The sequence below is a fragment of the Sciurus carolinensis genome, chromosome 7 (assembly GCF_902686445.1).
Source record: "Sciurus carolinensis chromosome 7, mSciCar1.2, whole genome shotgun sequence".
Taxonomy (NCBI): domain Eukaryota; kingdom Metazoa; phylum Chordata; class Mammalia; order Rodentia; family Sciuridae; genus Sciurus; species Sciurus carolinensis.
Window position 1 is genome coordinate 145,346,754 of NC_062219.1, and position 144,179 is coordinate 145,490,932.

At 46.4% G+C, this 144,179-nt stretch overlaps 2 long non-coding RNA genes across 3 annotated transcripts; both read right to left on the minus strand.

Annotated features, from left to right (window-relative positions):
- Nucleotides 1–2,445: 2,445 nt before the first annotated feature.
- Nucleotides 2,446–12,200, minus strand: LOC124988146 (uncharacterized). Its single transcript, XR_007109375.1, has 4 exons — nucleotides 12,129–12,200; nucleotides 11,803–11,926; nucleotides 2,915–3,095; nucleotides 2,446–2,576 (listed from the first exon to the last, which is right to left on the minus strand). It is a non-coding gene; the product is annotated as an uncharacterized LOC124988146 (long non-coding RNA).
- A 34,212-nt stretch (nucleotides 12,201–46,412) lies between these two features.
- LOC124987947 (uncharacterized) lies at nucleotides 46,413–110,494 on the minus strand. 2 transcript variants are annotated; one of them, XR_007109321.1, is made up of 4 exons: nucleotides 110,101–110,494; nucleotides 80,598–80,712; nucleotides 49,182–49,274; nucleotides 46,413–47,109 (listed from the first exon to the last, which is right to left on the minus strand). It is a non-coding gene; the product is annotated as an uncharacterized LOC124987947 (long non-coding RNA). The 2 variants fall into 2 exon arrangements; XR_007109322.1 differs by lacking the exon at nucleotides 110,101–110,494 and adding an exon at nucleotides 97,078–97,186.
- Nucleotides 110,495–144,179: the final 33,685 nt, after the last annotated feature.

Below are 144,179 nucleotides of genomic sequence, written 5' to 3' on the forward strand. Positions count from 1 at the left end.
GTGAGCCCAGATGGTGATTTGCTTACTACTGTTTCGCAGAACCTGAGCCAGCCCGTCGAAAGCACCATCCTCTGCCCAGAGTCCCCATGCTCCCTGCCCTCACGGTTAACGTCTGCCCGTCCCACCCCTGAAGAGACGCCTCGAATGGCCATGGTTTGATCCCCTTCGAAACAAAACAGCCTGCAAAATGGAAAGCTGCTCAGTGTGCAGGGTACCCGTCAGGCCTGGGACAGGAGCACGCTGCCCCTCATCCCACCATCCAGACCCCGGCTTGTCCCCAACAGAGCTTCCCAAGTGATAAAATCGTCGCCTAGTGAACCCGCTGCCAAGGGAGCAGAGGTCGCAGCTTCTGGGCCTGCGGAGAGATGCGGCCAGGAGAAGGTAGGGCGACCCGGCCGGCATCTGTCGTCCCCAGCAGGTCTCCCCTTTGGCAGAGAATCCTTGAATGGCTGCTTCACTTCAAGCCATGCAAATGAGGTGCTGATGAGGTCATTGCATTCTGCTGGATTATTATCTCTGACATTTTATTCATAATAATTATAGAGCCTTTCCACCTTCAAAGTGCTTTGCAAACAATAATTAATTAATTAACACTGGTAACACCCTGGTGAGGTAGCTTAGTATTATTAATTTATCTCTACAGTATATTATTATCCACCGTTTCCTCCCTCCCTGCAAAAGGGTTGGGGAGCTTCGGGGCGCTGTTTCCAGTCCCCGCCCGTCTGCCCGATTTCCTCCTTCCACCTTCCCGGTCCCCAGCAGCATCCTGCTTCAGAGCTTCCACAGTCCTGGAGACACCTCTCTGGATTTTAGACCAAGTTCGCTACCCCCCGCCCCCCGCCCGCTGCAGGACGCGGGAGAAAGCCTGTGGATTTTGTTTCCATCTGCAGAATTTGCCCCGCTCCGTGTCTTTTATTAACTTAAGATTCCTAGGCCCCCTCCCCAGCTCTCAGACTCTCCTCTCCCTCCTCAAATTCTCCAACTGGGTCTATTTTTTTTTTAAATTCTAGGACAAACCTCTCTCAAGCCCCCTTCTTCTTCCCTCTGGCTTTGTGTCCCCTTCCCATCTCTCCAAGTCGCTCCCACCTCGCTCACCACTCGCCCTCCTAGATATCTGGGTTTTAATTATGTCGATCAGGCCCTCTGAGGGGTGCTGAGAGCAAGGGTGTCCTCTACGCCTCTCGGCCCTCCTGGTTTCTGTCTCCCTCCCTCTTGGTTCAGATGCCTCCCCCTCCTCATCCTGCACTCGCGGCCCATCTTCTGCGCTCTGACCAGCGCCCTGCTGGACACTGAGTGCCCCCTGCGTGCCTGGCTCTGGGCTCTGTGCAGGGACGGGGTCAAGGCCGTGGCAAAGACAGATTCTGACCAGGCATCGCCCCCAGCTTGATGGCGAAGTCCTGCCACAGAGCATCGGCGAAGCCGCGTGGGTTTCAGAGGTAGTGGTTACCTGGGATTCTACAGGAACAGGGAGGGCGGGGGCTGCAGAGTCTTCGTGGAAGTGAGCACACTTGACAGAGGAGCGGATTTGGGCAGAAAAGAGGGGAAGGGGGTCCCAGGTGAGGGGAATGGCATGGGCAAAGAATGCAGGGGTGGGCGTGGAGAGCTCAGATTGCCGTCTGGTCTCATCTGGGGCCACCCTCAGGCAGGGTCCCCACCGCCACCACTGCAGGAGAGTGGGGCGGGGGCGGGGCATAAGTGTCACCAGCATCACGGGTCACTGATTGTACCCACATGTTCCAGGGAGAGAGAGCAGGGTACCCGCGTCACAGAGCAGCCAGCACCGCCCCACAAAGTCTCCCCTCAATTCCTGGTCCTCCAAAGCCCCTGGGAACCAACTCTGGATTATTCTTTCCCTGGATTCCATGGCCTCCAAGACCCGCATCCCCAGCCCTGCAAGTTTTCCACGTCTGGTTGACTGTGGGAGTAAAGACAAGGTCAAACAGGTACTTCCTACCACCAATCACTTATTTTTGGGTCATATTTGTCGGTGAAATTACAAATAATCGTCTGATATGGTGCAGTGTGTGTGTGTGTGTGTGTGCATGTGTGTGTGTGCGTGTGTGTGTGTGCGTGTGTGTGCGTGTGCGTGTGTGTGTGCGTGTGTGCGTGTGTGTGTGCGTGTGTGTGTGTGCGTGTGTGTGTGTGCGTGCGTGCGTGTGTGTGCGTGTGTGTGTGTGTGCGTGTGTGCGTGTGTGTGTGCGTGTGCGTGTGTGTGCGCACGCGCGCGCGCGTGTGTGTGCGTGCGTGTGTGTGTGCGTGCGTGTGTGCGTGTGTGTGTGCGTGTGTGTGTGTGTGCGTGTGTGTGTGTGCGTGTGTGTGTGTGTGCGTGTGCAGAGAGACCAGGCTTCACCTGCTATGCTGACAAGTTTGAACCGGCTTCTAGGATATTGCAGCAATAAGGACTGTGCTCATTTCCACGGGCTGCTAAAAGACAGCAACACAAACTGGGTGGCATAAAACAACAAAAGTTTATTGTCTAACCGTTCCAGAGGCTCCAAGTCTGAAGTTCAGGTGTGGGCACAGCTGGCTCTTTCTGAGGGCTGAGAGAGAAGGTGCTCATGCCTCTCCTTCAGCTCCTGGGGATGACCACAAATAGCATTCCTCAGCTTGTAGGGACATCACGCCAATCTCTGCCTCATCCTCACGTGACATTTTCCCCGACCTGTGTGTCTTGGTTGCAGGGCCCCGTTATGATGCCCCACTATGCCATCATCTTACCTGAGACCCTCCTCGGCTCACTGCTACCTCCCAGTGAACCTGCGTTGAAAATGCGCTAACTGCACCCAACACGCCCAACGCCATGGCTCCGCCTCGCTCCCCTCCAACGCGCTAACACTCAGCCTAACCTCCAGCATGAAGCCTGCTCTGCAGAAGTGCTGAGCACCTCCCGGAACTTACTGAATACTCCACTGACCGTGAGAACAGTGCTATGTGGGAAAGCCTTCCCACCGTCGCAGAGAGCATGACGCTGACACAGCGTCAGACGGGAGCCATCTGTAGTCGCATCCAGCGACCACCCCATTCCCAAATAAGGTCACATCCTGAGGTACTGGGAGTTGGGATTTCAGCATGACTTTGGGAGGGTGCTGCTCAACCTAGAACAAGAATCAATAATAGATGGTTAAGTAAGTCAAGGAGTAGCCAGATTATGGTTTAGATGTGAGGTGTCCCCCAAAAGCTCCTACGTGAGGCAATGCGAGAATTTTGAGAGGTGAAATGATTACATCGTGAGAGGCGCGACCTAATCGGTGGATGAATCCACTGATATGGGTTCACTGAGCCATAACTGGAAGCAGGCAGGAATGGCTGCCTGCACTGGGAGGTGCCTTTGGGGTTTATATTTTGTCCCTGGTGAGCGGAGCTCTCTCTGTTTCCTGGTTGCCACATCCTGAGCTGCTTCCCTCCACCACACCCTTCTGCCAGGTGTTCTGTCTCACCTTGGGCCCAGAGCGATGGAGTCGCTGACCCTGAACTAAACCATTAGCCAAAGTAAACGTTTTCTTTTCTATGTTGTTCTTTTGATCACAGCAAGAAAAAAGCTGACTGAAACACGTGACGAGATCCACGTCAGTGGTCTCCAAACAGCTGGGTCCACAGCAATGTGGAGGGCAGATGAGAGGTCAGACCCCAAGGGATGGTGGACTTCTTTAGCTCCCTAGAAAAGTACCCATGTGACTATGACCCAACACAAACTTCGATCTCATCTCCTCTCCTCTCATCTCCCACAGGTAAACCCCAACACAATTATAAGCAACTTAATAGAAACAGTCCAAGTTAACAATTATTGTGTGCTTACTGTATTCCAGGCACTGTGCCAAACACCTCATGAATAACATTTCCTTTAACCCCCATAAATACTTTTTGAAGTAGGGTTTTAGTTAACAATCAAATACATGGCAGCTCTGGGTCAAGCAACTTTCTTTCTTTTTTAATTTATTTTTATTGTAAACAAATGGGATACATCTTGTTTCTCTGTTTGTACATGAAGTAGAGGCTTACCATTTGTGTAATCATACATTTACCTAGGGTAATAGTTTTTGATTCATTCTGTTATTTTTTTTCTCCCCCCCCCACCCCTCCCACCCCTCTTTTCCCTCTATACCGTCCCTCCTTCCTCCATTCTGGCCTCCCTCCAACCCCCCATTATGTGTCATCATCCACTTATCAGTGAGATCATTCATCCTTTGATTTTTTGAGATTGGCTTATCTCACTTAGCATAATATTCTCCAATTTCATCCATTTGCCTGCAAATGCCATAAATTTATTATTTTTTATGGCTGAGTAATACTCCATTGTGTGTGTATGTGTGTGTGTGTGTGTGTGTGTGTGTGTGTGTGTGTATCACAGTTTCTTTAACCATTCATCAATTGAAGGGCATCTAGGTTGGTTCCACAATCTGGCTATTGTGAATTGAGCAGCTATGAACATTGATGTGGCTGCATCTCTGTAGTATGCTGATTTTAAGTCCTTTGGGTATAGGCCAAGGAGTGGGATAGCTGGGTCAAATGGTGATTCCATTCCAAGTTTTCTAAGGAATCTCCACACTGCTTTCCAGAGTGGCTGCACTAATTTGCAGCCCCACCAGCAATGTATGAGTGTACCTTTTTCCCCACATCCTCACCAACACCTATTGTTGCTAGTATTCTTGATAATCGCCATTCTAATTGGTGTGAGATGGAATCTTAGGGTAGTTTTGATTTGCATTTCTCTTATTACTAAAGATGTGTGTCAAGCAACTTTCTAAGTTTTAACTATTAACTCATTTATCCTCATAGCAATCCAGTGAGGTGAGATCATTACTGTCCCTTTGGTACAGAGAAGGTAACGAAGGTGACAAACTCATCAGCGTGGGGATCGCACCAGGCCGTGAGAGCTCACTCCTGCCCGTGGAAGCATTATTCTGCCTCCATAAACAGCAATAGGTGATCTCAGCCAAACCAGAAATTTTTTACTAATGGGAACATGGGTTGATAGAATATGTAGGATGCAGAAAACATGTTATAGTCTTTTGTGTGGGAATGCGTCTCTCTGCCCATGGGAGAGGAGGAGGAAGGGATGGGGTGAGGGGAAAGACAACTCGTGGAGGAAGGAGCTTTCTGTGCTGCTTGCACTTTGACTATGAGATAAGAGCAGAAATCCTCAAAGCAGCAAAAATGGCCGTGCATACAGGAGACCGTGGGCCTCAGATGGTGGAGGTGCTCACAGGGCCTGGGAAGGAGATTCTCAGGGAGCCATTGAGCAGGGGCTTCTGAAGATGCTGGTCCTCAGCAAGCACAGCCCCAGTTGGGGCTCTGTCTCTGGGCTCACCCCCCGCCTTCACACAGCAGCCATTGTGAACTTTCTAGAACACCAATCTGATACGCCACACCTCGTGTGTGTGTGTGTGTGTGTGTGTGTGTGTGTGTCCTCGCTCACCTCCCCGTCTCCCTCTCTCTGTGCTCATCATCCCTCTACCTCTTTTCTGCTCACGCCTCCTCTGGGTCTCAGCCACCAGTGCCAGTCTGGACCCTCCCCCAACCACCCCCGAGCTGTCTTAGATCTGCCTCCACTTTTGCATTGACCCTGTTTGGGTCAAACCCTCTATTTTAATCCCCTAAAACTAACCATCTGAGCTATTTTAAGGGTGTGTTAGTAGAAGGGAGTGTGTTCACATTGTTACACAACCTTCTCCAAACCTCTTTTCATCCAGCGAAAGAGACGCCGTCCCCTGGGAAAGCTGACTCGCATTGCCCCCCCCTGGACGCTGGCAGCCACCGTTCCACTTTCTGGCTCTAGGACTGTGACTACTCTAGGTGTCTCCGGACCCCTCCCCGTTTTTAATTGTGTCATGGCTATGTCATGATATGCGTCAGAATCCACCATCCCAGTGAGTTTTTTTTATTTCATTTTAATCTATAGGGATCCCACTCTGAGCTCCCATCCTTCTGGACAGCAGAAATCCCAGCACCTGCCCCAGGGGGTTATGCAGACCCCTGCATCCCCCGGAATGGAGACACCTCATCCACTCACTGGCCACCTTCAGCCTTCCTGTCCCCAGAGTCATCCCAGCCTATAAGGGCCTCCCGGGCCAGCTGTTCTTCTGCCTCAAGTTCACACTCGGGGAGCTGGGCCGGGAGCCCTAGAGTCTCACTGACTTCTCTAGGTCTCCTCACCCACCACTTCAAGATCTTTCCTTGTTCCCTCTCCTGTCTTCCTCGCTCTCCTCCTTCATACCCTCAAAGCCCTCTCGCTGAGCCCTGTGCCCTGGACCCATCTCCCTTGCCTTCCGCTGCCCTCAGAGGCTTCTCCCTCCATTCACCTCTGGGACCCCTGACATCCTTTCTTCAAAGAGCTGGGAACTTTTACAAAAGCCTTTGACTTCAATCGCCTTCTGTTTTTTGCCCCGAAAATATCCCGAGGCAAGGACAGACTCAGGACCCATCCACCTGTTTGTCTGACGGACTGTAGGGATGGAACAAAGTACAAAATAACCATCAGAATATTATTTTGCCAAATTTACATGTTTTCTTATGGTTTTTCCCCCAACTAAACTGGAAACAGCTACAGAACAGAGTGTTATATTCCCTCTGCATTTCAAACATCTCTACGATGAAGCAGCTTCTCAACAAACATGATAGAGATGGATGGATGTGTACATTGTGGTAACTCAGGACGTTTAGCCACAAACCTCTCCCCATTGGTGTGCACACAGAGGCCGGGAAGGCCCCCTTGAGCTCAGGCAGGGGATGTGGAAGTATAATCCTACTACCTATAATATTTATTTTCTCCTTGGGTTTTCCTAACTTAAAAATGTATGCATGACTCAAGATTTTAGAATACTAGGAAATTGTATTTTATTTCAAAACCATGGTTTTTGGGGGTAGAAGCCATATGGACTTAGACGATGTGGTCTTCTCACTTTACAGGCAGCCTGAACTCTCTGCTCCTCTCTGTGGTTCAAGATTCATTTGCTCCAACATGGTACAGGCTCAGTATCCCTTATCTGAAATGCCTGGGACCAGGAGTGGTTTAGATTTGGGAATTTTTCCGATATTTGGCTATTCCTGCAGACTTTACTAGTTGGTCATCCCTAATCTAAAAATCTGAAATCCAAAATGCTCTGAAATTTAAATCTTCCTAAATGTCAATATCGTGCTCAAAATACATCAGATATGGGAGCATTTCAGGTTTTGGATTTTCAGATTAGGGATGCTCAGCCTACAGTAACCCAGGACTGGGAGCAGAACACGCAGGTCTTCCATGGAGCCATGCTCTGGGAAAGAATAAGAGCAAAATGAGAGACTGAATTAATGGATAGAGGATTTCACATCCAGATTGGGAGCAAAGCCCAGAAGCGCAAGGACATCAGGCTACGGCAAAGCCAAAGGAGAGCTGCCGTTTGTTATGTCTAGTCAGGACACTGGGCAGCCACCGTGTCCTGGGAGCCTTGGCCAATTCTGATGAAAAGAAAGCTCCGTCATGCTGCTGGTCTCCACAGAGAGAATCAGCCCCTGCCGCGGAGCAGCATCCAGACGGTTCTCTCTGGCCAGCCATCTGCAATGGCCAGCCCTATTAACTGACCCCTGATTCATCCTCTCCCATTCACTTCAAAGGACACCCCATGAGGGAAAGAGACAAAAGGCTGTCAAGGGAACTTGGGGGAAGGGAGGGAACTGGCTAAATAATCAGCCCTGCAACCTTCAAAGTACTCTATCATCATTAATTAATCCACCCAACGGGGTCTGTGGGCAGATGGACGCTCATCACCCTCCCGACACACCCATTGCTAAACGGAGCCTGGGGGCTGAGCAAATGTGTACGGGAGCTGCAGGCCACCTGAGAGGAAAGGGACCAAGACCACAGAGCTTTGGCTTTGAGGTCTGCTCTTATTAAAAATCCACGGAGGACCTGCATGGGGTGGCAAAGGGGACCCAGGAAGCTTTACAGACAGAGTCCACCTGTGGTTAGGGGAACTGGCATCAGTGGGCAGACTCCTATTCCACGGCCATCAAAGGGGTGATAGTTCTGGATGGGCAGGGAGGCTGCCCCTGCGTGGGTCTGAACCATTGTTGTATGTCACCCCCAGGAAGGAGGCCCATCCTCAGACCATGAGGACCATCACTGGGATCCACCAACTGTCGCAGCAGCTCCTACTTCAGCAGAACCCCTCTGAAAACTCCTGGGCAGCTGCCTAGGACAGAGCACACCTGCCTCAGCTGCAGGGCTCCCCAGACCTGCTCTGTACCCTTACTGGTGACCTTGGCCATCTGGGGAGATTTAAAATTACCCCATCTATACCTTTCCATAGCACCACATCTATAATGTATAGTGCTTGCAGTAGAGCAGCTGACTAGGATGCAGTTTATGACGTAATCCCTCATCGATGACTTCACGCTTCCCAATTCCCTATTTCCATCAAACTTAGTAAGGGAAATGAGTGATAGGTTGAGACGTCACCAGGGAGACGGAACACTGATTTCCCAAGATGCAATTCAAACAGCAAATTCACAGAAATGCCTATCCCTAGGGCATGCATACCCCAAGCTCAATGTCTTAAAATTTTTTTGGACTTGATACTAAACTATATGTTAGCAAAACCTACAAGAGTCTGAGAAGTCACATCAAAATGACTAATTATGAGGACTACTATCACTGCTAAAGCCCACCATGGGTCAAGGATGGGACAGAACAGAATTTCTGCATTTTGTAGTATTTTCCTTATTCTTTATTCCTAGCTGTGCTTACAAGATGGCTCCCTGTTGCCAAAGCCAGTCTGCCCGTCCTGGGTTTTCCCTTCTACGGGCAAGTTCCATGGAATGTCAGATTTCAGATGGATGCTCACTGAGGTTGGAATCAAAACAAGACTTTCAGGGCCCCCCTCTGTTGCTACAGCCATCTTCGGAGTTGGACACCTGCCTGGTCATCCCCAACAAAGCACCTGCCCTCTGGGGCCCCAGCGTTCCTGTCCAGCCTGTCCAGCTCCTGGATGGTCTTTCTGTTATAAGCCCACATCTCCCGGAGGAACCCATTGTCAAGAGAGCGGCCAGCAATTCTTCTATGCCATCACGTGCTGATCTTCCATCTTTTTGAGGAGACTTTGCAAGTATCTATTCTAATCCATCCTCAGTCCCAAAAGAGAAAGGTAATGTATACTCCCAGTCCTCTGAGGGCCCCAGAAGAGGCAAATGCATAGATAGAGAATGGAGTGGAGGTTCCCAGGGGCCAGAGGGAGAAGGCAGAGGAGTTTTTGCATACATGGCTACAGAGTTTCAGGGAGGGGATGGAAAACTGTTAGCAGTGATGGTCACACTATGTGGTGACTGTGTTTGATGCCACTTAAAATGGCTATAATAATAGCATTTTTTAAACCTTTGCCATAACAGTAAAAAAAGGAATTTCTGGCACATGCTACACCCGGATGATCCTGGAGACGTTGGACAAAGTGGAAGAAACCATTCCTAGAAGGACGACACTGAGCGGTACCTAGAGCAACAGATTCGGAGGTGAGAAGGAGGATGGTGGCCACAGAGGCAGGGCAGTGAGCGGGAGGACTCCCATGTTCAACAGGCACGGAGTCTTGGTTAGGAACCCCCAAGAGATAGATGGTGGGGAGGTTGCCCAATGTTAGGAGGGTGCTTCACGTTCTGAAATGCGCACTTACCTAGTTAAAATGGTAAATCATTTGTGTCTTTACATAGAACAATCTTTTTTGGGGGTGGGGATGTTACCAGGGATTGAACTCAGGGACACTCGACCACTGAGCCACATCCCCAGCCCTGTTTTGTATTTTATTTAGAGACAGGGTCTCACTGAGTTGCTTAGCGCCTCGCTTTTGCTGAGGCTGGCTTTGAACTCACGATCCTCCTGCCTCAGCTTCCTGAGCCACTGGGATTCCAGGTGTGCACCGCTGTGCCCACCTTTTTCTTAAATGAAGGAGGAGCTATTTTATTCAGCACACCCTGTATAAGGAGTCCCCTTGTAACAGAGACTCGAACTCCTGATGTGGACATGGTGAGAACCCTCGAAGGACCTCTGACCTCTGGGAAAGTAGAAGGACGTAACACACAGGACACCATGAGGGGCGGTTCTCACAGGGTTCCCTGAAGCACCCAGGTCCCTACAGACTTGGCTGTGCTTGGTGTTCCTCTTTCCAGGGCCACTGCCTCTGCGTTCCTGGCTCAGCCAAGGAGCAGGATAGGGGCTGGCACGGTACTGTTCTCATCTCCTGTCTACTTCCAGAAACACCCACTGGTTTTCATCACTTATATCCCTGATTTCAGAAAACTCGATAGTCCTCTCAGTTTACAAACAGGTAAGTCATGGTTGCAAGTCTTCGGTGTTCTTAAAAATGAGCATATCTGTTTAAGATCTGATATTATACATCTATATATCATTTTTAATATATATATATTTAAAACACCCACACTCCATTTGTCAAGAGCACGCACTTTTTGTTGAGTAAAATGCACTGACAATTCTCCCAGGGCTGCAGGGACCATGGTCACCAAGGCTTCCTCGTCCCAGAAAACTCAGCAGCCACTTAGCAACCCAGACAGAACCACAGTGGCCACCTGCAGACTCGGGCTCCTCACCTTCCCCTTGGGGATCAGCTCTCAAAGCAGGGTCCCTGCCTGCCTGTCCCTGCACAGGGCCGTGCTTGAAGCCACGTGGGAAAGGCACCGTCTCGGGGCCACTGGGATGCTCCCTGCAGTCACCGTGGGCACACGGGTCTGCAGCCGGTGTGTGTCGTGCTGTGCGGTTAACAAAAGCAGCCATCAGTGCCCAAGACCTACCCGGAAAATTGCCTGCGGATACTGGGTGGTGGGAACCTCCTGGACACGTCAGGAGCCAGCACACAGCCTGGTGGCCGCAGGTTGCAGTCAGCGGGCTGCCCAGGCCAGTGTGCCCCGCCCTGTCTGATGCCACTTGCTGCCTCCCGGCCTCCTGCCTGTTGGAGCTTCCACGAGGGCTGGTTCTACGACCAGAGCTGTCGGCTGGAGAGACACATTTTAAAATTCATGACCTTTCCCTTCAGAAATGGATCAAATGAAAGTCCTGCGTCCCCTCCCATCACCCCTCCTTCCCGCCTCTTCCTCCCTCAGCCTTTCTTCCCCATTGTCATCCAGGATCTTTTGCATTTGTCCCAGTCTTTAATCCCCCCAATAAACCAAAGTCAGATGAAAATGCCCCTGTGGCCATCCGCCTGCGCGCCTGGCTGTCACAGGTATCTGCCTCTGGCAGGTAGGGACGGGCCACCGCAGGTGCAGCTGGGCACAAGAGATAGAGCCGGTTTGGGGCTGAAAGGGAGGCAGGCGGCGAGGGTTGCGTGTTCCTTCTTCCAGGAACGGCTCTGCCGTGGGACATCCGTCCGCCTGGGGCCAGCAGCTGGGAGGTGAGGCCCGCAGGGGCAGCTGCGAAGCTGGCAGCAGCGCCACGCGGCTCGGGTTGCCAGGGAAAATTAAAGAGCAGCGCTCTCGCTTCCTGCCACGAGTCTAGCCAGCGGAGATCCACGGGGTGGAATGTCCTCCGTTGCCCTTTCCTGCAGCCTCTCTCGCCTCTGGGTCTTCCCAGGGCACCCATGGAGGACACCACCTAGCATCCTAATGACGCAGGGGCCCAAGCTCGGTCTCCCGGATGCAAGTTGCAGTCACCAGCAGAGAAGGAAATGGAAGAGAAGCCAACCCCGCCGACTTCAGGAACCCGTGGCACACATGGGGCTTCCCAGTCAGCACAAGAGAGAGCATGCCCATTTCTGGGAAGGAACGATGGGTAACTTTTGGCGAGAACTTACTTTTCCCCTGGCCCAATTCTAAATTCTTTACCTGCATCTGCCGGTGGAATCCTCACCTCAGTCTCAGGAGGCAGATCTTAGGAGTCCCAGGCCAAGGTCCATCCGAGCGTCAACTTGACTAGCCCACCATACCAGCTATGTGGTCAAACACCAGTCTACAGGTTGGGTGGAGGAGGTTTTTAGAGAGATTGACATTTAAATCAGTGGTCTTCAAGCAAGGCAGGTTAACCAGCATAATGTGAGAGGGCCTCCTTCCATTAGTCGAAAGCCTTAAGGGGAAACACTGAGGGGCCTCACCCCAACCCCTTTCTCACTCCCCTGCCCAGGCCGGTTCTGCTCCACACAGCCCAGACTCACCCTGCCCAGAGCCTCCATCCTGCCAGACTGCCCCGCACGTCTCAGACCTTCCAGCCTCCACAATCACGGGAGCCCACTCATTAAAACAAACCTCTGTTGGTTCTGTTTCTCTGGAGAACTCTAATGTACTTGTTATGGTTTGAATCTCCAAATTCCTACGTCAGTGGTATTTGGAGAGGGACCTTTGGGAGGTAATCAGGGCTAGGTAGGGTGGGGTCCCAGTGACAGGATTTCTGGATTCCTAAGAAGAGGAGGTAAGACCTGGGTCCACCCACTTACTTCATCTTGCCATGTTAATCAGCTGTCCATCACTGTGACAAAATACCTGAGATAATCAACTTGTAAGGAGAAAAGACTGCCAGTTTCAGAAGTTTCAGTCCATGGTTGCATGGTCCCATTGCTTTGGGCCTGTGGGGGCACAGTACATCATGGTGGGAACATGGGGTAGAGGAGGCCTGTTCACCTCATGGTGGCCAGGAGAGAAGAGAGAGACTGGAAGGGGTGGATCCCGATATCTCCTCAATGACCTAACTTCCTCCCATTAGGCCCCGCCTCCTAAAGGGTCCACTACCTCCCCACAGCACCACAGGTTGGACAGCAAACATGGACACCGGGCCTTTTGAAGTTACTGCCAAACCACGACACCATGAGAGGCCTTCTGCCACGTCTTGGCACAGGGAGAAGTCCTCACCAGATGCCAGCACTATGCTCCAGAACTGTGAGAACTGTTTCTTTCTCATATATACATTACTCTATCTCAGGTATTCTATTGTTGCAACTCAAAATGGACTGATAATACTCCACTTTTCAGATTAGGAAACTGAGGCAGAAAGCAGTTCACTGCTCTACCCAGGGTCTGGAGGCCTCAGGCCGGACCGGGTGATGTGACCTGGCTCCAGATTGGGCTCACTTGCCCAGTCCCAGTTCTTTCAGGAAGTCACAGCCACCTCTCCATCCACAAGCCACAGGGGGTACTGAGGAATGCAACCACATAAAACCAGCTTGGTCTACAGACCTTCGAAACCAATAGTGTTTCCTCTTTTCTAGGCTCCATTTTGATATCTGTGACTGCGAGCCTGCGATTTAAATCTCTCTGGGCCTCCATTTTTCTGATCTGCAAAATACCATAAAAACTTCCCAGGGCTGCTGAGGGATTAAATGGGATAATTTTATGTGCAAATAGTATTTCCCAGGACATGAGTAAAATCCCTTGGATTGTGTGATTAGACAACTGCTCCAAATTCTAATGGTCTAAGCCTCCACTTGCCTGCTTATCAGATACAGTCTTCTATAAATAAGTCTCAAATGAGATTCTGTCCCTCAAAGCCCCTTCCTGCCTAAGTCCTCACCTCAGGGTTTGGGTCCCAGCTGCCTCTGCTCAAGTCATTCCTGCTAAACATCCCAGATTCCCCTCACTACAGGTGACCCTCACTGTCCCCTGATTCCTCCCAACCGTGCTGTCATTTCTGTCGTGCGCCCAAAGCTGAAAGGAGACTAGGGCTCCTGGGTTTCCCAGGGGTGCACCTCCAGATCCCGGGACAATAAGCCTGCAGGCAAGGATGCACTGGGGAAGGATCTGGGACAACCTGCCGGGGTGGACGGAACCGAGTTTGGAGGTAAGACACTGTTTGGTTTGGGTTGGTTGGATTTTTGGTTTTGTTCTCATTGCTGTTTCTGTTACGTGCTGAAGATGGTACACAGACCAGGAGCCATCAGGAAACGGCAGGCCCGCGTGGCTGCATCCCTTCCTCCCGCACCTCTGTTGCACTATCGTTGTTGCTGAGGGTAAAAGAAGAGAAGCAGGGTTTGCATCCCAGTGAGCCCCTCCTAAAGAACGATTTTTAAAAATTAAGAAAATGAAGAAAAGAAGCAACACGTCACTCACTACCTCACAGATCGTTTCAGAGCCAGATTTCAAGCTAGGCCTGTCTGACTCCAAAACCCTCGTCCTTAACTGCTATGCTGTGACCAGATAAGGACACACGTACCCATATTCAGCAAATATTAGTTATTTTTTTCTGGGAGGCAAGAAACATCAGGTCTTTCCCAATACTGCCTCTTAGAAGTCAAATGATTTTGAGGAAGTCACTTGGACCCTCAGGCTCAGTTTCTTCCTCTGTGAAAGAAGAGAAATGGAGTAGAAAATCCTAATGGTTTCTTGAAGTTCTAAAAATCTACAATTCTAAGAACTAGTGGACAGAGACCCTAAACTACTTCATGCATTTATATCACATCCTCCTCAGCTGGAACTCAGCATCGGGGAAAATTCTTAGTAAAAGAAATAAACAAAAATATAAAACATAAACTGACTCTCAGATTTACATATTGTATTGCAAAAATTTGGTTTGCTCTTTCTTTTTCTTTGAATGGGAACATTTAGGTCTAGGATATACAGTTATCATCCTAATATCACTGAGGCGGGAGCTGTTATTGACTGGCCAAACACATTTCCAACTTCAAGAATTTTCTCTGAAATTATTTACTTGATCACACAAATATTAAAATCCTTCCTTCACCCAATAAACAATATGAAAAACGTATTTATCCTTTCTATTTTAAAATGAACATGGAGAATCTTTCTTTTTTAAAAGGTGAAAATAATCATGAAAACAAGTATAATCTCCGTCAAAAACCATTGCAAAGAAAGGAAAGACAATGAGGGAGAGAACTGATAGAACATCCGTGTGTCCTTGTCCTTGTCCTTTTCCTTCTGGCTTAAGGTCACCTCCTTCGTGAGTACAGAATAGGACCCCAGAGGTCTCAGCCTCATGAGTGGGTAACGGTGCCTTCGAAAGCAAACAGAGAGGAATGGCCAGAGCCCAGTCCATTTCAGCATGCCCTGGGGCCCAGTCCACTGCCCACCTTTTGGCCTAGAGCATCCTGTCCATTACCCAACAGGGAGCTCATCCTTTTGATGGGAAACTTCGGTGTGTCATTCAGAAGGTGCTCCATGTTCCTCTCCAGTGTGCACACTCCTAAAAGCTCTTATCTATTTTAATTCATTTATGCATTTACTTGTGTGTTGCAAATGAACAACACAAGTATTTTCAGAGAGACAGTCAAAATCCCAAAAGAAGTAAACCCTGCCTTGTTACAACGTGGCTGCTATGGCGGGAGGTGTCTATGCAGACACAAAGCATGGCTGCCCTAAGAAATCACCTGTGGGATTCACCCGGAGGGCCACCTCCTCCTGGATACTTTCCCTGCACCTGCCTCAGGATGCAAAGCACCCTCTCAGGGTCCCAAAGCTTTGGGTCCTTAGTACTCATGACCACGTCGCCTATAATGGAAATGCTGGTCCACCCAAGCAGGTTCTCTTTGCTTCTGCACCAGTGGAAGATGGTCAAGAAGAATACAACTCACAGCACCCTTAGACAAAAAATGGCAGTGGTGATAGAGATGCTGTGGATGGTGACAGAAATGAACAAGAAAACACAGTCCCTTTTGAAGAAAGATTTCTTGCTCATCTCCTTTGGTCCCAGATGCTTGGATATGCCTTGTTGCAGGCATGTAGCCAAGATGGCAGCATGGAGTCAGTTTCTTGCAGGGCCCTGTCCTCTCTGATTGGTACCATCCTGCCTAATATACTTAAGCTGTATTGAAATGAAAAATGAATAGGAAGTAGATCTTGCTGCTAAGACATATGTGTCAGAAAATCATTATGAGTATTAAATTACAGCAATAAAATGAACCAGAACTAATCTTGCAAATTAAGACCCAATAAATTTTTTTTTCATGGACACACCTTTTCTTTTTTTTTTTTTTTAAAAAAAAAGTAAAATAAGATTGATCCTAACAGAGTTAAAATTCAATGGAAGGCTTTTAGGGATGGGGTAGGAGTCAGTATAAAATGGGAAATTTCAATATGACCAATAAATGGGCATCCTGGGGGGCAGAGGTGGAGGGCATTCAGCGGGTGGTGATTATGCTACCCTTGTGCCAGATGGCATAATGATGGGTTTTTAAGCTGACACACCTATGTATTTTACATGTAAAATTCATGTGTACATATCTCCCCTCTCCCCTCACCCCATCCTCCTTAGACAAGGTTCTGCTGACACAAAGAACTAGTAAATTTCTAAATTTCTGACAACCTCTTATTTTTAGACGAGACAACACTGTCGTTCAAATTAAATCTGAAGCTATAAACAAACCTTTGGAGAGCTGCCTGTTCACTGGAATAACAGGATATCTCCCTCCACCCTGGAGCAGGAGAAGGAGACCATAATTAGCTCATTGTCCATGAATAGGCACAAAGGAGGCGGAGTACCGTATCCCTGTTCCCTTTCAGTCAGAGATCTTGGGGCAGATGTTAATTAAGTGAGTAACTTCTACCATCTCTGGGGAACACTGTGGCTCACAGCTCCCCATTCCAAAGGGGATGTTGAGGAAGAGAATGTGCCTTGGCCAGGGACACTCAGAGATGGTCCACAGACAGGAGGATACACCACCAGGATCTGCTCTGAGCCAGCACCCTCCTCCTGGCTGTGGCTTTGGCAGAACATCCCAGAGCTGTTCTGTGACACCCAGCAAACCAAACTATTTATAGCCGTGCAATCATTATAAATAAAGCTGTTTATAACATCGAGCTGTGGCCCTGCAGGAGTTAATACTCCAGGGCTGGCAGCTATAAATAACCCGGTTACATGCTCAAGTGCGACGACTGACTGATGCTTCCTCAAATTGTGACAAATAATGACAAGTTTGTTTGACAAACATTCTGCTGACATTCATCTGATTTTGAATAAGCGGTGCTGCTTTCTTAATTTGGTCCCTGAGGCCCAGGATCTCGGGAACTTTCTTTATTCTTTCCCTCTCTCACCTCCTGCACCAGGAGACTGTCCTGTGTGTTGCTGTTTTCCCCCCTAATCAACTGGAAGGGATTTGAGGCCATTTAAGGGGAAGCTTATTAAATCCACTGCTTCTCTCTTGGGACAGTTCTGCTGTAGGGGCTTTGCAAAGGTCTGGGGAGCTTTGTTAATGACACAAGAGCAAGAGGGAGGGGGAGGAAAACATGGGCCAGGCTGTGGAGCCCGCTAACACAAGGTGGAACAATCAGAGACAGAACTGAACATGGAACCTTGGAATCTCCGTCTTCCATGGGACCCGAAACCTTAGAAATGCTGGAAGCGACTCTGAAGGAACTGATGGAAGATAAGCCTGGACAGAGGGATTGCTTCCTGAGGGACCTGGCCTGGGAGATCTTGGATAAGCCCAGGAGGGTCCCCAAGGTTGGGATTCTTGCTCTAGGTCAGTGGATATTAGCAAAGGTACTGAGCCACATGGGATGCTCAGCAGTCACAGACCTTTGCAATTATCTCATGTAACCTAGTCATTTTATTGTTGGAAGAGCCGAGACCCAAGGGCCTCCACAGGGCTACCCTTGAATTCAGCTCTCTGGGTCTCAGTGAGGGTCTCCTTCCAGCATCGTTAGATGAATTAATGAGCATGAAGAGTTTGGAACCAGTCCTGGACATGGTTAGCAATCATGGGGTGGGAGCGGCCGTCAGAACCCCTCCTCCTTGCTGCTTTTTTCTGTTTTGACTCTTAAAGAAACTCAGAGTCTGTCCCCCATGGTTCTCCACGAGCTGTGACTGCTCTGCATTGACTGTTTGCACCATCTCGTCTGCCCCCACTTTCCCCATCCATCCTACCCAGAGCTTTCTCAGTCATCTTTTGAACATAAAAGCTCTCATCATAAAACTGCTCTCTGCTCCTCACCCCTCCCCAGGCTGAGCTGGAACTGCAGAAAGCAGACATCAGAGTTGGTTTGAGTCTGTTGTGTTGCTATAACAAAATGCCTGAGGCTGGGAGATGTGTAAAGAAAAGTGCTTTATTTATCCCATGATTTTGGAGGCTGAACTTGCAAGATCTAGCAGCCCCATTGGTTTGGCTCTGGGGAGGGCCTCCTGGTTACATCACCACATGGTGGATGGCATCATGGTGGAAGTGGAGTGAGGCCGATGAAACTGTCAGGTGGCAAGACAGGAAGCAGGGGGACTCGGGGGTGAAGTTCACCCCTTATAAAAACCCACTCTGGAGGGAGCTAACTGCAGTTCTGAGAGAACTCCCTTAATCTCTGCCAGGGGTGGTTCCCCAATGGCCTATTTACCTCCCACTAGGCCCCACCTCTTCACGATGCCACCACCTCAACAGCTCCACATTGAAGACCAAGCCTCCAGCACGTGGACCCCTGGGGACACACTCAAACCACCTCCAAACCATGGCAGGGACCCACCAGGGCAGGCCTGGCACCTGACAGTGTCTCTTTAAACGTTGTGTGTTCTTGTCCCTCATTTGCCTTGTCCTGGTCCTAATTCTGTGTCCCTTCCCCAGAAAGTGCCACCCCTGTTGGTTCCATTGTCTCAGAATGACATGTCCCCAGCTGACATGTCCCCAGGATGACTGGCCCCACCTGCTTTGCCCCCAGGTGTGCCTCTCTGCTCTTCTCAGAGCACGTGCCTCGGATGGCTTCCTGTCCCCCTAGGAGAACGCCTTACCTTCGCAGGTCGAAGCCCTGCCCTTCTCTCAGGAGTTGCCAGCGCCTGGGGACCTTCACCAGTTGGTTGGTGGCAAGTCCCCAAGCCCTTATTTCTATGTCTCTTTTAGCACTGGTTGGGCTTAATCCCGCCTTCCAGTTACCTGTGAATGTGCACGTGTTTGATCCTCTTTACTCCTGGTAAGGGGGCGCTCTCTCTTAATCATCTTGGTAGCATCTAGTGTAGTGTCCACCCAGAAAAGGGTGAGAGATTTCAAGTCAGCTTCCTAAAATTGCAAAGCTAAAAACAAAAGTGAAGGACTTTGAAAGTGATGAATGACCCTATCGACTAAGGAGCATTGGATAATTGTGTGAACAAGTAGCGGGACTTGAAATGGATGTGCGGGGGGACCAGCCCAGCCTCTGCAGTTCAAGAAAGATCCCCATGAAGTATGCCACCCAGCAACCGTGCGCATTGTCCGTACCAGCAAGGGAGCAGACACCGTGAGGTGTTGAGGGAACTGGAGGCTGAGGGGACGTGGAGGATCCCAGGGACAAGTGTCTGTTCAACCCAGCCCATGCTGCTGTAGAGCCCGTGAGCGAGCAAACAGGACTCCACACTGAAGCACAGACGTTTGCCCTGCCTTCTGGAACTGACCATCGGCTCTGCTTTCTGCATTTCCCCCACCCTGCTGCTTCAAGAACACTAAGACCTATGGTGTCCCACATCTCTGGTTGTCCCCCAAGTTCTCCCTTTGCTGAGAGAATCTTCCAGGCTGTGCCAAGTCTGCCCAGTGGGGTCCACATGCATGCATCTGTGTTCCCTCCCGGCTGCTCAGCCTCCCCCGCCTGTCAGGGCCCTGGGTTGTCTGAGGTTCCCTCGGCGCTCCACGGGCTCATGACAACACAGTACATCAGAGCTCACCCATCCCCCGAGAGACGGATGAGAAAACTTCAGCTGACAAGCTAACCACCAAAGAGAAGAACTCACAAATTAACCACTCCTAAGAGTCGAGTCCCCTTTCTTCCTCAAAAGCTACGCGGGGAGGAAGGCGCGAGGCAAGAGAGGGACTTTGGGTCCCTTTGTGCTTTTCCATATTAACACAGTCACACTTTGCTATGCAGATGTCACTTCCAATAAACACCAGGGCTTTCCAGGGCCTGGACTCTAATTGAAGGGATTGTTACTGTTGGTGAATGGCTGGGGAATTAATTAATGCAAAGCCAACCAGTTCATAAATGCCTGCTTTGTGAGCGGTCCCAGCGTCCTGGGGACCACGACTCCTGTGGCCAGCGCAGCCCCAGGACTCCATGTCAGCAAGTGATATTTATTATCATCGCCAGGCCCTTTCTGAACAGCCAGAGGACAAGGCCTCGCCTGCAGCCCCAGCTTCCCTGCAGCAGCACTGCCAACCCCACTGAGGCTGAGCAGGCATTGTGGAATCGCTCCCTTCAATCTTCTGGATCATTCGCCCACAGCCTTACCTTGTGAAGAAAGGCTTCATTTTCATTTGCAAGTCATAAAGATGGCAAAAGGAGTGTTTTGCTAAACCCACCCTGTTCCCTGTTCCCAGTTTGGTCACTTGATCTCTGTGCTGGTACACACACACACACACACACACACACACACACACACCAGCACACACATACGCGGCGTTTCTGTGATCTTCATCACCCACAGCGTTCATCTAATTCAAAGTTCAGTTCCGATAGGAATGTGGCAAACGGACTCCTCCAGGAACCTGCATCCTAGCAGGAATGAGGTGGAAGACGTGGAGGCCAGACAGGACAGGACCCTCACAGCCCACGGAATGCAGGGCTGTTTTATTTTTCCCCCCAGAAGATCGGTCCCAAGTTCTGCCACAAGCCCCGCTTCTGTTCATGCTTCGGGACACAGTCCGGAAAACTCCCTTTCAGCTTAGAACAAAAATGCACTGTGACATTAAAGATGGCGGAACTGAAGATGGTCCTCACCGCCTGCCTTACGCTCTGTCTTGGTATCTAACTGTTCTACAGCCAAGGTGCCAAGAGCGCAGGATGTAAAGAGGAAAACTTATTTCGGTTTCACACAGTCCCACAAGATCCTGGGGTTTGCTTTGGCAGCTCGAGCTGATTTTTGTGGAAGTGGTTGGTGTTCTGGTCTTGAAAATTAGCCTGGGTCAGAAAGCAAGGAGACTATGACATTCTCTGAAATTGGATCTTATAGGACTGGCTTCTGTTTGACCTTAGAGAAAAAGGAGGAAACGAAGGAGAAATTTATTCTTTGAAACTCATTTTCTCCTCGCCAAGTCCTTACCCCTCCCCATGCCCTGCCGCCCTTACAATTCCTTTCGTTTGCCCTATTGTGCTTTGTTTTAGGGTCCAGTATCAATCATTTACACATTAGTATGAATTAATCAGTATTTATTTAACTCCATTGTTATACATTCATATTTTCATTTTAATTCAAAATCCAATTTTATAATGAAAGGTATCAGTTTTTATTGGAGATGATTTCTGCATCTCTGAATTTACACACCTGGGCTCCTGGCTCCTCTGGAAAGGCAAGACCTGGGACCCGTCAAATTGATCTGTGATAAATAGTACCACTTTAGCTATAGCACATCACTACCATCATTTTGATCCACATTCCAATCAGATGATGAAGCTCATCATCATCACACTCTCCAAGAACTAGAGAGAGAGGCAGAGCCTCCCAGGAACTTCCCCAGGAACATGCTTTTGGGAAGAATCTCCCAGTTGGAAGTCCACTTCCCAAACCAGCAGGGGAAGCAGTAGAGGTCTTCTGCTATCCACAGGCAGATAAGCAGCAGCAGGTGACTCTGAAACTGGGGTATACCCAGAGTCAGCTTCTAGCGGACCCCAGATGGACAATATCCACACCCCTAGTCTTTGTATAACCTATATATCTGCCAGAATTCCATGCCTCCTGTCACCTAAAACCAAATGATGTCTTGACCATGCCAGCCAAGGTGTATCACAGAAAGAGTATCAGGACCTGTCATTTATAGATATGCTCCTTTATTTGGCTAAAATGTGATCAGTGGTTCCTATGCACCAGGCACTGGGTCAAGATCTCGCTGCACAAAGGAGCAAGACACGCAGCTCTGGCACTTGACATGCTGATGTGACCATCAGAAAGGGACAAATGACAGAAAGTTGAGTTAATTTATCCCCAGATCAGCAAGTGCTTCTTTACTCTTGTTTCAGGCTGCACATCGCCCCTTGGAAGGCTCCCTGGCCGCCCGCAGGCAGCTGCCTCTCCTGCACCCTGATAATGTCGGCTGGTCCCTCAACTGCAGTGCTTCTGTGACGTTGACATTCTTTCTATGCACATCGGCTGTGTCTGTGGACTGTGTGTGTGAAAAGGAGTGGGCACAGGAGCCGAGGCAGAGACGTGACTTCATGTCTCCAGGCACCTGCAGTATGAGGACTTTAAAGACAAATGCGTGTGCCGCAGTTGGAATACAGAGTGTCCCCAAAGCCCTAAGTGTCAGTCTTGGTCCTCAGGGTGGCACTCCTGGGAGATGGTGGAGCCTTTAGAAGGAGGAGGCTGGTGCCAGGTCTTGAGGTCATTTGAGGTGCCCTTGAAGGAGATAGAGGGACCCTGGCTCCTTTCTCTTCCTGGCCCTGGCGTGAGCACTTTTTCTCCCTACATGCCTCGGCCATGGCGAACTGCCTCCGGCCTCACCGATGATGGACTGAAACCTGCACGCTGGGCCCAGATGACCTTCTCTCCCGGTAAGTCGGTCACCTCAGGTATTCTTATTCATGCTGAGTGAGTGAATGAATGAGTATCCCAGCTCTCTCATGCCCTTGACCCCCACGCGTGCCACCAGTTCATACAAGAGTCACACTTCCTCAGGGCTCCTTAATATGTGGACTATGGTTTTTTACAACTCATTACACAAACTCAGAGAGTCTGAGCAACACGAGCTCCATCTCACTCAGCCAAGAGCGTTATTTTGTTGCCTTTGTTTTTCCAGGAGCATAATCACCGCCTATGTGAGCAGGGCACGTGGCGGTCCTGATGTGATTCGGCAGCGTCCTCCATAGCAGGGGTCCCCCAGTAGGTCTCAGCAGTGGGGGTGGGCAGGTACGGGTGTACCAGGAGGATGGGGAGAAGCAGGTGCCTCAACCATCACAATAAACCTGATCTCTCATTCAGGGCAACTTGGACCAATGCCTCAAGGTCAGGGTGGCGACAGGGTCTGTAATGGCCTTTCCTGTGATTATGGAGAATTTTACACAGAAATGACACTGGCTACGGTCAAAGCAGGGCAGGCTGGCTCCAAGCCAGCCTCCACCAAGCATGGTCGCACCTCAGGTCAGGCAGGTGGGATGTTCTCAGCAGCCACCTGCCTGGCCTCCTGCCGCCATTTTGAGTTTTCCCTCTTTGTCTGCCTGTAGTTTTTAAGAAAAACTGGTAATCTCCTAAAAAAAAAACAAAAAAAAAAAAAAAACAAGCCCTGCATAGTGTCATCATGTGTGTCTGTCCTTACAAAGGTCTCTTACTCCAGAAGTGAAGTTTGGAAACAATTAGTCATTCTCACGTCTTTGAGCAAAACAAGAAAAGAAGACACAAATAGTAAGGTCAGACACAAATAGTAAGGTCAGACACAAATAGTAAGGTCTGAGGAAAAAAGGTGGAAAACATGGAGCAGATTCAAGCCAGCCCATTATCTTAGGCTTTCTGTGCAGCCCATGGCACAGATGAAGGAAATTCAGCCCTGGTGAGTCAACGAGGGATTGGCACCAGCATGGCAGGCAGCCGGCCTAACTGTTGTGGAGATAATAGAAGGAAGAGCGGAAGTGGGCCTCCCCTACACCAGGGACTTAAAGAGAGTGGCAATAGCTAAACAAAATTAACTCCATCATCACACAGGCAACTAACTAGAAGGAGTCTTAAGGGATTATATGGCAAAAATGCTTAAAATTCTTTTACAACTTTCACCATTTATTTCTTTAACATTCATTCACTGAATGTCCATATTGTACCGTGCTATAATCATGTAGTGCTTTTCCATTGTATTATAGTACATCATATTTTTATCAAAAAGTGATATGCATCCTCACCCATTCATTCAACATTCATCCACCCCATGCCCATATTGTACCACACTGCTCACGAAGCCCTTTTTCAGCAATATATTCTCCATGTAAATCATATGATATACTATGTTTTATTTGGTTTTAGTGGGAGGGAGTATATCACCAAATATTTCAAATAGGTGCTGGTGTCTGAGTGAGAAGACTTTCAGGGGTGAATTCCTTTCGCTCAGTAGCCAGGCGACAATCACGGATCTGAGGGTGATAAAGACCGCGAAGGTGGTTTCATCAACCTCTTCATGGTAAAGACAAGCAAGCTGAGTTACTCTAATTCAGCCACAGCGTGCTGGAGTGGCCTTAGCGCCTGAAATTCCAATGCTTTGTTTTTCTTTCCTTCTTGGATGTGGCCCTGGTGCCAAGGCTCCTTGGATGTTTCCTGACCTCATGCCACTCTGGTCTCTGAAGAAGAATTGGCTCTTCCAAGAACCATCAGTTCTGCACCAACCAAGTGCATGAGAATGGGGTCCCCATGGGGCGGGGAGACCTCAGGCCAGGGCAGGGCAGGGCTAGACACGAGAGTGATGAGTGAACCACCTGGTTTGCTACCATGCTTACTTGGGCAGAGAAGACTTCTTTGTCTGGGTCCTTTTCTTTTTCCTTTTTTTTTTCCTTCTTTCTTTTTTTCACCTGGCAGTGACAAAAGATGGTTTCTCAAAGGCTTGACTTAGAAAAATGACAGTCCTCTCTATATCCACCTCCCATTATTCTCTGGGCTACTTCTCTCTTGTTCTGTGCAAACCCTTGAAGGACTTTTCTGCTCATCTTAAGGCCACTACAGTGCCTGCTCCAGGTCCACAGTATGCAACTGTGGTACAATATAAGCTCCTGCTACTCCAGCTCTTCAGTCTACGATTTCAGCTCCTCGCGGCCCCTAGAGATTAAGATCCTTATCTCCTAGCCCCTCTTCTCAATTCAGTCCGTGTTCCCTGGTTTCCACGAACAGGAATCCTTCAACGACCTTTCCACGTCTGTTTATTTCCAGTTCTATGAACCTAGCTCTGATGGTGGTTTGAATGGATTTCTTATGAAGACAGTTTACACTCTATGTCCATTTCCTATGGCGGCCATAACAAATTACCATAAACTTGGGGACTTAATTTATTCTCTTGTAGAGCCCTAAAGTCTGAAATTAAGGTGTCAGTAGGGTTACATGCCCTCCCTCTAGAAGACTCTTCTTTGTCTCTTCCAGCTTCTTGTGGCTCCAGGCGTTCCTTGGCACATACCTGCATGTGTTAGCCAACTTCTTATTGCTGTGACAATATACCTGAGAAAGACAATTTAAAGGTGGGAAAATTTTATTTTGGCTCACTGTTCCTGAGGTTTGAGTCCATCACTCACTGGTTCAGTTGCATTTGGGCCTTTAGTGGGGCAGAAATGTCATGGTAGAAGCACATGGTATAGGAAAGCTTCTCACTCTCCAGTGGCCGGGAAGCAGAGAGAGAAAGAGCAAGTCAGGGACGGGGACAACATACACCCTTCCAGGGCACATTCCCAGTGACCCACTTCCTTTCATGAGCTCTCACCTTCCACAGTTTCATCTCCTCTCAATAATGTCATCAAATTATGAAATCACTCAATGAACTAATCCATTGATGAGGTCAGAGTTCACATGAACCAATCACTTCCCCAAATCCCCACCTTTGAACATTGCATTGGGGACTCCAGGAGACTCTCAGGTCCAACCATTATACTACATAACTCCAGTCTCAGCTTCTGTCTTCAACTACCTTCTCCTCTTCTCTGTGTTCCCCTCTTTGGTCTTTTCAAGGATACTTGTCATTGGATTTAGGGCCCACCTGGTCCTAGGGTGATTTTATCTTAAGATCCTAAACTTGACTATATTTGCCAAGCTCCTTTTTCCAAATAAGGCCATATTCACAGATTCTGTGGGTTAGGATGTGGCTATGTCTTTTTGGAGGTAATGAATTAACCTGCTACACTCTTCTAGTGATTGCTGTTCACCCCAAATCAGAAGTGAATCATTATACTTCAGAGTTGTTCAGCATTGTGTTAGCTTTACATCAGTGTGACAAAATACCTGAGATAATCATCTTATAAGGAAGAAAGGTTTATGTCTCCTTACAATTTTGGAGGTTTTGATCCATGGTTGGTTGGTTCCACTGCTTTTGGGCCTGTAACAACTCAGTACATCCTGGTGGGGGCACATTTTGGGAGAAGCTACTCATCTCATGGTGGCCAGGAAGCAAAAAGAGAAAGAAAGGAGTTGGGTTACCAATATCCCCTTGAATGGCATGCTCCCAACGACCTACTATGTTTCCATGAGGCTCTGCCTCTTAAAGATTCCACCATCTCCCAGTAGTGCTAAGGGCTGGTGACCAAGCCTTTTAACACATGACCTTTGGGGGATTCTTATTTAAACCATAGCACACGTTTTAACCAGTATGTGCTGAGTGTGGCCTAAGCACTGGAATGCTGATATTAATATGGCATTGGAGATACAAGATGAATAAAGCATCATTTCTATCCCTCCAGAAGTTCTCAGAGTGAGGAGTCAGAGAGAACAAGTAAATCATCACAATGCAATGCAATAGACGCCATGAAAAATATTAGAAAGGTCCCATCACTCAAGAATGCTTTGGTCCGTGTCCCAGATAATTCCCATATTCCAGGCAGCGTCCTCCTCTTTTTGTTCATATGTCACTGAATCTACTTAAGCAGAAAAATGAACGCTGATGAAGTAAGAGGGTGACAGGGGGACAACAGAGATTTCTCCCCCGGAGAAGTTCCTCTAGGTCACGAATGTCTGTCTACTTAAAATGCGAGGAGACATTTGGTAAAAACACTGCAGTGGGGGTGGGGGGTACCTGGAATCAGAGCAGAGAGCATCTCAGAGTCAGAGACGGCTCACACCCGGACGGCAGATGGCCCCCTGAAACGCCATCGATGAATCCGTGCACACGTCAACCACTGGAATGGATGCCAAGAAACAGACTCCCTCCTTCACTGCAGAGTTGTTTAAGCATTTTAATACTTTAGGTGTGTGGAGCTGTTTTAGTCAGCTTTTCCTCCTTGTGGCCAAAAGACCTGACAAGAAAATATTAGAGGAGGAAAAGTTTATCTGGGGCTCACACCCTCAGAGGTCTTTGTCCAGGGATGGCCGACTCCATTGTGCTGGGCCCAAGACGAGGCAGCACATCATGGCGGAAGGGCCTGCTGGAGGAAAGCAGCTCAGGACATGGCAACCAGGAAACAGAGAGCTCTGCTCACCAGGGGAAAAACAAACCCTGAGGTACGCCCCAGTGCCCTACTCCAGCCACACCCTACGTGCTTCCAGTTACTGAACAGTTAAGCCATAGCAGGGGATTAATCCATTGATCAGGTTATACTTCTCATCATGTGACTATTTCACCACTAAAAATTCTTGCATCGTCTCACACGTGAGCTTTGTTGGGACACCTCATGTCTAAGTCATGACAGGAGCCAGGCCTTCGCTCCGTTGCCTGACTGGCACTCTAGGTAGGATGGCCTGGCTCACACACAGGGAATTAAGGCAAGAGCTGCCCTTCAGTTATGCTAACATGGCTCCTACACTTCCTAAGCAGGTGGGGGGTGACGTTGTACAGACTTTATTCAGGTTGATAAGGTGCCAGGTACAGAGAAATCAAACAATCCCTCACGAAGTGATTCTAGAAGGCTCTTTCTCACATCATACATTCCTTTCCTTGGCTAAAGTTTTCCATAGTTTAGGAAGCAAACTCTGGATAGTGTGCATCTTGGAATACCAGGTATAGCATGAGAGGTGTAAATAGCCAAGGTACCAATGGCCTGGAACACTATGAGTCAAAAATAAAACCCTGTTCAGTTTTTTAGAATGACTCCTACACTTTCTATCTTTTGAAATATACAGAGTATCTTATAGTAAAGGGACTTTTCTTATGATTCTTTTTCATAGTTGAAATTCAATGAATATGGCACAGATAAATTATCCTGAACCAGCCTTTTCTTCAGTGCCCTGCCATTATCTTTGAAAAAGGAATTAAATCCTGGAAGAGAGTTTTTAAGGGAATTGGCAAAGACCTACCAGCTGTCCAAGAAAGTCCAAAGCACAGCTGCAACATTTCCTAGAAAGCCCTGCTTTGATCGCTGCCCAGTAAGAACTCTTTCTGCCTGAGATAAGTGGCCGCTGGGAAATACCATGTTATAAATTCTAATATTTGCTCTGCAAAATGATTCATGTTGAATCCTGAGTGAATATTTCAACAAAGAAAAACAAGAGTGATCATAATCAGTGCTACAAAGGGTAGTGTCGCGCTCCCTGCCCGCAGAGAGACGAGACGCAAACCTGGTTCTTAAGAGCTCTTTATTTTGCGCGCTTACTTTCTCCTAGTCCTCTCTTTGTTCCCCCTGTGAGGAACTTACACTACTATCTCTCTAGTACAGTAACCAATCAGCATTTACGCACGAGGGGGGAGCATAACAGATACAGGCAGCAAGGGCAGGCATACAGTGGACCTGTACTGTCCATCAGGGAGCTTAGCCAATCCCTGGAACTTCCTCAAAAATGTGTCGGTTGTTTGTGCAAAAGTTAATTGCTCTGGCTCACTGCCAGGCGCCATCTTAGCCTTGCCACACCTAGGGCCAGGGGTCCGGCCGAAACCCCGACAGGGTAGCACCTGCGTATACCCAATTTTACAGCTGAGAAATAAGATGAAGTGGGAGGCGGGTGGACTGGGAGAACCTCTCAGGTCCCCCCAGACTGTACTTCAGTAGAAAGAAGATGGTCTGTGCTGACCTCATCTACCTCCTGAGGGCAGGAACCCCACACAGACACTGGGTTACTTTATGCAAGTGATTTTGACACAAATGGGTTCCGGCCCATTTTTCTCTCCTAATTCAGTCTTCCAGAAAAAGCAAGAAACTCCATCCTTTGAAGAACAGGGAAATGCAGATGGTGAATTTTGTTTCATCATCTCATGGAGGGAGATGGTAACACGATACACTATTTATCATAGAGAATTCCTTTTTTTTTCTTCCAGAACTGATTTACTTATACCATTTTTATAACAAACACTGGTTGAGAGCCTGCTAAGGATCAGAGAGGGGGAATACTGAAAAATAAACAAATTAGAAAACAGTCGACCCTCCACATCCCTGGGTTCTGATCAGCAGATCCCAATCAACCTCACATAAAAAAATATTTGGAGGGAAAAATTGCATCTTTGCTGAGCATGCACAGACTTCTTGTCATTATTCTTTAAACAATATGCTATCGCAATTATTTACATAACATTTACATTTTATAGGTATTACAAGTAATCCAGAGATGATTGACACATTCAGGAAGATGTGTGTAGGTTCTATGCAAATATCACTTTACGTGAGGGACTTGAGCCTCTGCAGATGGTGGCATCCCCTGGGCGGGGGGTCTGCTGAAACTGAGCCCCCTGGCTGTGCAGGAATGTTGGTACAATGTGATAGGCAATGATATAGAAGTCTATGCAAAGTGTCACCAGAAAGCATGTAGTAAGACATTCCTTCAAGGCATTTCACAGAGAAAGCTTGAACCAGGGGCACTCTGAGCTTATGGACTCAAGAAGGAAAAGCCTTGGTTTGGACATTCTGATCATCTATGAAAAGCTCCTTCCCTTTCGTTCCTGACTGGAGCAAGCTAGCACTTTGGTTTTCATAGCTGTGAAAGTCATTTCCTAACAACCAGATCTTAAATGGCCAACTGATTAATTTTTATCAGTCTATTTGCAAGAAAAGCCGGCATGATCCAACCCTATTTAAAATTCCCGGACACTGAGAGCCTCATCTTTCCCCCTCTCAGCTGGAAGCTGGTGTGCTCTGTATCCAGCTCCCTCTCAGATGACTGCTCTGGAGCACCCAGAGCAGAGGCCACGTGCCCACTTTCCACTCACGTGCCACTGATGGACAGTGGCCCTGATGGAGCTCTGTGGCATCTGCTGTCCCACCAGCGTGGAGTGTCCAGGGTTTCACCGAGCAGCCGGCCTCATCACCACCACAGTGAAGAACTTCTCTCTTCTCTCTGTGGCACCAAACCAGACTTTCCTTCCTGGGCACTCCCACCGGTTGGCACCATAGCTCCCTACAGCAGACTGGAAGAAAACACTGGAAAACAATTAACTCAGCTTGTTTCGTGCCGTCAACAGCTCTCCATTGCAGAGAGAAAGTCATTTCAAGAACTAATTTAAGGAAAGGTCAAACAGGCTATAAGGAAATGAAGGAGAATAAAAGGAACTGATTTCCTACCTGAGCTTCTCAATCTTCTTTCAAATACAAGAAAGAAAATATCTTCAGGGTTCACTGGTGTAAATGTGGAGGATGCTCGTAGCCAGAGGGGACCAGCCCAGGGCCCCTGCTGTCCCAGGTTGTATTCATGGTGTCCTCCCCGCCACCCACGCCTGTCTCAGGACACGGCTTCCAATCTCAGCTACACGGGTGCCTCCTATTGGCCTCCACGGCCCTAGGGGGCACAGTGAGACCAAAGACCAAGGCAGCTCATTGGCACCAGAAGTTCAACTTCAGTGAGTGACTAGTGAAAGTAAGGGATGAAGATTTGTTTTTAATAATGTATATTTCTCTCTCTCCTTCTGTCTCTCAGACATTCCTAACCGATAAGAGAGAGAGAGAGAGAGAGAGATCTATGTCTATCTCTGTATCTCTATCTCACTCCTCTGTATCTCTAATATCCAATATCTATATATTTACGTATCTAGAGCTCTCTGTTCATACATATATGCACACACATATATCTACCCATATACTTACATCTATATGTCATACCTACAACATTCCTGAACCAACTGCAAAGCACGTTTGGATCTAAAATTGAAGGCAACTTTAAGCCTGGCACCCTTGTTTGAAAGAAACTATTAATTTGATTTCACCCATTACCATTAAATTAGAAATTAATAAGTGTTTGTTGCAGGCACTGTAAAGAGGGTTCTCAGGCATTTTTTTTTTTTTTAATTCTTCCTTCCCCTGGAAGTATTTATCATCTAATTAAGAGGAGGAAACATCCAGCATGACCCAGCGTCCGCACGCCACCTTGTCTTAATCACTAGTGATTTTCAACTTACACGGACGGAAATTTCCGGTACACTCCAACCATTCTCGCGCTTTATGCAGAGGCCGCTCCTCTGGTTTTTATCTGCCGGAGTCAGATGTTCGCAATCAGATGACACACTGAGCACGCGGGGCTCTTGCATGGTGGTGCTGTGCGCCTGCAGTCGAGTCTCAGCCGTGTTGCCATTTTTATCTGCACAGCAATGTTTCTGCAATTATTTGAAAATTTTTATTGCATTTTGCCCCCATGGTTTTATAAAAACGAGTGAAGAAATGGAAAAAATGAAAGCACTTAAATGAAATTCTCATGAACTTAACACAATCAGGAGAAAGCTGGACATCGGCAGACCAATGTGGTTAAACACTTACTGGATTTAAACCTGCGGAGGGAAATAACCCAGCGAAGGAACTTTTATGAAGGGCCATAAATATATCTCCACGGATTGGATCTAAAAGCGGAGGTTGGATTAGGGATTCGATCATCTTCCGCAGCCTTTTGGGAACGGAGTCCTGTCCTCTCCTATTGTTCTGCTTCTACACATTCCTGTGAGATGGACGTGTTGAGGGAGTGACTGCCTGTGAAGGTGGCAGCTGCCTGAGACACGGAGGAGGTGGTGGGGTCTTGAGCCTGACTTCAGCACCTGTCCGTTTCCAAAGCCCCAAGTAAGTTAAGTGCTATGGTTTGAGTAAGTGTCCCCAAATGCCAATGTGCTAAAGGCTTGGTCGCCAGACCACGGTGCTGTTGAAAAGTGGTGGAGACTTTAAAAGAAAGGTCTAGTGCAAGGAGGTTAGGTGGCTGAGGGTGCACCTTTGAAGTGGTTATTAGGACCCCGGCCCCTTCCTCCCTGTTTAACTTCCCTCCCCACCATGATGTGAGCAGCTCTGTCTCCACCATGCCCTTCCCTGGTGATCTGCTGTCTTGTCACAGGCCCAAAAGCAATGTGACCTACTAAACATGAACTGAAACCTCCAAAACTGTGAGACAAAATAAATCTTTCCTTTTTAAAGTTGATTATTTCAGTTAGTTTCTTACAGTAACAGAAAGCTAACTAACAGAGCAAGGAAGGCACTTGTCTTGGGCTAACTTTCTGTACCTGCTCTTTTCATGAACCATTTCATATGCAATCCCACTTGAGCTCTATGATTAGCATCTTGGTCTAGCCCTAGCCCATTGGGCCTCATTCAGGGACGCTTTTGCTCCCAGTAGCCATTTGAAGAGGTCTGGAGACACTTTGGATTGTCATAACTTAGGATGAGGTTGCCTCTGGCAGTTACTCAGTAGAAACCAGAGCTACTGCTAAACATCCAACACAAGACAGCCCTCCACCACAGAGAACTATGAAGCCCCAAATGTCAATAAAACTGAGGAAACCACTCGCTTCTAAACTCTGCCCTTAAGTTAGGAATCACCTTTCTAGTTTAAGATTCCTTGAATCCAATTAATCACCATGAATCTCTCTGAACCCAGAGTTTTTCTCCCTGATTGATAAAGAATGAGTGATTGTGTACATACAGACGGACAAACAATAATTCAGAAGAAGCTGAATTCACAAAGGAACTGAATAGTAGCCATCATTTACTGAGCAGCTACTATGAACTGGCCAAGCTCCGGTTTAAGAGCTTTGGCCGACATCAGCACCATAAATCCATGGCATAGGTCGGCTACGATCCTGCAGCAGAGGAGCAATCCCAGGCTAAGAGAGGTTATGGAATATGACCAGATTCACAGAGGTCTTAAGGGGCCTTTCCAGGGTTGGAATCCAGGGAGTCGGATCCAAGAGTCAGAAGAACAGATTGGTAGATGAATGAAAAGCCAGAGAGGCAACCAGGTTCCAACACAACATAAAAGAAAGAAGAGAAGAACTGGGAAGAGACCCATTTAAAATCAGTGCATATGGTTCCCAGCGTACTCTCCTTAATGCCGACTCAGCTGCAGAAATCACAGTCCGGAGCTGGAAACTGAGCCTGGGTTTTGGGCAGCGCCGTGTTCAATGAGGTCACACCCTGGCTCCCTCACGGTGTGTAGGGAAGAGACTTTCCTCCCGTTCAGACTCATTACATTCTGTTAACCCCAAGCTTGTTCTGTGCCAAAGCTGCAGAACTGTAAAGAGGAGCAGAGAGCACGTGATCTGCTTAAATATGCCCGAGCGACATGCTGACCAGCGAGGTTTGTTTATTAAAATCTTTATGTGGGGTGAAGCTCAATTGAGCTTATGTCAGCTGGTTTATGGAGGAACCCTGTTTTCAAGATTAGGCTGCTGTTTGTCTTCTTTACTGAGCTGACAGAGGACATTCTAGAGAATACATTATGCCCAAAACATCTGTATTAAAAAATCAACAATAAAGAGAAGCATCTCCAAATGGAGCTCGTACTTCGGAAGGCTCTTGTCTGTCAGTAGATTAAACTGCTATTTTTATCTACAGAGGAAGCGAGAGGAAGTAGAAATGAGTCTGAGAACAGCAGAAACTGGCCTCCTCTCTTCTGCCAAGTTATTTTTACACACTCCGGAGGACACAGGGTGGGCTTTTGTTTTAAAAAATAAAAATAAAAAAATTAGAAAACTATCTTATCTGAAATCAAAGTCCTCAGGGCTGAATTTTTTCCCTTGCTTTCCCCACTAGAATAAGACATGAGGGTGGTAAGGAGTCGACCTCCAATAAGGATTTGGGTCCTTTATACACCTTGTTAGATAAATCTCACCGTGTCAGAGGGTTGCTCAGATGAAACAGGTCTTTGGGGGAGGAAATAAATTTGTCACCAATTCCTGCATCCAAATAGTAAAAATGATAACAATAGTAAGTTGCTAACATGTTTCTAGCACTTACTCTCATTAGGTGTTTTGCACTCACGGTTTCACATAAGCGTCCTATTCTGTATGAGTGAGGTACTGATAGGATTTACTTTTTGGAGTTTCTTTATTAAACTAAAACACACATGCAGAAAATTATGCTGATTTTTTTGTGTGCAATTCAGTGAGCTTCACAAACTGACCACACCCATCATAAGACACAGAACAGGTCCAGCCCAGCCGTGCCTCCGAGGCTTCACCCTCTCCGTGGGTAAGCAGATCTCACCCTCTAGCTTCGTGAGTCAGCTCTGCCAGACTTTCAACTTCGCCATCACGCCGTCGTGCAATATGGGCCCTTTGGAACTGGCTTCTTTCACCCGATATTGCACACGTGATGTTCACCCAGAGTTGTGTGTAGCTGCAGATTGTTCATCCCCATAGCTACAGAATTCTCCAGCACACCAATATGCCACAATTTATTTATTTCTTTCATTTTACTCTTGGAGAGTTCTATGCCATTTTAAAGTTAAAGGTTACAGTGGTAAGGGTTAAGAACCCCAGGACTCAAGAGGTGCAAAAGAACTTCCCCAAGTGCACGAAGCTGGGAATATAACTCAGATTGACCTGGCTCCAAATTCCACAGCGCTGCTAGGCGCCATGCTGTAGGGTCTTTCAGAAAGGCTAAGTTTGTAAGGGCCCCTCCCTCAGGGGTCAAAGGTCTTTTGTGTAAATAATTTGGGAGGTGCTTGGAAGAGGATATTAGAGCAATGTGACAGGCGTCCACACCTGCCACCTCTACAGAGTTGTTGCCTTCAGGCATGTCCCTTGCTTTCTCCTTTCTCTGCTGTTTTGATTGACTCTTCCAACAGAGCCATCAGGGTCTCAAGTACCATGGGACTTGACCAAGTAGCAGAGACTAGCAATGCACACTGCACCTGAGACCTGGAGGTGTTGGTGCAGGACACATGCTTAGAGCCCCAGCCACCAAACAGGTGAAGGCTCCAGTGGATTCGTGAGTTAAAGAGAATGGGGTGCGTCCCAATTACCTGTGTCTGTGTGCACACACATGTCAACCCACGTGCTGGCTCACCCTTCTTCTCCTCTCTCGTGATTCTCCAACAAATCGTTCATTATGTTGCCAGATCATTCTTATGGTGAGCATCTATTTGCCACATGCACCCTATTGGGGGAATCCCTACTTAGAATTCATACTTTGTACACATTTTTAGAAGGGAAAGAAATGGAAAGAAAGAAGACTCCTTTCAAAGAATCATTTACAAATGGACAAAATATGAATGCATGGTCTCTTGCTGACAGCTGTCCTGTGCAGATAAGTGGAAACTCCATGCAGAGGAGCCTGGTCCAGGACAGCGTGTGTCTCTGGCAACTTTTCTGGCCCACACTTTGGTCCCTTCTTAACCCTCGTGACCAGAAAGGACTGGGAGACCAGTCTCAGAAGAATGGCAGGAACCTCAAGAAAGACTTTCTGCGTGACTCTCGCTCATGGCGTTATCGGCGTGTTCCTGCAGTTAGGCACAGAACTGGCCATGACACAGGCCCATGAGGTTGTCTGGTCAGTTTACAGCTGATCATAAAGCAAGAGCACAGTTATCACGCGTCAATGGACACCACCTGTTCAGATGGCAGAACCCATCAGCTGATCCTGATCAGCTAGGACGTGAGCGGGTTACCTCATCTATGCCAACACCATTGGGGTTTCCAGGCCTCATGCCACAAGAAGCCACCTTCACTTTGCAAAATCTCCAGATCCCTTGTCTTCTCTCCCCATCCCCTGGAGGACGGAGAGGCACCAGAGCCCACTGACAGTTTTAGGGCCACTGTAACAAAGACTGCAGATCGGAGGGCTCAAACCACAGACCTGGAGCCTGGAGTCATAAGCAAGGTGTCAGCAAGGTTGGCCCCCTCTGAGGAGTGCGAGGGAAGGATCTGCCTCAGGTCTCTCTCCCTGGCTTGTAGATGGCCGGGTCTCTCATTTGTGTCTGTATCCAAATTTCCGCTTATAAAGATATCCGTTGTATTGGATTAGAGTCCACCCTCATGACCTCACTGTCATTTGATTGCTTCTATAAAGACCCTGTTGCCAAATAAGCTCACATGCTGAGGTACTGGGGGGTCAGGCGGGACATAATCCAGCCTATAACCCTGATTCCCATGAAGCTCCTCTCCTCTCTAATGCAGCCAGCTCAGCTCCCCAGAGTGTGCAGGGTGCACATTCCGTCCTTGCTGGCCTCCACCAAATGTGCTTACTGAAAAGGAGGAGGTGAGCTTGACACGTCCCTGCTCCCCTTGCCCTGTGATCTTCTAGTATCTTCCCTCAGCACCTGAGCTACTCTGCTTATTCCCCGTGGGAGTGAAGGAATGGCTGTCAAGATCTCCTGGGGTTAAAGGAGTCGGAAGCACCCGCCCCACTTCCAGTTTGGTCTTCTCCACAGCCCCTTCCATACCCAGTGGTGTCCCCTCTAGTCCTCTCCTGCCTTCACCCTTCCCTTCCCTTGCCCCTGAGATTCAGCTCCTTTCTCCTCTTCCTCTGCGCTGTGAGCAATATTACAAGCTTTCACTCAGTTTGTGTCTGCGTGACAGCTGCTTCTCACTCATCATCAGAACAAGACAATGCATTGTTCTGGTGCATTTTACGAGGCTGGATGAAGGAAGAAGGTGGGCATGTTTCCTTCCATCTGCAATTTTTCAGTAGCTCACCAGTGTCACTGACATCGGGTTCAATGGCTCAGTTTCCTGGGGCCACAGCTTCTTCTTCCAGGATTCCTGTCCTGGATGCTGCTGCCAGGCAAACAGAGATCTCACAGCTCGATGGCAGGGATCTCAGACTGGCCCTCTTCTCTGGTGGTTATAAGAATCCAGATCTCACCTAGAGTGGGAGAAGAGAGAGCCAGTACTTGACTCACCTCCTACAGGAAAACATTACTTTCAAAATCCTGCTTCATCTCCCGTCCTGTTTTTCATGGAGTCCTTTCTTTTAGATTGACTTTTATTTTCTAAGTGTTATAGCATGGCCCTTGAAATTTCATAAAAAATCCTCTTGTTTAATTTGAGAGCAAAATGAAATTGCTAGAAGTCACCTGCATGGGAAGAAAGAATGAGACAGGCTGCTCGGTTTGTCTTATAAAGATGTTTAAAAATATAATGCTTGACCTTATTTCTCTAAAAATGTAAAACCTGAAGATTTCTTCTGAGTGCTCCAAAGCTGGGCATGGTTAGTTGTGTTTCCATTAAGGGACTTCAAAACACTTGCAATACCTGGCTTAGTTCGTCACGGAGAACATTCTCGTAATCACTCAGGAGTTAAGAGAAGCACACATGTCCCTTCAAGATGGAAACCCACTCCTTACAGCACTTCTTGCAAACACGCCTAATTACTACCTCCAATTAGCTGATAAAAAAATATTTTAAAAAATCTATAGGATAAAGAAAACAGGTGTGAAGAGCCTAGGCCCGTGTCAGAGACACACGCCTCAGTACTTGTGAGGTCAGGCACATCTTAATCTGCACTGAAAACTCAAAGACAAAAATGAAAATGAAAGACCTTCTTCCTAATCCAATTAAATTCAATTTGCTAAGTAGTCTGGTTTTTTTACATCCAAATATTAATGTGCCTTACTTGGGTTAATAGATTTGATGCAAAAAAAAATATGTATTCAAAATATTTTGATACATATCTTTGTAATAGCTTCATGCCACAAATACTTATTGAGTACTTAATGTGTGCAGGCAGCCGAAATGAAGATATGCATAAGCCCGAATGCTAAGAAGCTTGCTTGCTAAGGACCAATAAACCTGGGCTTATAAGAGATATAGAAAAGTCACGATATAATGTACAGGAACACGTGGGCAAGTCACCTACCCCAGTCTTGGAGGGTAGAAAAGGCTTGACACTGAAGCCTGAAGTTTGTCAGAGAGGTTGCATAGGCTGGGGAGGGAGAGAAAACTAGTCAGACTAGAGAGATTTTAGGAGAAAGGATCTAGTGGACTTGGTAATGGCGCTTTCTCTTGTCTTTAGGGACTGAGTAGGGAGAGGAGTGGACAGGAGGGTGATTCCTTTTACAAAGTCAGTGACGATACCGTACTGCAATACATCTGCTTTGTAAATCTCTCTTTTCACATTTAGCATGCTTGTTTATAGCCAGGAAAATATCCGATGTGCAGTCGCTTTGATGCAACTGAATCTTTTTACACTAATAAATTCCGTCCGCTGTCTCCTTCAGCCAGCCTCGCTGCCGCTTAGAGAGATTCTGCCATCGTCCGCCCTTATAAGCCAGAATCTGAAGCCCCTTTAGCCTTCACACAGTAATGGGATGGCGGAAAGCAAACACCAGACCGCTCACGGCAGATAAGGCCTCCTGGATGCAGCAACTTCTGCAGGTTGGGCCTTGGAGATTTTCCAGAATGAAAAACGCCCCTGCCCCTGAGCTCAGGGTGTGATAGAAAAGACAACCGCAGTGTGATAAGTGGCATCCCAGAGGCAGGAACAAATTCCTGGGAGTGCAACATGGAGAACCTGAAGCCAGGAGCCTGGGGCTGGGAAGAGCATGGAAGGAGTTTCCAGAAGGAGGAAGCAGTGAGACCGGCCTTGAAGAGCCTGTAGGAATCGCTGGGCCTGTATCGCAGGGCGTCAAACATCATGAACACAAGGGTCGAAGTGTGAAAGGGAAGATGGGGGACGGTGAGTAGATGACATGGTTGCCAAAGGTTCATGTGTCTAAGCTCAGGCCCCAGGGTGGCAATGTTGAGAGGTGGTGGATCTCAAAGAAGCGGGGCCCAGGCGAGGCAAAGAGGTCATAAGGGCCCTGACCCGGAAGGGATCAATGCTGTTCTCACAAAGTCAGTTAGTTCTCTCCAGAGCAGGATGCTGCAAAGCAAGGCCACCCCTCATACATGGTCCCTTCCACTCAAGGCCAGTTCCTTCTCCAATTGTTCATCATGTTGATACAGCCAGGGGACACTCACCAGTGTGCCAGCACCATACCATTTGAACCCCCCAGACACCAGAATTGAGTCAAATAAACCTTTTTTTAAAATGAGGTGTCCAACCTTAGTTATTTTGTTATGGCAACAGAAAACAAATTAAAACAGTAATAGCACCAGCGTGTGATGAAGGAGAGTGATGGAAGAGCTGATCAGAAGGAAAAACAGATTGAAGGGCTAAGAACCAAAGACAGGAACTCGAACTGGCTGCCTGCAGAGACTGCCAAGTCATAGAGGGAGGAGACCGGAGGGCTTCTTGGCAGCAATGTAGACAGAAGATCGGAGGAGAGAAGGGAGACTGGCAGGAGGATTAGCCAAAACACTCAGAAGAACCTCACAAAGGTTCAAGGAAGAGCAGAATGCAGGCCGTAAGAGTGGCCATAAAGAAAAGGGACGAGGGGCAAGCAGAGACAAGAGACGTTTCTGAACTAGCAGAAGAGTTGGTGTCTCCCAGGATATCACCTGCAGAAGAGAGAATCGAAGGTCTCTAACTTGGACGTTGTGTCAGTAGGAGAGAGAATTCAGGAACGGTGGGACATGCGCTGGAAAGCGGGGGCCACGTCCGGCTGGGACCCTCCGTTCTTGTCTTCTCCGGTTCTCTGCTTCTTGAGGCGCTGCTGCTTAAGCATGGGGAGCTTCTGTCTGGAATTCATCCTTTAGAGAGAACGGGAGAGGGTGCGGGATGGCGACAGGCCATCAGCCAGGAGGAGAAAGTCATCAGAACCCGGAACGACCCAGAGGCAACTCTGGTAGTGTAGCAGGACTGGAAATGAAGCGCTTCGGAGCGACTTAGGAGAAGGCTGGGAGGGAGCACGGAGTAGGAGAACCAGCTGCGTGGCCTGCCTGGCGCCCTTTTGGATGTCTTTGAACTCGGGAGTAAAAGCTTTGAGTTGTGTTTAGGTTGCTTTGGAGGCTGGACAGTTTCCCTGAATCGAGCGTCCCCTTTGGGACTGGTTTGCACAGGGTTACGCCGGGTCAGAGCTGCTTCTAGAAGGAGCAGTGGATAGTCCCCGGCTGTTGGGCGTGCGTGGGGTGCCTGTCTGTCCTCTGCACACGAGACCCAGAGGACCCTGTTGGAGGAGGAGGGAGGGTGGCAGACGGTTGGGTTGTCTCAGCTTAAAGAGAACATGAGGAACAAAGGGGACCACCAAAGAGGAAGAGGAAGGACACAGAAGTGAGCAGGGTTACAAGATCAGAAGAGCAGGGTCAGGACACGATGCATCACCATGGCCTGCACAAGAGGCCCCTGGACTTTGCCCCTGGGAGGTCACTGGGGACCTCTTCATAACCCTAGAGTGATGGGGACCAACTTCTATGTATGGAGGACTCAATAAGTGTGTAAAACAGCAGGAGGTAACAAGGATAGACCACTCTTTCAAAAATATTGAATGGGTTAGTAAAACGGAGAAGTGCAAAATTATTTATGCATGAGAGTTAGTTATAATAAAAGCATAATACACATATTTAATAAATATTGAGACAAGCTGCCAGCCGTGGTGGCACACGACTGTAATCCCAGTGGCTTAGAAGGCTGAGGCAGGAGGATTGAAAGTTCAAACCCAGCCTCAGCATCTCAGCAAGGACCTTAGTGACTCAGCAAGACCCTGTCTCAAAATAAAAAATAAAAAGGACTGGGATGTGGTTCAGTGGTTAAGCACCCCTGGGATCCATCTTTGATAGCAAAAAAAAAAAAAAAAGAAAAAAAATTGAGACAAGCTAACAATTTTAGCTAATAAAACATTCTATAATAGAAGCTCATTTAAGAAGATGGGGAAATGTTCACTGTTTAAGTGAACAAAACAAGACATAAAATATATATATAGTATGATCTCAATTTTTCATATATACGTATAAATACAAAACATATGCAAGACAAACACTAAAGTGATAAACCCGACAGTGTTACTAATGTCATCTTTTATTGGCAAACTTACAGATAGATTTTATTTTCTTATTCAGGTTATTCTGTATTTGTCTAACTTTCTGGGTTCATTTGGAGGCTTTTTGGCTTAGAAAAAAACATAAATTTATAGCATTATTATTTAAGAGATAATAATGACAGGGAGGGAAGTGGGGGTGTGGCCGCCCCTTGGTGGACAGGCAGGACAGGGGGCTGAGCTTTCAGGATGAGCTAGACTCAGGCAAGACCCAGAAGAGAGGAAGGGGTTGGAAATCCATGAGAAAGAGGAAAATCAAGAGAGGAGTTGATGAAGCAGCGGAGAAGGAACCAACCTTGGGAAGGAGCAGGCACAGCCTTGCCCTCTAGAAAAGGAAAATACCTAAGAGCAGATGGCAACACGAGGGAGTCTGGCCAGGGGATGCAGCAGCTTGGCCGGCTGGCTTCCGTTTCGTTCTGGAGTGGAAAGAGTGATCGTCCATAAACCCAAAACACCAGAGACCGAATGTTTTCTCTGATATGCAGAGGCTAATTCACAATGGGGGGATGGGGAAGAATAGAGTTACTTTATATTAGGTAGAGGGGAGCGAAGGAGGGGAAGGCGTCTGGGGGAAGGAAGGATAGGAGAGTGAAACAGACGCGATGACCTCATGTGCCTGTAGGACCGTATGACCAATGTGATCCTGCAATAGGTACAATCTGAAAAATGAGATTACATCTATTCATGTACGAGCTATCAAAATGTATAAATGCATTCTACTGATGTACAACCAATTAGAATAAATTTTAAAATGTTTTTAAAAAAGGAGGAGGGAGGGAGGGACAGAATAAGGTCCAGGGGAACTGGCAAAGATGTGAAGCAGCTGCTCAGAAAATGGCAACGAGAGATGTTCAGAGATTGTAAAGAGCGGCTGGGGCTGAGAACCCGCCGGAACCCGGGATCCTCACTCGGTGGAGCCTGTGAGAAGGGGAGGCAGATTCCTACAGGGTTGTCTGGCTGGCAGGCACCCTCTTTCCCCTAGGTCCCTGCTGGGTCCCTCCTCAGGCCACCCAGAGTGTTTTCCGAGCAGCAACCATGTTATCATGAGGTCTCCTTCCCCATCCGCAGTCCAGGTGGAGGTGGCTAATCCAAGGTAGGCCAAGTGGGTCCTTTCCCTGGGGTTTTTCTTTTAGAACCAAAGATGACATCAATTCAGTTTCTTTCCACGGGTTGAAACGGTCCTGCGGAGGATTCAGACTTCACAGCAGGTGGGCATGAACAGGACGAGAAGTTGATTGAAGTTCAGGTCCCAGGGCACTTTCCCAGAGGCTGATCCCATAGGTCTAGGGTGGGACACAGCTTGATGATACAGTTGGTCCCTTACCCTTAGAAAGGCCCCGACACTGTATATCAAACCAGAGAGAAACACGGCATAGACAAGAGATGAGGGACAGCGCCGGTGACTCCCGGGCCCTGCCTCCGGCCATCCCGAGTCCCCATCCCGGGCCTCTTTCCTCATGCAAACTTCTTTCAACTGTTGTCCAGTCCCTTGCAACCAAATAGTCCTAACAAGTCCGGAATTGTCCTTGAGTGCTCGAGAGATAAGGGCACAGAGCTCATACCCCACGGCCTCTCCCAAACCCTGCAACAAGCACCGGAGAGAAAGGCGCCTTCCACAGCGCCGATGAGAAAAAGAAGAGGGTCGAAGATGGAGGCGTACCCCCACCTCCTGTTGCTCTCAGCTGGGGTGGTTCTGCTGTGTGCCGGGAACCGCAGTCCTACCTGAGGGCCAGGAAGAAACTGTATCTTGGTCACACCTGCAGATCCATCTTCCTGGGGCCAAGAAGCTACACGAAGCAAGCCAGGTCTTGCAAAGGGACCATCACACAACCCTTGATGCCATCTACCCAGGCAGGTGGCCCCTGAGGTGGCATTGGCCCTCAGGCCTGAGACATCGTTGGCCCCTGTGTGCTGGACCCTTCCTGGTTCACAGGTGCTCTCACTAGCCTGTGCAAAGGTGAGCCAAGGTCAGAGGAGCTTCCTGGTCTGCACAGTGCCACCCTGGAGCATGGGGGTCTCTCACTCTCTAGAGTCCCAAGCTTGTCCATGGACAGGGGATGTAGGAGTTCCTCTGCCTAGGGGATCATCATCCACCCACCATCTTTCCTCCTTTCTTAACCCCAGGGAAGCCTTATCTAGATTTGAGGATGAGGTTGGGCATAGGGAGTCGACCTCATCTCCTGACATTTCTTTCTAAGGGTCCCTCCTCTGAAACAGGCAAAAAGAACCAGGTTACTCACTTGCTTTATATCCTACCACGTCCTTCCCCTGAGGCAACAAGCATTTGATGGCCCTGCTGCTTTGAGGGGTGGAGGGGCTGGCAAAAGGAGCGTGGCAGGGCTGGGGAGGGAGAGGACGCAGGCTAATTCTTCAGGACCTCTTCCCTGATACACAGATACACCAGGCCCGCCGGCTGTGGGAAGAGCCTATGCATTAATAATTCACGGGGCCATTTTCACCCCTTCCTGCCTGTGGGCCTGGCTTCTCCACTCCCTCCAACTTCTGTCTAAGTTTCCTCAGCCCCCAAATTGGAGCAGCTGTCAATCCCTGCTTAGCCAAGCTCAGCAATCTGCAGAAAAGGAGCAGGTCCTGCAAAGGAATGATATATGACAAAGGAACCGCAAGAGATCTTCATTAACTGGAGGACCAATAAATTTATGAAAATCATGGATCAGTTAATCCATTACTCACAACGCTTAATAGCTAATTAACATGAGGATGGGGCCTGACCCTTCTTCTCATCTGCACTAACTCCTGGGCACCCGTTTGCAGACACAGCCCCGGAGCAGGAAATGGAGCTCACATTGACCCTGTCAGGCCCAGCGGTGCAAAGCCAATGGGGTCAACTAAAGGAACCTTCTAGAAATGTCAGGATATCCACTGAGGGCACACGCTTTTTAAAAACTTTTTTTCTATTATGGGACTAGTCAGATGTATGTATAGTGAATTCCAAGTTTATGTTGCTTTGGCACCCATTGCGAACACAGGTTCAACTTCCTCGTGCCAGAAGCAGGGCTCAGTCACCTTTGACACAGTCTCTGGTTCTCCTTTACTGGGTTCCTCAAGGTGGGCAACCCAGGTACCTACCTCATACAGTCACCTCCTGCTGCGCACCTCCCTGGGGACAGCTATGTCTACAACTGCCCACTGACCCCACGACCACACGCACCACACAGTTATGCAGCAGAGACCACACCTGGGCCATAGTGCAGCCCTACAAAACTCATGTGTGCTTGCTCTAAACCCACCAATCAGAGCCCCTGCAGGAGGCTGCCTGGATGACGCTTGGACCCACAGGTCCCCCACCCTCATTTGCCGGTTGACCATGTGCACCCCGGTTCCCGCTGGCCCTGAGAGGTGGGCTGTGCTCTTCTATCTGGAATCCGGAGCATCCACTTCTGTCAATCTGTGTGCTTTGTTTCTCTGCGTCTCACGTGACTGACATATGGATCCTGACTTCTTCCCTGGCCAGGGCTCTCCTAGACAGTGGCTCTCTGGTAGGAATAACCTGGACTCTGCTCAGACAAAAGTCAAAAGGACCTCACCAGTATAAAAAAGTGTCCCCATGAGAAGGAGCCCTGGTCACAGTCAGACCCTGAGGCGTTAGGCTGTCCCCTATAAATACCCCCTGAAAGTAACACTGTGGACAGCCATGTCCAAGTCCGTGGTGTCTCATAAGAGTGGGCCAGGTCTATGGTCACTCCCCAGAGAGGGACTTCAGGACCGAATTAGAGAGGAAAACACACACACACACTCACACACACACAGACACACACACACATATAATACAAAGAGTAGACAATACCACAGTGAGCCAGGTGTGCCCCCCACCTGTCTTCGGGTATTATCAACTCATAATCAATCATTTCCTGCGCGCGCGCGTGTGTGTGTGTGTGTGTGTGTGCTTTCACGCCCATGTGGGTGCCTCACATTTGTCTTGTAAAGTGAAATTTAGATACAGAGGTTTAGTTCAGGTCAGTTAGTTGGGGGGCTTGGGGTTTTATTTTTTGTTTGTTTTTTGTTTTGTTTTCAAGAATTTCAAAGGGACAGTGTACGCTTATGTGATCGGATCTACAAAGGCCGGTTGTCCGTCTTTCTGTGCATTATCTGTCACTGATGGTTGTCACCTACAGCAGTGGTCTCAGCCAGGGAACACTTGGCAATATCCGGATTCATTTTAGGTTGTCACAGCTGGAGGAGGAAACACTACTGAAATCTAGTGGAGAGGCTGGGGCAGGGGAGGGAGAGGGGCTGGTAAATGTCCTACAGAGCACAGGACAGCCCCACCACCAAAATGATCTTAGCCCAAATACTAGTTGTGCAAAGCTGAGAAACATTGGACTGGATCCTTTTATTCGTTTGTTGAATGCTATCTTCTAATTCCATCATTCATTTTTTATTTATTAGCTAGAATACTTGTCTAAAGAAAAACTCCCTGGTCAATTATTTAGTTTCCCCGAGGTAGAATTCACATGGTAAATGTAAGTGAATGTTTGATTTTTTTATTTACAGCGCTCTGGTTTGGATCGGCACTGTGCATTACAGGGTTGGTCTCCAGCTACGGTGCTGTTGGGAGGTGGTGGAATCTTCAGAAAGTGGACCCTGGTGGAAAGAAGTGAGGTCCCTGGGGACCTGCCCTTGAAGGAGGTATTGGGACTTTGGTCATTCCCTGTCTCTTTTTTGCCTCCCAACTTCCCTGAAGTAAGCAATTTCCTCCCCAATGAGCTCAAACCTCATCACAGGCCCGAAGCGATGGAGCCAACTGACTACGGACTGGAAACTTTGAAATCATGAATTGAAATGTATCTCTCCTCCTTGGGTTAACGTGTTCAGGTGTTTTGTCCCAGCAAAGGAAAACTAATGTAAATCATTTGCAAAATAATAAGGCCATTTCCTAGATTCCCCCAAAGGCAACCAATGGTTTTTTTTTTTTTTTTTTAAGAATCTTTTATGAAGTCATGGGTGTGATGGAATTGGATATGTCCCAACTACTGCAGTAATTATCTTACTAATGCTTAAATAGTCCCATCTTTGGACATTATGAGCTCATTCAGGTTGATTCCTGAGTCTTTTTTTTTTTTTTTCTGAGTCTTTTTTGACACACCTAAGTATTTAAAAAGTTTTCTTACATTGAGAATGACAGAATTCTCTAGGTTCATCTTGCATTTTCTCTATGACTGGAATTGGCCACTTCTTTAAGGAGACTTGGTTTCTTTAAGTGGTGTTCAGTGAATACCATTTGGGTCCTAGAAGGACTCAAACATTTTAAGACATAAATAGCCCTTATAATACTATATTTCTCTCTGAGGAAGGAATTTCATGAATTTTATGAGCTATGTATTTTATACATAGAAAAACTGAGACTTGACCCAACTCAAACTCGGAGCAAATGGAAAAATCTTAAAAGTTGGCAATATATACCCAGACTCCTCCAGATTCTTTCTATTCCTTCTCTTAACCAGGAGGCCTGGGAGGGAAACAGATTGTCACCATAACCTAGTGAGGAGGGTGGAAGGAGACCAGGGACCACAGAGGCATGGAAATGCCAAAGTTGGTCTGAGGTCCTCTGACCTTTGGTCCCTCCACGGCAATGACCCTCTCCTCAGCGTCCCCTCGTTGATGCTGCAAGTTGGTCTTGCCTGCAGGAAACCTTCACCTGTGACAGAGACTGCAGGAGGCTGGGAGCCCTGTTGCACTGTGAGGACACCAAGCCACAGGTCACAGGCAGAGGGTCAGCTCTGCCACACTGAGGCAAGAGAGGGATCTTCTTTAAAAATAAATATCAGGTGCATCATTTTCTATTTTTTAGAAAAGATTGGCTGTGGAAGACCATGCAAGATTTGCCATTTAAATTATGTGATTTGAAGACCTTTCCACTTGAAAAGTTCAGCCCCCCTGAACTTCCCTTAGATCTCTGGTCTTTTTTTTTTTTTTTTTTTTTTTGGTGTTGGGGATCGAACCCCTGGCCTTGTGCTTACAAGGCAAGCACTCTACCAACTGAGCTATCTCCCCAGCCCCCTTCCCTTAGACCTCTGGGATGCAAAGTCCTGGTCTTCCAGTATCAGGTATTTGGTGGAAAGTTTAAAAAACATCAGGAGGCCATTCTGAATCTCCCAATAAAGAGGACTCTTCCTTTACTTTAAATTTAGGTATCTTAAATTGTATTGAGAAGTCAGAAGAAACATCGATTTTTTTAAGGTCAAGAATTCTTTTACATAGGGAATTTTTATCTCTAATTTCTCCTTTTTTTAAAAACATCAGTGTCTTGGAGTCATGTATCTTGGATTTAAAGTGAAGCATGTCGGGTTGAGAACAGCCTTAAACCCTTTTTTGGAACACGTAGGATATAGAGGAGAGGGTGGACACGCACCTGCTGTCTGCAAACTGCTTCCCCACCTCCCAAAAAGGAGTGGCTTCTTTTTTCAGCCCCACAGTCACCTGAGTGAGCTCAGTAAAAACTTCCCCTGCCACAGCGATGGAATCGGATCAGCAGGCTCCAGCTCTGATATTCTGTGCTGAGGGAACCAGAGAGAGTGGAGGATGCTGGAGTTGAGCTGCTTTACATTTCTCGGTGACATCCTCTAATGAGCTGGCAATGCAGAACACCAGGCTGCTGTCTTGGAGAGACGAAAACAACACAGCGGTCATTTCACATCCCATCATCCTCGTGACAACCAGGGCTGCTTACTTGCCTTTGATTAACACACATGGAACAGGCTTGAGGACTGGGGAGTGAGGCCCGGGAGGGGAAGAGACCAAGGAGGGAAGGAGGCAGCCCCAGGGACTGGCACTCCTGAGGGTGTGGGAGAGGCCAAGGTGACTGGCCTTGGTGTTCCTTCAAACATGGGCTCTGGAGAACTGTCGGCTGGGATCCCTGTGGGACCATAAATGGTTCCACCAAGGAGACCCGCTCTGCTTCATGGCTTCCTCACTACAGCAACACAAATTACAGGCATGATATTCTCAAGGCTGAAATTCAGCCAGCCGGCACCCGGACAGCTGAGCTGTAGTTAAAATAGTGAAACACCACATGCTGGTTGACAAAAAGACAGTCCCCAAGCCCTGCTCTCACCCATGGCTTCAGCTGCCCTGGCCCCTCTCCTGAAACCCCCAATGACCCCCACAACTCACCAACACTGCTAAATAGTGGAGCAGGATCACCCTGACTCGGCGCAGCAGGTGACTTCTGTTCTGACTGTCAACGCTCAGCCCTCTTGGTAAGGGTTCCACATTTGATGAGGCATGTCCATTAGGCAGTACAGCCCCACAGAGCCTTCTCAGAACCCCACCAAGGGCCCATCCAGGGGTAGGCTGGGACACCACAGGCCTGCACCCACTGCCTGCCTTCGAGGGCCCATCACCTACAGAGTGCTCTCCCACAGGCCACCAAGGAAGCACATTCCAGCTGTCAGGAGGACTGCTCGACCTTCCCGTGCATGGCTGACTTATCATTAGGATTGTTTTTAACTGCCCCTTTCTCTTCACCAACCCTCTTCAAGCTTCCTAAATTAATAATTTTAGCTGCAATGCCAGGCTTTGTTTTTGATGATTTTCATTCTCTAGGATACTTTCTTAAACTTCTCTGGTAGCCCTTTACCAGTCCCTTCTTCATTCGTGTCTGTCCTTCTGAGATATCCGCAGTGATAATCATTGATTAAAAGGGAAAAAGAAGGAAAAGAAAAGAAGAAAGAAAGGAAGGAAGGAAAAGAGAGAGAGAGAAAGGAAAGAAAGAAAGAGAGAGAGAGAGAGAGAAAGAGAGGAAGGAAGGAAGGAAGGAAGGAAGGAAGGAAGGAAGGAAGGAAGGAAAGAAGGAAGGAAGGAAGGAAGGAAAATATCAAAGAAATAGCCATAGAAGCATTTCTAGGTCAAACATCTGGATCAGGGATATGAAGTTTCATGAGCTATTTTCCCCAGTGAAGGAACCAGCAAAGAAGAGAATGATGCCATAACATTTGACATGCAGACAGCAAAGGGGGGACAAGAGGCCACGGTGGAACACACGCCAAGACCTGCGTTTGTACCCAGGCTCCAGCTTGCCTGGGGTAAGTAGGTGTTTTAGTCAGTCATTTTGCCACCCTGACCAAAAGCCCTGACGAACAATTTTAGAGAAGGAAAAGTTTATTTGTCTTATGGTTTCAGAGATCTCAGTGTCTACATGGCCAGTTCCATTGCTTTGGGCCCAAGATGAGGCAGAACATCATGGCAGAAGAGGAAAGCAGCTCAGGACAAGGCAAGAAGGAAGCAGAGAGAAAGAGAGAGACAAAATGTATACCCCAAAGGCACGCCCTCCGTGACCTGTCCCCCCAGCCACACCCTGCCTGCCCACAGTCACCACCCAGCTAATCTGTATCAGTGGATTAATGCACTGATCAGGTTAAGGTTCCCTTAACAGAATCACTTCACGGCTGAACGCTCTTGCATTGTCTCACACATGAGCATTTAGGGGTCACCCCATGTCTAAATAATCATAGTAGGGAAATGTCCCCCTAAAGCAATCAGTCTTATCACAAGTTGGTAATCGTCTGCTTTAGGGTATGCATTCATCCTTTCTCCTTAAGGGGAAAGATGAAACTCACAGGTTCAACAGTCAGTCTTCCTCCTTCCCACTTCCCTGTATTCCAGAACCACGAGACTCTTCTTGTCCCACTAAAGAATCTGCAGAGAGGGAGCAAAGACCCAGGGTACTCACCTGGCAAGGAAGATGCTCACTGCAGCAGCGCCTCGGGTGGGAGCCAGGGACTCCAGCTGTTAACCTTCCAGCCCAGAAGGCAGGGGCTGCCAGCTAAAGGGAAAACCAGGTCGTCTTGGAGAAGGGACGTATTTAAGAATCACTCATCTCTGCCACGGGTTCTGGTTTCTCCAATCCACTCAACTCAGGAGGGACATGTTGAGTATACGTTTTTGAACCAGAGCAAGGCAAGGGGGTTTAGAGCAGATGACAAGCTTGCCCCAGGGAATAGGTCCTTTGTGCCAGAAGACAGCTAAAGGGGGCCAACCTCCAAGTAATGGCACTCACAGCCGTCTCTCGCCAAATCCCATTTCCCAGCATGCCCTGTGTGCCTGGGTGAATGGGCTCTGGTCAGCAGGATGTGGACAGTTGAAGGTCATTCTCAGGCCTGGCCTGTGAGACCTTTCCCACAGTCAACCTATGCTTTGTCCTGCTCATTAGCCTGCCAGGGGCAAAGACCCAGCAAGACACCAACGTGGGGCCTTGGAATGGAAGAATTCTGGATCCCAGAGAGACTGCAAAGAGCAGAGTCTCCCAGTTGAACACACACACACACACACACCACAGAAACCATATTAGACTGTGATTTGAAAAAAATAATCTTATCATATTAACCCACTAAGATTTGTGGGGGTCGGTTGTTTATTACAACAATGCTATTGTTTGGATCTGGGATGCCTCCCAAAGCTCATGTGTTAAAAAGGCCTGGTACCCAGCTGGTGGCACTATTGGGAGGTGGTAGAAACTTTAGGAGGTGGGGCCTAGTGGAAGGAAGGGGGTCACAGGGGTCATGTCCTTGGTGGGAAGACCTTGTCCTCTGCCCCTTCCCTCTGGTCCTGGCCACTATGACATGAGCAGCTCTTCTCTGCCCCATGCTTCCTGCCATGTTCTGGTTTACCACAGCCCCATAGCAATGGGGCCAACCAGCCATGGTTCATGGTTCATGTTTTGGTTCTCAGGCCATGAACCCAAATAAATCTTTTCTTTTTCAGGTTGTTTTACTCAGGTATTTTGTCACAGTGACAGAAGGCTGACTAACATAAGCAGGAAATGTTATTTACCCTAGCTAACATAGATTTCATTAACAGATGAATGAGACGATGCATTCATTCAGAGTACCTAGTTCTGTCTGATGTCTAGCAGATTCTTAGTAGTCCTGCACCCAAAACATAGCAGGTGCTCAGTAATTTTAAATGTTATGTGAGAAGTAAAGTAAATTCATTTACTTAGAGGCCCTAGAGAAAGAACCTTTGCCTTTGCAACTGATGAGAGAGAGGAGATTCCCAGAATGGAGAACCAATGGAAACTTAGGGGTAGACCAACAGGGGAAGTGACTAGGGAAAAGGGCTCGTGGAGGAAATCTTAAACAGCAATAGTCACTTTGCTAGGGCCAGCGTGTTTGTGTCCCCCCACGATTCGTATGTTGAAATCCTGAGCCCCAATGCGATGGCATTAGGAAGCAGGACCTTTAGACCAGGAGAGTGGAGCCCTCGCTGAGGGGTTTAGTGGCATTAAGGAAGAGGCAGGGAGCTTGCTCTTGCTGCCTGCCCTCCTCCATGTGGGGGCACATTGCAGAAGGTGGCATCTGCAAACCAGGAAGTGGGCTCCCATGGACTCCCCATCCGCCAGTGCCTTGACTTTGGATTTTCCAGCCTCCAGAACTGGGAGGATAAATGTTTGTGGTCAAAGTCACCCAGTCTGGGATGATTGTCCTGAACCCTTTTCCCTAACGACTTCTTCCAGACCTTGAGAATACTCCACCAGATGGGCCAGCTTCCTCAAGTCTCCAGCTCCTCCCTATCCCCGGAGGCTCTCTCTGGCACAGCCTGATCAGTGTCCCTGTGTTCTGGCTGCTTCCTGCACTTAAAGCAGAACTTCCTCCCTAGTCCTTTCCTCGTCCTTAGGGCTCATTTATAAAGCACCTACTACCTCGAAGGCACTGCGCTCAATACCTAAGAAGGCAGGGCAGGTGGCAGTGGTCAGCCCTGGGTGCAAAGCGACACGAGGGCTATTGCAGAAAATGTAAACACGGCGATGAACCTGCCAGTCTGCCTTTATCATCACTGCGTGGAAGCCGCCCTGAACACTGTCATTAGCCCTGCTGAGGTGGCTCCCACTGGAGTACCCCACTGTTGGAGTACCACTGACCGGAGACAAATCAATACAGTGTGGTTCCTGCCCTCCAGTATCCTGTAGCCTCGCTGTGGAGAATGACAGCTAGATGAAGTAATAGTAGGAAGCGACCTGTGTCAAGGGAAGAAATATTAGCTAGGATTCTGCGAGGAGGGAGCAGCCACCACCGCAGCCCAGCGGCAGGACACGTGCTCAGCCAGGAGAATGCAAACCGCTCCCTGAGGCAGCGGGCGAAGATGCACCTGGCACCTGCAGATGATCACACTAGAGGGGCTGGCGGCCGTCAGTTCCACAGAAATCTTTGTGCAATTGCCAACAAGGAATCAACACAGCATTCTTTTTCTTTCTCACAACTTTATTGAGTTATAATTCAAATACCATAAAATTTACCTATATCAAGTATATAATTCGGTATTTACAGAATTAGGCATCCATCACCAGAGTCACTTCTCCTACCTTTTCACTGCCCCTAAACAACCCCTGTACCCCTTAGCTGTCACACTCTAATCCTCCTCCCGGGCATATAAAGAGAAGCAGCAAAGGGTTCTGTTGTTGCTCTTTGTTTTTAGCAAAGGATTTTTAAACAGCTCTGAGGAAATTAGAATTCCATTTGTAAAAGATCACTCTCTGACCTACCGCTGCCAAGGTCCAGCACGCGCACGTGGACACACACGTCAATTCTTTCACCCCGTGATGTAAGTGCGAGGACCTGCCTGCAGCCCCAGGACCCTCATTCCTCACCAGCTGCAGCCACTCACACGCAGGCACCTGCACACCCAGCCCACCCGTGCCCAGACCCTGTTTCCTGCCTTGGCAAGAAACACCAAAGGAGAACTTAGCTGAGATGGCCTTTGCCTCTGGCAAGTTCACACACTGGGCTCTGTTTTCTGGCAGTGGACTTGGCAGATCTGTCCTTCGAGGGTTCCTGCCTCTTGTCCTGTTATTGCTAAGACTCACCTCCCTCCCTCCAAATGCCTTTCCTTATGCACTCCATCAATCCTTACTGCTCCCCCTTCCCCAGATGGCAAAACGTGGGGGCTATCGGCAGCCACAGTGCGAGTCCACAAAATGCTCAATGGGTATGGAGTTTCCCGTACTCCTTCAAGATCCAAGCTGGAAGATACTACTGTCCTCATTTCAGAAATGGAGAACTGAAGCTCACAGAGCTCACGTGCTGTTCCTAAGGCTACACCACAGGGAAGGGGCAGGGCCAAGTTTGCAATCTGAGGGCTGAGAAGCTGCTCTCAGGACGGTTTCAACCACAGCTAACAAACTCCAAAATTGCAGCTTGGTCAAATGCAATGTTTTTTTTTTCATCTAAGAATAGGTTCAAGTGAAGGACTGCCACAGCACATTTGCAATGTCAACCAAGTCTCAAACTCCTGGCGTCTTTCTGCTTTGCCACCCTTTGTACAGGACTCCATCTTCATGCTCAAAATTTCTACTCCAGACTCTGTGCCTTTTTATTAGAAAAAGAATAGTTTTCTCAGACGTCCCATTTGGGAAGTGTCTTAGTCCTTCTTCTGTTGCCTGAGAATAGGTAATTTATGAATAGAAATTTATTTGGCTGGTGGTTCTGGAGGCTGGCGAGTCCAAGAGCCTGATGCCGCCATCTGATTAGCATCTGGTGAGGGCCTTCCTGCTGCGTCCCAACAGGGCAGAGGCCTCACATGGCCAGACAGAGCCAGCTGCTAGCTCGGGTGTCTCTTATAAACCACTGACACCATCACGGGGCTCCACCCTCATGGCTCATCTAACCCTAATTACTCCCAAGGCCCCACCTCCAAATACAGGAGCATGCTAATTGAGGGATTCAGTTTCTGACCCTTGACCTTCTGGGGGACACATAGAAGCCACTTCAGTAGAACTCCCTTATATCTCATTGGCTCCTTAAGAATTTGTAACGTTCCTGCCACAATCAAAATGTGTCTGTTTCCATGGGAAGGAAGAATAGAAGGGGCTTAAAGTATCCATGCACTGTCCTTGCCACACCGCCTGGCTGCTCAAAATAATCCAGCCCCTCTGGCCTTGCCCATCCAGCCTGCGTTTTCCAAGCTCCACTGCCCAGCCACCTCTCTCCTGCTTACTAGGATGCCCTGAAGCAGGGCTTCCGGGGAGCCTCTCGAGGCTATCGGCTATCAGCACTGGGGCTGGGCGCGCATTCCCCTAGGGAAGGTGTAGGGATCCAGCCTGACCTGATGGCAGCCATGACTGGCCCTGAGAATCCCTGCTCTGGCTTTCCCACACCATTTCCCAGCGCACTATAAATAAACAAAGCCATTAGAGTGGTATGCGGCACTTTACGACAGCACCAGGAATTTTGTCTGACATCGTGATATTCACTTGAGATAAGCCAGGTTCAGTTCAGCTTGGAAAAAGTCACCTTTGTCCTGACCATTATATAAGCCGCTCCATATTTAGGGGATCCCTGGTCTTGCTGACACACAGGACCACACTTCTGACAGTAAGTCCTCCGTGTATTGCACTCTGCAGTCCTAGATGTGAATGTGTCCTTCTGGAGTCTCATGGCACCTTGGAACTGGTTCTTATACACTGGGACTAGATTTTTCTAGAAAAAATGAGGGAGGTGTGGTCATTTTAACTGGTTCAGGAGCTGGCGAAAGAAGTCCCCACTTTGGGAAGAGTTAGCAAGCCCTTGGAATATGCTTGGCTCCCGGTTTCCCAGTGCAGAGAGAGCAGCAGGCCTTCGTGGGAAAGGGTCCGTGTGCTGATTTGCAGGCCAGCAACTTCAGACCAGAAACCTCTCCAGAAACTTCAGACATCACAGGGCTTAAGAATAAATTATGGATTAATTCCTACCTCTAGATGAATGGAAAAGATCAGAACAGCATTAACCCGGAAGCTGGGGAGGGGGCAAGGAGGACATGGGGGAGATAGGAGAAAAGGAACCTCAGATGACCACAAAGTACAAAGAGCAATAGAAACACCCAGCTTCAGGGCAGACTTCAGTCTTGTCCCCACTCCCTGTGGCCGAGTAGGTTCATGTGACAGAAGATGCTTGACAGAGCCATATATTCACAAAAGAAAGTGCCCGACAGGGCTGGATCACCGGCACCAGCAGCCACGTGCTCCAGGACTTGGTCAGCTGGAAGGTCACAAAGTGGAAAGCCACCTCCTCACATCCCACCCTCTAAACAAGGCACAGAGTGAACCTCAACTCAAGGTTCTCTCTCTGGGCTCGGACTGCCCGCCCGGCTCTCTGAAGATGAAACCTACGAGTAGCTTTGCAAAGCATTAAACCATCTTGGGTATTTAGCAAACACCCTTCCAAACTGAGAGCCCCCAGGGAGTAAAACATAACGTTACATGAAAAGGACTAGGTGACGGAAAAGGGCAAAGGCTTCCAGAATCCCAGGCTCAAACTCCAATGCTTGGAGACTTTCTGGCGGTTCCTTGGTCTTCTCACCTGTAAATGAGGCCTTGGATGAGTGCAGATTAAACGCCATTTCCAGCATTAATTCCACGGTCTCCAGTGCACTCAAGGACTGGTATTTTCTTTAGATATGATTTTTTTCAGAAAATGTGAATTAACCAAAGGTATTCACAGTAATAATTTTGAGTGGGTGCCCTAAGCTCTGCAGAGCCCTTTAACCTGTTAACTCTGCTAATCCCGAGGGCAATCCTATTATGGAGTGATCTTAAAAGCTCCAACCTACTGATGAAATAACCAGAGTACAGAGAGGTAAGTAATCAACCGCTACTTTCCCTCAGCTGTCTTAGAAATATCTGCAATGTAACCAGACCACGAGCAACCGTGGTCTCCCCCAACGCACCCCATCCAAACCCAATCCTCTCCCCATCTTCCCCTGCTCAGAAAATGGCAACTCCACTCATCCTAATAACCAAGCAGAACGAACTCACACTCCTCCCACCGCCAATGCATCACAAGCCAAGCCATCTGAACCCCAAAATATGTCCAGAACCTTCCTACTTCTCCCCCATTGCCTCCCCTTCTGTTCTCCAGTGCTCTCTTTCTCTCTCTCTCTCTCTCTCTCACACACACACAAGCACTATTTCCTCTATACAGAAGCTAAAATGATCCTTTGCAAATGGAAGTCATAGTGTATCATTTCTCTGCTCAGAACTTCCAGTGACTTCTGATCTCACTCAGTCCATACTCTGACCTACCACGTCCAAGATCTCCCTGACTCCCAGCTCTCTCCCCTCTCTCCATCTTCATCCTCCTCCCGCTACATGCCCCAGCCCCACTGGCCCTTCTCTTCCTCAAGCTCTCCAGGTCCCCTCCTGGCTCATCCTTGCCTGGTCTGCCTGCCCTGGACACTCAGTGACTTCCTTTCTCATTGCATTCGGGTCTCTGCCCCTGACCACAAAGACTTTTTCTGGCCAAATAAAGCAGCACCTCTTTTGTCCATTCATGTCCTGCTCGCTTGGCTTATTCACCTTCTTAGCTTGCATGTCCCCCTGACGCATTTCATGTTGCATGTTTGTTTAGGGCCCTGCCCTTCTCCCAAAGATAAGCTCTGTACAATAAAGACTGTTTCCTGTGCTCACTGTTGAATTCCCAGTGCCTAGATCACTACCTGGCATTTAAAAAGTTACTCACCAGGTACAGGTGGTCTTCATTATCCAAGTCGAATCCTTTTCTGAAATTTCACTGAACAGTGAATGTTTTGATAGCAAAAACCCATGTTCTACTATATTAAAGAGCATAATAATGTATTCTCTGTGTCACCTAAGTTTGTGAATTACCTGTAACACAACCCACTGTGGATTTCTGCATGATACAGGCATTTAAAACACTAATTGCCTAATTATTTGACTCTTAATGATCTCATCAGCGGGTGTGTTTGTGTGTCATATGAAATAGTACTGAAAGAATTATACTTTCCTCCTACCCTGAAAGGAATCCTATACTGCAATGTAAGTAAACAATAAAATGATTCATTAAAGATAGATAAGAAATGCAAATGTAATTATCAAAATAAATTCTTTCTAAATGATTATTTACTGAATGAAGAGCTACCTGTGAGAGGTGGAAGTCATTTTCACCCACAGGATGTGGGGAGAGAGGTCAAATGAGCGGGAGGAAGGACTAGAACCATCAGCTCACACTCACCCAGAGCTGGAAACAGCCTCTGCCCTGCAAATGCTCTTCTCTTCTTGGCATTTAGGACTCTGGATGTGGAGTGGATGGATAGCTGTCAATCATTGTCAGAGCCATAACCAAGGCCACGGGATTCAAAAGCAACACTCAAAATGGATGTCTATTTGAACTATGTGCCTAGGATTTATTATCCACACTGGGGTAATCTTGAGAATGAGAGAAAAATGAATAAAATATATAATTTTTTAAAGTATGTAATTTTTTTAAATATATAATTTTTAAAGTAATTTTTAAAAAAAGATTGACAAATTGGTTTATATAATGGTAGATCTATAAAATAGTTAGTCCTAAGTTGTTTTCAAAGGTAAAAATCATTTTTAAAAATAAAAAAATCAATGTACAACAGACCAAAGTTCTGTATTTATTTTGATTTGTCTGAGCACTGAAAAGTAATATAAGCAGAATATTATTCTTGGTTCCTAATTTTTGTAATCAGTTCTGGAGTCACATCTTTACCTAATACCATGTTGTTAATATTTTTCTAAAGAATAAATATTAATATATGTTTGTAAATATTTTTCATGAAATTGCCTGCAATCTTTTCGAAGTTGAGTTTTATATTTTATAAATTTGAAATTATTGACACCTTCCACTGACTCTTCTCAGCTGACCATAGTATTTTCAATAAAGAAAAGACTCTGCAGATCCTAAGGTACCTCATAAGTTAAGAATTAATTCTCATAACTAAAAGATAGTCTCAATTTTTTTTCTTTTTGGAATGCATTACTGTTTCAGTTTAAATATTTTCACAGGTTATGTCCTTTTTTCTTTATTCAGAGAAATTTTTTGACAAATATTTTATAAGAAAAATTCACCAAACAAGTTATCTCTATTTGGGCTTCTAAAAATGTTTTGCTAAATTCAGATGCCAAAAAATCACAGGTATGAGTCTCAATTTCATTCTATTTTAGTAGAGAATATACCTGATTACATGCAAAAGCTTCTTCAAAGCTTTCTTTCCACAAATCAAGAGATTGTAAAACCTAATTACTTAATCTCACATTTAAATTGTTTAATTTGTTAAATTCCTCTTCTGGATTTGTAAGTAGAAGTTCTGTTTTCAATAATTACATTTTCCTGAAAGCTTCAAGAGCTGAAGTCTTTGGCTCACCATACCTTGAATTCTTGACTAAGAATTTCCAACTGATTTTGAATAAAATGAAAAAAAAAAAATAGAGGAGTCTATTCTTTAAAAAAAATAATAAAGGCCAATACATATGATAGTGTGCTTCGGTTGATTCATAAAGTAGCCTTTCAAAGGTTCAAACGTTTCTAAAATCTAAGAACGTGCAGAAAAGATAAAAGGCACATTCTGCCAGACAGCAACACTTTTTAAGCTCAGCCTCATCTCCACCATAAATATTTTGCATTTCAATTTCTCTGTGTATAAATAGAAATATTTATGTCTGTCAACTATAGCTTCTATTTTGTTGGGAGACTCTCACAGCTTGTTTGGATGCAGTTACGAACTATGAACGCATCGCGTCTAATTCCAAATACGTTTCTGTTCCATAGATTTCTTAATTTAGTAATAACAGTTTTTTTCGTTTTGCTGTACTCCACCAAAATCTATATCTGCAGTACCTCTGCTATTTCTGTGGTTGAGTTGTTTTAAAATGAAGCTATAAATCACGATAATATTAGATGCTGTATCTTCGACAGAATGAACTTCCAAAAGCTTTGCTTCGAGTTCATGAATTGAAGGGAGAAAAAAAAAAATCAAATCGTCACTAAGTGTACTGACTTTCTTTGGAAGAAACTGATGTAAAACTGCATCATTCAACTGACTACACGTGAAATTCTTCTGCTAATGGACCCCTCTCATTAACAACTATTGCTTTCCTTGTAGAAAAAGGTGGAAGCAAAACTATCTTAGATGCTGGGCATGGTGGCACATACTTATAATCCCAGCGGCTCAGGAGGCTGAGGCAGGAGGATTGAAAGTTCATAGCCAGCCTCAGCAACTTAGCAAGGCCCTAGGTAACTTAGCGAGACTCTGTCTCAAAATAAAATCTATTTTAAAAGGGCTAGATTTGGCTCAGTGGTTAAGCATCCCTGGCTTCAATCCCCAGTTTTAGAAGAAGGAGGAGAAGGAGGAGGAGAACCATCCTACCTGGAAAGTCACACTTCCCTGAGTGATATAGAAACATAATAGCACAAGTTAAGTCATCATCACCAGGAACACTTCTCTTCTCTAATAGTTACTAATCTGTTACATAGATTTTTGTCTCCTGGGTTTACCTTGGTCAGCTGTTGTTACTACAGTCCCTGGAGTGATGGCAAACGTGGACAAGCATTTGCGTAAGTTTCTCGGTCATCATTAACACTCTTGAGAAAAGATTATTTAGTACTTATTTTTTCATTAAACATGCATCCTTTTTCAGCTGAAAAGATGCAGTTTGCTTTTGAAAACAAGGGGGAAAAAATCCAGCATTACTACACCAAAAGGTAAATACAGTCCTCCCTGGGTATCTGAGGGGGGTTGGTCTAGCGCCCCCTGCAGATGCCCAAGTCCCTAGTATAAAATGGCGTCCTATTCACACATAACCTAGCACATCTTCCTGTATGCCCTAACTCTCCACGAATACAATGTAAATGTTATGGAAATAGTTGATGTGTTGTTCAGGGAATAAGGGCAAGAAAAAAAAGTTTGTACATGTTGAATTCAGTCACAATTTTTATTTCCAATATTTTCAACCCAAGGCTGAATAAATCTATGGATACGAGTGCTACCGTACAGGGATTAGAGAGGCATGCTGTCCAATGGATGACTCATTCTCTGGGGTAAGAACTGCACAGAGCTTGGATCATCTGTCTACACTCCGCGTGGGAGGGGTCAGCCTGTTCCCTGCATGCATTTCACATGCTCTAAACTCAGAACAGCTCATGTTTCCCCCTGATGGCAATGACTCCATGTCCTGGTGGCTCTGTGATCTCAGACAGGCTGAGGCTGGGACCACACAACTGGCTTGTACCCTGCTTTGCCAGGGGGACAAAAGGATTAGTTCTCCCACCAGGAATTTAGACCAGGAGTCCATTGTCCCTGGTCATGTGCAGGTGACATGCTCTCCCCTGAGCCCTCGGAAGGAATCAACTCTGCCCACGCCTTGTCCAGAACTGTGAGCAAAGGTATTTCTGCTGCTTTAAGGCACAATTCTGTGGGGCTTGTTACAGAAGCCCAAAGGACACCAGCAGTATGCCCCAGCTCCTGAGAGGAGCCCACCAAAATCATCCATTCGCATTGTAGAGGACCAGATCTTTCTGGCTTGGCAACTTGGCCCATGAGAGTTTTAAAACCTTTGGATTTCTGGGCATGATGGTACATGCCTGTCATCCCAGAAACTCCGGAGGCTGAGGCAGGAGGATCACATGTTTGAAACCAGCCTAAGCAATTTAGCAGGACCCTATTTCAAAATAAAAAAGGGCTGGGATGTAGTTCCTGGAAAAGTACTCCTAAATTCAATCCTTAGTACTAAAGAAAAGAAAGAAAGAAAAAAGAAAAAAAAAACTTGGAACCCATCTGACATAAGAACAACTTCAATGGCTCTTGTGACACAAAGCACTTTGGTAGCCACTTGTTTATGGGAAGGTTAAAGAGATAAAATGGGTCTCAGTCATGAGGGGGATATGATTACTTTCAAGACATGAGAGCTTCTATGTGACCTCGAGTAGATGACACAAAGCTGTGTGAGCCTGTCTCAAGTCCTAAACTCCCCTCCAGTCATCCCCCAAATCCTACTTTCCCTAACACATCAACAGAGAGCTGAGTCAGACATCCATGAATCCATGGCTGCCCAGGGGCTCGTGTCTTACAGTCATCCCCAAATTCATATCTCCACACCAGATGCCCCCTTGAATTATATCCCCAACTACACTTAATAGAAAATAGTAAAGTGAGGAAGAATCTGAAGACTTACAAAGAATGGAGAAAGTGGCTGCAGAGCATGGAGCGCAGCTTAATATGAGGATCAGTCACTGTCCTTCAAATGCCCTTGGACATCCTCTTCTGCTCTGGCTGTCCCACAGCCAGCTCTCCTTCACCATTTCCATCTCTGAAATATCCTCATTGTATGACCTCAGACGTTCTATTTAACCTCCCTGTACCCCAATGTCTTTATCTAGAAAATAAGGACAACAGTATCCAACCATAAAAAGGAATGAAGTACTGGCGCCCTCTGTATCATAGATAAACCCCAAGAAGGTAAAGCTCAGAGAAAGGAGATGCAAAAGGTCACCTATTATATGCTTCCATTCGTATGAAGTGTCCAGAGTTGGTAAATCCATAGCAACAGGAAGCAGACTGGTGGTTCCCATGGTCTGGGGGGACAGGAAAGAGGACTGAGTGCTCAGTGAGAGTTCTAGGGTAAATTATGCTCTCCAGAAAAAATATGTGGAAGTCCTAGACCCAAACACCCAAGAATGTGACCAAATGTGGAAAGAGGGTTTTACAGAGGGAATCAAGTCAAAACTATGTCATTAAGGTGCTTCCTAATCCAAGATGACTGATATCTTCAAAAAAAACAAAAGGGAGAAATTTGATCACAGAGGGAAGACAAGGTGCATATGCCCATTTAGAGATGGAGGCAGAGATTGGGGCGACACAGCTAGAGGCCATGGATGGCTCGGATCGCTGGCCACACTGGAAATTGGGAAGACAGAGGGAGCAGGGTCCTGCAGAGTCCTTGATTACAGACTTTCAGCACTCGGAATTGCAAGACAACAGATTTCTGCTAGGCTACCCGGTTTCTGTTACTTCGTTACACTAGCCCTAGGAAACTAATACAATCCATACATAGCTTCCTCTGGGTCAGTGATGAAAAGGTTCTAGAACTAGATAGAAGCAGTGGTCACACAATGTCGTGAAGTTATGGAATGTCACTGAATTGCTCATTTCAAACCTCTGCATTATATGAATTTCACACCAACAAATGCACACAGGTACGCACATAACACCTGCCACAGCATGGTGTTGGGCGCATTCAATGAGCTAACACACAGGTCTTAGAAACTGTCCCCGAGATGCTGAGACCACCCACTAAGAGTTACATGGCATGTTAGTTTTTTGTCACTGGGCAAAATACCAGGCAGGATGACTTAGAGGAGGAAAAGTTTATTTGGGCTCATGATTTCAGAGGTTCAGTCAATGGTGGGGCAACTCTCTTGCTCCAGGCCCAAGATGAGGCAGAAGAGCATGGCAGAAGGGCGTGGTGAGGGAAGCTGCGCCTTCATGGTGGCTGGGAAGCAGGGAGAGCAAGAGGGGAAGGGGCCACAGGGCAGATGCACCCTTCCAGGGCATGCCCATCCGGGGACCCACCTCCTCCAGCCACACCCCACCTGCCTACAGTTACTACCCAGTCGGTCCATTTGCAGTAGGATGGCTCACAGAAGAGGCGATTTCACTCTGTCCTCCTGCCACTGGCCTGTGTTTCCCGAGCTTGTGATGGTGAAACCAGCAAGGTGGTCGCCCACGTGGAGATCAGACACCTAACCTGGGTTCCCAAGTGGGTTTACTGTCCTCTATCAGTTTATTACACGAAAAGAAAACCCAGGGGTGTGTTGACAGTTATTGAAATGATTCGAGACCCAGAAGAACTAAAGAGGATTTTTAAAAAACCCACAGAAACGTTACTTGCTGATTTTAAAGTCTTCTTGCCCCCGGCCCCACCACCACCTCCTGGAATTATAGAAAAGAAAGATGGGAAGCTTTACCAGGTACTGAGAAACCAGCCTGTGAGAGATGGGATGCTTTCTGCAAGTGGAAAATTGATCATGGGAGGAAAGGGAAGAGAAATTGTGCAAGGGAACTCGAGCAATGAAAGGTAAAATTCAAGGAGACACATCAGCCCTCAGCAGCCGATTTGAATCAAGCTCGCCATAGATTTGGGGCGTGCTTTTAAAAAAACATGTGCCTGAAATTACATCTTACAGAATTGCTGCTAATACTTGTCATAACATGCTGCATCTTCAGGAAAGTTCCTTCTGTTATTAATATTTTATTGTTTTTATAGGAGGCACCGTAGGAGAGGAGGATATGTGGTGATGAAGTCAATCAGCAAGCCCTCAGCGGTACATCCAGGGGCCGGCTCGGAGCGCTGTTTTGAAAGACGCGGTTGCAAGTTGGAGACATATTTATGTGTGAGATGCTTCCTTCTTCACATATATTTTCTCTGGTGTCTCCAGGTTCTTCCCTCTCCACTTAGGGATCAGTTAACCCTATAATCAAATACTTCTGGGCAAGCCATGGAAAGAGACAGTTGCTTCCCAAATGATAACAAAAGGAGAAGAAATCCAGAAAATGTGTCATTCTTGTCACAATATTAACAGGTTGCTGGGAAAGACTTTCCCTCAGTTTCATCTGTTGAGATTATCAGACGAAGAGAGGCTACATTTAGAAATAAAAAATATATACTTCTTCCCATCCTATAGGATAGGTTAAGTGAGAAATTCTATGAGTCAAATAGATAATGATGATGATAAAAAATAACGATTAAAATAATTGTGGCTAACATTTATGGAACACACAGGCCAGCCTTGCCCTGAGTGATCTATATGATTTATCTCACTTAATCCCTTCAACCACTCTATAGGGTTAATGTCATTATCCCCATTTCACAGATGAAGCAACTGAGACTGAGAAGACATTGCCAAGTTCATAAACTATTAAATGGAGCCAGCCCTCCGATTTAGGTTTATCTGATTCTGAAACCCAAGGTGTTAATTAAAATCAAAGTTTTCACATGCCCAAGGAACTTTGTCTCCCAACTCTCTCAGTGGATTCTTGTTCTCTTTGTCAAAGGAGGTAATTTTGTTACGGTAAATAATCTGTAGCTTCCCTTGCTGCCCCTCACGGCATGGCCAGATCTGTGCTCTGGGATGGCAAGCTCATGTTCTTCTTGTTAAACTTGGGTTTTTTTTTTTTTTTAACGCCAAGAGATATAAACAGGTAAATATAGGCATTGTGAAGGCAAACAATAAACGTGGAACCAACGCCTGAATGTATTGGACCGAGTGCCGGTGGTTAAGACGTAACTGCTAGAGAAGGGGGGGTGGGTGTGCAGGGATATGAAGAAAGTCAAAAAGAAAGAAAAAAAACAACTCTAACCCAAGAGAAAGGCAGAGAAGAGTGAAAGTGTCTTTTGGTGTCTCTTGGATAATTAAAATAGGAGTCTTACAAGATATGAAGTTAGACACTTGGTGAATTATGCATTTTTAATTCATATACTGGAGCACCATAGGCTAGAGACAGCCTCCCAGCTAGTAATGAAGAGGCCACAGCATGGGGCCCTCGCAGAGTGCCACAGCGACAAAGACAGCTCGGAAACCCGGGAAGATGGCAAAGTCAATTCCTTTGATCAGTTGATTCCTTCTTAATGGCGACTGTTTGCAAACTTACAGTCTCCCTCCAAGCTACCACAGCCACCACACACAGCACACACACACACACATACACAACACACAACACACACAACACACACACTCATGCATCACACACACACAACACAACATGCACACCCACACCCCTGCATCACACACAACACACAAAACACATCACACACACATGGGAGAGACAAATTGAGACTATCTTCTTGATGGGTCGAGTTGTCTCAGGAAGGTGCCGAACTCTTCTTTGGTCAGACGGAAGCTGCGTTATCCTGCTGATGAGCTAAGGCCTATGACTCACCACACCTGGCAAGATGGGAGCAAGTCCAAACTTGGCCCCAGTGGCTGTGCAGCCAGAGACAGCAGACTCCACCTCGGCTGTGGGCAGCTTTTGTTTCGTTCCACTTCTAAGCTGGTAAAGATCAGGGCGTTCAAGGCCAGCGTTGCCTAACTCCCAACTTCCGGTCCGCCTCCTTCTCCCCAGGCAGAGTCCCTAGGCCTGCTTTCAAACACTCCCAATCTGCGGCTTGCTCAGACCCTGCTGCTGGAGGTGTGAATCAGGACCATCTTTGCAGACAGCAGTTTGGCTCCCTGTATCAAAAACATCAATAATATCCTCTCTGTGAACCACACAGAAATATAATATGCACGAAAGATTTATGCACAAAAATGTTAATTACAGAATCGCTTAAAACTGGAAGGAAAAATACAGTGCCCAATTATGGGAGGTTGTTTGGGTAAATAATAATCCACCCATTCATGTAAGGATATTTTTGTCATTAAAAATGATTATGATATGCTAAAAGTAAAAAATAGCTACAAATTCATTTACAGTATAAACTCTGCCATACAAAGTGCCACCCACAGAATGAGGAAAATTCCGAGTGTAGTTATCTCTAGGTGGCAGAATTATGTGCATATGTAAAATAATGAAGGAAATGATACTTTTCTCTTAGCTGTTTTCCTTCATTGTCCAGATTTTCTACGGTGATTGCTAATGTCTTCAAGGGAGCCGAGGGTCATGGCGAAGTGCTTTCTTAAGTCAAAAGACCCAGCTTCACATCCTGACACCCAGGCTGTCACTTACAGCCTTGTGACCTTGGTCAGGCACTTAATGTCCCTAAACCCAAGTTTCCTCATCAACAAAATAAGGATGATTTTATTGATATGAGGAGTAAATGGATTGGAATACACAAGGCGTTTAAAGCAATGGCATGTACTAAATGCTCAGTAAATTTTACCTATTATTATTATGCATTTACCAAAGGCCTACTGAGTGCAAATATCAGTCAAGTACTGTGGCTGTAGACATTGGCTCCTTGTTCTTAAGGAGGGAGAACAGATATGTAACCAAATATTCACAATACCATGGCATAAGTTCTACCAGGAAGGGAGATTCTAAAGGCTGTGGGGACCTAGAAGAGAGTCTAGGCCATGCAGAGCAAGAATTCCACTATTGCTGAAGTTAGAACCCCTTGTACAGTTTCAGGTCCAAATATGACTTCATCTCCGTCTCAAGCAATTCAGTGGGGAGCGGGTACCCACAGGATAAACCAGCCACACGGGAGGGAGGGGCAGACACCCAGCAGCTGAGCTCTGTAGACCACTTTGTGATCAGCAGGCTGCTCTCATCTGCACTATCCCAACTTATTCTCACATGACATGGACCAGGCAAATGATTTTTCAGGAAAGCTTAGGGAGATGAAGTGCGGTAGCCCAGGTGACTTAACCAAGAAGGAACAGGGGTGAGGCACAAACCCAGGTGCTGTGGGAGAGAATCTGATGCTGCACCAGGGATGTTCCAGGAAGGGCTGGTCATCAGGAGGTGCTCGGGTGCTGTGGCTTGGATCCAGCATGCCCCCCAGAGCCTGTATGTTAAAGGCCTGGTCCTCAGCTTGGTGCTGTTGGGAGGCGGTGGGCCTGGTAGAAGGAAGTCAGGCTGCTGGGGACGTGCCCTTGAGGAGGTACTGGTACCCTGGCCCCTCTGTGTATCTCTCCTTGCTTCTTGGCTGCCATGAGCTTAATATCTTCCTCCCCCACAAGTTCCTGCCATGATGTGCTACCTCACCACAGGCCCAAAGGCAATGGGGCCAAGCCACCATAGACTGAAACCTCCAAAACTGTGAGCCAAGATCAATAAACCCTCCTCCTTTAAAGCTGACTAACTCAGGTGTTTAATCACAGTTCTGAGAGGCTCATACGTCATGTTTTCCTTCATGCGACATTCTCTACTCCTCCAGATACATGTCATTTAACATCAGGGATATGTTCTGAGAAAGACAATTTCATCACTGCACAGACATTATAGAGTGTACTTAAACAAATGAAGATGGCTACAATGTCTCTAAGCAATATAATCTTATGGAACCACTGTCATATGAACAGGCCATTGTTGACCAAAACACTATTATAAGGGTCATGACTCTGTATGAGAAAGAAGGTCATAGGAGGAAGAAGAAGGGGACATTAAAGAAGATATAACAAAGGGACTTTGAACCAACCCAACTTATGTTTGTCTACACAAAAGTTAGGATCTAAAATATGTATTCTGTAAATGTCTCTATTTAAAAAATAAATCTTCCATGCCACGATGAAAGTAAAGAAGTCTAGTACACCAGGAAATTGGTAGATAACTGGGAAAGGACCAACAAGAAACCTTAGGCAGAAACAGTTTGAACAAGCTACCCCCCAAATTCACACTTTTCACAGGAATTCTGAAAGGAGACACACACTGCAAGTGATCCAAATCTTCATGTCTGCTAACTGCCTTGGGCTTGCATCTGCTGACTGCCTTTGAGTCTTTCATTCATCCATGAGACATTCTTATGTGTGTCCAGCTACTGAGAAATAGCACTGTGGTCTAAAGAAAACAACAATGAACTTGAAAGCCGGTGACATGGGACCGAACTTAGTTTAGCTGTTTATTAGTCGTATCACTTAACGGGCAACTTTGGGTCTTAGTGTCCTCCTTTATAACACACAGAGAATAATACCTACCTCCTCTTGAGAATGTTGAGAAATTAAAAGAAATACCTTTTGTATTTTGAGAAATTTATCAAAATATATTGGCTTATATCACATACTCTTCTGAATAAAATAATGGATTTTTGGTGATATCAAATACATTTTCACGGATCTGTCACATGTCCAGAGTGGCATGTTCCCAGTCAGTTGGTCCATTGCTGAAGTCACCAACAGAGATGTTTTCCATTAGAATTGGAACCACCATAAAAGGAAGGGCTGTGGTTTATCCAACCCCCTGGATAAAATGGGGTGTCCACTGTAGTGAACATCTAGATCAGTGATCTTCATCACGGTCATAGAAAATGGAGAGCCACGACAGAATAAAAATAAACCTCTCCTGGGAGCTACCTCTCTGTATGGGATCTGCGATGCTGTGAATGGTTCTTGATCAACACATGCTTCCATTGCGAAAGCAGGCCTTCTTCATGGAACGAGCTGATGCTTTGTGATTTCACCAACCTAACTCTGTGCATGTGATCCACATGAGTGATGAAACATGATTAGCAAATTATAGTTCTGGGTTTTATTTTAAGGGCCCATAAAGAAAATGAATGGATGAAGCTCTTTTGCATTTTTCAGTGGGATCATTTAAAAGGAATGGGTAAAGGCAAGACGGATGGCTAAAAGAAAAGGCACAAATAATGTTGCCACTTCACAGCCTATCAGCATAATTCGTCTTTGCTTCCTGTCCCGAACTGTTGTGCAATATTGCTGTACGTGGTTAAACAGATGCTATTTATTTCTTAATTTCAGTACTGGATCCATTGACCTGAATTTTTTTTTAAATATTAACTTCACATCTATATAAATGACACGAAAGTTTCACCATAAATTTTCATGTTGTGCTTTCTTCGTAAGTTAGGTTGCTTATAGCAATACCTCTAGGGCTTGGGTAATGAACTAAATCCCTGTTGTAGGATGGGGTGTCTCCTGTCTTACTTCACATCTACGTTATAGTAAGCTGTACCATGGCAAAGTTCAGAGGTTTTGGACATCCTTTAGAAATAGAGATGCTTTTTTACTTCGAGTATCTAATATTGGTAACAGAAGCGTTTGGCATTGCTAACATTTTATCTGTCTTCGGGTCCTGGGCTTATAATCCTTACCTCTCTCCCACAGCATGGGTACTAAAGCAAGCATCTTCCCACTGATGCAATTATAAAATTAGAGAAACATTCCTATGAAAATAAAGTTAGCTCTGAAATGCAATTTTAAAACACACTTCAGAATGTGGCACGTTTTAAACAAATATTTCAAAAACTAAAGGTGCTCTTCGATAAATAATAGTATTCAACCAAGTTTACAGGAAGGGAGAACATATTGGACTTGGGTTTGAATTCAAGCATGAGACTGTGGGCAGGTCATTTACTCTTGCAAAGGGAAGTTTAAAAAATTAGATTAAGAATATTTACTTTAGCCAAGCATGATGGCACATGCCTGGAATTCCAGATCCTTGGGAGACTGAGGCAGAAGGTTTGCAACTTCTGGGCAATTTAGTGAGACCCTAGCTAAAAAAAAAAAAAAAAAAAAAAAAGACTTACTTTAGTTGCTTTATGGCACCATGTTATGGATTAAAAGGCACAGTAATATCTGGTTATGATATGCTTTTAATAAGCACTTTTCAAATTGAATGAGTGGCTAAAAACGAGCTAAAAAAACCAAGTGCTAAAATTGCCATTGATTGGCAGATTGCTGCAGAAAATGTTAGCATTGATGAAAACAAAACGGTTTTCAGTTTCAGAATATTTGTAAGTGCGAATCCCACATTGTCCGTTCTTTTAAAAATCTTTATTGACTTTTTTCAAAATACACATATAATACAAGCCTATATGAAAATCAGACATATCAGGAAAACATGATACAAATCATGCAAGTTACCCATAATTATCAAATCCATAATTTCTGAGCCTGGGTTCAAACCCAAGTCCAATTAGGATGACTCCCCATGCTGTGTTGCCTGAAATCGTGACTGTCTGTGCCTCTCATCCTCAATCCTAATTATTAATAGCACTCACTTCACTCTCAAACTGTCCCTGGATAGATGATAAATATGTGATAAAAACATCTCCAAAAGAAAAGTCCACTATCAATCACTAAGCGTATAGACCCTCTTCATTATTTTCTTAAAAATTATTGTTTCTTTTTCACAACTTATTTTAACATTTCCTCTTATTTTACAGATTGAGCTTTTGTAGAAACAACACCCATATGTGTGAATTTTCCTATTAGCTATTAGACTGCATAATTTTGCTTGAAATGTCTTGTATTTCCAAGAAAGCAAGCTAGTGAGTAAAAATATAATAGCTAATGCTAATTTTTTATTAGTTCCATGAAAAAGGTCATTTTATTTGAGTTCTGCTCTGTGAATCTCATCCAAGAGAACATAGATGCAGAAGTAAATATTAATCAAACAATTGGAGTAAAAATCTCACTCATTGGGAATCCAACATTTTGGAAATTAAGACCATTTGGATGGAATCTAAGTTGAAGTTTACCCTTACTTTTTAAAAAAGTTACTTCCTCATGAGAGTAAGAATAAATAAAATAAATTTTAGGGTTAAATGTTTTAAGGGATTAAATCTAAAATAAAATAAGATAAAAATGTAGGGCTAACTGTGTAAGAGATTAAATTCAATTTCAACCCCATTTGTGTACAATGAATCAAAATGCAGTCTGTAAAAATTTTTAAAAGGTTATAAGATAAAAATAAGCAATATAGTGAAATTTCATGTATAGCAGAAGCTTAAAGGTTATTTATGTATTGCACGATTCTGTAATTCAGACTATTTCTTAAATTAATAGAAGGTTCACTGAGATGCCAGAGCAAATGTTGCAGATGAGTTATTTCACACCCATGTCTGACTTCCTTCTCCTTTGCTACCCAAATACACTCCCAACTTGCTTTACAGCCAGAGCCCAGCAGATCTGGCCCAGTCCCTGCTGGGTGGGGCTCAAGGCAGGACTCTGGGTCTCTCCAGATCTGCCTTCCTGTGAAGGAGACAGACATGGCGGGGCCGCAGCTTCCTCCCGGTTTGGCCTGCCTGATCATTTGGAGCTGCATCTGCCACAGCTCTGCAGAGCCTCCAACTCTGACAATGTCAGGCAGCTAAACCAATACCACGGCTGCTCACTCCAGACTTCTCTCTTCAGGAGAAAAATAAAACCTTATTTGTTTCAGCCCTGTGAGCTGGATTTTCTGTTACTTGGGACTAAATGCATTGCAAACCAACACAACAGTTTAGCTGGAACAGGCTACTCAGTGGTGTCAGCACCCACATGGGAGAAGCTAAAGCAAAACTGTGTAGATGGAAGGTACCAGGCACCCTCAAACTGTGCGGTGCACAGACAGAAGTCAATGAGGCTCTCGGCAAAGGAGACTCAGGACACCACAGACAGGCACATGGCCACAGCTGGTCACTAACTAAGGTCAAGAATCAAAGATAAACTTTGCTGAGGTCAGTCAATTTATTTTAAATTGATGTTTTGCATCCTTCTAAGAAGTAATGTGGTTTCTCTCCATCAATAAAATAAAGAATAGTTCCCCCGAAACAAATTAGTCTCCTTATTTATTTCAATTTGGACTCTAGTATTTTATTTTGAAGTAAATATGCTCAGAACATCAGGCAAAACTGTACTCAAATAGGAAAATCAAACCTATTCAGATGTAATTTTAGCATTATTCACTGCTGTTACACAATCATGTTTACAAACACAGGTCCTGGCCTTGGGATGCCTGGTTACCAAACCTAGCTGGACCACTTACTGACAGTAAGAACCTGAACTTGAACTTCTGTGCCTCACTTTCCATCTGATACTAACCCTAATACAGTAAGTATAGTGAATAACTGAGATATTCAGTGCTTAAAACAGCAACGAGACAAGGTTTAAGCAATGCAGCAGACAGTGTGCCCTCAATAGGTATCAGGCTTTATTATGGGCCTTTAAAAGTCAATTCTATTTTTTACATACAGACAGACTATGCATGTGTGTGCACATCGGTAAAAAGGTACTTGTGCAACTGCTCATGTTCAACTTTGTATTTTCAAATAAAACATGAAATGGTTTTTAAATTTCATTTCAAAAGTCCTTAAATGGCCCAAATGAGCCCTAGTGACTAAGTTCTCCTTAATCTCTTTTGCCTGTATTAAAAAAAAAAAAGAAAAGAAAAGTTCTGTGTCAATGCTCATTTGGTTAAGATTTATGTCATGAAACTCTAAAATCTTTTTGTTTTCTTTTCTTTTCTTTTTTTTTTTTTTTTTTTTTTTTTTTTTTTTTTTTGGTATGGGACATTGAACCCAGGGCCTCACACGTGCTAGGCAGCGGCTCAGCCACAGAGCCACACCCCAGGGTGCTTTTGTGAGAACTTGGAGAATGAGGATACCTCTTCCACGCCTTCCCAGCCTTCTTGGGCATCAGTTATCAAGGTCTCTCCACACAATCAATTGCCAAACACAGGTTTTGAATTCCATTTGGTTCTTTTTTGCCTTTTTCTCCTTTCCCTACTTACAAAACTTGTACCCTGCTGGAGTTTGGATCTTAAATGCCCTTCAAAGGTCCCTGCCTTAGAGGCTTAGTCCTCAGCCTGCAGTGCTATTGGAAGTGGCAGAGCTTTTCGGGGGGGATCTAGTGGGAGGTCTTAGGACACTGGAGGAAAGCCTTCAAAGGTGATTGTGGGACCCCAGTCTCTTCCTGTCTCTCTTTGTTTCCTGCTGACGTGGTGAACAGGCTTCTTTCTCCATGCACTCCTGCCTTGATGTGCTGCCTCTCCACAGGCCCCAAAGCAACAGGGGCAACTGACTATGAACTGAAACCTCCAAAACTGTGAGCCACAATAAACCTGTCCTATTTTTAATTATCCAAAGTATTTTGTTAAAGTACTGGAAAGCTGACTAACACGTGGCCCCAGCTTCTCCAGGTCTTCATTTCTTACCATTTCTGCTCCAATGCATGAACTGCTTTTTAGTGCCTGTTATGGTTTGGATGTGAGGTATCCCCCTAAAGTCCCCATGTTAATGCAGAAAGATGCAGAGGTGAAATGACTATAATATGGGAGCTAACACCCAATCACCTCACCTAATTTGAATGGACTGACAAGGTGGTAACTGTAGGCAGGTGAGACATGGTCTGGAAGGGTTCCTCTTCCTTGCGATCCCCTCCCCAGACCCCTCTCTCTCTCCTTCCTGACCCTCCATGAGCTGAGCAGTTTTCCTCTGCCACACTCTTCAGCCATGAGGTTCCACTTCACCCCAGGCCCAAAGCAATGGAATTGGCCAAGCAAGGACAGAACCTCTGAAACCATGAGCCAACATAAATTTCTCCTCCCCTCAGTCGTGCTTGTCAGGTATTTTGGTCACAGAAAGAAATGCTGCCAAGCACAGTACCTCTTGGCTTCTCGCTCTTCTGGAGGTTTGAATGTTGCTGATTGAGCTTTAGCTCATCTATGAATGTATGCATGGACCAAGCTCCATCTACGCTTCCCATTCTCTTCTTTCCCTTAGTGACACTGTCTTGTCTTTCCCCATTCATAGCAGCTTGTTCCAAAGAGGCAACCCCTCCTTATCTCCCCCCACCAAGCACTGTGCCGTTCAGGTACCCCTCCTCGGTGTTCCATCCTTCCCCCATCTCTCCTGCATCCCTCCTGCATCCCTTCTGCATCCCTCCTCCATCTCTCCTGCATCCCTCCTGCATCCCTCCTCCATCTCTCCTGCATCCCTCCTGCATCCCTCCTCCATCTCTCCTGCATCCCTCCTGCATCCCTCCTCCATCTCTCCTGCATCCCTCCTGCATCCCTCCTGCATCCCTTCTGCATCCCTCCTCCATCTCTCCTGCATCCCTCCTGCATCCCTCCTGCATCCCTCCTGCATCCCTCCTCCATCTCTCCTGCATCCCTCCTGCATCCCTCCTGCATCCCTTCTGCATCCCTCCTCCATCTCTCCTGCATCCCTCCTGCATCCCTCCTCCATCTCTCCTGCATCCCTCCTGCATCCCTCCTGCATCCCTCCTCCATCACTCCTGCATCCCTCCTGCATCCCTCCTGCATCCCTCCTGCATCCCTCCTCCATCTCTCCTGCATCCCTCCTGCATCCCTCCTCCATCTCTCCTGCATCCCTCCTGCATCCCTCCTGCATCCCTCCTGCATCCCTCCTCCATCTCTCCTGCATCCCTCCTGCATCCCTCCTCCATCACTCCTGCATCCCTCCTCCATCCTTCCTGCATCCTTCCTCCATCCTTCCTGTATCCCTCCTGCATCCTTCCTGCTTCCTCCATCCCTCCTGCATCTTTCTTGCATCCTTCATACATCCTTCCTGCATCCCTCCTGCATCCTTCCTGCATCCTTCCCACATCCTTCCTCCATCCTTCATACATCCTTCATACATCCTTCCTTCATCCTTCCTCCATCCTTCCTGCATCCCTCCTGCATCCTTCATCCATCCTTCCTCCATACCTCCTCCATCCTTCCTGCATCCCTCCTGCATCCCTCCTCCATCCTTCCTCCATTCTTCCTCCATCCTTCCTGCATCCCTCCTGCATCCTTCATCCATCCTTCCTCCATTCTTCCTCCATCCTTCCTGCATCCCTCCTGCATCCTTCCTTCATCCTTCCTCCATTCTTCCTCCATCCTTCCTGCATCCCTCCTACATCCTTCCTTCATCCTTCCTTCATTCTTCCTGCATCTTTCCTCCATCCTTCCTCCATCCTTCCTCCATCCTTCCTTCATCCTTTCTGCATCCTTCTTCCATCCTTCCCTGCATCCCTCCTGCATCTTTCCTCCATCCTTCCTCCATCCTGCCCCGCATCCTTCCTGCATCCTTCCCCACATCCCAGGGCTTAGCATCCTGAGCACCTCCCCTGTGTGATCACTATCTTCCAAATTGCCTTCCTGCTGCAGCTGCAGCTGCTCCTCAGCCGTGGCCACTGCTGGTCTAAAAGACCTGTCCCCTCACTGGCTTGCCTATCTCCCACATTAAGAAGTTGTCATCGTCACGTTCACTTGTCAGCAACATGATGCATGAATCAGATATTTCCTTTTACTCTTTCATCTTGGCAGCACGTAGAATTAGCATCTAATGACACAGAGGCAAAAAGTTAATGGAAATTTAATTGAAAAAACTACTATCCCAGCAGGAATTGAACCCGGTGGCCTTAACAGGAGGTGGATATTTCAGCCATGAGGCTTTGGAGTTTGGTTTAGCATACTTGGATGGAGATAGGTATCACTTTGGTAAACAGATAATTCCCATATTTTCCCAGTATTACTTTGGTCAACAAAATGAGGAAAGGAGTGGATTCCAATTTAAATGTCAGGGCTATCTACTGTAAGGATTCTAGGCTGGGGAGTTTTAATGAAAATAGGGATTTAATTTCCTGTAAATGTTTGAGTTCTTCAACCCTAATATATAGAAAAGATGAATATTTATACAAATGAAATGTGCCTCCCTTTCAGAACAACATTTAGCCAACCATACCCAAAGAAGCTCTGGGGGAATTTTTTTTTTTGAGATTATGAATCACATCTTAGATTTTTTCAAGCAGAAATGACAATATCAGAATATTTTTGTCCCTTCCTTCTTTCATACATTTCTCCAGTAGCTTAAGTCATACGAAAAAAATGGGCCTGGTGTACAGTTTTGATCATCCAATATAATAGAAGCCTTCAGGAATTTTAGCCACTCGGCTCTTATGATGTGTTTTTATTTTTTTTAATTAATTTATTAAGCTTAACCCATGTTTTATATCCAAATTAACTTAGAGTTTCCTACCAATCTGCAGTATTTAGGTGGGGTTTGTTGAACAACATAAGAGCATTCCAGAACAGAGTCGAGAGCAAAGTCTATCCTCACCCTTAAAGGACTTTTATTCTTATGCCTAGTTAAGTGGCTGTATGCATTACATAATGCAATCTTATCTACGTTAACCCTCAAAACATTCAAAAATGGTAAAAGATTCACAAAAGGAAACCAACTGTTGTAAAAACTATAAGTATAAAAACCAAGCAAAAGATTGGTGAATGGCAGACCTGACACCTCTCACACTTAGATAAGCTTTGTATCGCTCTCATTCAAAGGTTAAAAAAATGAAGTTTTCACTTTCAAAAGGCAACAAATAAAAAGTCCTCAAAGTTATTTTCTTAAAACTTATAGTAAAGGTTTATATTCATGATCACTAATGATGGACTTTGAATCTGGTATCTATATGACCTCAGATATTAGCTAGTGATGCTATGAAATTGTCCTGACTAGGGAGACATCAAAAGAAAATCACACAGAACTTGAAAGCAAATGTCTGCAGTTTCTATGCTCCAAGTCATGTCGCTGACGGGTCCCAACTGACAAAATTTGACTAAACTCAATGACAAACATATAAAAGTCTCTATTTTTGTGAACGCAAAATGATTTAAGTTATCAAAATAAAAATTAAGTTTCTAAAATATTTTAATTTTATCTTTATTTTGTTATATTGAGAGGTATGCTAAAAAAAATGTACTGACAGACGTCGAATGGAAAAAGTTTCTTGCTCTCTACTCTAGTAAGGATGTGGTAACAGTAATTTTTTTCAGACATCTGGGTCTCTTCATTTTTCCTAAGGTCTTTTTTTTTAAGGCAGTCCCTTACCTTTCTGCACAGCCTATTCATTTGGCTTTAAGAGGTTAACAGTCTACGTGGACTCAGAACTATGTGAACTCCCCACTCCACTATTTGCTGACTGAAGGACTTTGGAGAATTATTTCATTTCTCTGAGCCCCAGGTGTTTCCAACTGCAAGACAGAAATGACAATACTCATCAATAGATTGAAACTAAGCACCTAAACATTGAGCACAAGGCTTGGGTGCGTGGTAGGAGCCCAGCAACGGTGAGCTATGATGTCATCATTCTCACTACTGACAGGCAATCAGCTCAACTGTCTCCTTCTTGCTTTTGATCACTCCTTTCTCACCTGCTACACAAGGACGAATATCTGTGCTTTGCGGTGCATTTAAATACTACCTGTGCCATGGAGCTTTCTCTAATTCTGCCCAGGCAGAAGCACCTCTCTCTCCTTCACATGTAAATATCACCTTACCTGCACCCCTATCATCGAGCTCCCAGCCTTCTATCTTGAGTATAACACACGTGGCACATGCACAAATCACTGGTATGTGTGTCACATTCCGTCCTGCAGAGAGGGCCTTGAGGATGTGGGTCACTTTCTATTCACATGTGTCCTTCCCAAAGCATTCAGCATCAAATCTGTCTTTAGTAACAATCAATAAACATGAGTTGAATTCATTAATTAATATTTCTGTCCAGTTGGTGCAAAATGTCTGCTTACAAAGACCAGCAATGGGGAGGGTCACTGGGTAATCAATATTTCAGTCTTCATTTCTCCAATCCTATCATGTGTTCCAGTAAATAAGGTGACACAGTGTTTATCAAGACATAAAAGTAAAACTTCTCTTCTGTCCTCCCTCCTGGCCATTGACTTAGCAACTTAGGGGAAGTCATTACCCATTGTTATGGTTTGGATGTGAGGTATCCCCCAAATCTCACAAGTGAGACAATGCAAGAAAGTTTGGAGGAGAAGTGATTGGGTTATAGCCTTAACCCAATCAGTGAACTAATCCCTGAAGGGATAAAGTGAGTGATAATTAAAGTGGTAGGGTGTGACTGGAGGAGGTGGGAATTGGGACATGGCTTTGGGGTATATGTATCTGGGGAGTGGACTCTCATTGCTTTCTGATCATCATGTGAGCTGCTTCCTTCTGCCACACTCTTCCACCATGATGTTCTGCCTCACCTCAAGCCCTGAGGAATGTAACTGGCTGCCTATGGATGGAGACCTCTAAAACTGTGGGCCCTTAAGCAAATTTTTCCTACTCTAAAATTGTGCTGGTCAGAGCATTTAGTCACATCAGTGAAAAATATGACTGAAACAGAAATTGGTATCAAGAGTGGGGTCATTGCTGTGATAAACCTGACCATGTGGTTAATAAGCATTTGGAGCTTTTTGGAATTGGTGGGAGGAATTTCGAGATGTGTGGCAGTACAAGCTGGAAATGCTTTAGATTGTTGTAAGTGGAGATTAAAGGCCAATTCTGGTGGGAGCTCAGAAGACCAGAATGCCAATAGGACCATGGTCAGTGAAGACAGGGCTCAAGAGGGTTCAGAAAAGAACTCTATTGGAATTTGGAGTAGAAGCCATTTGTGTTATGTTCTGGGTGAGAAGTTGTCTTCATTTTGCCCATGTCCTGAGACTTTCTGTGAGACTGATTTTAGAAGCAAAGGACTTCTTAATCTGGCAGAAGTAATGTCTAGGCAGCATAGCATTCAGGCAGTGGCATGGATATTTCTGGTAGCTTTAATCCAAGTTTATTGTGATAATCAGGAGAAAAAAGCAGAGTAGAAAAAGATTTGGTAAAAGTGAACTTGAAAGGTCAGAGTAAAACTAGGGCTAAGGAAGTTGTGATTGATAAAGACATTACTGCCACTAAAGAAATGCTAAAGACTTTGCCTAGAGACAATGAGAAAGATGGCTTGAGGTCAACTCAGGAGCTGGCAAGACCACACCCATCTCCAGTTCAAGGAAGTAAAGGTGAAAATTCTCTTGAGAAGAGATCAGTGGGGCACCCTTCTTGCACAAGGGGGCCTAGGAAGTTTATTCAATGTGATCAGCCACCCAGACCCTCGAGGCTTCTGCAGCCAGGGTCCTGGAGGCTTGACTGCTGCTCAAGATGGCAGCAGACCCTGGTGTCAACCACATGGTACTGGTTCTGCAGGATTACAAGACACTGGAGTTAGGGGATCATAGAGGCTTCCACCAAGATTTCAAAGGAAGACCTGGTAGGCCAGGCAAAGTACAGCAGGGTTGGAGTTCCTGTGGGCACCCGCTGAGAAGTCAAAGTGTGGAGATATGAGGAGGAATCTGAGGCTGCAGCGAGACCCCCAAAATTTAGACATGCCAGTAACATGGGACATCATTCTAGGAAAGCTGCAGGAATCAATCAGAGACCAGCCAACAGGAAGTCCACTTGAGCTGCAGCAAAAAAGGCCACAGGGGAGAAGATACACAGCCCTCTGGAGAGGACACCATGAGGCCAAGTGTCCCACATGCCAGACATGGAGCTGTAGGACTTGCTTGCCCAGCTGGATCTCAGTCTTGCTTTGGTCCCATCCCTTCTTTCTATGCCTCTAATTTTGTGAATGGAAATGTTTACTCTGTACCATTTTATACATATACTGGATACTTGTAAATTACACTGAATTTCACAGGAGCTCACAGTGCAAGATTGCCTTGAGCCTCAGAGAAGATTTTGGACTTGAACTTGGAGCAATCTTGAAACGATTGAGACTGTGATGACTTTTGAGGATGGACTAAATGTGTTTTGCATTGTCAGTTGAATGTGAGCTTTTGGGGGCCGGGGGCAGAATGTTATGGGTAGGGTGTGAAGTGTCCCCCAAAAGCTCACAAGTGAGACAATGCAAGAAACTTTAGAGTAGAAATGACTGGGTTATAGCCTTAACCCAATCAGTGGATTAATCCCTGAAGGGATTAAGTGAGTGGTAATTGAAGTGGTGGGGTGTGGCTGGAGGAGGTGGGAATTGGGCCATGGCTTTGGGGTATATATTTTATCTGGTGAATAGAGTCTCTCTGTTTCCTGATCAACATGTGAGCTGCTTCCCTCTGCCACACTCTTCCACCTGATGTTCTGCCTCACCTCAAGCCCCAAGGAATGGAGCTGGCTATCTATGGATGGAGACCTCTGAAACCTTTAAATAAACTTTTCCTCCTCTATAATGGTGCTGGTTGGGTCATTTAGTCACAGTTGACTAAAAAAGTGAAAAGGCTGACTAAAACACCCATCCTGTGTATGAGAATCCTTGTCCTTCTGGAAAGCTGAGTCAAATACCTAAGGACTCTTCTGGTTCTAAAATACCATGTCTCATGCCACAGACAAAGCAGCACACCTCCAGAGATGGCATCAAAGCCACCGTGGCATAGCAGATAGAACGGTAGGGCCCCTGCATCAATGTGGAAAACCATAAATCAACAGGAAGGTGTATGTGAAGAGCACAGGCTGGTTAAATCTAAGGGAAGCCCAGGGTCAAACCCGCCAGGCCAGGTACAAGATCCTGAAACAGAGCCTGGAGCATGAAGGGCATCCATCAGCATATAGCAGAAACAAACAAGAACAAGAGCAGAACATGGTCCACATCAGGTAGCTCAGTAGAGGCAGATTTAATATGGGGACCCACCACAAAAGTGTTAGAAGAGCTTTAAAAAATCGATAAGTATGCGAGGTCATGCATATGTGAATTAGCTTGATTTGGACAGTCCAGAATGTATACATACTTCAAAACATGTTTTACACCATGAATATACACGAAGTTTTAGTTGTATAAACCCAAGTGAGACTGTAAACCAGGCCAGAGATTAGCAATGGTAAGAAGCCTCTGCCCCTTCTAAGTGAGGGAATAAAACGAGCAGGTAATATTACTAGTACCCAGGGCTGGGATTCCCAGGAGGATGGATTGCACCGCAAGAGCTGGAAGCACAGCTGAGACTCAGTTACCCTCACGCAGAAAACTAGAGGGAGAAATACCTTGAGCTCTCTCTCAGCTGCTTTTCAATGACTCACTGGCCAACCTAGCTAGGAAACACTTGGCAAGGTCGCCTGGGTATTGCTGTGGTCTATTTGGTCATCGCTGTGCACTATAAAACAGCAGGAAAAATGAGAAAAGGATCTGAGAGCAAACAGACAACTAGCCAACCAGGTGGCCTTGGCGCTAGCTTCAGAGATGAGTTTTCCAGAGTGGATTCCTCCTGCTCTCTGATTTCTTTGACGTTCTTAACCCCAGCGGCTGCCATCCAATCTTCTGGTGAAGTACTGCTGCTTTGGAGTAATGAAAAGGAAATCTCCCAACAAATGCCCAGATAAAATGGGGTTGAGATGGAAAGACCTTGGTAAGGAAGGCTCTTTTATGTGAGTTCCAGAATTCTCCCCTAGGTGCTTTGCAAACACTTGCTCCTGGCTGGTGATTTCCTGGTGCAACGCACACAGACTGGAAGCAGTCCTGCTTCTCTAAAAGGACTTGGATCTCACAGGCCTAGAAAATGTAACGTCCACTGTAAACTACCAGTTTAGCATGAACAAGAACTCGCTTTCCAATAATACATTGATCTTTCCAACAAAAACATGAAGTTCATCAGTGCACTGTTCTGGTCCTGAGTACTAAAAGGCAACAAGCTTCCCTTTTTCCTTCCCTTTTCTTTTTTTTATATTTCACAATGACCCTCATGACTTGGAACCAGCATCAGTGCAACAAACGGCAAAATGAGAGCAGACTGAACTCCTACCAATTCCACTACATCCACCCAGGGAAGAGGAGAGAGAGAGACGGAGGGGCATGCACAGTGGGGATGAGGAGAAAGGGAAACTGTCCAGTTGTGTGGACAACTTTACCAACCACTTCACTCAGCGAGCTACTGTCCCGCCTGGAGGGAGCAGGAGAGGAGCGATGTGATCGCTCTGCCCTCAATCCTCACTCTTGCTGATCTCTCCGAGCTTCTTGGCGAGATGCTCATGATCAAAGACATGGCACTGTAAAATTAAAGGCTGTTTATGTAGTCGTTATGACATGCACACTATGGTATATCTTGATAGTGATGGATGACACGTAAACTAGACATGCTGCGTGAAATGGGCACCAAGACTCACCGTCCATGAGGACGTCCCAACGAAGTCCTCCTGAATGGCATCATCACGGGACTGAAGATTCAACTGGGATGTTGGCCATGGTGCAGGAATAGGAAGAAAGGAGTTTCACAATGTACTAAAATGAGAGAGAGAGAGAGAGAGAGAGAGAGAGAGAGAGAGAGAGAGAGAGAGAGAGAGTCAACAGAGACTGAAAGGCAACTGTCAAATATGGCTGCAGTTGCAGGATTTATCCTCATAAGTCATTTATCTTCATAGACTATCCCAGAACACTCAGATAGCACTTTGAGATTTTCCCTATGACTCAACCAGTTACAATCATCCTCCTATATCCTCAGGAGACCCCAGTGAGTGCCTGAAAGCATAAATAGTACCAAACCCTACGTACCCTATACTTTTCCCTTTATATACATATTCATGATCAATTTTAATTTATACATTAGGCATAATGAGATCAATAGCAATAGCTAATAATAAAATAGAGTCATCAGGACAATATTCTGTAATAAAAGCTATATGACTGTGATCTTGCTATTTCTCAAAACATTTCACTGTTCTTTCAGCACTTAATGGAAGCATTATACAGCTTCTCTTTGGTGTATCTGAATTGCAAGCATCACTACCCTCGTGTTTTGGGGCCACAATTAAGTAAAATGAAGGTTACTTTGACACAAGTACTATTATACCACAACATTGGATCTGATAACTGAGATGGCTACTTGGCGATTAATGGGCAGGTAACTTATACAGTGTGGACACACTGAACAAAAGGATAATTCATGCACCAGAAAGGATGAAGTCAAATGGCTTGAGATTTTTGCCATGCTACTCAGAACAATGCACAATTTGAAACTGATGGACTGTTCAGGTATGGTGGTGCATACCTGTAATCCCAGATTCTTAAAAGGCTGAAGCAATAGGATAGCAAGTTTGAGACTAACCTGGGCAAATTAGCAAGAACTTGTCTCAAAACAAATACAAAGAAAAACAACTGAGGATATTGTTCAATGGTAGAGCACAAGGCCCTGGGATCAAATCCCAGTGTCAAAAAAAAAAAGTTTTTTTATTTCCAGAATTTTCCATTTAATATTTTCTGACTGCAGCTGACTATAGATAACTGAAACCACAGATAGGAAGAAAATGCTATACTTCCTTTTCTGTGTCTCTGTTGTCCCTCTCATAAAATGGAAGCATAATGTCTGCCTCTTTCTTATTATCACAAAAGAATACCCAGGGATTAGATTCAAATACAAGGCAATCCATTCTCCAAAGCTGCATGATTTAACCTTTTAGAGACTCCAAAAAGCAGCTACATTCTTGATTGGAAAAACCCATCCTAGGTCAGTTCACCTCAAAGACAGCCAAACTTTGAAGTGTTGGGACAATTTCCAAGAGTGTGAGTGTAACTTTGAACAAAATACATCCAAGTGATACTCTAACTGAATTGAATGAATCAGGAGAAAATTTTTTCCAAGTCTTAATTCAAATTTTAAAAGCTTGGTCTGATCTGTTTCAGTTTCCTAATCACAACAGTGTAATATCCAAAATACATAAACAAACAAACTAAACCAGAAAAATCTTGTATGAGCTCCTGCAGTCTGAAAAGCTACCATTCCTAAGAAAACTGGTTGCATGGACGGCTCCTGACCGTCCCACCCACTGCTGGGCTCCAGGGTACTGCTCTCTACCATGCCAGGTCAGTGCTGAGAAGGAACTAAAACCACAAAGGACCCAAAAGCAAATGTTTTTGCCCAAAGCTAATGTAGCAAATTACATGCAAGATCTAAATTGCAAGAGCCTTTTAAATGGTGCAAGTCTACACAAACACACGGCATTCAGTTTGCCAAGATTTACAAACTAAATTAAATCTCAGTTGTGTTCCACTGGGGGATTTATAGAAGTTAAAATGAGCTTCTGCTCTAGGTGGGATGACCGGTTCCCCTGTCCTTTAGGTCAGTCATCTCTCTCTCTCTCTGGGCTTCTATTTCCCTGTCTGTGAAGCCAGCAAGCTGCCCTGAGCACACGGGAACAGTGCAGGGAGGGTGCTCAGAGCTGCATGAGAAACAGGTACCATGAACAGGAAAGTCACCCACAATGTCTTCTGGAAAGTTCCAGTTACCCTAACCAGGCCACCAGGTCTCACTGCTCAGTCCTTCAACTGCAAAAGGACACAAGGAGGAGCTGAAGCCAAGTCCTCTTTCCACCTCGAGCTATGCTGCCTCCAGCTGAAGGAAGTTGCCCTTGACACATAGGTGCTTTCTGCCTCATTGCCCGGATTTGATATGTTCAGAAAGGCGCCGTTTCCTCATCCTTTTATAGATGCTCAATAGTGGCCTGATTCTTAGTAGGAATGCAGCAACACCCAGAGCCGATGCCATTTTGCAGAAGGCCAGATGAGGGACACATTTGCAAACTGTTGCTTTGGAGGGAGTCCTCGCCTGTATGAGCATCTGAGGCCAGACGGCTGGAAGCGAGCAGACGACTGGACTGCGAACTGTCTTTGCATCCCCGGTACATCACTGAGCATTCGATCAGATTCTGTTTCCTGCTTCTTTCCTCGAGAAGCATCCTGCATCCCCGAGAAGCAGTGCAGGTGAAACTGAAGAAGCTCATTTAGAGAAAATATGTGCGGGGGGGTGGGGGGAGTGACCATGGCAGAGTTGCAGAAGGAAGCCTTGGAGTTAATCCACCGCGTCTGGCTTGGCTTTGCCCACTCCCTCAGCTGGACACCAGGCAGTGGTGGGGGTGAGTCTCTGAGCACTGATGGGTGCCATCAATTCTGCATCATTTTCATTTCTGACTTTATTCTTAGATTTCAAGCTGAATTTTGATGATACATTTTCATCCCCATCTATTGGTAGGGAGATGAGTCACTGTGAATGACTGATCCCATGTTTTCACAGATCCTACGGCTACAGATGTCACCTCGATAAACCATACTAGTAGACTCTCTTTCTGTGCCTGAGAAGATCAACAGGAAGCTGGCCACCAAGAGAGGGCTCAGTGACCTCATCCAGATTTAAGCACTAGCAATGAGAAAAATCTCTGTGCACACAAAATCTACTGACCAGTCATAACTGGCATCCACACTGACATTTGGAGCTATTGATCAACCTTTTTTTTTTTTTTTAAATCACTCTAGATCATGAATGTTTCTGAGAAGGGAGATGAGGAGATACAGAGACCAAGCAAAGGTACTTCTTGCTCCCTGACATAAACCATTACCACGAAATTGGCATTCACGATTACTCCTCTGACAATGAGTCACTTTTGTAATCTCTACTCTTTTCTGTACTTTCCTAATTTTCTACAATAAGAGTGTTTCTAATAAGCAGGAAGAAGGGAAATGTATCCCTCATTATCTAAATTTATTTGATTGCTAAGTTCTGATAGTGAGTGTTCAGACAGTGACTCTGAAAAGGAGAAGTCTACTTGGTTCCTGAGTTGCAGAAAACAACAATTGAGATTCCAAGAGCAACAGATGTATCTGACTAAATCTGGCATCTGAGTTCTGAGAGAAAAGATTTGAATGATAAAAGGTTAAATAGCAAGAGACTATGGAACTTCTCTTTTTTGGGGTGTGTAGGTACCAGGGATTGAACTCAGGGGCACTCAACCACTGAGCCACACCCCCAGCCCTATTTTGTATTTTATTTAGAGAGAGGATCTCACTGAGTTGCTCGCTTTTGCTGAGTCTGGCTTTGAACTTGTGATCTTCCCTGCCTCAGTCTCGGGAACTGCTGGGATGACAGGCGTGTTCCTACACACCCAGTGGAGATCCATTTTTAATGTCAACTTATGTCCTCCTGGCTATTCTGTCAATGAGGCAAAAATCTGAGATCTACTTAGGTAAATATGAAGCATGACTTCTCAGCCTCAGCCCACCAAATTTTCATTATACTTTAGAAAAATCAAATTAGAGAAAAGAAAATCCTACCCAAACCCCCATGCCCCGTGCCAGGGAACTGAACTTCATTCTACATATAATACTAAAGAGAAAGCATCCTAGCTGTAAATGAGCACAGTGTTGCTAATATAGCTCCAGAAAAGGTAGAACCAGAGAGGTAAAATCGTTTTAAGTATAGAGAGAAAGGTGAGATGGAATGGGGAAATTGTTTCCCTTTTATTAATATCTTCCAACTATCTCTGAGCTTGTTTCCAGCCTGGACTTATTTTCCCTGGTACATTTCACAGAGAAGAGTTAAGACTTGGATCACGACTCAGGGACCGCGTGGTTTTGACGCGTCCATGGGGCTGGCGGAGCTCACTGTTTCCCATGCCATCATCGGCCGCCACTCTGGGGCCCTGAGGAGTGCTGCCCACTTCTCTCCCAGCTATGGCCACATGACTCAGCGCACAGCAACCCCTGACTCAGCGCCTGTGGGAGGAGACCAGCATCAGGCCCAGTGAGAACCTAGAAGAGAAAGATCCCCACCGTCTCACAGGCCAGCAGAGACTTTCCACATGGCCCCAACACAAGGGGGGAGCTCAACTCCTTCTCTCACCATGTTAAAAGTGGCAAAATTAGCAGCTTATGGAAAACACCGGCTCGGTTCTGGTTTACAGGTCTCAGCACTCCACACTCCCAGCCTCAGACCTAAGCCGACATGGTGAGTAAGTCAGTGAAGGACGAGAAAGAAAAGAGACCCGGGGGGAAGGGGCGAGGCTGAGCGTGGGACGGGGATGCACGCTGAAACACGCAAACTCCTCCCAGAGGCTAACAGCAGTTCTCACTTTGGAAACTTAACTCTCACCTTCACAAGCTCCACCAGAGAGGTGGCGCTGTTCCCATCCTACAGATGAGAAAATCAAGACTGAAGGGGTCGGTGACTTGCCCAGGATCTCATGATTAGAAGATGATTCAAAATATGGCACTGTTTCCCAGCTGCCATGCCTGCTCTTTCAACCTCCATAAAACCTTTATCTGAACATTCGCCAAATGGGGGGTCAATGAATCTGGGCAGAAAACAATGAGAATCCAAAGAAATTTGGAGAACAGCTCATCCTACGATGGTCTGAGGTCGCTCTCTTACCACTGTCATGGCGTTGGTGCTGCTATTGACGACTTGCCTTCCTTAACTAGACAAGTACCAAAGCCAGTGTTTAATGTTCTGCTTCCTTCCTAAATAATCTCCCTCTGGCTTCCATTATTGTTCTTCCTCTCCGCTCCTTGGCATGTTGGCCTGCAAGATCTCCCCAGGACCTCAGCAGCACCAACTCCACCAGGGTCTCCACCTTCCTGAGCCTGTCACCGCTGTCCCAGCTGTGGGACCAACACCTTCCTCAGAACCCAGGCTTCGTCCTTCATCCTCAGGACTCCAAATCCTGAACTCTTGAATCCCAAAGCATCTAAGGAAGGAAGGGACCCGCACCCTCAGATCTGGCCCACCACAAGCTCACACCACCTAGAAACAGCTTGGCCCTGATGGGACCCCACTGTTTGTTCCTCCAGCCACCCCTGAGTGCTGTCCCAGCGTGGGTGGTAGAGGGCTTCCCATCGGTCTTAGGACCCAATGCTGGATGAAGATCCATCTCCTTTGTCCGAGTAGCCAGAGGCCTTCTCTGTCTGCTTCAGCCTCAAGTCCCCCTTCGCCTACTCCCCAGCCCTTCCTCCTGCCTCTTCCCTCATGGGTCCCCATCTGAAGACTCATCCCCCTCCACTCTTCCCTCCTCAGTCAGCCCTGCTGTTTCCTTCCTCCTCTGAGGTCCGGAAGCACTCCTTGTTTGTATCATTCATTTGCTTTTAAGGTCCATCGCCAAGTATTCCTTATCATTTTTCCTTTGAATCTTCTATTATTTTAAATTGAGCAAACAACAGTCTGGCTTATCTCTTTTTATACACATATCCCGTCTACCCGACCAGATTGGGTGTCCTCCAAGGCTCTGTCCTTTGCCATCTGCTCATCTCACTCTCCACAGACTCCCTCGGAGAGATTTCATCCACTAGCATAATGCCACGCATGTCTGCATTGTCTTGCCACCAAACCCTGTTCAGGGGCCGCCGACCTTGAGGTCCTTCCTCCTTCTCCTTATCAATCCAAAGACCCCCTCTCAAGGCTGCCTCAAATGCTCCAGAAAATATGGTCGGTGAGTATCTGTTCCTTCTCCCCTGTCCATGCAGGCATTTGAATGCTTATGTAACAGTCGCCTTACTGTGTCTGAGTTCCCTAGCTATAATGGGAGCTTCCTGAGGACAGCGACCAGGTCCTCAGCCTCGGGTCCCCTAGCCCAGTGCTAGGTATCCTGAGGGCTTTCTTCATCACTCCCTACCTGCATGCATTCTAGATTTTTAAGAGTTAAGGTGTGATTTTTAGTTTCAACTATGGCACAATTAACTAAGGTCACAACAGCTCTAAGCTGAGCAAATACTAGAGCCAAAAACGAGCAAATTCTAAATGCTCAGAGTGCAGGCTGTGTGTGTTTAAGAGTCCCCCTTCACAAGGCACCAAGTTCAATGACAGTGCAGACCGCCCCCCCCCCCAACATCACAAGGCTGTCCTGTTTCATTATTTGAGAGCAGAAACACAACACCTTGAAAGAGCTGCCCAGATCAGGAATTCAGCCCTCATTTTCCTCGGTGGAAAGTCGCATGTGGCCAAGCAAAGCCGACCTGATGAAAGCCAGTGTGTTCAGCTTCCTTTCAAATCAGCAGCCCTAATTGCCACTAGCATTTAACATGGCACCAATCACACCTGCGTTCCGGGGCCAAGAACACGGGCCAGCTCAGCACCTTCTGAAACCCGGGTGGCTGAGGTCCAAGGCAAACAAGACTGAACAGATGGATCCCAGCAGCGAGGACCCAGCGGCAGCCGCCGTAATCCAGGGGCTCACCCACAATCCAACGGGGCAGGGCGCAGCCTGCAACGCCCCTGGTTCAGGGTCGATGCAGCCTTCAGCCCTGTGAAGCTGGGTCTCCAGCAATTGCTAATAGTACGAAATTCTTCTCTCGCTTCTTCCTGGCCCGAAAACACGGCTCCTGGATCCGAGAGCCCGGCCCCATCTTAGAATTGAGGTGTGGCGATCCACCCAACAGACGCCCCTCGGAGACGCAGACTCCACACAGATGACAACGGAAAGCCAACAATCCACGTTCCCTGGCTCTTCTTAATGAATTAAGCTCAGAGGAGCAGGTGACCTCTTGGGGTTTTCCAGAAAGTTCTCAGGACAGTATTCTAATGAGACAGATCACTGATGCATGTCAGATCAAAAGCCATCAGAGTGGAAACTGAAGATAAAGTTGAGATTCATAGATTCAGCAGCTTCTAAATTACCTTACAGGTTCCCCTGCCACCCCAGGTCCAACAATAAGTACTTGGATAAAGAACCAGAGGGGTCGGGGTGGACGTTGCCAATCCCGATGATTCTCGCACGGGTGGAAACACGTGTAGGCTTTTCCTGTGAGGCTGGCATCCTGGTTAGAATCTTCCTGCAGCACCAGACTTGGTCTGGGGCAGTCTTAATCCAGAGATTTTGGAACTTGGATTCATTTATTCATCAGATACTTGTCAAGCATGTTCCACATGCCAGACACCATTATAACACCTGGGAGGTAGCGTTCACTAAGGTAGAAAAAGCCTGCTCTCTCTGGGAGCTTATACTCTAGTCTGAGGAGAGAGGAAATTAACCAATAAGTAAGCATATAAACTATCAGGTGAGACTATGGTTTGGATCTTGACTGTCCCCCAAGGCAATGTATTAAAGGCTTCGTCCCAGCTGGTGGCACTATTGGGAGATAGTGGAACCTTCAGGAAGTGGAGCCTGGTGGAAGGAAGTTAGGTCACTGGGGGTGTGCCATCAAAGGGGATAGATATTGGGACCTAGCCCCTCCTCTTTCTCTCTCTTTGCTTCCCTACTGGCAGGAGGTGAACAGCTTCTTCCACCACACACTCCTGCCATGATGTGCAGCCTGGTCACAGGCCCAAAAGCAGTAAGGCCCAAAAACCATGAACTGAAACCTCTAAAACCATCAAAGAAAATAAGACCATCCTCCTTATAAGTTGATTATCTCAGGTATTTTGTTACAGTAACAGAAAACTGCTAATTCAGAAGGTAACAGCTGCTGTAGAGAAAGTGAGGCAGATTAAGGACAGGAATTGCCCAGGGGTGGAGTAATGTGGATTATGTAGGGTGTTCATGGAAAGCCTCATAGAAGAGGTAACATTTCAGGGAGACCCAAAGCAGGAAAACCAGAAGAAAAGCCCACAGAATTGTAGGGCAGTTTCTTAGGCAAAGGGATGGCAAAGGCTGAAGCCCTGAGGTGGGAGAGGGGTTGGCGAATTTGCAGAATAGCAAGGGGCCAGGAGACTAGAAGAAAACGAGCAAGGGAGAGTGGGGAGAGTGGAAGGTGCTCGAACAGGAGAAGTGGAGAGCAGCCAGGTCAGGTATGACCTTAAGCACTTTAGCTTTGAACCAGTACCCTAAATAGAGCCCAGTCAGGAGACTGAGCCACACCAGTTATTTCAATAGGGCTAATTTAATACAAAGAATTGTCACCTAGGAATCAAGACACCAGCCAGGTAACTGAAAGGGTAAAAAAAGAACTCCAGGGTATCTTGGGGTCAGCAACTGTGGGACGTTACCTCCATCCTCAGGGCTGGCTGAACAAGGAGAAGATGTGGGATTGTCAAAACACAGAAGTTTGGAAAAGGGCTCCATGAGGCTGAAGCCTAGACCTCAAAGAGGGGCTAATGGTAGCTGGTGCCAGGGACCGTGCAGAGGCGGGATGAAGCTGCTCCATAGGGTGGGGAAAGTCAATCGTGGGACTGAACTGCCAGGTGCCAACCTGGCTCAGAATGCAGTGGCTAGGAATAAGATCAGGAGTCCAAGAGACGTGGGTTTGAATCCTGGCTGTACCAACAGGAAAGCCACAGGGGACAGAAGAGGAAGGAACGGACCCTCCCCCGTCCGGCAGCAGCGCTCCCTCTAGCGCCCCCTACTGGCCGGGCCCCGCAGTGAGCCCACTGACCAAGGGGGAAAGAGGTTTTCAGGGGCGCAACCCCAGCAGCATAAAACAAGTACAGAAGGGCGGATTTGGAGCAGGGAGGCAGTAAGTTAATGACTAACACCCTCTGAGCACGACAAGAGGGTTCCGAAGGGTTTCGAACAGAGGAGTGACACAGGCTGACTCGCGCTGACAGCCTGGAGGAGGGCGGGTATGTGGAGGTGGTTCAATCTGGCTACAGGGGTCCCCTTGGATTTGCTGATGAAGTGCATGTGGACGTGAAAGAAAGAGAGGAGTCAAAGGTGACTCCCACACTGAGACGTGAGTAAGTGAATGGAGAATGATCGAGCGGGGGTGGGGCGCTCTGGGTGGGGTTAGGTTTGAGGCCCCTGTTGGCAACTCAAGTGAGGACTCCGGTAGACAGCGGCCCTCCTGAGCCTGGGAGGGTCTGGGTGAGAGACTGGCTCACTGTCCAGGTGGATTTTAAAACAACATGATTAGATGAGATCCACGTGGTTCAGAGTACACAATGTGTAGGAATAAGAGCTGGGGTCCAAAAGATGGAGATCTGAATCCCAATCGAACCAGTGCTAGGTTCACCCAAATAGGTCCTCACCACTCTCTGCCTGGACTCCCTCATCCTGACTACATTAGTCCTATGTGCAGACACGTAGGAACCCCCTCACATTAGTGCCTGACATGATTTCTTAAAAAATGGGCGTTATTCCGGCTGGGAATAGCTTAGTGGTGCAGAGCTTGCCTAGCCTGTGCAAAGCCTTGGGTTATTATTATTAGTCAAAGATAACCAGAGTCCAGGCTCAGAAGACCTAAAAGCAAGGAGAGCTGAATTGTACTCAAATGACAATTTATTCATTGCAGGAGAAGATACAGAGCATCTTATGTAAAATAGGCTTATAAACCAGGTCTTTGAACCGATGTGGCTTTCCTTTTATTAACACATTCATTTTAAGTACTCAAGTGGCTTTTATGGGACCAGCTCTCCAGACATGAACCTGTAGCAAGGTTGCTCTTAACTCTCAAGCTGGAGGAGGGAGGGAGCATGTCTGTCCTGTTCAGTGAGAACACGGAGGACAAGGGACACTGAGAGGGAAGCCAGAGCACCTGCTGCTGTGTCTGGGGACTGTGACGGGAGAACTGACCACCAGCATGGATGATGAACAGACACATCCACAAAAGGACCCTTCAAGGTCATCGCCAGCAAATCCTTTAAAATACCAAAACCGAGTTTGTAGGGCAAGCCCCAAATGGGAGCAGAGTCCTTGCCTCAGGAACACCACTGGGACATCCGTGTTGCCTGTCATGCATGTGCTGGGTGAGCCACAGATGAATCAGGATGAGCACTGCATGGTGACAGCTCGGGGGCCCCCACGCACCAGGCACCACCCACGCCAAGTCGGCCTGGGAACCGAGCCCCAGCCTCCATTAATGGCTCATCTCTTATTAAGCAAGCTCCCATCAGGCAGGCCTTTCTTTCCAAGAGCTCAGTTGCAGGGTTATATAAGGCTCCACTGTATTCCTGGCCCCAGCAGGGAGCCCAGCTGGCTGTGCAGGGCTCTCCCTTCCCAGGGACTGGGTCAGTCCAGGAAACAGAACCACAAATCACAGATCACAGGCACTGAGTGAGAGGCTGGGGCGCCCCCCCCCAGCTGCTCTCCCAAGGGCACTGTGCACTCTGCTGCCTGAGCCCCTTCTCTCCAGGTCAGGGTGAGGGACCTTTTAAGTAAGCCTCTCCATGGTCCCCTTGTTGGGTGTCAAAGCTCCTCACATCATTCTGTTGACCGCAGCCTTTTCCCACACGAGTGTCCAGGACTTTCACAATATAAAAAACTCCACTGTCCAAAGATTCTATTCCAAACAGCTGTTCCTGGACGCTCGGCGAGATCCATCTAGAACAGTGAGTCTCAACCCTGGCTGCACACTGCAGCCTCCAGGAGAGACCTGCGAGTTGCCAGCGCCCCGTCTCCACCCCAGCTGACTGATCAGCATCTCCGGGCACAGGCCAGACCTCAGTACTTTTTTAAAAAGTTCTTTGACCGTTTTGACTGTGCAATTTAGAACTTAACCGTTCTAAACTATTAATTCTTTCCAAGATGATAAAGCCATCGCTCATCCTTAAGACTGTCATTCTAAGAATGCAGCATACATGATAGTTGCTGTAGGTCTGTCCTTCCATCCTTCCTTCCCTCCTTCCCTCCTTCTCTGACAGCAATGGACAGGACACAGGACATGACTCACCTTTAGGCTCTGAGATCAGCCTCAGTGAACCCACCTCCCACATAATACTTTCATTAAAATCAGAACCACCGCACGACCCCCAAGGATATTGCTACTGGAGCCCAGGATCCTGAAAAGCTGAGGAAAGTCTCCAAGAGAGGCAAAGACTGCCGCAAAGGCTGATGGGAAGACAAGGAAATGCCTTCCCTCTCTGGAGAATCCATCAGACAGAGGTCTGTGTTGTGCTTCATTGTGCTTTTTAAACTCCTGCCTTGTTCAGCTCTTTGAATGGCCCCTGGTCCACAGTGACATCTTCCCAGGGATGGCCAAATGATGATAATGAATATAGGAGACACGTCTTGTATGAAAAACCAGGCTTCATTTTTCTGCCAATGATGAGTTCAAAAGACATCACCAGAGGCGGTGACCTGGGCACTGCAGCTATTCAGAAAATGATCCCAAGCTGAGCCTGAGAGCTGGCAAGTCTGCTTTCCTTCCTGTGCCTCTGTTTCCCGACCTGTCACGCAGACTCCGTGAGTTTGGACATCTGAGCGCCACTCGGGTGAAGAGGCTTGGTTTTCGGCCTCTGCACTCCCGAGCTCCGGCGCGTGCTTGGCATCCCCTCCCCCGTGTCTTGTTCTTTCCCGAAAGCTTCTATTATCAATCACGGCATGAGGTAAATTTTCAAATCAGCAGTCGGGGTTTTTAAGCTGCGTGACTCCTATTACAGGCAAAGGCAGCAGGTGACCAACGCCAAGGCCAGCTCAGACCCTGCTCGCGCTTCCTTGCTCCGCGCTTCTCCCTTCATTTTTCTCGGCCCGGATGGAGCCTGGGTTTTAACAAAGCCTTCACTGAGGACTCATCTACCTTTCACAGAGGGCCCAAGGGAACGAGGAAGTGGAGACAATGAACGGAGGAGAAAGAGGAAGGAGAGCGGATTTGGAGGGTATTTTTCTCAGGTTTTTTGTACATCCACCAGCAGGCTCCACGAGGGACAGACTGTGTTGAGATTGAGTCTCTCTCTCTCTCTCTCTCTCCATCACTCTTGCTTCACGTTTCCCAATTATCGCAGTGTCCCTAAGGGATGCCTTCTCTACTCTCTGGCTGGTGAGGCCACCCCTCTGCAGTCCCTGATGGCACATTCCAGCAGCCTGGAGCCATCTTGGCTCTGCCTTCCTGTCCACAAGAGAGGCTCCATCTGCCTTTCTCAACTCTGGCCTCCTAAGTCTTCAGGTCACCCAGCCGTCTGGCCTGCACAGTCGCACATGCTGTGCCTTTGAGGTCTGACTCCATCTTCATACCCAGACACTGCCTTTCATTTGGCATGTGTAGATGCAGGCAGACATTTCTGCCCCTGGGAGGTCTGGGTGCCCTAGACAAAAACACCTCTGATCATCCAAAGCTTCCTCTTTAATTTCAGCCCATTTGAGGGACTTCCTCTCCCAGCATGCCCTCTGCCCCTGGCTTCCACACCCTCACAGACTGTCCCTGGGTTGTGTCACATTGATCCCTTCCTGCATTCAACACCATTCCTACATAATGATTGACAAGCACCAGAGAGGGGAGCAAGAAGCGAGATTTACACCCTGCACAAATGAAGGACCTGTGACTCACATTATCCAATTCCAGTTCCTCTCAGCCGACCCACCATGCCGGAGGGCGCGGCTTTGTCTTTTTCTTTGCCTGCGCGCCTCCAGCCCAGCCCCAGCAACCTTGCTTCTCCAGGATTCCCTGCAGAAGTCAAACCTTCCTTCCATTATGTAGAGTACTTCAGCTCAAACTTGTAGCCACAACTGCTCAACACAATGATGGCCTCCCCTTTCCAAGGCCCACAGCCTTTCTCTGAGGAACCAACTCATCGAGGACACTTCCTTATTCAAAGTCACCATCTTCTACTGGCGTCCTGCCTCCATTGGCTCATCTGATGGGAGAAGCCACACCCAAGTCAGCCACCAGCTGAGTGGCCTCCAACAAGAGGCGGCAGGGGAGCCTGCCTGGGAGGGAGCCTCACCACCATGTAGGAAGCAAGCAGATCCACCGCCTCTTCCCTCAGGGACAGTCACTCCAGCGGCAGGAGCTGAAGCAGCTGTGAAGGCAGCAGGTAAGCCAGGAGACATCAGAGCAGAGGCAGTGAGCCAAAGCCATAGGCCGAGAAGGCACGGGGAAGCAAAGTCGGAGCGTCTGAAAAGAAGAGGGAGAGGTGACAGAGCAGGGGAAAGACCCCTCAAGGTGATCTGGAGTGAAAGGAGGCACAGGTTCCCAGCAGGCATTAGTCAGTCAGTGGAGACCTTGGTGTCCAGCTGGCTCACCTCCCAGCGTGCACACAATCAGCCCCATTGTATCAGGTCCCTGAGGCTCAGGCCCCTGCTGTGGGCAGACTCCACAGGCCTGTGTCAGAGTGCTGGCCAACTCCCCTACCCGCTGCCCTTTGGGGCAGAGATCTGTCTTACTCAGGTCCCTGTTCCCATTCACAGCCTCTGCCATAGTCAAGGCTCAGAGTTTGATTTCCTCCCTGCCCAGTCCTCAATATTATGCCCTGACATCAGCTAATTGCCCACGAGTCCTCATATAGTTTCAAAGATAGATGCCCAAGTACAAGATCCTCAACTCACGCCCTTCAGGACAACAAACTGCAAAGGAAGATCTGTGGACCAGGACAACTGCGTGGGCCCATGGGAACAAGGCCCAACAAGAACTGCTGAGACTCCCTCCCCACCTGGGCTGCCTTCCCACCTTTGCAGCAGCAAAGCAGAGACCTGAGGGGCCATGGATTTCTCCTTTGTTCAGATTAAACGTAAACTGAAAGAACATAACTTGAAAGTCCTCAAGTACGAATTGCACCATTCAAGGAAGAGTTTTCTAGTCCCATCGTGGACATTCTCCACAAAAAACAACTGCAGGGGAGTTGATACTTTAAGCCTCTGAGAGGGGAAAAAAATGAATCCATGGGAGCTGCCCAGCAAGGAGGAGAAAGCCCCTGCAACCAGCAAGAGAGACCCTTTTTTGCTCAGCATGGCCAACGTCAAAGAAGAGATGTGTGCCTTCACCTCCTGCCGGAAATGGCTGCATATTGAAAGGATAGCATTCAGTTATTTCCTCTGCAGGAAATCCTTCTATCTTTTCTGGCTGAAAATTTTTCACTCAGATGATAACCAGTATTCGAATATCATGTATGCCAGTTTATTTCATGGGACATTTATACATATAATAGTCTCAGTGTCACAAACCCAGACTATTACATTAGGATTAAAGTTTCCAGGCCTCCTTATTCCACCTCCTTGCCCTGCTTACCATTAACTAGGGAGGTCTAGTAAATCATCTATGATGGAACCCAACCACAGGCTCTGAAAACCTAAGAAAAGAGGCACGACTGCTCACACCCCACCTCACATCCTTTCTGACCCAACAACCAACCCAAATGGATTCACACCAATATGGCGCCATGCACACGCCCACATATCAGGTGTATACCACTCCTCTCTTTCTCGCTTAGGAAAGTATATCAGCATGCAAGAGTCTAAGGACAGCCATATTACAGAAGTTCACTCTGAAATATGTTGTAAGCATCAACAAAGTAAATCATTTGAAACCTCGATGACAATTTTGTTAACAAATTTCTTTTCCTATCTAGTGTGGACATCATGGTTGGGAGCACTGATTTCTTATACACAGACTAGAAGACTTACCACTCAAGTCATTGACATCTGACATCTGAGCAAAAAAGAATAAATACTAGTATTGGCTGACTCATAGAAATCCATGCACTTTAGAGAGAATCAGGACAACTTTGTTTTTCTCAGGACATGCTCACCAAAATCCCACAACCTTCAGCGATAGCAACTCAACAGAGGTTCTATCACTTCCTAAGCAAAGGAGATAAAACACGGCAATTTGATCATCATTATGGATAATTTTTATTCTTCCATTGTAGTTTTATATATTTTCTACTGAAAATGAACCTCCATTTCCTTTTTAATGGGATAGTATTTAAAATGTTAAATAAACATCTAAAATATTCTCAATACCAAGAGTGAAAAGCCCCAAAATCCAAGGATCTCCTAGAAGACATTGACTTACCCAGAGATTAATGCAAGAATATATATATGGCAATGAGGAGAAAGAGCACTTTTAAAAGACTTCTTAGGAAAAACATCAATTGCTATTCCTTTTTTACTGAATGATATGATCCATGTTGTAGCAAAGCTCCCACTTTCTCAACCAAATAATTGATACACACCTCTACCTAACTGCCTGTAATCTGAGACATGACCACCAGGATCTGGTCAAGGCAGCTATCAGCTAAATTCCTCGAAGCAAAAGGCACTGATCTCTACAAAAAGCAAGTCCTAGAACTGAAAATGGAAATTGATCAAAGGCACATAGCCACTTAACAGTAGCAAAATCTATTTGATTGTAGAGAAAATAAGAGTTTTTGCAGTTCTGAATTTGGGCTATTTCTCTCCCATGGTCTGGGCAGCAGCTGACTTAAGATCAGGGGGTGTGGCTCAGTGGTAGAGTACTTGCCTAGCATGTGTGAGGAACTGGGTTTGATCCTCAGCACCACATTATAGAAAATAAATGAATAAATAAACAAAATAAATGTAAGATCAGGGTTTTAAAATGCTGATCTGAAGGTTCAGAGGTCCATTGGCTGGCTTTTCCCTATATTCCCACATTTCTGGTTCTGGAAGTTGTGACAGCCAGGATGGAGGGGCAGGGGAGTAGGAAAGGAAAGGGATAGCTACGTGGGGGCTGTCAGTCATGTGCAGAAGGAACAACAAAAATCAAGAGAACAGAAAAGGAAAAAGGAGGAAGTGGATTAAAACAAAGCCAAGGAGATCTAGCCTTCTCTCATTGCCAAAGTTGGGGAAATGAGGAGGGATGACCTTCCGATGCCTCAGGAGTGGGGACAGTGATTCACCAAAGTCAAAGGGCGAGAGGGACCCCTCGGTGACCAGACTTCACACTGAAAACACAGCACGGAACTTGGGCAGGCAGAGTTGGCAGAGGTTTGCACGACACAGCTGGGAAAGCCTCCACCACCTCTCCCAGTCTTCGTCCTGTCAAAAGACAAATGTCTCTTTTATGTAAGGATCAAACAGTGTCGACGGAAGTAACATAAGCAAAAGCTTCAGTGACATTGATTTTGCATGTTAGTAGAGTTGCTTCTGAAGAGGAACCCCCACGACCGCCAGAGTTTGTGAACCTAAAAACTGCGATTGTACAGCTCACTTAGCAACCACAGAGAGGCCAACGGGAACAGACTCATCCAGCCTCTCTGACAGCGTCAGTTGACACTTCAATTACCTGATAAATGCAGCGATGTTTTCCTCGCTGGGCAGGGAGACTTCAAAAAAGCTTACCCTTTTTCCTCTTCAGCTACTGCTAACCTTCCACGTCTGCTTTCGTGGCTAAGTCTGCACGGAAAAGTTACTATCATCACATGAATGAAATTCAAAAGGAGTCCCAGGTCTAAATTCAAGTCCTGACTCCACTATTTACCAGCAACATGACCTTGGGCAAATTAACCAGACTCTTTGAACTTCAGTTTCCTCATCTGTAAAACAGAAGTTGCTAGGAGAAATTAAATAATCTGAAACTGTTTGGAACACAGATGTCATGATGATTGTTGTCATGCCGATAAGAATAAGTAAATAAGGATTCAGTTTACCTAAGATTTGACGTGAGAAGTGCGTGTCTTCTCACCAAAATGCATACTGCCTCTTGACCGTGATTATTAGTAGCCAACCGGTCATTAGCTTTATGCAAAAATATTCTGCTCAAATTACACGGAAAGATTCTCAAGGGAAAATTAGTGTTTAATCTGATAACATCGTCCTCCCAATATACACAAAGAAATAATACCTAAATTTTGTATATCTCAAAACTAATTACAGGTGATTAACATGATGGTAATGTTAACAATGAAAAAAACACACCATGGTCCACACCCGAACTTACTCATAGGTTTTGATTTTGGTGTTTTTGTTTTGCCAATTTAGAGATGGCGGCAGAGAATATTGCAAATATCTCTGGGCTCTGCTCCATACATATTTCTACAACTGGAGTCCTTTACTGCATCAATTTGTTTCTCAGGAGGATGTAAGGCCCTGGGGTAAGATCCACCTCTTAACTGTCTTTGTGCACCGAGGATGGTGTAGAGGGAGGGCCAGGACACATGGACCCTGGGCCTGTCTTCCCACACTGGCAGTAAAGTAAGGGGCTGCCTTAGAAAGAACGCTGTTTATAAGTTTAGATTAGGTGCAGATCAGTTAAGATCAGCCTCAGTTGCAACTATCAAAACCCTAAGCAAATGGCTTATCAAAATAGATGTTCATTTCTCTCTCAGACAGAAATCCAGAGCTAGTCTGTTCACAGCTCCAGGGTGCCAGGCACTCGGGACTTACATCTGAGGGCTAGTCACGTGTGGCCTCTGTTCCCAGGTTCACGTCTTAGTGCGAGATGACTCTGAAGCTCCAGCCTTAAGATCCCAACCATGGTCTGCTTCCCGGCCTGCCTTGTCAGGAGTCCAAGTGACAAGGTTCTGGACAACAGGACATAACAAGCAACAGACTGTGTGGAATTTCTGGGAAGTTCCTCCTCTTTAAAAGAGACATAGGTATGGTGGCTGGAGCCTAGTACTCATCTAGGACCATAATGACCACAAGAGAGAAGCTCCAACCTAAAAACAACAGACTAATGAACTAAAAGGAAGTAGTATCTGCAAATCCCTGGAGCAGAGCCAACTGGGAACTTGTTTTTCTGTGAGAGAAAATTTAACTTTATTTTTTCCCTTTTGGTGCTACAAATCAAACCCAGGGCCTTGTGCATGCTATACACATTCTACCACTGAGCTACGTCCCCAGTCACAGGAAATTAACTTTTATCTTTTTTTTTATGCCACCATTGCAAGATATTTCTCTGTCCTATAAAGCTGAATCTAATCCTAGTCAGCACAGAATATTGAACGAATTTTTTCTCCCTCTTCCTATCTATCAGATACTGGTAGCATCCTCTTCCACCAGTGATACCCATCGTGGAATCTTCTCTCACTGTTTTAAACTTTCTCAAAGGGAGTAGCAAATAAAGGATACAAAGCTTCTAACTCTTATTTTTGCCAACTATGAAAGTTTTAAACAAAAAAAGAATAAAACACAAAGCATCAACAATTCCCTATACAGCTATCGTGAAGTAAAAAACAAAAACAAAAAAATTAAAAGAATCCACCTCCAAAAATCATGAAAGTATTTCTGCTGCTACGTGGAATCTGTGGCTGTGTTCTCAGGATGTACTTGACAAGTCAGAGAACATGCCTTCAGGTAAATGGTTCTTAATTAACTTATGTACTTGAGGAAATAAACTTAGCAGGAAAAATAATTATTGCTCTATACCAAAGAAGCAGATGAAGACTTCTTTGCCATCTGCCCTAAAACAGAAACTATACTTCAGTTGGTCAAGAAGAAAACTCCATTTTAATTATTTTAAGTTCCTAGGTGTTCAAGGCATGCCAATCATCACAACAACTTTGTAAATAAATGGGTATGCACACACCTGTGAATACTAAAGACGTGTTCCAGGCTAGCCCTTGTCTTCCCTGTGCTTCTGTTGGAGATATACTTATTCCAATCATCTCAATTCTTATTTTATTTGTAAATGAGTTCAGGGTTCCTTCTTATAGAAGATAAAGTGGATTTTAATTTGCACCTTGGATAGATCACGACTGGGAGAGTATGAAGGTGATGAGTTGGTGACTTCTTTGAATCCTTCTGCAAGGTACGATCTACCCTCCAGTGGTCACTACAGATCCCGTGGACCCAGAGTGCACTGTCAGAACCTGGATTCTTGTCCCGAGTCCATTTCTGAATGTCTTATCTGAAGGAGTGCCTTTGTCTCTCCAGCCTCTCTTTTCTGTATGAGAATAATACCAACTGTAAATATGACAGCCCCCTTACCCGTGGGAGGCACAGTTCAAGACACCCAGGGGATGCCTGAAGCCATGACTAGGACCACACTTCCTCAACATTATGCCGATTGCTGCATACACAGTGCAGCCTGGGTAAACCCAGCAGAGGGATGGAGTGGGAAAGAGCAAGCTTCCATCCCCGAACTCAGAAGGGCATGAAATTTAAAGTTTATGGGGAAATCGTTTATTTCTGGATTTTCCATCCAGCATTTTCAGATTGCTAACTGAACCTGTAGAAAGCAAGATGGTGGCTGGGGAGGAGGACTGCAGTGTTGATGAGGTGCAACGACGTCGGAAAGCAGCTTATAATGATAAAGAGCCACATACGTGCATTCGTTTTTGGTAGTTGGTGGTGCTTGGATTGTAAGTAGAGAATAAGCTGTGCTACCTCAAGCGCGTGTGTGTGTGTGTGCACGCGTGCGCAGGCTTAATATATACAGAGAGTTTGGGGAGAAAATAAAGCAAACTGTTAAGTAATGGTTACCCTTTGGGTGGGGTATTTATTTATTTTTTTCCCTTTATATACTTGAGGTGGTAGCATATGTTATTTGAAAATTAAGAAAAAATTTGTGATTTCACTGAAGTTTCTTTCCATGATGAAATGGGAGAAAGCCAAAGCAAAGGGGTTTGAAGGGCAGCCATTCCTTTAGCAATAATAACGTGTGCTCCAAACCTACACACCTGGCGGTCCTTACCCTGGTGGCCATATCCATCCTACTTCCCCGGATGTTAAAGCTGGCTAGGGAGCAATAAAGCAGCAAGGCTTAAAACAGAAATGCTTGTAATTGCTTGAAGAAGGTCCCGGAATTGCAACACAGCATTGAACTTCCAGCATGAGCGACAGTGCTGCCCACACCACCACACCCGTAGTTCTGAGTAGCTTCCCATCCTGGCCTCTATCCCCATCAGGCAACGAGGCTGGGGCCTCGCCTCCACAGCGTCCTTATTGGCTTCCACTTGCCTTCCTCCTTTTTCTTTAAATCTGTTTAAAAGTTTCACCATCTGTTCTGTAAATATTCCAAAACAGACCTAAAGCCCAAAGAAAATCTGGAGGTGAAACACCGCACAGGTGTTAGGCCTGTGGATACCTAGAAGCTGATAAACCTCCTGCCCTCCATTCTCCCAGAAATTAAGATGAAAAGCATTTATCATGCAAAATAAATGACTCTCAGTCCATTCACTGGACGCTCAGCAGACTACCGTGTCTCCACACCATCCTGCCTCAGTGGCTCTAAATTCCCTAGAGCAGGACATAGAGAGGCTCCCCAACAACCCTTGTGTCAGAGTCCTTCCGGGTCCCCCAGGAGGCTGCCCAGAGGAAACCCAGAAGAGGTCTCCCGAATCATGCTGTTGCTATGGCACAGGATGGGACAGGGACTCAAAATCCAGCAGCACAATCACCACAGTACCCAGCAGTTCTACCTCTGGGTGTGTTCCCAACAGACTGGAAAGCAAGGACTTGAAGAGGTGTCTGTACACCCATGTTCACACAGCATCATCCACCATACACGCAAGGAGGTCTACATGTACAGTGGCACATTATTCATTTATGGTTCCTTTTCCTTCTTTCAAAAGGCAATAGATTCTGACACAGGCAACACTGTGGACCAGCCTTAAGGACATTATACTAAATGAAACAAGCCAGTTTCAAAAAGGCAAGTATCATGACAATTTCACCTTCGTGAGGCACCTAGAGTATCATAGAGAGAGGAAGTAGCCCCTCGGCTGCCAGAGGCTCGGGGAGGTGCTGTTTAGTGGGTCTCAAGTTTGCAAGATGAAAAGAGTCTGAAGATTGGTTGCAGGATATGAATATCCTCCACACTACGAAGCTATATACTCAGAAATGGTTATTATTGAATTTTTATGTCATGTGTACTTTATCAGACTTTTGGTACATGCCAGAATCTTCCATATCCTCTCTCAGAGCTAGGAACACCATACTCTATCCAGCCTACCTAGGGCCTCAAAAGTCCAATCAAGGAGACCAATTCACATCACGCTCAGACCCAGCCCCAGACAGACCCCTTCCACCTCTAACTTCCAAAGCCACATAATTAAGAACCAAATCTCAGCCCCACTTGGGTCCTAGAAGAATGGTTTTAGATGTAATGGTGCCTACAAAAATAGAAATCTAAGAATCTGCCATCTGTATCAATATTCCATTTCTCAATCTGCATGGTGGCTACATGAGTACATTCACTTGGGATCAAGTCTTCGAGCTGTATGCTTGGGAGCTGTATAAGTTAGACTCATCCTTGAGGTCGAGTTAACTTCCAAGACCTCTACTTTGTCATCATGTGCTTGATTCATACAGCCTCAGGCCTCTCACAAGACGGCAGGTTCTCGAAGGCCTCACAGAACCTGGCAGAATGGTGGGCCTCCATGAGGAACTAATGCTTATCTAGGGACAGCATGAGAATTTGGAGACACATTGGGCATCTGAGGGAGGAGGGCAGAACACGGGGCAGTGGGGAAGTTCTCCAACGACCTTCTGCATCAGAGAATCAGAGGCTTCCTGACCCCAAAGGTGCAGGTCAGTAGCGCAGCCATGGTAATCAGCACAGGCCCCAGGAGAGAGGAAACTCAGCCGGTGCCACTCATCACCCCTGTCCTGGGAATGTAGCCGTTTTGATTTTTAAAAGATAAATACTTATGTACACACAGACCTGCCCACCCCACACCCCAAGAACCAACTTCAGCTTTGTCATGATGATGATTGACATGATGGGGTCAAAGTGCCTACTTTGAGAGGTTGCCCACACCAAAGTCGTCTTGCAGGTGGCAAGCTCTTGTGTCGCCGGCTGTGAGAATGGCCCATTCTCCAGGAAAACCAAAGTTGGAGCCAAAGCTCTCCATCTTGAAATGCTGATGACTACCATTTACTCCAAGAACCACCAGCGCTAGCCCCAGAGCTGAAGGACTGGCGGCCAAACAACCCCAAGGGGGTGGATGGGGCCTTCAACCACAGGTAGGAGGGGTTCCGTTTGAGCCTCGGGCTGGAGAAGTCGTTGGGACTGAGACACTAAGCTTTAATGCAGTCTGGTGCCCTGGGGGCTGGGGAGCAGGGCCAGTCTCCAGTTCAGCTGTTTCTACACGTGACGGAGAAGAGTCATGCCTGACAGGTCTGGACAGCCGTAACCAGAGCACAGGCCCAGCTCCAGGAGCTGCCAGAAGCTGCCTGCAGTCCCTCAGAACATGGGTGGAGACGGAGGGAGGGGATGGAGGGATGCAGGGGGAGGATTCGGTGCTAGGGAGATGACTAAGGCCTGACGCAAACGGCACACACGTGTGGGACTCATGAGACAAACAGGTCTAGGACCAAAGGGCGTGCTAGGCATGGCGTGGGGAAGCAGCGTGGCTGGCTCAGCGGGAAGATCTACAGGCTGGGTCAGGCTGGGGCGGAGGGGACCAGGCTGCCCTTGCTGATTCTCTGCCTGAGGTTCTCTCATCTGACAAACCCAACAGAATCCCAAAGCCCGGGAAGGAGGGAACAGATTTATGGCACTCTGGATGCAGCTTGAGTTTGTCAGGCCAAAATGGTTAGGGTGGGCTAATAGAGTAGAATTACAGCTTCCTATAATAGGGCAAGTCAAACAGACAAGCTCTCCGGCCCCGAGGAGAACCAAGCAGAGGTCAGTGCCAGTGGCTTTGAACATGAATGGCCCTTCCCCTCTGTTCCCTTTCACATGTGGCCCGGCAACAGTAGCAGACAGATGCGACACAAAGAGAGACACACCTGATTAACCATGAATACAACAGCTGTCACCTCCCCACCGCCCTGCTCCCGCACCCTGGCCCTCTGCACTCTGGGCTTTCCCCTTTCTTAGGGGAAATTAAACCTACCATTAAAACCCAAGTGAGTGGGCGGGTGTCAGCAGCCGGCCTTTGTTTCTCTGCTCACAGACATGTAATAGGTACCTTCTGACGTGTCCTTTCATCTGAAGAACAGTTGTGGCCTACCGCTGAGTGCTCTGTCAACTCCAAACCCCAGACCCGGAGGCCGTGAGTAGGGTGAGCAGGAACCGGCTCAGTGAGGACGCAGAAGATGCAACTGAAATGCGTCTGTCTTCTCCATCCTCCCCCGTCTCACTCACCTGTCTCCGTCCAGCTGGAACTTCCTGCTGCCAAAAAACACCAGCCTGAACACAAATTGGCAGTCCCTGAATTTACAGGTAGGAGGTAGAACTCCATGGAGCCTTGTTCATCCTTGAGAATTTGCTTATTTCACCCTCTTTTGAGCTAGGGGTAAGGAAGAATCAGATGGGGTGTGTTTTAGGCAGACAGATCCTGGAGGTCAAGTTAACTTCCAAGACCTCGAGGATCAGACACAGGAAAGAATCCGTGTTGAACTACAAATGATTTCCAATGGTGCGAATAAAATGTAATAAGATTATGTAGGCTTCCGGAAACCTGGTAGTTAGAGTCCATAGCGTGAATCTTGATTTTTCTTCAGGTTTTTTGTTTTGTTTTGGCGGGGCAGTCTGAGTTAATCCTTTGACCTTTGAAAACCTGCATTTCTAATTCTTAAAATGGCTCTATCTATTGTCCAAAAAATCCCTTTCATGGTTTGAGAGAGAGACCAATAAGAATGATCAGAAATCACTCTGCAAACACAAAGCACACTAACAGAATCAGCGAGTGAGTAACAACACAGTCATGCAAAAGTATAACAAATATCCCTTGTTTCCTTGCACGAGTAGAAGCGAGTAGTAAGAGAATAATTCAAAATGTCATCTGCAGCCTTAGTTTCCAAGGAAGGCCCCACCCACTGTACACTCCTGTCTTCCACTAAGAAATACGCAGATATCCATCCAAGAGTCACTGAAACGCCAGGAAATTTTGCAAAATGGAAATGCTGGGGTTTCCAGGGCCATGTTTGTATAGGACATTGACATTTGTCCTAGAACACAGAAGTCGCCTCCCATGATAGATAACATATAGTTTAGATATGAGGCGACCCCCAGAAGCTCATGGATGAGACAATGAAAGACAGTTCGGAGGTGAAATGACTGGGTTCTGAAAGCTTTAACCTAACCACTGTGTTAATCCACTGCTGTGGATTAACTGGGAGGCGTGGCTGGAGGAGGTAGGTCACTGGGGCGTGCATTCGGGGATTATATTTTGTCCCTGGTGAGCAGAGTTCTGTCTCCTAATTGCCAGGTCCTAAGCGACCTCCATGATGTGCAGCCTCAGCTTGGGTCCAGAGCAATGGCATAGGCCATCTGTGGACTGAGACCTTAGAGACCGTGAACACCAAAAAGAATTTTCCTCCTCTGTGCTGTTCTCATCAGGTCTTTTGAGCACAGCAATGAAAGATCCTGGAGACAGATCCTGGAGGTCAAGTTAACTTCCAAGACCTTGAGGATCAGACACAGGAAAGAATCCGTGTTGAACTACAAATGATTTCTAATGGTGCAAATAAAATGTAATATGATTATGTGGGCGTCCAGAAACCTGGTAATTAGAGTCCATAGTGTGAATCTTGATTTTTCTTCAGGTTTTTTGTTTTGACTCAAACAGTGACTTTAGGCTCGTGTTTCACCCGAATGATGAGTAGCCATATCCACTGGCAGGTCCACACAGGGGTCCCGCCTCCCAGCACGTGAAAAGGCCCTGCTCACTGTGCCTTCCCCTCATCGCCACGGCTTCTCTCCTGGTACCCAGACATCTTTCTCCTGCTTCACAGAGCTCACGGTTTGAGCGGAGTAAGCCTGTCTGTTTTCTCTCTTCGACTGTTCACACATGGCAAACGAGTGGAACTTTGAACGCTGCGATCATCTGGCTGATGAGCAAGCTGTTTTCCATTTCTGGCAACAAACACTTCTGGCTTATGGTGACGGGAGGAGAAGGGATGAAAATACACTCTGGTTGGATTTGTTGATAACATTTGTCATCTTTGCAGCTAAAAAAAAAAAATCTAGCTTAGAAAAGTCTCCTTTGGTGTTGCAGAAAATGGCAAAAAAAAAAAAATCTCGATACCACTGTCGAGATGCCAATTAAACTGCATTTATAAATGAAGATGGTTAGCGTGATGCTCTTCATAACAATGCAATGTCACATCGCCCAGGCAGGGCGAGGGCTGGAGTGGGAGTTAGGACCTTGGGGGCCAGGCCCTGGAGCTCCTTTAGTAGAGGTGTGCCTTTTAAAGTCCCACTGCGTGCATCTGTACCTGTCTCCCTCTGCATTGGTTTATTAGGGCTGCCACAGCAGATACCTAGAAAATAGCTGGCTTAACATAAGAAATGTGTGTCCTGGTAGTTCCAGAGGCTGGAAGTCCAAGATCAAGGTTTCGGCAGTGTTGATCCTCCTCTGCGATTTCTCTCCTTGCATATAGATGGCCACCTTTTCCCTCTGTGAGTGTCTGTGTCTTCATCTCCTCTTCTTATAAGGACACTGGTCAGGGTGGATGAGGGCCATCCACATGACCTCATTTTAATTTGATTATCTCTTTAAAGGCCCTATCTCCAAACGGTCACAGTCTGAGGCACTGGAGGTGAGGACTCGAACATATAAATTGTGACCGGACATCGTTCAGTCCATACACCCTTCAGGTGTTCATTATTCAGCTGAATAAATGCAGATCCACCTCAATGCAAACACACACTGAACCCATAGCCTGGGTCCACGCTGCTCAACAAGTGAGCAGAATGTTGGGACAGCACCTGTCCCCTCATGATTCACTCCCAGCACAGCATGAAGCAAGGGGGATGAGTGCTCACACCCTTAGGAAGCAGTTTCTCACCAGGGAAGTCGGTCTCCTGGATTCCAGCAGCCACGAGGCCACTCCAGAGAATGAGGCTGATAAACAGATCGTTGCTGCTGCAAGTCGAAAGTGCTTCTTGACTCCATTCCCTCGCCATTGACCGTGCCCATTCATCAAAGTCCTTAACAAAAGGGTTTCCCCCGCTAACATTTAGAAATGGCAAAAAGCAAAGGAATGAATCATCAGACAAGCAGATCACTCTTCCTACAGCTCTTCTACCTGAGCAAAAGCACTACTTTCTGCAAGAACACAAAGAAAGACTAATGGGAGGAGATGAGTCACAGAGGGGACAGGGTGGATGCAGGGGATTTCAGGACAGCATGAACTTTAGAAGCAGGCAAGGTTAAATGCTGTCATGGTAGTGGGTGAGCACACTCCCTCAGACAAATACCACTCAGGAGAACAGTGAATAAGAGCCTCCCCCAAAAGGCACAAGTGTGTAATTCACTTAATAGTCCAACCAACGTGCAGTGGTGGGTTGGGTACAATGATTCCAAATACCCTCTGACACTTATTTACAAAGGAACTGGGTGGCTTTATTTTAAAAGACAATTTCTTATTAATCACCCCTCCATTCTGCCTGTTTCAGCACTGTGAGTCACCAGAGTTGTCTCCTGGAGAAGCAGTTTATTCATCAGCTGGCAGTGCCTGGGAAGTCCAGGGTGGCCAACAGCTCATGATTACAGAGGTCCACAGAGAGGATGTGACTCCGCGTGATAGCGTGTGTTCTGGATGGAACTGTGCTCCCCGCAAAGACATGCTGAAGTTCTAACCCCTAATTCCCCAGACTGACCTTGTTTAGAAATCCCGATTGCAAATGTAATCAGTTAAAATGAGGTCATTCTGGAGTATAAGCCCTTGATCCAACATGCCCGGAAAAATCAGTCAGAGACAGGGACACCCAGGAAGAACAGCATGTGACAACAGAGGCAGAGATGGGGATGAGGCATCTCCAATCCAAGAACTGCCAGAAACTCCAAAAGCTAGAAGAGGCGAAGGATTCTCTCCCTCAGGTTTCAGAAGGAGTGTAGCCCTGCTGATACCTAAATGTCAGACCTTAAGCCTCCAGAGGTGGGAGAAAATAAATACCTCTTGCTCTCAGCCCTGCAGTTAGTGGCACTTTGTAAAGGCTACCCTGGAAATGAACAGAGCACCATGTGTATTGTAGTGAACCCAACTCACACCACACATTCTCCAGCTCTGTGGTCTCTGAAACCATGTTCTTCAAAGTCCCCCAGTCTCAGGAACTCAGACTTCCTCTAATTTTTAAAATCCACACACCTTAAGCCAGGCACAGTGGCACGTGCCTCTAATCCCAGTGATTCCGGAGGCTGAGGCAGGAGGACAGGGAGTTCAAAGTCAACCTCAGCAACAGTGAGGTGCTAAGCAACTCAGTGAGACCCTGTCTCTAAATAAAACACAAAACAGGGCTGGGGATGTGGCTAGTGGTGAGTGCCACTGAGTTCAATCCCCGGTACCCCTCCCCCCTAAAAAAACCACACCTTTATTGGTCTTCCACCCTCACTTCCATGTGTTGCGCAGATTCCACAGGTCGGAGCTACAGAGGAACTGTCTATGTGTTTTCCATGGTGACTGCCCCTGTATTCAGCTTAGCACTGAGCAAGCATGACAGAGAGCAGGTCTCAGAACCTCCACCTCTTCATCTGTAAAATAAGGGAGTTGAGCTAAAGTGATTTTAGACTGAAACATTGGTAACCACGTGTTATGGTGCGGACATGAACTCCTGGGTAAATGTAAGAATAATCAGAGGTAAAACGACTAGATTATGAGGTGCGCTCAGTCCATACCAGTCTGAATGGACTAATGGGTGGTAACTGAAGGCAGGGGGATGGGGCTGGACGAGGTGCGTCACTGGGGGTGTGCCCTGGAAGGGTGCATTTTCCCTGGGGCCCCTCCCCCTTCTGTTTCCCAGTCACCATGAACAATGGAGCAGCACTCCTCCACTCCACCCTTCCGCCATGATGTTCTGCCTCACCCTGGGCCCACAGCAATGGAGTCAGCCCACCAGGGACTGAACCTCTGAAACCACGAACGAAAATTAGCTTTTCCTTCTACAAGTTGTTCTTGTCAGGTATTCCAGTCATGCCAACAGAAAGCTGACCAACACATCATGATTCCATTTTCACCAGTGTTTTAGCCTCCAATTAAGAAAGTGAATGAAAGTGCTGGGGGTGTAGCTCAGTGGTAGGGCCCAAGCTTAGCATACTCAAGGTCCTGGGTTCAATTCCCAGCACCAAAAAAATAAAAAATAAAAAAAAATGTAAACAAAGAAAGAGAATGAAAAACTAGTCAGTTACCTTCTTCCTGTGCTATTCCTGGGATTATATTGTAAAAATTAAGTGGTAAATATGTGTTGAATAAGCAGTTTTGCAAATAACAAAAGGAACGAGAAAGAACATCAATTCAAAGGACATGCTTCTAACCATAGTCAGAGGGAACCATTAATTAATCAACCAATATTTATTGGTGCCTACCAAGAGACTGAATATACAAATGGATAATGGTGGGGCTATGTAAAAATATATAAAGTGGAATCTACAGAAACCATCCCATTATCAATAGCAACCAGCCCAGGAAGCCACCTGCCATCACAAGGCAGATGCGTGGGAAGTCAGACCACTGTCTCCATCGACAACCCAGGCAGCCTATAATAATTGGCCCAAAATAGCAGAACTTGATTAACAACTGACAGCTTCCCTAATTCATGTCCTTGTTTCCAACTTAGGACCAACCAGAGAGAGACACAAGCGCATGCTAACAAGTCACATTGGACCCCACACAATGGACCCCAGTTGGTCTCCTCCAGCCTCCACAGTGCCAACAGCCTCCATCCTCAGCTCACACCTGAAGCCAGCCTTCTTCCCCACACTAAAGCTTCTCCACCTCTCTTCCTGCCTCTGAGTCACTGCCAAAACTCGTGATAATAACTTGATTCCCTTGCTATGGCTAGTTCTGAACAGCCTTTGCTTAATTTTTTTTTTTTTTTTCTGGTTGGTCTTCATTTATTTCCGCACCACCAAATGTAAGTATGTTTCATGTTAGATTCTTTGAGGGTGGAGGGAAACATGAAAAGGGATAGGCCTAATTCGTAGGCCGAATAAAATTAAAATCTTTGGGGTTTGAGATAAAGTGTAGAAAGCACAAGAACCCCCACCACAATGACTAAGCAAATAATAAAGCCAGTCAGAAATAAAAGGTCTCAAATCCGAGTTTTAGGAAATGGGTGTACAAGTCTGGACAGATTACTTTAGGCTGGGAAGGTCAGACATGAACTGGAGTTCAGTTCACAGAAGAGAACAATTGAAGCCACTCTTGGGGTGCCCCTTGCTCACACAGTTACTCAAACTTGAAAGTTTGTAGAACAAACTTGGCAAGAAACTTGTTTGTTTTGTGACTATTTTGACTGTCACCTGAAGAGTGAGCGATAATTTGGGACAGCCCCTCCTTTCCTTTCATAAGCCCTGAGTGAGTCAGGACCTCCCTGTCGTCATCCAACCTTAGAAAGGACAAGCTCACTCCGTTCGCATCTTAGTTACCTGTGTTCCCATTCCAGCCTCTCTCCCCGGAATTCATCATTACTCACCGAGAGCAGATCTTTATCCATGCCAGGTGGCTGCTGAGGACCAGCCAGAGGAGCCTTGTCTGATTTTGAGGGGGACACTCAGCAGGACACCCAATCAATTGGATTCCTTTTCCCTGACCACATTCTGAACCAATTAAAAGGCATAGGAATTGAATGGAGGGGGAATATCACCATTATTTAAAATCAAAAAGGCTTGGTTGGAAAGTATGACTGGAGGTCTTTGGGCTTCTTAATATTATGCCACTGAAATCACTCAGCTAGTGCCAGGTAGTGCTGGCAGACAGAAAACTGCCACACAGGGATCTTAAGGCTTGAAGGAGCAGAGAACATGTACTTCTTCCAGGCTATTCTGATGGGGATGGGGGTGGTGAGATGTGTATGTTCAGTCGCTTCTCCCAACTGAAGTTCTTCTTCCTCCTGTGAAGTGGAGAGGACAGGGAGAGCCAGAGGAGGCACTCAAAGCAAAATGTTCCCAGTGGAAACGAGAAGAGTGGGGAATAAATGTTCCCATCTAACTCCTACAGCAGGCAGAGCTGAGTCTGCAGGACTGAGGTGCCAAACACACACACACACACACACACACACACACACACACACAGATACAGTGTAGTTATGCTTTGTGGTTCTGGGACTGTGACAACTTGTAAGTCTGGGAGAAATGAGTGTACTCATGGAGAAATCTCCCAGTGAGGGATCTCTCTCAGGGTGGGCTAGTGCGGAGGCACAGTCCTGCGTGCATCAGGAGTCCTGAGTTCCGGCCCCGGTGCGGGTATTAAGCAGCTCTGGAATTACTCAAGGTCGCTTGTCTTCTAGGTGCTCTGTCCCCAGCTACGCCTGGGAAATCAGAGCACCTGTCCTGCCATGTGTGTGAAGTCCAAGACAGAACGGGAAAGGGCCTCTGAATAGCCCAGCTCCACTTCACAGAGGCCGAGAAGATTCCATAAGAAGAGAAAAACGTTTTTCCTTAAAAATAGAATAAATGTGGAGCAGCCTTTTGTCACCACACAGAACTTTTTTAGCACCGAATAATTCATCCAAGAGTGGACCTGTGAAAGCGAAATGGAGGGAAGGGTAGGGAGGCTCCCTAACCGCAGCTTGAGAGTGGGTGTCATTGAATCAGTCTGGAGAATACACAGCCAGAGGCTTAATTACACATTGTGATTAATCACGCTGATAACGCTAAGCCCTGGGACAGATCCCCTTTTTCCCCTCAGGGAAGCCTTACCTGAATCATTGCTGAGGATCAAGAGGCTGAACCCCCTACTCCAAGAGCTGTTTTTCAGAGAATGGTGTGAATCGATAAGGCACCTGAATTTTTCTCTTGCAACTTCTTGAGAAGTCGGCGGATCAGTCCTTAGCCAGGATATCTGTGTAATTCCATAGGCAATATACAGTTATTTGATCTAGTTTGTTACAAAAGGCAGGACAAAAGGGAAGAGGAGAAAAAAGGTTAAGGGAAGAGAGAGCCAAGGAGGGTTCATTCTGCAAAAACAGGACAAGAGGGAAAAGAAGGAACAGAAGCCCATCAGCCCTCACTGAAATTTCCCAGAGCAGGTGCAAGCCAGCAGAACCGCTTGGCCCCTCCAAGTCAGAGCTTTGCTTATTGTGGATGCACAAAGGCAGACTAGGAAATTAACTTCGATCGGAAGGACGGGGAAGGACCTGTGTTGTTCCCTTTTTTTTCCGTTTTTCTCTCTCTGCCCCTCTCATGCTCACTCATCCATGACCTCGGGAGAGCCTTGCACAGCGGCAGATACTGCACACAGGAAGAGGAACGGGACACTGCCTCCTACGCTCGGGAGATCCCAGCAGGTGGGGGAGACCCCAGGATCGTGGTTGCTGCAGCACAGTGTGAGGCAGGCTAAAGCAGAGATGGGCAAAGAGCACGGAGTAGCCCAGAGCAGGGCCTCCAACTCCGGACATGAGGAAGGGATCACAGGAGAGGTCCTTGGCTGGGCTCCCCAGAAAACAGACACAAAGACAGGTCTGCATGCAACGTTTCTTGGAGGGTGCTCACTTTTAAGGGAACGAGAAATGCAATTGTCAGACACCTTTCTTAGCCATCCCATGGGGTGGCATCTCTGACACTAGGGTGGTCATTCAGAGCTGCCATTGATTGAGACAAGGGAGCCAGGACTTGGTACTCTGCTTGGACAAGAGGGAAAAGAAGGAAGAGAATTCTGTCACTTCTCACTTATAAGAGGTGGGCAGTTCCGTGAGGGGGACAGTCATAGTCTTGGGCAAGGAGGCTCCCTCAAGTCAAGGACAGTTTTCAGGGAGGGATTTATCTGAGCCTTAAGCAGGTATACCCTGATGCTGGGGACCAGGGCCCACGGGGCAGGGACACACCCCAGGCCTGAATGCATGGCAGTACACTACAGGGTCTTCCCAGTACAGAGTAGATCTGAGCTGCATTTTCTTAAATGCAAATACTGACAAGGAGAGAACAGCCATCGTAGAAGAAAGAACGGTGAAGGGAACTACAGAGAACACTGGGCATTCTTAGAAAGCAGGGCAAGGGAGGAGTGGGGAAAGATGAGCCCAGAAAGTGGGCAGCCAGGCCATCAGGAACCCAGCTTCCACTGGGAGTGGTGTTGTATGCCTGTAATCCCAGTAGCTCAGGAGGCTGATGCAGGAAGATCACAAGTTCAAGGCCAGCCTCAGCAACTCAGTAAGACAAGCAGCCTAATCAGACCCTGTCTCAAAAAATATAATAAAAGAGGCCAGGGATGAATCTCACTGATTAAACACAACTGGGTTCAATCCCAGAACCAAAAAAAGAACTCTGCTTCCCAGGCTAAAGAGTCTGGATTTTATCTTAGAAATGAGGGCAAAGCCAATGAAGCATTTTCAATATTGTTTAAAGTTATTTTCTGATTTATACTCATAAAGTTTGGAAAACGAATTAAGTACAAAAGAGAAAATAAAATACAGCTATAATTCCACCATGCAGAGGAAACCATAATTAACATTTTGATGGTTTTCCTTCTGGTGTTCCTATTTATAGGGAAAGATATCCAGGCAGAGAAAGATTTTCAAAAAAAAAAAAATTGGACCAAGATTTGACCATAGGGACAGGTTTGTACATCACTTTCATGATTTACATCACAAGCACCTTTATGTCCGTAAATGTTTTTCAAACAAACAATTTAAATAATGGCAGAGTATTTTATCATCAGATTTAATTAATGTTTCCTTTGTTATTGGACAATTAGGTTTCTTTCCAGATCTTTGTCTACAATTCTTATTATATCCCTAAGATAAATTCCCAACAAGGGACTCATCAGCCCAAAAGATAGAAACATTTTGTCAACCTAAATAAAAAACAATCAGAGGGAGATTCTCCGAAGAATACTGATACTTATTTGAGGATATTCGAGCTCAGCAATGGGAAAATCCGTGCCCCAGGAAATGATGAGCGTATTCAAAGAGACTGAGGCAAGAGGCATCCAAAGAAAAAATGAGGAGGATCACGTCCGATATTTTGAAACCATAATCCTTGGCCATGTTGACGGACAGCAAGAATGATGTCGGCCCCAGACAGTGCTGGGCAGATGTGCTTGCAGAAACATTTTCTGTGTGAAGTTGTGGCGGCCTCCGTGGTTTCTGACAGTGCTCTGTGACAGTCTCTGTGCCATCGCCAGGTGTAAGAACCACGCTTTCACAGCATCCCAGCTTTATTTACTTTTTTTCTCCTTAGAGTTGGCACGAACGACTCCATTTTGATTCTGATAAGTCTTACATTCCTTCAAAATGTTAAGTTCGAGAGCACCAATGTAGATAAAGAAAAAGTTGGATCTTTTATTTCCTTTATATTTGGTTAACTGACCCCTTTGTCTTCAACAGAGAACCAGGAAGAGATCCAAACAACTGATAGATGACTCAGGTACCCAAGGGTCTGCCGTGATGGCTTCTGGGGCCATGACACAGACCCTCAGTCACTGCCCAACTCTCGCTCCCTCACCTACAATGTTGGAGACTGAATGACATCTGAAACCTAGTCTGTCCTGACCCTCAACCAACTGCAGTATTCAAATTTTATGTTTTTCCATCCTGTTCGAAAGATCCAAATATCCAAAGCCAAGGATCGGACAACCTTTAAAGTCCCTTCTCCTCCTAAAATTCTCTGCTGGTGTCTCTGCAAATGTTCCTTAGGAGTGAGCTCCGTTATTAGCAATGCTTTCAACTTGATGCTCCTTCCCCGAAGGCAGACAGAAGGAAGAACCTTTAAGCCTTCTATTGACATAACTGAAATTGCCCTGAATGCTCTCAAATGTATCTCTATTTGTGCTGCTGCCTATAAATTACTTTCTCATGGGATATGGTTTGAATTATAGCAACAATCCATCCCTTCCTCCATTGGTTGCCAGCCCTTCCCCAGGGTCCCCAAATACTTCTTTTTGATGTTCATATCCTAATTTTTATCCAAGTGTTATGTTCGGCCCATAGTCCCTGGAGCCTCCATCAGACATAATTCTCACTCAACAGGAAGCGAGGTTCCGGTAATGTGACCGGCTCCATTTGTGAGGACCCTTCTGGCAACACATGCCCCTGAAGAGACTTGCTGACATGTGTTTACAATCACGTGGACGTATCTCCATGGCGGCTCCAGACGCCTTCCATCACCACGGCCCTTGGGGTAGTGCTCACAAGTCCAGCCTGCCCCTGAGCTTCTCTGATATTTTTTAAATCTGGCATCTCAGGGGGCAAAGAGTCTCATCAAAAGAGGAGCAAATCAGCATCAAGGGGTCTAGATTCTTGGCATAGTTCTGCCACTAAAAATCTAGGTGACGAGGAGGGCTTCGCCTCCCTCTACCATCTCTCAGCGTTTTCCTGAAGATAAAACGAAACAATACTCATGGAAACACAAGATGACACATGCAGCTTCAGAGAGGAAGGTGGTATTTTACTGCAGGAATCCTGTTTATATGGTAATATAATCCATAAATAAAATGGAATCATTGAAAAATATTTATTAAGCATACCAGGAACAAGAGCAGACGCTTGAAGATCAAAGAAAAAACAGCATACAATCCATGCAGTCAAGGGGTCCAGAGATTAGTTGGAAAACAAACATACAAGCAATGAACTCTAGCCATGGTAAGCACTCTAATGGACCTCTGCATAACATGATGTGGTAAGTAGGGAAGTAACTACCCTGCTGAGGGTAAGTCACCAAGAAGAGCAAGACATAGGTACCATCCAGGCAGATAAATCAGGAAAGAAAGCGGCACCTATGAACTCTCCCAGGAAGACAAAGGACACCACATGTTGAGAAAACAGAGGTCTGTGGGCGTGAGGGAATGCAGCGTGTGCTTCCGGAAGTACTGAGGTCAGCAGCAAGTCTGGAGTCTTGTCCCCCCGCATGGGCTAGGTTCTGGGCAAGATGGGGCCAGTGACACACTTTGAGCATGAATCTATCGGTCATGATCCAGGCAAGACCCTGCAATTGGCAATCTGAGAAGTATTTATAAAGGGATCGTGTCCAAAGCTGTGGGCAGAGTCTCAGGAAATTGTAAGGGGACCTGCTCTCATCTGTGGGCTTGGAAAGGTAGAAAGAGAAACAGCCACTGAGACTTAGAGGAGAGAGACACGTGAAGGCCATCCAATGGGAGCTGTCTGTCAGCATCAGTCCAGAGAACAGCCAGTGCACGGTGAGAGTCAGGGAAGGAGCTGGGGAGATAAATGGCGCCCCTTGCTGTGAATCTCACCATATCCCCCCATGACCATTCCCAGCCAGAAGCCAGAGGGCGAAGGAACTTTTGGGAAAGGAGGCAAAGTGAAGAAGGATAGCCCTGGAGGAACAAGGGAAGGCCAGGAACCCCAGCTTGGATTTTTATGGAACTCACCACGCAGCAATATGGAGAAAGGGAGCTGGGGATAAAATAGGTGAGAGATGACCAGAGTCCTCCTACGTCACTGGTGGTAACCGTGAAGGGGTGTGATCGATTCAGACGGGAGCTAAAGAACTTAGCGGCTACTCACTGTGATCTCCATTTTTTCCTCAGCTTATCAGGTAATAAATACAATCTTAAGGAAACAAGATAACTCTGTGGGATGCAGCCTGTCACTTGTGATGTCTGACACTCCTCTTCCTGTAAGCAGTTCACTTCAGCGGTGCTACCAAGTCTTGGATTTGGAAGCTGAGAAGTTATTAAAGGCTGCTTTATTCTTATCCGATGTCTCAAAACATTGAGAAACAACACGGTGATGGTAGTGGGTTGGTTAGCAGAGCCCCCCCAAAAGATATGTCTACACCCTGGAACCTGGAATGTGACCTCAATTAGAAAAATGGTCTTCGCAAATGCAATTAAGGATCATAAGATGAAATCTTTCTGGATTATTCAGGTGGGGCCTAACTCCAGTGACCAACATCCTTAGGGGAGCCAGAAAAGATGACATGGAGACTCAGACAAGGTCATGTGAAGATGGAAGCAGAGACTAGAACTGAGTAGAATCAGGCCCTAGGTGCACACTGGAGCCTCCAGAAGCTGAAAGGGCAAGAAGAATCTTCCTCAAGAACCGTCAGAGAGAGAAGGCAAGCCTGTTGACCCCTTAATTGCAGACTTCCGGCCTCCAGAACTACGAGACAGTACATTGCTGTTGTTGAAGTCATGCAGCTTGTGGTAATTCCTCGCAGGAGCTCTGGAAAGCTAGTAGAGAACAAACCAGAGAAAACCATGTTCTGATGACCTCATTTCCAGGCACAAAGTCGTGCCTGGAGTTTTGAGAAAATACAAGCTTTAGAATAAGTTTTAGGTAGTACAGTTTTCAAATTTCATGTTTACACACCTAAATGTGCAGAACACTGTGACATTCATGACACGACCAGATGAACCCAGTCTAACCTGCAGAAAACCTGTGAGTTCCACCAACCCTGTCTCTCACCTGTACCTAGCGCCATCTTGCCAGACCCTGAGCTGAAACTCCTGGCCTGTTCTGCACTCAGGCATGTGCTCAGCTGCCTTCCTCCCACACACTGGCCCAAAAGAAAAACACAAGGACTAAACTTGCTCATGGGGTGTCTCATGCTACACGCTGCGCTCAAACCAAAGGAAGTACAATCTTCGCAAAAGACAGGAGTCAGCTTCAAACACTCCAGGGTGACATGAGATGGGGTTTTATCATTCCGTCAATTGGAGACGCTTCACACCTGAGTCATGGTTGCCAGTCTCGGTCCTCACAGTGCAGATGTGCTGAGAGACTGATTAATAAAGGATTCTGGTTATAGAATGTGAGTGTATGGTATTGCTAAAGACAACCAAGCGTGCTAATGCTAACACAACTTCCCTTGAAGAGACAGTGGTTTTCCCCTGCCCTTCTCCCTGAATGGCCTAATTCTAGGATTTGGCCCATCTAAAGATAAGGAAGGAAAGAGGGGGTGGCGCATAAACAGAACATGTCCTAAACTTTTTTGAACTCTAACAGTGCCATCGGGTAATCTGTTCTAGACTATGTCCTAAGAAACTCTTCTAAAAGGATGGTGGGATGGTGGGTTTTTACTTCCTTTTTTTTTTTTTTTTTTTAATGCATTCAAATTTGATCTTTGGATTCTACAGTAACCTCATGAGACACTGAGGAGAATTTGGGATGTCATGAAAACAGGTGCTAAAAACACTGGCCTGAGGGCACCAGTCTGGTAGAAAGCGCCACACGCCCCCAATCCCGCCAGTGACTCCACCACCCTCCGAGCCTGTCCAAAGTTCACCTCCCTCTGTCTACCTGCAGGGAAACAGAATCCATCAGATTAAGTGCACAAAGTGTTTCTGGTCCCTTCTGATACAGGCTAGGAGCTGTCAAGGAATTCCCATCTCCCGGGGACTAAGGGGCGTTCAGATTCAGGGAGGAAAGGGGCAGGGGGTCTGATTTTTACAAACATGTTCAACCAAAACAGAATGTCCCCAACAAAGCAAGGAAGACCTAGGAACTTCATAAAAGAATGAAGATTCTGATTATTGTTTCCAAATATCAACATTCCCAAATTCTTCCAGACTTTAAGAAAGAAAAAGAAAGAGAACATTTTGTTATGCCCATCCAAACTTCTATTTCACACACGTTAAATCCCTCTTTCACTCGGAAAGGCTGTAAAATATACCGTAATATTTAAATATTTACACTTTTATGTCTCTGCCATGTAACCACCTCAACTGGGCTTTATGCAAATACAGGAACTCTTCAAACATAAAATGAAGCCAAGTTCCTCACAGAAAGGAACCCTGGGACAACCTTCAATACTGCATGCCAAAAATGTTAGGAAATCCTCTCATTTAGTGCCCCAAAATAGCACCAGCTTGGCCAGGGCAGAGGAGTTCTTCTCAAACCCATGCAGGGTAACAAAATTTGGAACCTTAAACTTTGGAAAATGAATCTGTGAGGTTTTTTTCTTCCTTAGCAAAGGCCATGAAGTAACCCAGCCTTCAGTCAAAGGCTGAAGCTCCCTGTGTCCTACTTCCCTGGCACACTGAGTCCTAAAGGCTACTAGCTGTGATACGTTTTGCCAGAAATAACTCGAAGGCTCTCCTGAATAGGAGCCAAGTCTCTGTAACAATGTAGTCATTTTAAATTAAATTCCAATTTTAAATAACTAAGCCTGATTTTCGTTTGTGATCAAGGTTTATACTGGAACACCTCTGAGAAGGCTGACCTAGTGCATTCACCCTGAGCAGGGCATTGACTGACAAGCAAGAATTGGAACAAGAGCAAGAATTGGAACAAGAGGTCTAAGTCCAGATGCCAGAATGCCAGGGCCGTTTCTGAAAAGGAAACACTTTCTCTCCTTTGTCAATCACTCTGGTTTAAACCTGAACCTTGATTAGGAAGAAGAACCAACAGGTAAGTCTTCCTCTCCCAAGACTTTCTTTTCCTACAAAAACCTGCCAGAGAGTAGCAATCTGGAAGAAAAAGATAAAATGAGAGCAAAGACTATCTGCAAGCCAAAAACTGGAAACAACAAAATGTCCTTGGAAAGGTAAATGCAGTACATCCATTCCACAGATTCTACTCAGCCATAAAAGAAGAAAGAACCATTCATCCACACAATGGCTTGGATGGACTTCAAGGGCATTATGCTGCAAGAAAAAAGAACCAGTTTCAGTGAATCATTTACAGTACAACACCACTTAGATAGCACTCTGAAAATGACTAAATTGTAGATTGGAGAAAAGATGAGTGGTTGCCAGGGGGCTAGAGATGATGGGTGTGGTTTGATTATGAAAGTATACTGTGTTAGTTAGCATTCTGAGACTATGACAACATACCTGAGATAATCAAGTAGATAAGGAGGGAAGGTTACTTTGTCTCATGGTCTCAGAGGTTTCAGTCTATGAATAGTTGGCCTGTTGCCTTTGGGCCTGTGGTAAGGCAGAACATCACAGGACGGGGTGCGTGGTAAAGCAAAGTGTCTCACCTCATGGCAGCTGGGAAGCAGACCACCAGTGACCTAATCCCTCCCTTTGGGCCCCGCCTCCTCAGGGCTCTACCCACTCCAGATCGCACACAGCCTGGGACCACACCTTCAACACAGGGCCTTTGTGGAACACTTATCCAAAACACGGAAGATATCATGCGGGAGCCTTTGTGATAATGAAGGGTTCTTTATCTTGATGCATGTACACGTGTAATAAAACGGAGAGGAACTGTACGCTTGCATGGTACTGATGTCAAGGTCCTGATTTTGATGCAGGACTATAATCGTGTAAAAGGTGATCACTGGGGAAACTGGGGACAGGGCACATGGGATCACCCTGGATCATCTTTGCTATCATAGCAGCACTTTGCAAACCTATAGTTCTTCGAAATCAAAAAGTAAACAGAGTGAGAGCCAAGAAAGATGAAGGAGGAAGTAAAAGAAAGAAAGAAAAAAGAAACGATGTGGGAAGGATATTGACAACTGCAGAAATGAAAAATGACAGGTGAGATTTGGAGGAAGGGGACAGCAGAGTAAATATCAGAGGTCACGGTCAGGCAAGCTGACAGCCAGAAACTGTTTGGATTGTAAATTGTAAATGAACTCAGTGGACAGAGAAGGCGAAAGATCATTGAACTGTTACCCCGGATGACAGGGTAGAAATGAAGCCCAGTGAGCCAGAAGACGTGGAGTAAATGTGGCAGAGGGAGCTGCAGGAAGGTCCTGCGGGGACAGAGGGGCATGGGGAGGGCGGGAGGTAGCAGCCCAAGCTCCGGTCCTGACAGGCATCACATGTGAGACCGCGTGACTGCAGATAATGTCTGACCCAGGAACAACTGTGGAGAGGAAGGCACCAGAGGGCCAGTTGGTAAAAGAAGCAGCAGCAAACCTTAGGGTCCTGAGCAGAATTCCTGATAAAATAATGATGCAGTAATGAAAACATATCACAGGGAGATGAGTCCGAAGGAGAAGAGGGCTCACTCAGCTTTGGAAAATGACGGCCGAAAAATAAAGTAAACTAAATAGTCCTTCAGGGAAGGAAATTGACCGGCAGCAAAGCACAGCAGCCTCTGGAAAGGCGGGTCCACCACCCAGCGACACATCCTGAAATGTCCAGCTTTATTTAACAAAAGATCTTCACTATCTCCTACTACAGTCAAGCGCACATCAAGCCTGATTTTCGCTTCAAAGGTATGTGATCTTAAGGAGCACTGTTTGTGCAAAAATAAAGCACAGGAGCCTGCGTTGCCACGGGAGGACAGTATTGATAAGCCAGCTTTGGAGCAAACACCATGAAGAACCCCAAGGACGTAGACCACCGAGGATCAATTACCTTCTGCATCCCAAGAGCATGATATCAAAGTCTGGAAATTCATGCAGTAATTCCAAGATCACAGAATCTGAAGTTTAGTGTGGACAGAAAGGAATTGTCCCCACACAGTGGAAGCCCAAGTTCGTGGTCTCCATAAGTGACATGGGAAAATGCTAAGGAGGGCAGCCCTCAAGTAAAGGGATGCATGAAAATCACTGGGCACTCCTTATGGATGGGATGGATGGGGAAGTTAAAAAAAAAAGTCCCAGCTTCTCTCTCAGCTCCTGGGAAACATCAACTCAGAGTGCTTCGGAAACCTTTCACCTAGAGGTGGAGAAGGAATTGAAGTCATCCTGAAAATGTGGCTGGACAAGATTCCATTTATCTTCACTGCCACCAAGACTGACCTCTAGCCTTGGGTAAGACTACAGAGATAGCCTAAGGATTGGGAAATCCAAAGCACCTGGTAAACTTTGCCAGATAGTGTTCCTTGGTAAATTACGTTCCTGTGACAATACAAAGAAAAATCTCACCAATCCTACAATAGGTAACAATCAGTAAAATGAGAGATTACACTCCATGTATGATCTATCAAAATGTATAAATGCATTCTACTGTCATGTATAACTAATTATAACAAATTAAAAAAAATTTTTTAAAAGAGAAAAATCTCACTTTTCTTAGCCATTGTTACCCATATTGCTTGCCAGGAAAGGGATGCAATTGGCAGAAGATGCTTTGATAAACCAGATCAAGGATGAGCCTCCAGGCCTGTGGGTGCCCCGTTGAGAAACATGAAGCTAAATTTTTGGCAACAGAGCCATCAGCAGAGGGGAAGAATTCTCTAAAAGAGAACATTCTAGAAATTACGGGGCAGAAGATTTTAAAGACCTAAAGACCAACAGTTGAGAATAGAATTAGGAAGGGATATCTAATAATGATTTAGAGAATGACACTATGAGCGTTATGAGATGTCAACTCCCTCTTTGGTCTTCCTTATACAATCTTCAGTAGAATCCACATTGTCTCCCTGGTGGAACAAATTTTCTTTGGGGGAATGTCCAACCGCAGAGCCCTGCTTTAAAATTGGCACAAGGACAAAAGCATAACCTGCAGTTGATATACTTTTATTAACCATTAATTATTTAAGATGTGAAAAACCAAGTTCAAGGTCAACCTGAGCCACTTAACAAGATCATAAAAGCAACTAAGTGAGACCCTGTCTCAAAATGAAAACTAAAAAGGGCTGGAGGTGGGGGTCAGTGGTGAAGTGCCCCTGGGCTTAACTCCCAGCACCAAAACCAAACACAGGAGAAGTGAGCAGGTAGAAGAGTACCTTCTTCTCTTAGTAAATTTTGAAATTCCTGAGTCACATACTCCTTTGTTGGTTTCTAAACAGGCTCTGCAAGAGAGGCATGATAGCCGGGGGTTATCACAAGGGTGTCATCACATTCACCTTTAGGTCCCACAAAGGTCATTTCAGCCTTGACATCTTTTTCTCCTCCCTGGATCTCCAAAGCCTCAGAAACAAATCTCCGTGTCATGAAAAGATGACATCTATTTGCTTCATCCTTTGTGCTTCCTCCTGAGGGATATCATCTGACTATAGTTCTTCTTTCTGTAAAATATCATGGTTTACCCTTTTACCAAGTTGCCAGTGATCTCATTACCAGTATCTGAAATACTGTTTTCTCCAGAAGGGTTGGCCATTATAAGAAATGAAAAATGGAAGTGAATCTTGAACCTTATACCTTCACAATTAAATTCTGTCACAGGGGCAGGTAAGATCTTTATTATCATTTAGAGTGAATCCATGATGTAAGTTTTTGTACTAAACAGGAAAATAAAATATCTCGCACACACACACACACACACACACACACACACACACACAGAGTAAAGGGTTGGTTGTGTCCACAAGCACAACAGTAAGACTAGATGGGCAGTTTGCAGGGCAGGTTTTCAAGAGGCCAGGGAGATGGAAACAGACCAAGACTGGGAGCTGGAAGACCCATTCTCTAAGCCTGGTTCTGCCTTGGTTCCTGTGCACTCTTGAGAAAGTTTCTTACTGGGACGGGTTGACATATTTGACTCCATGGAAATGTTATAGGCCAGGCTACATGGGGAATGACCAGACAGACTCCATTTTACCCTGAGACTCCATGTTATGTAGGAAATGCTTCTCCTGTGGGAACACCCCGCCTCTGTGCCCATCAACAGTTGCTTAGTTTAGCAGGTTTGGCAACACAAAATGGCAATTCTTATATGATGTAAAATTGTTCTCTTTTTGATTCCTATTTTTCTTAGACAATGTACCATGTTAAGAGCGATTGCCTAGATGTTAGTAACCATTCTTTAACTTGTACCCAACGAAGGTCGTTTTGACCCACTTCCCCTTCTGCCTATGATTTTAGATCTCATGATGTTAGTTTGTAGTTTTGAATCATAGCAACAGACCCTTATGACTGATGTACTACTGGCTGATGGTATAAAAACCCCTGCAACCCTGTGGTCAGGGCTGTTCTCCCAATAGCCATTTTGGGCATTGTGTGACAGTCAGCCGGCTGGTTAATAAAGACTCTCACAGATTCAGACTTCTCAATGGTGATCGGTCTGTTCTTAAGTTGTGCCCCACAACATTACTGCTAACAATGCCATTAAAATAGGGATAAAACTTGCCTTGTATATAACAGAAACAATATGTAAGTGGTGCTACGGTTTGGATGACTGTTCCCCAAGGCCGAATGTGTTGAAGGCTTGATCCCCAGCCTGTGGCGCCATTAGGAGGTGGTGGAACCTCTGGGAGGTGGGGGCTGTGGGGTGCCCTTGCAGGAACTATCAAGCCCTCCTTTTTCTCTCTGTTTCCCAGCTGCTGTGAGACAAGAACTTCGCTCCACCACGTGCTCCCTGCCGGGATGTGCTGCCTCACCACAGGCCCAAAGGCAACAGCACCTACTGACCATGGATTGAAACCTTGAGCCAAAATAAACCTTTCCTTTTTTGGCACTGGGGATTTAGCCTCAAGCTGCATAACCACTGAGCCACCTCCCCAGCTCTTTTTATTTTTTTATTTAGAGCCAGGGTCTTACCAAGTTGCTTAGGGCCTTGCTAAGTTGCTGAGGCTGGTTTTCAACTTGCAATCCTCCTGTCTCAGTTCCCTGAGTAGCTGGGAATTACAAGCATGCCTGGCATCCTTTCCTATTTTTAAGATGATTTATCTCTGGTATTTGTCATGGTAACAGAAAACTTACTAATACAGGCTCATAGCAGGTGCTGAATCCAAGATGCTTTCTTATTCCCAGCTGCACAAATCTTAGCTGGTCAGGGGTAAAAAAAAAATTCAAATGACATGCTAGTCTCTAATTCACTTTTTAATACTGTCTTCTTTCTGCCACAATTCTTTCCTCTAGTTTTTTTACACCGCTCATAGCATACAATCATCCTCATTCTCAGAAGAAATAGCTTAACAACAATTTGCTGTAATAACCATGAGTACCCAAGACACCTGAGCCCTAGGGTGCCAGGTCCTTGAGGTTGTTGGAGAAGGAGGGAGGGTGATGTTGGGTATTGTCCCAGTGTATAACACTGACCCATTGGAGTAGAAGAATGATTTTGTTGTTGTTATTAGTTATCCAAAGGGGCTTGAGTCAACCGGACTCCTTCCCGTGATGCTTCCAAACTAGTCTAGGCAAAAAAAAAAAAAAAATCTTTCATCAAGCAATTCCTGCTCAAAAATTTGTCAGCTGTCAACTCCACAAATACCTACTGGTTATTACTCCCAGGCTCTCTCTAAATTGTCAATCAACATGATGTGTACTTACCAGGGCAATAAAAGACCAAGGCAAGAGCTATGTCCACAGCCTCCTTACAAGTCAGAAAGCTTTGTTTTCTGGTCTCTAGCCTTCTCTGTAGCTTTGAAGCACAAGTCCCCACTGTAAGAAGACATCACAAAAGGTCACGGATAAAGAAAACCACTACAAAACATTTTTAAATGCCAGTTTGCTTCTCTGGAGGTCCTGAGCCTATTTTGGCAGCAGCACCATGGTCTTCCTGTGGCCTGCAGACATTCCTTCTCATCGTGTTTTCTTATCAGGTCTGACAGTTTTGCATCTCCCACAGCTGAGGGCACAGCGCTTCATGAATACCTCAGTTCAATGTGGACATATTGCTTTGATTTGATCTCTCCCAACATCTCAGAAGCTTGGTTTGCTTGGTTCATAGGTCTTTGAGTCACCTGATGGGTGCAATTGCCAGATTTAGCAAATAAAACAGAGGGTACTTAGTAACATTTGAACTTCAGATAAATAATAAATCATTGTATGTGCCTCATGCAATACGGGGCATGTATATGTGAAAAAAATCATTGTTTATATGAAATGAGTATAACTGGGCATTCTGTGCCCTATCTGCAAAAGAGTGTCATCCAAAGTTGAACAAGGGATTAATTTACATGTCCAGTCAGTGACACCTGGACCCCAGAGATGGGTGTTAGGCAGCAAAACCTGATCATTGTTGACTACAGGAGAGAGAGAAGGAGAGTGAGAACGAGCCAGCTCTGGCAAACGGCACATATGCATCATCTATCTGCAAAGGAGGGTTTTGGCCCATCCTCCTGAGTCAAAGTCACTAATTGCATTTAAAGTGATTGTGCAAAGCAAGGAGAACAGGAAGGCAGTGGGAGAAATAGTGGCAGGAGGCAACTGCTGGTCATCTAAGAAAATAAATTCTCCTGCAAGGGCCCCACCAGCCCAGGTTTGGCAAGAAGGGATGTGGAGTTAAATATGCTCCTTAGAAAGTCATCATCTGCCCATGAAGCCATCTAGTCCTTAGAGTCACAGTCTGTGTATTTGAGGACAACAGAAAAACAAATACCCTTTCCCAGAATTTAAGAACATTTCTAGAAATTCTGGACAACTCCCACCGTATCCAAAGCATTGGAAGCATATTTTCTTCTTAGAGAATGAGGGCACTTTTTCCTTTATAATATGATTTCTTGGCTGGAGAGGAACTATTAGGCATCCCAAGATGCTCCTGTAGAAATGCAAGATGATATTGTATTGTATTAATGTCACTTAATGGTAGCTGTCAATGATAGTGATGGAATAAATATGGAAAAGGAAATTACTGTAATTGATTGACAGTCTGGAATCTTCCATATTCGACCTAATGAGAGAAACCTATGAGCAGCAGCTTCCAGTACAGGCTATTAATGCAAATTGTATGCACCGTACTGGCATGCAGAATTATGCAATGCCACGTGAATGTCTAATCCGTTTCACCAGGCTTGTCTTTATCCAGAAAAAAAAATATTTCACTGACATGCTGATTAGTATATTAGGAGAGTTTAAGAAATTTGGTGCTAAAATAGGTGCCACTGTGGTGTTATTAATTTAGTTCTGAACAAGACAAACAGCTCTGTGCAGCCATCAAAATCACTACATAAGTCTACAAGATAACTTTGTCAAGGCTGATGGGAATTTACAGAAAAGTCTTGTGATATGTGGAAGGAATTAGCAAATAGATAAGGAGCACATCATTTTTCTAGAAAACCACTGTCAAGGACTTGGTACCCATGCAGAACCAGACACCTGCCAAGACTTCTGCAATGCCGGTGCCATGGCTGTTTCTCAGACATTCAGAACTTGTGGAAACTTCTAACAGAACCAGGTGTGGAAGGTCAGGAGAATGACAGGTATGAAGAAGGTTCAGGGCCTCCTCTGGGGACTCCATGGAAGGTTCCGTGCTATCTGGGCACTGACATCAACAACAGTAAAACCCCCCTGCAGAATACTCTTGAATGGGAAGAGAAATATGTTGCCAACTAACCATTAGTTACACATCCCAAGAACTTAGAGCTTTGACAATTCCAGAGCTCTAAGCTTTTGCTCTCCTTCACAATTTAATCTTTGAAATTTGGATCCACAGACGAAGATTTCTAACTCTGTGTCCACCACTCCCATTCGTCTGGCCTGACCATTCACAAGAGGCCACAATTGTCCCCAGGTTGGAAAGCACAAGACTAAAAGAAAGAAGGTCTCGGGCACGGAGATTTCCCACCAGCGGTCTCAAGAGCCTTAGGTTGGCACACAGATGGACTTTTTAATTTCATCCCATGAAAATGTTTTGAACGTCTTTTATTTACCGGGTGTGTATTAGACCGTGTACACACCAGCCCTGGTCCTACCCTCTTGAAGCTTACCTTTGGTGGAGGAGGCAGATGTGAGGTGGTAATCGTAAGAGGACGTGAGAGTGTCACAAAAGAGGACGTGCAGATACGTGATGGGGATCTGACACAACCTATGAGTGAAGGAAACTGACCTTGAGGAAGGGTTACTTGAGCCAGGACTGTCAGATACTGGGTTTTCTTTTGAACTGACAAATAAAAATTGTATGTTTGTATGGTATGCAACATAATGTTTTGAACTACTTACATACATAGGAATGACAAACTCCCTTACATGCTCACTTGGCATTTTTTTTATCCTGAGAACATTTGCGATCTACTCTTTTAGCAATTTTCAAGTGTACAGTACATTGATATTATTAACTGCAGTCGTCAATTTGTACAACAGATTTCCTGAACTTATTCCTGCCGTTTCACTAAAATTTTGTGCCCTCTAACCAAAGATTCCACCACCCCCACTTCTGGGATCCACCATTCTACTCTCTACTTCTATGAATTCCACTTTTTAGATTCTGCATATGAGATCACACAATATTTCTTTCTGTGCCTGGCTTATTTCATTTGGAATGATGTCCTCGAGGGTCATTCGTGTTGTTGCAAATGACAGAATTTCCTTCTTTTTATGACTGAATAACACCATTGCATATGTATGCACCACATTTTCTTTATCCGTTCATCCACTGACGGTCGCTCACGTTGGTTCCAAGTCTTGGCTACGGTGACCGGTATTGCCATGAACATGGGAAAGCAGATATCTCTCCAACATACTGAGCTCATTTCCTCTGGATATATGCCCAGAGTTGGGAATGCTGGATCAGAGTAGTCCAGCCTTTAACTTTTTTGAGGAATATTCATACTACTGTTTTCCATAATGGATGTACTAGAGGTTGGTGTTAACTTTTTATATTTTAATGATCATATAATAATACGAACATGTATAAGAAAAAAAAATACTTGACAAACTTACGGTTTCATTGCCATGTCCATGGATATAACTTTTCCCTTTTTAAATAAACCAATTTGCATTTTAGAAGTGAGTCAAATAAGAAAACATTAAGCAATTAATAAAGCAATTAGTACTCAATTCGCAATGCAACAGATTGCGAATTCAGTACCCAAATGACTAAAGTCTGGGAAACCTGGTTGAGGGAAAGGTGAAGGCCGTCCCTGAGGAAAGGGCCTGGGGAGAGAGTTGAAATAACATAACTAAGAAAAACAAAGTTGATCCAGAAAGTTCCTTGGTGTGCTCTCACATATTACTTTCTTCTTTCACCATCACCAGTCCCCTGGGGCGTAACGGATTCTCGTCGAGTTTTCTATAGAATAATTGAGGGCCTTGTGGGGTTAAGTAAAACACTAAAGGTCACTCAGCAAATTAGCAGTGGAGGTAGAGTTACAACGCAGGCCGCCCCCGCCCAGCTGAGAGCGGTGTCCCTCGCCTCTGGAGTTCTGAGTCCGGGGCAAGATGGAAAACGAAACTTTATATAAAGAAAACTGAGCAAAATAGAAGGTTTCTACAGGAAAAATAAATCCACAGCTGGTTTGAAAAATATAACCTTGTTTTGGTTACTGTATGTCCTTCGAAATGACCCAGTTTGAAGGTCCTTGTAAAAGCTTGCTGAATATATGCTCTGTCTCTTTTCAAAAAAGAAAGACGTCCCTGAAAAGAAAGTTGACCACCCTGGAGAAGTCCAGGTGCTGTTCAGCAGTGTCCAGCTGCCTCAAGGACAAGGAAGGGGTATCCACGGAAGCGGGGGGCTTGTCTTTCTTAAAGTCAACTTTATAGTTGGGTCCTCCCCACCTGGCCCCTAATGATCCTAGTAATTCAATAAAAGCCAACTTGACATCCATAGGAAAGCCAGCTCCATTTTCCATCTCCACCATCTTGGAGATCATGAACTCTAGTGTATGAAGAAGGGGAGAAGATGCTCCAACCAAAACCCTCAGGACTCCATGCACCCTTGCTGCATGAACTTCTCCATGCAGGAAGCTCAGCTGCTGTCAATCACTGCCACTACATCCCACCCATTCCTTATTGGTACCCACCCTACCTCCATCAGGGCTCCTGATTCACTCATGCACCTGACATTTATATGTGAGCACCCACTGGGTACCAAGCTTGGCTCTGAATGCTAGGCAACCACACGTGGTCCTTGCTCCCACCAAGCTTGCACTAGTGAGAGGGGACAAGTAAACCAACAGGTTAAAAAAATAAAATAGCATGATATCGGTGCAGGAGTGTTTTTTTTTGTTTTTTTGGTTTTTTTTTAAGACTAACATGAAAAGAAGTGAATAAGAAAACACCCTGCAGTCAGGGAACATCTCTGAGAAGATCACATTTAAATTGAGCTCTAAACCCTGTCAAGAGCAAGCGGGTCACACTCCAGGCAGGAGGGACGGCCCATGCAGAGACAGGAGGGTAGGGGAAGGCCCACAGAACTGAAGGAAGGCCAGTGAGGGGTAGCAGTCCCGGTGGGGCCACCAGTAGCAATGAGTGTGTGACTGCTGCCTGCACCTGGGGACTTCCAGCATCCCTGGCCTCTCCTGTCATTGAACGCCAGTAAAGCCCTGAGTACTAGCAACCAAAATACACACACACACACACACACACACACACACACACAAACACACACACTCACACGCACACACTTTTCCCAGTGCCATTGGGGCAGCTGTTCAGTGATGTCTCAATCAAGAAACCCTAAACCACAGCAGTCAGGGTGTGCAGAGTTTATGGTGAGGCTGGAGAAGGAGGGCCTTCATCACACTGGGCATTATGAGCAGGTTTGAGCAGGTGTGTTAGATTCCTAGGGCTGCTGTAACCAAGTGCCACAAATGAGAAGCTTAAATTACACAACCTCACTCACAGCAGTTCTGGAGTCTGGAGGTGACAGCAGGGCCCCCTCCTCCTGAGGACTCTGAGGGCAGATAGCTCGCATACTTCCTCCTCAGCTTCTGTGGCTGCAGGGCACTTTTTGGTGTGTAGAGGGGGTTCCCTACCCGCCTCACGTTGTCCTCCCTCCGTGCCTGTCTGCCCCTATGTCAAATTTTCCTTTTTGTCAGACACCTGTTTATTGGAGTAAGGTCCACCTAACTGACCTCATCTTAACTCTGATCATGGGCAAAGACCCCATTTTCAAATAAGGTCACATTCCTAGGGACTTAGGACTTCAGCATCTTTTCAGGGATAGGGATGCAATTCAACCCATAACAGAGTAAAAAAATTAGAATTCTATTCTGAATGCAATCCCTTGGATAAATAGACAAGTGATAGGATCTGATTTCTGCTTCTAAAAGATGATTCTGGCCTCTGGGTGGAGAATGGGTTAGTGGGGCGAGACTAGAATTAAGGACACCAGATCAGGCCGAAGATGACGGTGGCTGGGCTGAAGGCGTCCTGATTAATGCACTCAGGTCTGTACAGCACTCCTGAGGCCTGTCAAAGAGCGGAGCCAGGAAATGGGCTGCCAGTCTCCCAGAGAACTTCCGGTCAGTCAGTGCGAGCTGTCTGGGGACAGTCCACCAAGGGGCACACGAGCACCCAAAGACCATCAGCCTTCAAATAGAGGCCAGAACATGACTTGAATGGGATTTTAAGTGCGGAGAGCAGGATTAGATGACCTTCCCAGGGTCCTTCCAGTGGGAGGGTCTGTGGTGTCTACAGGCGCCCCTGGGTGAGTCAAGGATCTTCCTCTGCCATCATGGACAACACAGGACGTGAGAGGACCACGGTGCCCACGCGTCCTCCCTCCCTCTCTGCAGCTCCTGATGGCACGTGCCCAGGCTGCACGCTGCCACGGCCTTCTCAGAAACGCACCCGGTCTAGCCCTTCCAGTGAATTAGCATTTCCATATCAGTGAGCAAGAACAAGTTAACACGCCGGCAGCGTGGGCTACCTTCCAGGGTTTGTCTGCTGACAGATTAAAAAGTATGTCAACACGCCTTTATATTAACAAATATTGCAAAGCAGAAGCCTTTGTTTGTTTGCTTTCTTTGTTGCTCTGCCTTCCCAATTCGTGGGTGAGGCTGGTGAATCCACACCTGCATTCACACCCTTGTAGATGGAGCAGTGAAGTCAGCCCGGCTGGGGCCTCTGGTGCCCGGATGAACCCGCTGGGGGGAGGGTGCCGAGTGAGTGGGTGGGCAGTTTCTTTATTATGCAATTTGGGGGAGATGATATGGTCCTCATAGGATGCACTTTCAAGTGGCTGGGCTTCCATTTCAATACCCTGCAACAGGGGCGGCACTTGGCAACTTTTTGAGAAAAGTTTTTTTGTTTTGTTTTGTTTTGTTTTGTTTTGTTTTAAAGTACCTTTAAATGTGTGAAATTGGACACTAGGTCTGGACCTTTCTCACTCTCTTTGATTGCCAGTTTACAGTGACTGGGAGCTGACTGGAACCCCAGGTCCTTCTGGTCAGGCTACAGGGGAGCAGATTTTGCCAACCACAGCCCACAGGCCAATGCCAGACAACCACCTGTTTTTAAAGTACAGCCCATGAGCTAAGAATGACTTTCACATTTTTAAATGGCTGGAAAAAAAATCTAAAGAATCATATTTCATAAGATGAATCATATTGCATCACATGGGAAAATTAAAATAATGTGAAATTCAAGTTACAGCGTCTAAAAGCAAGGTTCGGTTGGCACACAGCCAGTCTTGTTCATTTACGTGTCACTGTGGCTCCTCTCATGAAGCAGCACGGTTGAGGACATCTGCCAGGCCCTGAGACCTCCGAAGTCTAAAATGCTGACTCTGACCCCGGAGGGAACATGCTTCACCTCTCCTGCTCTGGAGTTCGAGGAAGGAGCCTGCTCCTCTTACGTGCCCTCCCTGAGATTTTCATTGCTTTCCTAAATCCTGTGGATGATTTTTTTTTTTTTGTATTAGTGCATTAGAATCATGCATAATAGTGGAGTTCATTTGGACAGATTCATAAATGCATATAAAATAATGTACCCCATTTAGATCCCAGTACTTCCTCTTTCCCTCCCCTCTCCGCTCCCCCGTCCCCCGTCTACTCCATGGGTCTTCCTTCTAGTCATTGATCTGTTTCTGAGTTGGTGCATTATAGCGATACATGAAGGAAGGTACTGTGGCAAATTCACACCTGCACTAGTGTACTTCAGTCAACCTAGTTCACGGCTCCTCCCCGTTCCCATCCCCTCCCCTCCCCCGGCCCCCCGCCCTTGGGCCACCACTTCTTCTCTCCTGACCTCCCTTCTAGTTTCACTAGATCCCCTTTTTCAGTCCTGGCTTCTGCATATGAGAGAAAACATTTGCCCCTTGACTTTCTGAGTCTGGCTTATTTCACTTAGCTTAAGGTTTCTCCAGATGACTTTTATTCATTGGAAATCTAAATCAAGTTCCTACTTGTGCCAGGCAAAGCACAGGGTCTGGGGGTACCAGTGTGAACGGCAGAGGCCAGCCGCTGCTCAAGAGCAGGTGTAAACCACGCTGCTCCGCGGACGCAGCATGCTGCAGAGGGTGAGCCCAGCGGGGCCCAGGGCGGAGGCACGGGGGCCACAGACACACGAAACAGGCATTGATCTCCTGCCCTGGAATATCAGGTAAGAGATGAGGAAGTGTCGATTAGCCACTGTCTGGGGTTTGTCAACACAGGGAAGGGGGACAGAAAGAGTGACCTAGTTCAATTTCTTGAGCACATCCTTCTTTCTTTCTTCCACTGTACTGTGCTGGGATGGGGAGAAGCACAGAAAATGAGGGAGAGAGAAATGAGCGGAGGTGGAGTCAGGTAGGGCCAGGCCACAAAGAGACTTCAAAGGCAAAAGTAGTCCTTACGCTCAGCAGTCCTGTTTCATTAGCAAAACTCTGAAAGCAACCACAAGGCCACAGGAGGACAGATAAATAAACAATGACGGATTCACACAATGGAATATTAAAAAGTGATGAAAACAAATCTATTACCACCACGTGCAGCGACATGAGTGAATCTTTGCAACAGACGGTTGCCTGAGGAAAGCGAGTCCCAGAAGACAGTGCGCCGCTTGATCAACTTTTCATACAGTTAAAGAACTAAAGTTTAACAAGGTATTTTTAGAAAGATCTTTATGTAATATATATGTGTAAATGTTCATTTGTAAATCCAGATAGGTACAATGCATTTCCACAAAGCAAGGGAATAGTTCAATGCAAGGTTCAGAAGAGTGAGCTGGTCGTCTAACGGGGGCAGTTCTGACTGATCTCTCTGGCTGCGTTGGGGAGAGTTCTCTGGAACCAGGCAAGCGAGGAAGCAGAGGCCCAGGAGCCTGCGGAAGAGCTAGTTAACTCAATGGCGGGGCAAATTCCCGGCATGCATGAGGCGCTGGGCTCGATCCCCAGCACAGGAGAGCGGGGTAGAGAGAAAGGGAAGAAAATGAACCAGGACAGGGCCTTTGGCCAGGAGTTTTCCAAGCACTGCCCCCTAGGAAAGATTTTATCAGGTGGATAAACGTGGACCACACCTGAGAAGCGTTATGGAGACCCTTAGAAGGACCTTCAGCTAGAAGAGCTCACGGGCAAATGAAGAAGAGAAAAATCACAACAAACCTACACCCGCACCACAGCACTTCCCACCCCCCAGGGCAGTTTTCTCCCCTCCTTTTAGTGTACCTGTCTCCTCCCTCCACAGGTGTACTGAAAATTCTCTGAAGTAGCAGTTCTGGGAACAGATTTCTCGACTGGCATGTTTGGCTTGGTTAATTGCTTATTTGTGGTTGCAGTTCGAGGTCCGAGGGTCGAGGCTGAAGTCCAGCGAAGGCAAGTGATGACCTGGGTGCCCTCCCGCAGGGGTCCTTAGGCAGCCACCTTCCCGTCAGAGGCACCTCCTCCCAGCCCTCCAGGTGTGAGCTGCTTGGTCCCACAGGTTCGCCCAGTGAAGGGACGCTTGGGGTTCAGAGCTGCTCTCTTATCGCCACCCTCACTAGCTAAGGGACCTTGGGTGCCCAGGGACCTGTGACTCAGTGTCAACACAGATGACGACCCTCTGTTTGTCACCATCCCTAAGAAGCAATCTCTAAAGCGCCCCTAGCTACTGTCAAGTAAAAATTACAGGAAGCCATTGGTCGGAACTAGACTCCTGTACTAAAATTCCAAATGAACCAAACCAAGACTAAGTTGTTATCTGACCTTCCAAGAAGTCAGAATTACAGAAATCATAGCCAAATTTCCCACACTGCCCAGTTTCCATTGGCACGATAAAGAACTTCCCTCTGTCCTCATCCTTACACACACACACACACACACACACACACACACACACAAAGGTAACCTGAAGTAACCCCATGTTAACCAGGTGTTTTTCTATAGTTCTAGCTTCTTGTCCTTACAAGGAGAGTAATTTTGGAATGTCTGATCCACTTTTTCTTTGTAGCTGCTTTCTTCAGGTCCTACTGTCCTCTTACTCTGTTTCATGGAATGAAGTGTGGCCTGATTTCAGAATCGCAGATAAAGTCAGTTAAGGTCTTTCCACTTAATTGCGGTAGTTTTGTTCTTTGCTGCTGCCTTAAGTGAAGCTCTGTTTTTCTGTATCGTTGTCAAATGTTCCAGAATAATTGTGACTTCTCTCCCTACTGGTTTCATGATCCCTACAGATGCAGGATGAGGGCCGAGTCTAGCTGAGGTCTTCCTAGTGGTGACAGACTGGTGGACAGACCTCATCCTCTGCCATGCCTCCTGGCTACTCTCTGTCTTCTCCACCTCTCGGATCTGGTTACCTGTTGCCTGTTGCATTTGCAACAAAAATGACTTACAGGAAAATCAAAAGAAAGGTAAGAGGGGTCCCCCAACCTTCTCTCCTCCACACACCAGCTCTCCTAGAGCAACAGGGCCCTCTGTCAAGAAGGCATAATGCTTGACATTATTTACCAACCAGCTTATACTGAAGGCTTCCAAGTGAGTGTTCTGACTCTGGGGACAGAAGATGAGACTCTGCCCCTACAATGATATGAATCATAATAATGGTAATCTTTTAAATTGCTGGAATGACAAAGGCTGTGAACCCCCTAAAGAAGAACAGATTTTTAATTCTGAGAAATCCGGAGGGTGGTTCACGCACACGCACGCTCGGGGAGTGCTGGGAGGGGTGGTAAGATGCTCACTCCAGAGCTTCTGGGGCACACGGCTGCTCGCCTGCAGAGATGGGAATTATGCACTCCAGTAACCCTGACGACTCACAGTTAACTCATTTACATTGAAAGTTGAACAGATCTGCCCCAAGTAGCAGATAAACATATTTACATGGATTATAAATCTTAACACTGGGGAACAGGAAAGAGCCTAGAGGTCATCTAACCAACCTCTCCCGGTACAGAAGAGGAAACTGAGGCCCAGAGACCCCAAGTGACCAGCCCAGCTCCCGGCTACATCCAGTGGCAGAGCTGGGCTCAGGGGCTGCTTTCCAAGCCCCCACCGCCTCTGAGCTTTAGTGAAATTATTCTGTTATCTTCCAACAGACAGAAAAGCAATGAGGGAAACAAGATGGGGGAAAAAGAAATTGAAACAGAGAGGAAAGGATGGAAGAGATAGAGAGCGACGGAAACCACAGCAGAGACTGTCTGTCCCCGTCGGGCTTTATCTGTCCCTGTATCTACCTCATCTCATTCTCTTCTGAAACCTGTCCTACCCTGTCTCCCACAGGCTGGCTCCTGAAAGAGGACAGCCTGGCTTGGTTTTTTCCAAATGCCACGGCAGGAGCCTGCAAAGAGCAGAACGCTGGTGGGGCTGCGAGTCCTCAGAAGGAATTTTCCAGTTACCTCTGCACCCTGCCCACCCCACGTCCATCTTCCCTCGCTGTCAACGAGGAAGTGAGAGGGGACCCTTCAGGCCTCGGAGGAGGCTCCTGAGCATTGTGCACACTTCCTTCCCAAAAGGCAGAATCTCAAGCCCCACCCACCCCCACCTCGGGGACCAGAATCTGTATTTGAACAAGTGGTTCAGATGACTTGACGGAGCGCACACAGAAGTCTGAGAAGCAACCAGGTGGAGAATATTTGAAACGTTCCTTCCTGGCCTCCTGTCAAAGCCTTCCTCCAGGCCCTGGGAGGAAGACAGGTCAGAGATTTTAAAGATTAAGATTTACACAGTCTTTTCAAGGCTAAAATCCCATCCTGGGATGTGCCTGGGAGCAGAGCGATTCTTTTGAAGGAGTTCATTCCCAGCTTGGAGGTTTATTCTTTCCAGTTCAGATCAGATGTTACCTGTGACAAGTCACCAAAGTTCCTATCACAGGTTTTGTTTTGCAAACTCCAAATGGAGGTCGATGCCCAGTATCTCCAGCCTCTCCTGACTTTGAAAAGTAAAAAGAGCAAGAGGATTTAGATACTTTGGACTTGTCCGGTCCTGAAGCAAAGCCAATCTCCTTCTAGGCCTTGCTGAAAAGAAGGAGGGACCAGGAGGGCAAGGAGGAGCAAGACTCCAAGGTCCCACTGCAGCCAAGATTGCAAATGTGCATGCTGGTGGCCAAAATCACAAGAACAAATTAGCAGGGGAATTTTCCAGGTGTCAGTTCCAAAGAGAGAACAATAGACAAGGAACAAAAAAAAAAAAAAAAAAAAAAAAAACCTTACACAAAAGATTTCCAGCTTTGAAGCTGGTGAGGGAATATTGACTTATATCCTTATTTTTCCCACGTGTCATGTCATCCCACATGTCACAGAGGATTTCTTGTGAAATAATCCCTCGGCCAACATCAGGGAATAGTCCTGCCCTTTGATGGAGACGATACAATCTTGAAAGCTACCCTGCTTACACACCTCCCGTTAGGCTGCTCAAAATAAGGTATCTGAAAGGAAAGTGGGGGGAGAAAAGTACATATAAACAGAACGAGGGAGCTTTTAAAAGACAGAGAAAGAGGGAGAATTCTAGAACGCGCGTCTATGAATAGACGCTGCCAATGCAGGATGTATATAAAGCATTTTATAGCCTTCACAGGTTTTACTTAATCTGCAGATTTTGCCAGTCGCGTTCATATTTATAGCCGTATGCAACTCTTCACAACACAAAAGCTAAAACAAAGACCAAGACTCTTACCTTGGAGGATCTGAATTCTGTAGCCTTCTTCCACCTTTGTACACGCACACACACTGCTACCAGCACCGTGAGGAGCTCTCCAGTGCCCATTCCAACAGTAACATCTCAGCACAAAGACCTCAGCCGCTGGGACGAAAGCAAGGCTCACTCCCACCTGATTCCTCCTTGTGTGCAGCTGAGGCAGGGAGCTTGGCCTCTGAACTGGAAATACTCGACCCGAAGCTAGGACAGTGGTGCACACCTGTAATCCCAGTGATTTGGGAGACTGAGGCAGGAGGATCTTGAATTCAAAGCCAGCCTCAGCAACTTTAGCAAGGCCTAAGCAACTCATGAGACCCTTTCTCTAAACAAAATATAATAAAGGACTGGGGATGTGGCTCAGTGGTTAAGCCTCTCTGGGTTCAATCCCCAGTAAGAAAGAAGTAAGGAGGGAGGGAGGGAGGGATAGGGGAGGGGAGGGAGGGAGAATGGAAGGAAGGAAGGAAGGAAGGAAGGAAGGAAGGAAGGGAGGACAGAAGGAAGGAAGGAAGGAAGGAAGGAAGGAAGGAAGGAAAGATTGGATCTCAGCAAAAACCAAAAGCTACCATCTTTCTGGATGCAGTATAACCAGAAAATAGCACACACATGTACACACTCATGCCCTCATGTGATTTCTAGGTCTTCGAAAGATATTTCTATTTTATTGGGTTTTCAGTCCATTGTCATGAGGATGATCCAATCTGCTTCCTATTTGAACCAGTTCCAGGCAACATGAGCAAACTTCCGGCCAGTTTTATCCTGCTATGGGGATAGGCAAACCTGAGCTCGGGTTGTCTTTACCACGGGTAGGTTGCCTGAAGCCAGGACCCAGTTCATAAAGATGTGGGCTATTTTGTCCCTTCAAAAGTCTAGTGGTCACAGAGAAGGAAAATACTTTAAATACGGAACCAGCCCTCGCGAATGGAAAGCAGTGCAGAGAGCGGGGGTTTGGCTTCCTGCCATTTTTGCAAATGTGTTTTCAAAACCAATTACAATGCGGTGATCAGGCAGCGAATTTGCTCCTGCAGCAGATTACTTAGGCCAATCAGCTGTGCGGGGCTCCCGTGGACCTCCTCGTTCTTGGGAATGGGGAGAGTTCTCCATAGAAGCCTTGCTATGAGAAAGGATTTCTTTTAAAAAGGACATCTTTTATTTTCCCATCTGTTTCCTCTCACAGCACAATTTGGGGTCAACTCGGGTCTTACAACATTCAGAAGGATAATTTGGCTCTTTCCTTCAATAACTGTGAATATGGAGGCTGAAAAGGGCTTACTCTTAACTTCTTTCAGCACAGAGGAGCACGGGAAAGAAAACACTCCCCCACTGCTGGATCTGAGGTTCTGCCGTAAACAGACAGGGGCCAAGTGACTTTCGAAGGGCAAAAAAGAAACACCCCCAAAGTAAAGGATGTTAATTGAATTTGTTTTCAAAAATTGCAAATCCTGGTATCTGCCTAAAGCAAATGAGGCATTAATGCCGGGAGGCCATTGTGGCTGCAGGACAGAGCCGCCTGTGTGGGAGAAGACTGGGCAGCCTTTCTGGCAGCTACTTTGTCTTTTAAGGTGGCGAGAGCTGGTTTCTGGAGTTCACACTCCTAGAACATAATGTGGAGTTACAGTGGACACTCAGTCACACACGATGGGAAATTTTTATATGAATCCAAGTACAAAGAGGAAAAAAGAAAACACGGAGACTTTTCATGCAACTGGTGAAAGCATGAGCTCTCCCTGGGCCTTGCCCTCCTGCCCTCCTCAGGGGAATGCCCTCGATGGACAGGCGATGAGCTGGCAACCACAGAATGCAAACCACACATCCTCTCTCCCCACCACCTCAGGCTGGCCGCTATATCCCCAGCATCGGGAGCCCTGTCCCTCCTCCTCCTCTGCTGCCAAACTTACTAGAATTTTTTAAGTGTGAGTGCAATTCTCTTATTTTTTTGTTGTTTTGGTTGTTGCTGTTTTGTTTGGTTTGCTTATTCATTTAGCCAGCTAGAAAACTTTAATACCTGCTGTCTGGTTCAAAATCAAAGCCCAGTGCGTTTCTGTGGAATAGTAGAGTGCTTGAGCTAGATTCTTTAGAAGTTATTTCTGCCTCTCTCCCCACTCAGCTCCCATGGCTATCACCCCCCACCCTGAGGAAGAGGAGACCCTCAAGGCAGGGAGTGTGAAGGGCTGGGGGCAGGGACCTGAACTTCACCAGGCAGAGCAGCTACAAGCAGGCTGTGTGTTTGTGTCCCCAGAAACTCATGTTGAAGCCTTAACCCCAATGTGATAGCAACTAGAGGTAAGACCTTTAGGAGGTAACCAATTTCAGATGAAATCATGGACTGCGGGGACCCTCATGGTGGGATTAGTATGCACTACTACGTTCTGAATTCTGGCATCCCTGCAACATTCATGGGTTGAAACTTAAGGACAAAGGTGTTGGTAGTAGAAGTTGAGGCCTTTGAGAGGTGATTAGGTCAGAGGAATGGCGCCCCCATGAGTGAGCTCCATGCCTTTGTAAAAGAAGCTGAAGAGAAACCTCTCCCAGCTTATACCATATGAGGATGCAGCAAGAGGGCGCCATCTTTGAAGCAGAGAGACAGCCCTCACCAGACATTGAATCTGTTGGCACCTTGATTTTGGACTTCCCAACCTCTACAATTATGAGCAATAAATTTGTGTTCTTTATAGATTACCTAGCACTGTATGGTAGCATCTAGATAAACTAAGACAGTGCCCTTGTAAGAGGAAGGCCAAAATCACTCCCTCTTTCCAGGCACACACAGCTAGGAAAGGCCATGTGAGGACAGTCAGAAGGTGACCGTCTGCAAGTCAGGAAGAGAGCCCATGCCAGGACCCAACTGTGCTGGCACTGTGGTCTCAGGCACCACCCAGCTTCCAGGGCTGTGAGAAACATATTTCTATTATGTAAGCCACCAGGCTGTGGTGTTTTGTGGAGGCAGCCTGAGCTGACTATACTGGGGCAGACCCTCTCTAACCAACTGTGCCCTCCCCTCACAAGCAACATTGTGTCCCCAAGGTCACCTTCCTCCCACTGCTAAAAAATTCTCTTTCCTTAACCAGGCCCAACAGATCTTCCCTTCCTTCCTTCCTTCCTTTCAAAGATCATGGGATTGAGCTTTGGATTTCTGGAGTTGGGGGCAGTGGGCTCAGAAATAAAATGTGTGTGTTTATGTAGACACTGGTTAGGGAACGTGTCTCTTTCAAAGACCAACTAAGAGAAGATGACAGCTCCAGGCGGGTCTTCAGCAACATCGTTCCAGAGAGAGGTGCCCTGTCTGCCTCTTCCCATCTGCTCTCTGCCTCCTCCTCCGACCGCTCCCCGTCACACACTCCATCTCACCCTGACTCACCTCAGCAGAAGCAACAGGGCCTTGCGGGAAGTTGTCCCCGTCCATGATACATTTCAGAAACCTCCCAGCAGCAAACCTCTTTGTTATTGAGGTGAAATGTTTTTAAACACACACAAAAAAAATACACACAGCCTGGGTACACCCAGTCACAAAAAACCCCTGCACTGGACAAGTTAATGGGAGAGCTTGGCAGGACAGATGACAGGATGGGGCCGAACCGAAGGGCAGTGTCTACACATCAGTCACCTTTATCTGTCCTTCTATACACCCATTGTCATTTGACCTGGAGATTTCAGCTGTAGATGACACCAGGGTGATTAGCCTTGGTTTTCCAAGACTTCTCAAGGTTGAAAGCATCATAATGGTGATACAATTCCACCTCATGAAGGATGCTGTCCTAATTAAAACCACAAGTGTCCTCTCTCCCACACACTGCAGCAGAACATGGATGTATAAGAAAACGGGGGGATGGCAAGGGAGGGAGCTTGGAGAAGAAAATTCTGGACAAGAGCCAAGTGCTGGGGGGTGGGGGGGGGTGTAGCCCCGCCCACATGCCCTCCAAGGAAAGAAGAAGCAGGTGTTGGAGACAGAGAGAGCCTGGGAAAAAGATAAATCCCTAAGCAGATCGGGCCACCAGAAGTGACCTGCTGCGCTCAGGAGGGAGTGGGGGGGGCGGGGGGGGCGACTCCTCGTGCCTGGGAACGTTGGCTACACACGGTCTTCCAGGCAGTGCCTCTGTGCCCCTCACGCCTCCCTCGAGGGTCCAGGCAGGACGCAAGAAAGTGCATTTCTTAATCCAGAGCTACACGACTTGGTTGGCAGGCCCTGTGACAGAAAGACGGAAGCAGAGCAGAGAATTCCAGGGCATGGATGGTGTCTACAGCATCATGTCCGTGCCGACAGCTTTGGAACCCACTTCTCTGGTTTCCCTCTTCTCCTTGATATGTCCTCATGTTGGTGGTCTTCATGCTACATCTGGCTGCCTGGTCTCTTTATCCACCACCTCCACTTAGACTCCCTCCAGGGGCTCAGACATCCTTTCCTCTCCCTCTGCTCTGATTTTTTTTTTTTTTTTAAACCTTCCTATGCAACATTTTTTAACCTTATTGTACAAGAGGGTCAAGGTGCCCTGTTTCTGCCTCAAAGAGTGCTCCTGGGCAGCCAAGGACAGCACTCGAGGATTTCAGTCAGCCTTGGGCCAGGATGGGGTTTTCTTCTGTCCTCACAGTCACCTAGATGGAGATTCTACCCACTGACCCCATGGAGGCTAGTGCCTGTCTTCAAAGAGAGGCAGCTCTCTTTGCCCCCAAAGATAACTAGGGTATTGGTCATTGCCCCAGATACTTCCTGACTTACTGGTCTGGACTCAGCTCTGATGGAAGTCCAGGGAAGTCCTTATCAGCAGGACAATCTTAGATGTGGAACACAGATGGGTACAATCATACTGAAGAACTCCCTGGTACAGTATCATCCTAAGCATGGGCACTTCTGTTTGTCTATCCCCTCTGTCCCCATTTATTACCTCCACAAACCCTCAATGAACAATGACCCTTACATATTTAACGTCCAACCTTTGTAAATTTTCTGACAAAATGTCTATTGCTCTATGGTATTTTTAGCTTGCAGAAATGATTTGTGCTGCACATTCCATCTCTTGCTTTTTCTCAATCAGTATTATATTTTTAAGAGAATTCAAGTTGCTATTGTACCTTTAGCCCATCACATCTGATCCCCGTGTAGGATTCACAGAGATGACACATCTACCACGTTTTCCCTAGACATGCTCAAGGCGATGGACAAGTAAGCTTCTAAATCTCCACCTACACAATAATATAGAGATATATTAATATTACATCTTTATATATTTTCCTATCAGACCAATAGGAAAATTTCTTTGGGAAGTATTCCAGTTATGAAATAGCTGGGTCACAATTTAGGCAGGTACTTTATTTACCTAAGTGGTGCCAGATTACACAGGTAATAAATCTTATCTGCAGTGCATGAGCTAGACTCTTACTGGCTCTGTGCACTGCTTTGGGCTAGATAACCCAAAATCTATTCCTCCCCATCAATTCATATCACCCAGTTTTCTAATATTTTTCTCACCCAAATAGATATAAAGCAAAATCTCTTATTTGCATTTCTCTGATTACTCATTCATATAAGCATTTATTTATATTTATTGCCTTTTGAGATTTTTCCTGTCTAAAATGCCTATTCATACCCTTTGCTCATTTTCCCAATGAAGTTGATTTGCATCTTCTTTGCATGTCCTATATATTAATACTTTGTCAGTTTTAGACACAGCAAATATCTTCTTCCACTCCGCCATCTCTGTCTCTCAACTTAGTCTTCAGTGTCCCTCCATGCAATAAAGTTCTTAACTGTGACATAAAATCATCAAATTTTTGACCTTATGGTTTGTACTCCTGGAGTTTAAAGAAGTCCTTCCTAACCACTCATAAGGATATTCTTCTAACATTTCTTTTGTTAACTCTATGGTTTCACCTTCCTTCCAGGGTCTGAAGGAGGCTGTACTCTATCTGGAGTTCACTCTTGCATGTGCTGTGAGGTAGGGATCTTGCATTTGTCTTTTCTGTTCAGTGAGCCATTTTTCTCAGTCACCATCTAAGCCATTCCTCCCTTCCCCAGTGATTCGAGGTGCTCCATCATTGTTCCCAAAATGCTCAGGTCTGCCTTTCATCTTTCTAATTTGCTCCATTGCTGTACATGTTTGTGCATGGGATTTGTATTATGATGGCTTTGTTAATATCCAGATAAGTCCCCTTTTTACTTTTCTTTTTAATAATACTTGTGAGGAAGGAGATCTTCCCAGCTGGGGCTCTGTGAGGGACCTGTCCAGTTGAGAGGCTGTCCTCCTCCTTGTCTCACTCTTTTTAATCCCCACCACCGCCTTCTTCTTCATAATCCTCTTTCTCATGTGTCCCAACACAGAGCACCTGCTCCTTCCGCTTGCAGACTCCACCCCTCTCATCCTAAAAGGGGAGTTCTACCCTTTGGATTCCTGCAAATGTCCCAGCTTCCAGTGGTTCGAGGGACTGGGGCATGAGTGGGACAGGGGAGGTGTTCCCATCTGCAAATGAGAACTCGGTCAAGCGCCCGAGTCTGGTTAATATTTTCATCTCCACAAGGGAGTACCCTGGCTACTTCCCAACTGGTTTCCTTAAAAATTGCAAAGAACGTCTTGCCACATTGAGCATTAATTTTCCTTGGAGACATCACAACGTAATCTCCAGTGATGAAAGGACATCCCTACGGTCTTTGTGACTTTGATCTCACTCCTTTCAAAATCGTGAGCTCTGGCGTGATTGTGTAATGGAGCTCTCCCTCCTGCTCAGACTTGATATGCATTGCCACAGCCACCACAGAAACGCCACATGGCTCTCTCTGCCATCCTCTGTGGACGGCCCCAGCTCTGATGAAATGTTTCTGGTCTGTTGTGATTGGAAGTCGAAGAGTCCTCTAATAGGGAGGGTGAAGGAGCAAGGAGAGTTTACCCTTCCAGAATCCCCGATCCTAGAACACAATTGAAGCAACGTGATCTGAACGGTCTCTGTCATTCTAAAACCAACCTAGAAAACACATCTGTCCTATAGGTAAACTTCTACAGGATGACCTGGGGGGCGGGGGGACAGGCAGAAATGAGACCTCAAAGCACTTCAGATCTCAAGTCATCAAGTTGAGACCTATTTACAAGGAAATTTGATGATTCGCAGCTTTGCCAAATTCTTAGGCATTTCCATGTAAGCTGA